We start from the raw sequence: 144179 nt of genomic DNA on the forward strand, positions 1-144179 counted from the left end.
TTATCCCCGGGCTCCGGTCTTGAAAGGATAGGGGGGCTGCTAGGAAGGCTTTCAATTCCTGAAAAGTAGTTTCGCATTCCTCTGTCCACCGGAATTCGACTGACTTTTTTAGACATTGGAAGAAGGGCCTTTCCAGGTCGGCCGACTTCAGAAGGAAGCGGGACAAAGCTGTTATTTGGCCTGTCAGCTACTAGACCTCCTTTAAGCTGGCAGGGCTACACATTACGAGAATGGTTTCGCACTTGTCTGGGTTGGCTTCAATTCCTCGACTGGTTAGCATAAATCCCAGAAATTTACCGGCTTGCACCCCAAAGGCGCATTTGTCAGGGTTGAGCCTCATGCTGTGCTGCCGGAATTGCGCGAAGATTTCAGTTAGGTCCGAGCAGTGGTCCTATTCTAATGAAGTTTTAGCCACTATGTCATCTACATAGACTTCAATGTTCTAGCCGATTTGCTTGGCGAATACCTTATTCATCAATCGCTGGTATGTCGCACCTGCGTTTTTTAACCCGGATGGCATGACCTGATAGTAGAAGTCGGCACTTTCAGTGATGAATGTTGTTTTCTTCTCGTCTTCGGGGTGCATTCAAATTTGATTGTAACCAGAATAGGCGTCCATGAAACTCAAGTACCTGTACCCAAAGGCTGCGTTTACAAGGCAGTTGATGTTAGGCAACGGGTATGAATCCTTCGGGCACGCTTTATTTAGGTTAGTGAAGTCAACACACATTCTCCACTTTCCCGAGGACTTTTTCACAATGACCATGTTGGCAAGGCACCTCCTGGATGAATCTGGCCTTTAGGAGTTTGGTTGTTTCCTCAGTAGCTGCGTGTTGTCTTTCTTCTCCTAGTCTTCTTTTCCTCTGAGCTATCAGCCTGACCTCTAGATCTAGTGCTAGTTTGTGGCAGATGACAAGTGGATCTATCCTGGGCATGTTAAAGGGAGTCCAAGAGAAGAGATCGACATTCTGTCGGAGTAGGCTGATGAGCCTCCCCTTCAATTCGTCTGGCAACATAGAACCTATACGGACGACTTGTTCCGGGTGAGGACCCAAGCTCACAGGGTGGAGCTCATCCGTAGGTTGGGGTCATTGATCCAAAAACTCGATCCACGGGTCTAGCTAGACCATATGCATATGGTGTCGCGGATTTTGGCTGTCGATGTCCGCTGCTTGGCTACTACCCGGGGCATCAGTCTTCTTTCCATCGTTGGTAGGTTCGGGACCCCTGGTTTCGAGGCTATTGTGGTAACATTACCAAGCTTCCTTTTGGTCAAAGCGGATCACCCCGACCTTGGTGTTAGATACTGAGAACTTCATGGATAGATGGGGGGTGGATACTACCATGCCTAAAGCATTGAGAGATGGTCGGCCAAGGAGCGCGTTGTACAACGTCCGGCAATCCACCACCAGGTACCGAATAGTGGTGGTCTTGACCAACGGGGTCGTCCCAATTGAGGTTGGCAGATCTATGTAACCCCTAACCTCCACCGGCTCTCCTAAGATGCCAATCAGGCTTTCATTAAAAGGTTCCACTTTTGTTTGGGAATGCCCATTTTTCTTAAGGTAGATAGGTATAACAGGTCGGCTGAGCTGCCCTGGTTCACCAAAACCTTTTTTATCAAAAAATTTGCAACAATAACCGAAACTACCATGGGGTCGTCAGGGTGCAGATTCATTCCTTCGAGATCTTTATCTGTGAAGTAAATTATAGGGTGTCGGGTCATTCTTCTTAGTGTCATCTATTGTCATGACTACGTGAGGGCATTGACTTCGTGCCAAGCTCGGCGCTCCATTGGTAAAGCCTCTGGCGATGGTGTCGACAGTCTTGGTTGTCCGATTGACTAGGGGTGGGTCAATGCCAAAAAGGGTGTGGGTGTTTAGGCGATGGTGGTCGCCGTTTGACCTTTGGGTATAAGTGTTTTTATCTCTTTCCATGGTGTGGCCGCGGGGAGAGTGGTTTGAAGGGCTTTTAGTGAGCTTATGGGGCAAGTAAGTTTTACCGAACCCCACGGTGGGCGCAAGATGTTCCTTCCTAACCAAAGGGGGGAAGATCGGAGGTGAGGTGTGGGCTCTGACGATGGGTTCGTCCAGGGGGCGGCTACTGTAACGGCTCGCTCCCACCTACGAGCGCTACAAGTGAATAATCAACTGGATTACTCACACGCAACACCAAACCAATGAAGAGATGGACTATGTTTCATCGGGAAACGCCCTAGGTGGGGCTAGGCTTCGTCCTTCCCTTCGCTCCACTCGAGGAGTGGGTCCCAAAACATAAAAAGAAACACAGCAAATGGGACCCAAAACTCGAGTGAGCTTCACATTTCTTCAGCTCGTCTCATCATAAGCCAAAGGTGACCCAGGCACAAAACTAACACAATAAATATCTACTGAGTATTGGGGATTTATGGGAAGTACCTCTTTGATTCTTACCTGATCCTAAACTTGGCTCCACCCAACAACCCACTAACATCCAGAAATCTACACAATCGTATACTATATTATACCGATTACAACAAACTGGATACAATCCAGTGCCCAATAACATACCCATTCATCTACACGGATATATATATACAGAAGATAATATAATTTACAATGCGGTAACAACGCTAGTCGCCACTTCAACCTCCGTTGTTGCATCGCCCAGCCACCATCGCGCCACCGATCGTTGCTCCAAGCCACCACCGCCGGTCGCTTCTTCACGCATCTCAAGCCACTGCTGCTGCTATGGCTGGCCTCCACTGCAACCACCTCGGCTGCTGATTCCTCAAGTTGCCCCGCTGCCTCTGACAGCTTCACGACCGACCATGATCGGCCATTTCTCTCGATCTCTTCTCTTCCAAGCTTGGCCCCTGCATCGCCTTCAATCACCGCAACCTTGGCCACCTACCTTGCAGTTGTTGTTGCTTCATCGTTGGCCATGGAAGCTACTGCCATGGCCGATCATCCCTCACTCTCGCATCCGATCTCTCTCCCTCTCACAAGCTTTCTCTCGTGAAAATGCTTTGACCCCTCAGCCTCTCTCTGTTTCGAATCCAAAGCAAAGGCTACTGTTGGAGGCTCACGCATCCAATGCACATATATATATAATATATATTATTTACACTTAATTATACACATTTAATACACCATAAGACACGTAATTATTTTATAATTACGCATCAACCCCACTAATATTCCATAATCCCACTTAAGGAATTTTAATAATCACATTTAGACCCTCTAAGGTCTTAAATAATTGCCCTCAAGACATTAAAAATCTTGATTTCCCAAAATTAATAATCAGTTATTACTCGATAAGACTCATCTCGTCCCTGTGCCTTCACAAGGCCTTATCTCAACCTGAAAACACTTTAGGGTTGACTTATTCACAAAATCGGGCCACCCTTCGGGCCCCTCTAACTTACCGGTGATTCCCCTGTTGGCCCTCACGAACATTCGGTTCAGCCAATAATTTAAACTTATACAGCAGCTGTATCGAAAACTATCCTCGATCTGACTTCTTTTCAACGTCATTAGTCTCATCTCAAAACGCTCAATAATCCTTTGCCCAATTTCCTGGACATCTGAGTCTTAAGGCATTTCCTGCCATTGATTCGACAATTTGTTACTTTACTTCTCAAAACTGCCCGTAGGGTCCACTGAACCGTTCACTATCCAAATTACCAGAATGCCCCTCCCCAGGGCCCATCATTTCATTTCTCGCATCTCTCTCAAAGAGCACTTCTGGAATTTTATTTTATTTTCTAACACCGGTAACATAGGGTGTTACAGCTAGCACCTGCAAGCACTCCAATGATCGAGTAAGTAGGAGAGTAAAATAAGGCAGTGTATCAGTAGGTTAGAGATGAGAACATACCTTGGCTCTGAAGAGAGCTAGTTGATATAGAAGGAGGAGATGTCCTCTTACATGCATGAAACTTGTGTTTGTAGGTGATGGGACTGGGTATCCGGCGTCGGGAGAGGTTCCCAGATGGTAGCATAGTGGCGACGGGACCCTTATTAATGTGGATGGGATCCGTCATTAATAAGGATAGGATCAGAGATGGCTGCGCGGATATCCAATGAGAGCCGTAATGATGCCGTGGCAGGCTAACGCTGGGCTAAGACTGAGTCCAAAAGGAAGATCAGATTAGGCCTAAGGAGAGGGCTAAGATTGGGCCCGAATGGTCCATATTGGTACTTGAGAAGGCAATCACAAATGTTTCAAAAAAATGCCTCATATATTGATGTTCTCACTAACCTCCATGATTTACAAGGGCTTTTTATCGAGGCCACATTTCCATACATCCTTGTCCTTCTCACATGGTGTGGAGATTCACCCACTGATAATGGAGGATGGAGAAGTGTAGGTTTTTTCCTTCGAGGATTGTCAGAATGAGGGAAAGGTCAACCAAACTCATATATTGATGTTCTCACCAACCTCTATGATTTACAAGGGCTTTTTATCGAGGCTATATCTTCATACGTCCTTATCTGTCTCGCATGGTATGGAGATTTACCCACTGATAATGAGGATGAAACGGTGTGGGTTTTTTCCTTTGACGATTGTCAGAATGAGGGAGAGGTGAACCAAACTCATAAGCAACTTAGTAAAATGTTCCTACGTAGGATCTGGAGAGAAGTGTGAAGTTGTGATACTTTACTCAAGTGCTCTTTTCTTTTTAGTTTAAGAAGCTACATCTTTCAAGTATCTGCACTTCCTCATGATGGTATGCTTGAAGCTAACTACATGCTGCTTCAGTGCATCATTAAACTCTTGGCAAGCACTAGTTAGGTAAGAGAAGTCCTATGCTTGCACCATAAAAATGAGGTTGATCGAATCTTTGATATCCCCTTGATGGAGTAGGGTCTATAAAAACTTTCGCCATAGTCGATATAACAGCATGACTTCCTAGGACTGGTGAAAATGTGTTGTCCACGCCAATAGGCAACTGCGAGGGCCTAATAGGAAACTATAAGGGTCCTCATCTCGGGAGGGTAATAGCTCTATCAAGTTGGCCTTGAATTGGCATTCACTCCCAAAGAGCTCATTCGAGAATCTTTCCAATGATCTTCTTTAGTTGAGAAACATCATCAGAAATAGCCTTCCCCTTATTTCTTAATATGCTGGCTTGTGTATCTTTGGAGAAATCACACAAGAGAGGCCTTGAGATGTCCTCGAGTATTTCATCATGAGAAATAGCTCGTGTCTTCACTCATGGATGTCCTAGAATCCTCATTGGGATTTGCATAAAAATCGTCCTTAAAGAACGTTTCAGCAGTCTATGAAGGCATTTTCTTTAACTGGATACTTAAGGGATCTATCCGAGAAAACATGTGAGCTGGTTTCTGACTCCCCAAGTGTTTGTTCGGGAAGACTCATTATGCGATTGATTAAGGATTATCTTGGAAAGCTTGTGCAAATTGCATCTCAATGAATCTCGGAGTTTAGCTATAGTGAAGGCCCAACACAAGCAAGTCATATTTTTCCCATTTGTTTGACTTTTTGTACGTTTTTCAAAAACGACAATAAATTGTTGTTGCCAGAATACAATAATTAACATTTATTTGTTTTAGGGAAACTCAGTGAGCAAATGGCATAGCCTAGGAGAAAACATGGTGCTATATTGAGGGCATCGCAACGCGGGAATAGGTGGGTTGTCATTCGAGGTAAGCTTGATCTATCGTATAAGAGAGCTGGGATGGACTTTGAAGAGAGTTTGGTCTGTTGTTTGAGAAAGCTGATATGGGACCGAAGAATGAGTGGAGGTTATAATAGTTGAGGGCGGAACCCCATTGTTTAGGAGAGTTGCGGTGTTCCTTGAGAACGGTCTGTAAGGCAAAAACATTTTAGAAGGCACGCACGGATTTCTCCTTCGTAGGCCCCTTAATACTTAAGTTGATAGTGTTATGATGAAGTCCAAAATGCGACACCCAATGAGATGCGGTGCTAAGCATTCGGGAGAAGGGGCTTCCCTAAAAGAAATGGTGTTGTCGAGTGTTTATGATACGTAAGATTGCCCAGAGTGGAAGTAGAGAGAGAAAGTCTAAGAAAAGGGGCTTCCCTCAAAACATTAGGGGTTAAGGGCTATTTATAGTCGTTGGGCATGATTGGGACATGTGACGCACATATGGGAATGTGAAGTGCTTCCAGCGCACATGGTGTTATCTTATGGTTAAGCTCAAAAAAGGGCATTTGTGATAAACCTCCTCGAAGGAAAAGGCCCCCTAGAGGAAAAAAAGCCTAGTGGAGGCAAGCTTTTTTTTGCAAAACAACAAAGGCTTCCTTGGAGGAGCTAGGCTCCACTAGGAGGATTATTGTAGCGACCCATCAGATGGTCTAGAATTTATTTAAAAATTATTTAATTTCTTATTAAGTTTATTTCAGAGATTTGGCCAAGTAACTATTTTAATATGGCCATTTAGAGATTTTAATTGAGAAAATAGAATTTAATTATATTTATTTATTATGGAAATTAAATGCTAGGACACGAGGGTCATTTAGCAAATTGTGATTAGAATTTAATTATTTAATTAAAGTTATATTGAGAATTCAAGTTATTAGCGATTAGGAGTCCATGCAGGAGATGGATTAGAATTAAGAAGTCTCCTAATTATATTAGGAGTTTGAGATGGGCTTTAGGGCTTCAAAGTATATATATATATATAGCTTGATGGCTAATAACTCTTCACGCCGTGTGAAGAACAAAAGAGAGAAGAAGGGACAGAGAGTTAAGAAGCCTTGGCAGTATCTTGCTTAGTGGATTTTCATCGGAAGAGTCGATCAAGAAGATCATAAGGCAAGTATCCTATCTGTAATTTATTTCATTATAGATTCATGTTAGTTCGTTCTCAGTTTATTCCAGCTCTTCATTGAGTTCTCATATTTATATCAGTTCCAGTGTATATATATATATATGCGTAGAACAATGAGTGCATGAAGAAGATATGTGTGATTCTTTATAGTGAATCTTTTAAATATGATCTTCAAATCATATTAGCAGTGATCTCAGAATACCAAGACTCTTTGTTTTAGGTTCCCAGTTTAATCAGATGGTATGTTCATGTATATGTATATATATTCATGCGGTATACCATTATCCAGTGAGATATGATAAGCCGTGCACAATTCTTTCAGCGTTTTCTTTCAGAAACAATTGATTTATCCATCTTGATATTATTCTATATCAATTGGGATTGTTCTCTCAAGATTTCTTTTGGAATGGTGTAGTAATGTTAAGTTTTTAATTCAAGATATTGTCTCTATTATCGTGAGTTTTATGTCTGATAAGATTCCAGTCATTCGAATGAGTCTTGTGTCATTCGAATGAGTTTTGAGGCATCCGAATGAATTTTTAGTGTTATCGTAAGTTCTTTCCATATAATGTACCAGTCATTCGAATGAGTCATGTGTTATCATATCATTCGTATGTGTTTTTGAAGTTTTGAGTCTGTCATTCGAATGAGTTTTCTTGTCATTCGAATGAGTTCTTGAAGATTTGAATAAGGTGTTGCTTTGTATAGTCTAACATTCGAATGAGTCTCTCTATCATTCGAATGACCCATGAGTATCCCATTCATTCATTCGAATGAAGGTACTGTTGCATTTGAATGAGTCGTTTTCTACAAGTTCAAAAGTTGGAAAATTGTCAAATTCATTCGAATGAATTTGTGAGTCATTCAAATGAGTTCTTGATCAGATCCGAATAACCTTTGCTATATATCATCTATCATTCGAATGAGCCTCCGTCATTTGAATAAGTCTCTGTCATTTGAATGAGTTTCTGCCATTTGAATGAGCTTGCTGTAGTCCATTTGTTTCATTCGAATGGGCTGTTGTTTCATTCGAATTACTCCATGTGCTACCTCAATCATCCGAATAGTATCATATGGCATTCGAATGGCTTCCAATAAATTCTTAATGCAATTCTTAAATTTAATATAAATATTCAATTATTCAAATATTGAATTTTTATGCCAAGATATGATAAAATCCAATATGCCATGCCTATACTCAGAAATTTCAGAATCTTTGTATCTTAATATGGCTGGTAAAAATCATATACCATGTGTAATACTCCAAAATTTAATGTAAAGGTTGGATGATGCAATAAAGTATTTTAAATGGAAGTTTTAAATTTAAGTGTAAATGGAAATGGTTCTAGGACCCAAATGCAAATACCACAACTTGTAAAAGGGATAGCTTTTTCCCACAAAAGGAATAATGATTCCTTATCCTAGAAGCCATGTGTTGGAGAGATAGGATTGGTTTAAGAATTTTCCCTAGAATCTTTGAAGTAATGATAGATTCTTACCCCAAAAGTCTTAAGTGGCATGAGTTGGAAGGCCATGAGTGGCTTGGAAGAGAAGAGATAAGGGTCTTTGAGTGTTCTTATCATGAAAGCCACATGAAGGGGAGATTTGATTGGAAGGAAGTAAAGGCTTGAAGGAGAAGATGAAATCAAAATCAAAGTTGCAATGATTGATTTTTATCCTAAAGTCTAAAGTTGGAATATTAGGATTGGCTAGAAATTAGCTTGCAAAGGAAGAAGATGATAAAGCTTATCTTGGAAGTGTAGTTGGAAGCCTAGGATTGGAGGAAGTGGAAGCTTGCTTGAGAAGAATAAAGAAATTCCAAAGTGTAATTATTATTAGGGTGGAAAATAAGTAACTTGGAGGCCAAGTGAAATCTTGAGGATTTGGGCATTTAAAGGCTATATAAAGGGAAGGAATTAAGGCCACGAGAAGCTAAGGAGAAGGGAAAGAAAGAAAGTGCAAGGAAAAAGCAAAGAAAAAGCAAAGAAGAAAGGAAAGAGAGACCTGGCTGGAAAACTGCCAAAACAGAAGGGAATTCGAAGAGTTAAGCCAAATTTCTTTCTGTAGGATCGTAGAGCACGAAAAGAGGAGTCTGTAGGTTCAAACGGAGAGCGAATCGGAGTTAAAATGAGCAAGATATAGCTGTTTTAATCTTAGGTTGGAAAATCTGAAACAAGGAAGGAAGAGGCACGTGGCCACCCTTCTGGGGGTGCATGAAGGCGCGTCTGAGCTCCGTTTGTCCTCAAATTTTCACCTTTGTTCTCCTAATTTAATTATCTACAATCCCCATGTAAAAATATTTAAGGTTTGGTTCACCTAAATACGTGATTTCTGCAGAACAACCCCTAGTGCTCGAAACTGGGTTGTAAACAGTGCTATCGAAGGGAAACGTTCGAGGTGAGTGGTTTCTTGCATTATTTTTGCTTCATATTGATCATTACTTGAACCATTTGTGTTGAATGTGGACATACTCACTTGCTCTCTTTGATTAGCATGTTACTTGTTTCATCACTTCATGGCATGTGATTGTTGTGGCAAGCTAGTGGCTGCCATGTGTGACTCGTGGAGTCACATCCATGAGTGACTCGCGGAGTCACATATGCGTATTTGAGGTGAGCATGGCGTGCGCGGGGGTGATTGCAACACCCTGGCATGGCTTCCACAAAGGGGGTTTCACTTTGCATACTTGTATTTCATACATGATCTACTTCTTTCTTGAAACCATCTCATTTAGATGCCAATATCTAACTTGGGTTGATTCCCCTAGGATATTCAATGTCCCAAGTATATTAGCATGCCAGGTACCCCGGGGATGAGCAGGAGAAAAGACTACGAGGAGGCCGATGTTTAGTTTAACTCTATGTTGTTCATGTGCTATGGATCTTATGTAGCCTTTAGATTTATTTGAGACTTGTGTATCGCAATTGTATAAACAGGGGTTATGTAAGGCTTCCATGATAAGGGTTTATTCGCTAGTTTGGGCGTGTGTTGCAATTGTAACTTCAAGTAGTGAGTTGCATCTTTTGCATTTATTGCAAGTTGTATGCATTTCTTGTACATATAAAGAAAATATAGTGGAAACCCCTTTATTAAGCTTTGATTAAGCTTGTAGGTTCAATCCAATACTTCCGTTGATAAAGGTTTCCATAACGCCCGTAGGTGATGTTAGCTTATATTTGATATCATTGCATATTTGGAAAAGTGAGGCGTTACACCATGTTTAGTAGTTAATTATGACATGATCAGCATTATTTTGTGAGATTATGTACATATACATTTGTATGAGCATTGAGCATGACTTTATATGGAGCACTACATATCATTTGCCAGCACTTATATGAGCATTGCATTATGCGCGCCAAACGGTCTGTCCGCGGGGATCCCACTAGTATCAGTTCAATTATATCTCAGTTATGAGTTGCTCGCTTGATGTCGACCAGGGGGCTAAGGGCATATTGCCCATAGTATGTGCTTACAGTTTTTATGTTTGCAGGATTCAAATCAGCCAGGTATGTATTACAGTTATGTGGGCCTACGTGACAAAGTTGCATACCTGCATTTAGTTTACAATTTATGTGCATTACATCTTGTAAATGTCATCCAGTGATTATTATATCTCTCAGTACAAGTTCAGTAAGTATTTTTATCAGTATCTATATTCTTTGATTCAGTTTCAGTTATTCTTTCCAGTTCATTATTTGCTGAGCTTTATTGCTCACCTTGTACTCTTCACCATTCCAGGTCCTAGCGGTGGAGTACCAGATGTAGGGCCTAGCAGTAGTATCCAGTAATGTGTGTACATGGAGCCGCTCAAGACCAAAGATGTCTGGGAGTTGTTAGTTTTATAGTGTTTATCAGTTTAGGTTATCTTATATTCCAGCTTAGGGATTTTCCCTTAGATGCAGTTATGGTTTTCAGTTTTGTTGACTCAGAGTTTTCATTTTAGTTGATTGAGATATTCATTATGATATCAAATTTCAATTTATCAGTTAGTTTATTTTATTTTCCTCGTAACACATTTTCTCAGGCAGTTCTAAGAGAGGGGATATGAGCATTGCATTATGCATGCCAGGCGACTTGTCCGTGGGGATCCCATTAGTATCACTTCAATTATATCTCAGTTATGAGTTACTCACCTGATGTCGACTAGGGGGCTAGGGGCATATTGCCCGCAATATGTGCTTACAGTTTTTATGTTTGCAGAATTCAGATCAGTCAGGTATGTATTACAGTTATGTAGGCCTACGTGCCAAAGTTGTATACCTGCATTTAGTTTACAGTTTATGTGCATTACATCTTGTAAATGTCATCCAGTGATTATTATATCTCTCAGTACAAGTTCAGTAAATATTTTTATCAGTATCGATGGTCGACATTAGGCGAGCAACTCATAACTGAGATATAATTGAACTGATACTAGTGGAATCCCAGCGGACAAGTCGCCTGGCGCACATAATGCAATGCTCATATAAGTGCTGGCATACGATATGTAGTGTTCCATATAAAGTCATGTTCAATGCTTATACAAATGTGTATGTACATAATCTCACAAAATAATGTTGATCATGTCATAATTAACTGCTAAACATGATATATGATTTCAGTTTATCAGTTAATTTTATTTTATTTCCTATATCACCTTTTCTCGAGTAGTTCTAGGAAATGGAGCGTTACAATTACTGTCTTACAAAATAGGATTTTGAAAAGTTAGTCTCAAGATAGTCATTGTGTGATCATTCTAGAAAGACCTTCCAGAAAGAATTGCTCTTTCTAAGAATGTTGCCTTCTTCGGAAGAATTACCCTTAGAATAAGAGCTACAACAAATTTAAATAAGTCATCTATTAAATTTACTTAAAAGCAATTATTTTAACAAAAAAATCTTTCTTTGGCTTTTTCTCATTAACAAGAAAAATCTTTTCAATAAGACAAAGTGGGGAGAAAATATTTGTTCTACGCCGCTCTGTCCAATTATTTCCCCAAATCCCTGCGCTCTGACGTGTCGAGCGTCTATTTGTTTTGGTCGAAGGAAAATCACAAGGCTACACTGCTACTTGTTACTGACGGTCAATGATGAAATACCATTCCGACTTTGCCACCTGTAAAGACTAGAGTCAGTGGAACCGACAGTCGGGTAGGATCGTAGCACCCGATTATACCTCCCACGCGGCCTCGCCGTTTTTCGAAACGAGGCGGACGCCAATGGATTTCTAACTCCAATTCAATCAGGTTCCTTGCTTCCGCTCATTGGAGCGCTTCCGGAAGAGAGAGCCAAGTTCCCCCTCGTCGATTAATCCGAACGGCGGTCATCCGAATTGGATCAAACAATCTCGCTCGGCCGACAATTCTCTGGCGAAGGTTGGTCCTCCTTCAGAAAACTTTCCGATTTTCGAGGTAAAATCTGGTTTCTTCTTCACCTTGGTATTTCAATTCATCAGTTGTTAACTGGGACTGCAGCAAAGAGGAATTGTTTGCATATTTCAACTAGAGACCATGACCATGGGAACCTAGTTTGCGTGGATAGGGAATTGAATTGGTAGGGTTTCTAGGGGGTTTGTTCTTGTGGTGGATATATATATCTATATATCTATATATATATAGTTAGGGCTAGGGCAGGGAAGGGAAGGGAAGGAGAAATTATGAAAAGCCGTTCGCACCGGCTTCCTACAACGGACCCGCCCGATGACTGGGTTGATGGTTCTTGGACGGTGGATTGTGTGTGTGGGGTGAACTTTGATGATGGGGAGGAGATGGTCAACTGTGATGAGTGCGGCGTTTGGGTGCACACCCGGTGCTCGCGCTATGTCAAGAGTGAGAAATCATTTGCTTGTGATAAATGCAAGAGCAAGAAAACTAGGAATGAGAGCGAGGAGACTGAGGTTGCTCAGTTGTTGGTTGAGCTACCCACTAAAACATTGAGGATGGACAATCCATACCCATCAAGTGGTCCACCTCGTCGCCCGTTCAGACTTTGGACTGATATGCCTATGCAGGAGAGAGTTCATGTTCAAGGCATTCCTGGGGGTGATCCTGCTCTCTTTGTTGGTCTGCAGTCTGTCTTCACTCCCCAGCTATGGAAGTGCACAGGGTATGTGCCAAAAAAGTTCAACTTCCAATACAGGGAGTTTCCTTGTTGGGACAAGGAGAAGGATTATAATGGTAGAATTGATGAGGAAAATGAAAATCCCGTTGACAAAGGTGCCGGTGTCCTGTTCTCTTTGTCAAAGGAGAATGTCGTGGCTACTCCTGTCACAACTTTGATTGACATGAAAGGAAAAGTTGAGGAAAGTGGGTGTGAACTCCTGCCACCCCAAAAAGACATGAAGAAATGGGAGGGTGAGCATGTAGATGCGAGCTACCCACCAAACAGTGTTAAGAAGGATAGAACCTTAATTCGACCTTTTGTGCTTCACTCGAATAAGCATAAAAAAGAGGAGTCTTGCTCATCCAAGGATCGAAGTGGAAAGAAGAAAGTTAGAGTTGTTGACAGAGAGGGAGATCCAAAGACTAGAGCTCCACAGGCTTCTAAAACAGGTGATTTCATCCATTTTGCAATGCTTGGATACATATTATGCATTCTCCTTTGTATTGTAGTAATTATTTTATTTTCCAGTGTTGGTGAAAATGGCAATCATGGAGTGTGTCAAATGCTACATGCACATCTTGAACCCAAATTCTTGTTTTATTTGTGTTACCAGCTTCTGTGCTCCCAAGTGATGCAAACCAATTGGAATTATATGAAGATGGAAGTCCTAAGATTGTCCAGTCTGATACTCAAAGTACGAGGAATATGGATATGGAAGACACCTTGCCCAACGATACTTTACTGCGTGATCATCATTTCATGGAGAATAATGCTGACAAGCCCAAGGATAGCATTGCTTCTAGTGTGAAGCCATCAGAAACCTTAGCTTCTGATGCACCAGGACATACTTTTTCAATTTCTCCTAGACCAATGGAAAAGGCTGGCTGTCAAGTCTCTGGTAGTACTGAGAGCTTATCTAAATTTGATGATCACACAGCATTGTTAGAACACAATGATCAGAGGATTGTTCCCATAAAAGAAGAGGTATGTCTTAGTGTGACTCAATATGCAAAATTCTATATATTGTCTGGTCTTACTGGGATGATTATTGAGTATTTCATCCAAAATTTGGCTAAAATGAGCAGCTTAAGTTGTTTCATTCCCTAGGATTTTGGTGGTATTGTTCCTCCCCCAATAATATGATTATTTTCCTTGCTACACATGTTATTGTACTAGATAATGAATACTAGTTATCCTAACATGCAACCTTTAGATGGTTGTCATAGACAACTATTGTATGCAATAGAATTGGAAGGGAAGATGCTTCCCTTGCATCTTCTTCTTTTGAAGGTTGAGAGCATCAACCATGCATTGATTTTCTGTGAAACTTTGCTCTTTGCGGTGCTACTGTTGGGCCACCATGCTGTCATTACTATCATCAGATATGCCAACACTTATACCATGATGTGTACACACTGGTAAATTATCTCAGTGATCTTGCCAGTGATTGTTAACATGAAAATTGTAATTGTGGTTATTTTGAGATGCATAAGCTGACATGCTTAAGCTCTTCTTAAATGAGTCATGAAATTGAATGACTGAGTGAACAACCAATTTCTGCTAATTGTCTTGTCTAGGTTTTAAACTCAAAATATTTATGTACTTGCTACCTGTATTGTTGGGAATGATATTGGCTGTGAGATTTGAAACTTTGGTGGTGATTGTAGTTGGTACATATGTTTTTACCACCGTCCCTCCAACAAACAGAAAAGAAGAAAGAAAATCTGTAAAACCATTATTTCTATTTCTAGTTGCTATGTTCTTTTTGCCTCTTGGATTTGTCTTACAGTTTCAAGAAGCCTCTCTCTCTGAACAGATGCATGGTTTTTGACAATGCAATGAAAGGTTAATGAGGTGTGAGATGTATTGTTGAAGTCTTCATACAACCATAAAGTAAAAGGTAAAATAAATTATAGAGGCTGCAACAACAATATATCAAGCTTTATGTGGGTCGGTTATATGAATTCTAGTTTGTCAGTCATTTCTAAGGCCTTGTCTTTTGTAAGGCCCCTAAAACTCATATCATACCCCTAAAACTCATATCATACCTAAAAGTCTCTCACCAAATTTTTCTTGCTCTCCTTACCCCTTTTAGTAAATATGGTTTCCATTCCATCTACTCTCTTCATAGAAACCTCTATTGGCCTTCTTCTCACACGGTCAAACTGTTTTAATCGTGTTTCATCCATATTATCTTTAGTAGAAGCCATTTTGAATTTATTACAAATTACCTTTGTCATCATTTTATCTTTTCTTGTATGGTTGCAAATCCATCTTAGCATTCTGGTCTTCCTTACACTCATATTTTGCACATGTTGGTCACTTGGTGTTTTACTACCCAACATGCTATGCCTTATAACAAAGTTGATCTTATAGTTGTACTATCAATTTTTTCTTTTTATTTTGACAAAACCTTACGATCGCATAAACGTCATGTGCATTTTTCATTTTAACCATCTTGATTTAATTCTGTGGAAAGTATTCTTGCATATCTTGAGCTTAAGGTTCTCGCCTTAAATAAATTTTAGAGGCTATTGGGCAAATTTTTAGCATAAGCTACATTATTGTTGCATAAAAAAATGGAATAAGGTAGTGAAAAGAGAATGTATGACACTATATATACATAAAAACACACATCTTGCCTCTTTGACACACATCTTGCCTCTTTGTTTCACTTGGTTCTTCCCAAAGACATCTTGAACTTACCTTTTGGATTGGAGAACTAACAGCTTCAACTTTGAAAAGCATTTTCACAAAATATATACTTTGAGTTGTCTTTTATAAGTAAATTTTGCAGTTTTTCTTAGGAAGCTAATAGTGATGTGCACCTTTGAAGCTATTGAAGCTTTTGTTGACCCTAGAATGTGAATAAAACAATCAAACCTTAATTCCACTAGGTGGGATCGGCTACATGGAGTCTAGCTTATCGGTTATCTCTATCCATGGCATATCTTTTTAAAGTCCATCGTACCCATATGATGTCTAAGAGTTCTTATCATTTGGATAAGCTTTTGTTTTCAATTTTCAATTTTTAGTTATCATTTTCATTCTTTTGACAACGAAAATAAAAAAAATGGCATTTGCTTAGTTTATTTTTTTCAAAATTTTGAAATAATAAAAAAAAAAATCACAGTTTTGACTTTATTTTCATTTTCTTCCCTTTCCACACACCCTCGTTTTTAGCAGTAGAGGTGTTCATTCGGTCTAGATCAAACTAAACCAAAACCAGAATTTTGAAAATTCCTGGTCAAAGGTAAAAGAAAACTGAATCGGACCAGACTGACTAGGTCTGTTCTGGTCCCATTTGGTTTAACCTTTTTTTTTTAATTTTTTATTTACATATGTCAATATCTTAAAAAACAACTCTTCCCAAGTGTAAATTAAAAAAAAAAAGTAACACTATTAATAGTATTACACACAAAATTAACTTCTAGATATAAGAAAATATAATATTACTCTGAAAAGTATAAACATCTATAAACTTTATACATATTGCAATGCTGAGAAGTATAATAAAATTACACTTTCAATCTTCGTCTAAAACTGGGACCAAACCAGGACTGGTATTTTTTTCAAAAATCTGGACCGAAGAGCAAACCAAAATGTATTCATTCTTGGATCGGATTGGGTTTTTTGCTCCAGACTTTTGGTCTCAACAGGGATTTGAACACCCCTAGCTGGCAGCTAAGCTTGTCAAAATCTTATTGCAGGATTTGTTGACATCCTCTTGTGGTCACCAGTCATTAGTGACTCCAACATCATTTGGGAGTTGGGCTAGTGACTCACCAAAGGAGTTGCCAAGGGGCTGACTCCTCCAGTAAGTCTGGTTGTCAATGAGAAGTAGAGTTGGGAAAAAACATTAAAAGTAAAAAAAACAAATACAGAACTAAACACAATACATTGTTTGTCAAATAACATGTTCAATTTTCATTTTTTAAATGAAAACAGAAACTGGACACAAAGTTGAAAATGAAAACTGAAAACAGAAAATTGAAAACTCTGTCAAACAGCCCCTATCATTCTTCATGGTCTTGTTCTCCATCTTTGCTAAAAACTTCTTTCATTCTATGTAGTCTTCTCACATGAGCATCTATCATTCTTCTTCTCCATCCAAATAATCTTAATTGTTACTCAAATAGTTTATCTCCAGCAGGAGACACTCTGAACTCATGACATCCAACCTCATTTTAATTTATCCATCTTGTATGGCTAAACATCCACAGTGATATTCTATCTCTGTTTTGTTTAAATTTCACACTTGTTAGTGCTACATCTTACCAATATTCTAATCTCTTGAATATGAGCACATTAGATATTACCTTCCTAGAAGTTGGACTCTTTCAAGATGGATATGAATGGGGAAATATCTTTTACATATCTTTGGGGGTGGGGTGAAGGATTCAACTAAGCACATTTGTACTTATGAGAAATGATAATATTTTTTTGGAATTAATGCTTATTTAAGGAAATACATAAAAGGTGAAGGATGCAAAAGTAATTTGTGATTGCATGTATGCCTGATCTGATAGCGTAATGAATGTATTTGGAAGGTTTTATCCTTGAAGTTGTGTGAATCTTTTGTATTATTTTTTCTTGTTTGTGGACCTTGTAGAGCCTTTTTGTCATGGGTGACTGTCTCATCCTGTATGAAATTTATTGGATTAACTACCTGTGACATAAGATGCAGGGCTCTATGTTTCTTCCACTGACCTGAGCCTTAGGATGCTATGTTAAGGATATTGCCTTAAAGGTTTCTGTCTCAGAAATCCCCACTTATTTGTGATACAAGTCAATGATGATGTTAATATTTACCATGTACTAACAATCAATTAGCATGCTTCTGTTGTTAACTGTTTTTGGTATATATGTATTTACATTCACAAATGGCATGGAATAGTTAAACTGCCTGTTTGATGTTGTTGGTCCCTTGATGTTACTTGATGAAGTAAATCTGCTGTATTTTCTTAGCTGCTTTGATGCTACAATGACAGTTTCTTGTTGCTACATTAGGTTGGTATGTTTCCAGATGATAATGTGAATGACAACAAAGGTTCTCTTGCAACTGCGGGGATTGACCTTCGCAAAACAGAACCCGTCGTTGAAGATTTCAGTACTTCTGTTGCTGAAGCTAATGATAATCAGAACGGTCAAGATTCAAGTGTTGGCATGTGCCCGAGGCTTTTAGAGCCTGTTGCTGATGTGAAAAAAGAGGCAGATCTTGATAATTTGGGAGGGAACATCAATGTTGATTCTTCTACTTCCAGTGATATGAGGTCAGATGGCTTGAGGCCCTTGAATCAACTTTCAGGGGCTTCTGCTGATCACTTGTCTGCAAATGTTAAAACAAATGATACAACTGTGACCAGTTCACTGTCCAGTGACCCTAAGGTGCATAATGTTGACAAATGTACCGAAGTAGTAAGTAATTGTCAAACACAGATGGCTGTTGAATTTCCTCATGATGCCTGTCAGTCTAAACAACAAATGGATCGACCAGAAGCTTCCATTACGGTGAGGAAAAGTTCTTCACAACTTAAAAATGAAGCTGCTGAGGAGCCACCAAAATTAAGCAGTGTGATTGTAATCTCCTCAACCCCACATGGCCAACGTAAATCGGCAGCATCCTCTTCGACCTCATCAACCATTGTGACATCAAAATCTTCCATCTCTGACAACCCTAAGCATCCAAACGCACAGAACTGCAGTAATACAGCAAAACGGGGAATATTTGACTGCGGTGTTAGTAGTAAGAAAGATAATAATTCAAGTGATACAGTCAGGTATGAAGACAGGCATCAAATGTCAAGGAAAATGTTGAAGGAGCGCTCAAAATGCTCTGTCAGTTCTGCTTTGAAAGTGTCACATTCAAGCAAAGCTTCACCAGCTTCTGATTCCAAGAAGACTTTGTCAGATCATAGGGATTCTGTGACGTACTCATCTTCAAAAACATCTTCATCTGAGAATATTGGAGTTAATCCAGTCTCTGGTGATCTGGATAGTTCAAAAACTCTGAATGTGTCACATGTACAACATAAGAGTTCAGCTTCAGGCTTACCACAGAGAAATGAAAAGGTTACCCAATCAAATAGCCAGTCATCAATTAAGTTGAACCATACACCATCACACCCTCCTGCGCTTTCAAACTCACCTGCAACACTAAGTGATGAAGAGGTGGGAGGACTGTCTTTGCATTTTATTACTCATTCTTGTCTGCAAGATTTCATTTCTCCATAGTTCTTATTTCTTTATTATTTGCAGCTTGCTTTACTCTTGCATCAAGAACTGAACAGTTCTCCTAGAGTTCCTCGGGTGCCACGGATGCGCCACACTGGTAGCTTACCTCAGTTGGGTTCACCAACTGCAACAAGCATGCTTGTCAAGCGGACATCTAGTTCTGGGGGGAGAGATCACACTGTAATAATTTCCCTGCTCCTATTTACAATGAAAATGGTTGAACTAAGTTATTAGTTCCTTTGTTTACATCCTTCTGCAACAAATTTCATTTCTTCAATCTGTAGTTGATTTATTCCTTGATACATTTTATAGTTCACTAGAAGAAAGAACAAGGATCTACCTAAAGATGGGCCTCGCAGTTCTCGTGAGGTTGATGATGAAGCTAAGACAGACAGATTGATGCCTTCACCTGATCTGAGGAAACGTGATGGGGCATGTTCTTCAGATGCTTTTATGAAGAGGGAAGTAGACAATGGTTCTAAAAAAGGAGTACATGTTGTCAAGAGTGCGCCTTCTGTTACCACTGCAACTTTGAGTAGCGGTCCATCCTCTTCCACTGAAGCTAATGAGCAAAATTTTTCATCAATGCATAACTCGCCACAAAATGCCTCTGATGATGACACTGGCACTGTTGGGGGTCCTGTTAACCACACTTTACCAGGTTGTTGCCTTTTAAAGAAATTAGAAAAATTGAAATCCATGCGATTCAAATTTTCTGCCAAATTAATTTGTTTTTATCTGCAATTACCTCTTCACCATAGGCTTGATTGCTGAAATTATGAGCAAAGGAAAACGTATGACATATGAAGAACTATGTAATGCTGTGCTTCCGGTATGGCTGCTTCCATTGGACAAAATTCTTTTCTGAGTTCTGCATGGTAGTTCCTTCCATTGCCATCAAGAGAGTGGAGACTGTTATTGTTCTCATCATTTGCTTCTATTTTGCAGCACTGGCCCAACTTGAGAAAGCATAATGGAGAGCGTTATGCATACTCCAGTCACTCTCAGGCTGTTCTGGATTGCCTAAGGAACAGGCAGGAATGGGCTCAGTTGGTAGATCGTGGTCCCAAGGTATGCTTCTGGAATTAATAAAACTTAATTATATTGCTCATGTATATTACAAAGACAATCTGATCAGTGTTATTAAAGGCGCGCCTAGACGCAAGGCATGCCTTTAGCGCTTGGAATGGTCCCAGGCTGGCGCAGTTGGGCCTAGGCATGCCTTGGCCCTTAGGCGCAGCCTTGGGCTAAGGCACACCTGGCTGTTTTTTTTTAAAGTATTTTTTTACTTTTTTAACTTTTAAGTGTTTATTGCTGTAATTTTTAATGGAATCCTAATAGGAAAAGGAAACTTTTCAAATTCTAATTCGAATTATAACTAAATACTAATTGGAATTGATATTTTATTTATTGCTGTGATTTTTAATATAATCCAATCCTAACAGGAAAATGAAACTTTTCAAATTTCAATTCTAATTATAACTAAATACTAATTGGAATTGGTATTTTGTTTATTGTTGTGATCTTTAATAGAACCCAATCCTAATAGGAAAAGGAAACTTTTCTAATTCCAATTCCAATTATAACTAAATACTAGTTGGAATTGATATTTATTTATTGGAATTGATATTTTGTTTATTTATGTTATTTTTAATAGAATCCAATCCTAATAGGAAAAGGAAACTTTTGATCTTGATGATGAGGATGATTTTTTGATTATTTAAAATTCATAATTAGTTAATCTTAATTAGGATTTAAGACCTATAAATTGTTTAAGATTTATTTAAGTTGACTTAAAGACTTTTCTTACAATTTTTTTTTAACTTTTGTGATGCTTATATGCTAGTTGCTAAAATAAAATGAGATGTATTTTGCTAAAATTTATAAGTATGTAACTTGTTTTAATATCTTTCTTAGTTAGTATATTTTGAATTTTTTAATTTTGTTGATGACATGCTTGTGAATATATTATTAAGAGTTAGGATTTATTTTATACCTTATTCTTTAACTAGGACATATATCTATATATTTAATTAGCATGCACTTAGTTCCACCAAATGCTCGCCTCACCTTGCACCTTGCTTTTCAAGCTCCAACACCTTTGTGCACCTTAGTGCACTTTGGACCTTTAATAACACTGAATGTGATAGAACATGATGTTGAAACTGTTTGTGTGACAATGAGTATATCGGCTTCTAGTCGTTGTTGAACACCCTTGTGCACCTTAGTATTTCTTGGGCCTTTAATAACACTGGATGTGATAGAACATGATGTTGAAACTGTTTGTGTGATGATGAGTATATTGGCTTCTAGTCATTGTTGATCTATTTTTTGACCATATGATACTGTTCCGTTACTAATGTAGCAATCATTGATGCATAATTTGATCAATTTAATTGATATAGAACTATGGGGAGGATGAAACTTTAAGCAATGTGTTCGATATGAATCAATGAGCATGTATGGGGATCTTTTCCATAAACATCACTCCCTGAAAGAAATGCAAGGAATGCCATAACAGCCTTGCCAAACCCTCCATAATCATGAAAAGGCATGATACAGAAGCCATGAAAAGTCAAATAGGAGATTTGAGAACCATCTATTTTGCCACCAATTTAATTTGTTGCAAGTGGAATTGTATATGGAAATTGTTCTGCTGTTGGTATTGATTCAGCCGTCAGGTTGTTACAGGAAGGCATTTTTAGACGTCCCATTAAATTTGAGACTACCTTCTCTGTCCCACTGACCCTGAAGTTTATTATTGACTTTTTATCAGACAAATGCTGGTCGAAAGAAGCGCAAGACTGATATTGAAGCTCCAAGCTTTGAATTAGAGGATAATGAGTATGGCAAGGGTGTCAGAGGCAAGGAGGTAGACAGTAGTAAGAACTTTGAATCACATCAAGAAGAGTTCCCAAAGGGCAAGAGGAAAGCAAGGAAGCGCAGGCGGCTGGCTCTACAAGGAAGAGGTATTAAAGATGTTAGGAGGCAGCGGAAGGCGGATATGCTTAGTGATGATGATTTAGGCTCGTTTTCTAGTTCTAGTGAAGAGAGCACGTTCAGCGACGATGAGATAGATGGAGGTGAAACAGTTCCTGATGGAAGCGAGGCATCCACCAGTTCAGATGAAGCCGGAGCTGTGTCATAGTTGTTGTATGTCTGCCTTTGGGTTATGTGGTTCATGCTCACCAGGCGAGGCCTCTGGTTAAAGTCTCTTCCATGTTACATGGAATAATAAGCTTACCACAGGATCAGAAGTTGCAGCTTCCTGGACTATAAAACCTGGCGGACAGGCAGCTCTACTGAGGTCACTGTTTCTGGCTTAATGGATGGTTTTGTTATGTAGCCTTGTTATGTAGCCTTTTGTGATTCCTCCATCTTTTCCTTTTGCTGGCTTGCCGTGGGATTGGCTGGTGATGGTGTTGTATTGTGGATGAGGATGAGGAAGTGTGGAGCATTGTACATATAGATAGGTCTCCCAAACCATGTTAATTAGGAAGTGTACGCCGTTTGTTCTCTGATACATAACCATTCTAGTAGTCTGATCTGAATGTTAGAATAGCAGCAGGGAGGGGTTATTTTTTCTTTTTCTTTTTCTTTTTTTTTTTTCAGCTTTGGGAGGATGTTCATATGGAACTCTCGCTGAATCTTAATCTTTCCTTTAGGCTGATTTTGAATCTGGGTTGGATGCGTGTTTGAATTTGATATATTTCAATGTGTATGGACTGTTATGGTTACTTTTTTTAATTTATTTGATTTTTAATACCGCTATGTATGTTTTATAAATGTAATTAACTTGCTTCTTGCAGCCTAAGGCATTTGTGCAAAGGCATCGGTGATGCATTGGCTGGTTAAGGATTACAGCTAAGCCAACACATCACACAGCCGGCAGTCAAGCGCAGATCAGAATCTTATTTATTGAGTTTATTTTGGCATCCAAATCGCCTAGATTATTTGTGATGGTGAGGTCCAGGTCGAGTTTATTTGAGTTTTATATAAATTTATAATGGATTTAATTATGAGGTAGAATTAAATTAATTCAATTTAGTAAACATTAGATATGATTAATTGGGTCTTGACAACATGTTGTTCATCATTCAAAACCCTAAATATCCAAACTGGTAAAAAGAAAAAGGAACATGGTTACGTATCTTGTGGATGAAGGATTTGGTTAGAGGTCAGTGGCAAAGCTGTTGAAGATAAAGAAAATGGAGAATTTGGGTAACAGTAACACCACTATGAAATGAAAAGATAAAACGAACAAGTTGAAATGCTTTTGAATTTGACTTGGGCATAGTACCATTGCAAAGCAACTTGCCCCCACAAACTCAAGAATTCAGTAGACTTGGACCCGAAGAAATTCAAATGGGTCTTTTAGTTTTCAACCCAAACCTGAATCAAATTTCAGATTAGTTCCTAAACCAAGGATGTTGTTAATATTTTAAGATAGCATTTGCTAAAATAAGTAAAATAAAATTATATCAAAATCAAGTTAAAATATTTTTCAAACTAAGTTATAAACTGATTAAGATAAGATTGAAAAGTATTTCAAGATTTTTATAAAATATTTGTTAAATTTTTTTGAATGCATTAAGAGGTATATAACTCATTTTTTTTATTTATAAAGTTCAAGATAAATTTATTTATGTGGGAGAGATATAAATTTATTTGAACAATTTCAAATAATAAGTCATATAATTTTTTTTCAGTAGTTGTTAAATAAATTTAACAAATATAATAGAAAACACTTTTGTTTGAAATTCTTTTCATATCTTATTTTTTTCAACTCATATATTAATTAAGAAACACTACCTAAATAAAATAATAAAACATTAATGCTAATAAGTGTAATTTTTACACGATTTTTATCAAACATTTAATTATTAAAATTGCTAGTTTTTTTATTTTATTTTATTTTTTTTTTTTCTAGTGATTTTTTCATATTTATTTGTGATTGTAGAAATAAGATAGTTTAGTGCAAAAGGAAGGCAATTTAGTCCATTGCAAGAAGGAAACAAGGACACAAATGAGAATGCTTGAGATTAATATAATTTTTGAATTGGAGATTGGGAGTGCGGCCGAGAAAGGAGCAAGTGGGGTAATTGGAGATAAGGCAGGGCCGAATATAATAAGAAGAGGAAGCAGTTGAAGGATCCGCAAGGCCGACGTGGGGCTAGGGTTTAGTGGGACACGATAACTTGAAATTCGCATTAATAGATTATGAATTTGATTTTTTATTTTATATAATGAGATAAAATTTTCATCTACGATTTATCTCTTTTATCGAAATCGATAACACGAACGACAAGGCACCGTGCAAGAACGGTAATCCCAAGACGGATGCGACAATAAAAAAATAAATTACATATGATATTTAAAGAGTTTAATATATCTTTAAATAATTAAACTCACATAAAGATATGATGAGTTATTTGTTAGAGATATTTTCATTATTTTTTGAGAAAATGCCTTGAATAACTAAGGGATTTTTGTCAACAATTTGGAAATTTAGAATTTTCATGATTTGAAATTTTAAATTGTGTGAGATTAATTAGGTGAAATCAAAAGTCTTGCATCAGTTTCCTACTATTTTCAAAGTTAAATATCGAATTCATTTCTTTTTTATTTAGTTTAGTTTTGTCGTACATTTAATTAAAATTAGTGATCAATATTTTTTTTATTTTTGCTTCTCCAAATAGCAAATAACTTGTTGAATTTCAATTCTCAATAACATAGTTAGTCCACATGATTTCGACATTTTTTTTATTACTTGTTGCGACTTTATGCACTTGTAAATATAAACATCAAATGCGCTATATGTTAATTTCCAATTTAGCATTTTTTCTTTCTATTAACTAATTTATTACTTAATATTTTAAAATCATCCTAATTTAATACTCATCATTAGTCACTTGTTAGCTTTCATTAAATGCTATTTGTCAAACTAATAATTAATTAACGGCAGATATAAAATTGATTTATTTTCAAAAATTTATCTAACCAATTTTTCACTTATAGAAAAATTTGACTTATTTTAATGCTAATTTTTTTATTAAATTTATTATTTCATTCCCTTTTTTTAAAGTAAAGTAAATTTGTCATGTTTAAATTACAAAACAATAAAACTAAACCTATATTTATGGGTGTGCAATTTTAGAAATTATTTTCTAACTTAGGCATGCTAATAGATAGGGTTATAGAGTTTGACATTAAACATAAATCTATAATTACCCAAGTTAAGATTCAAATTCGATTATTCATATTCATAATGTCTATGATATATAAAATCGTATTTTTTCTATAAACAAAAAAAATTGATTATATATATATTATAAATAATTTGAATATGAATAATATTATTGTTGCTAAAAATACAATAATTAAATTTTATGATGTAAGACCAACTACTGTCGACACTTGAGTATGGTGTCTAGTGAGATAAGATTGTTGTAAGAAAAGTTGTCGCAAGAAATTTCGCCTTAAGAATGTTTACCTTAAAGATCTCGCTGCAAGGATCTCCATTACAAGAATTTTGCCTCAAGAATATTAGCATCAAAGATCTCACCTTAAGGATCTTATCGCAAGAATATTTGCCTCAATGATTTCGCCTCAAGGATGTTGCCCTGTTGAGACTCAAAAATGGGTCAAAAGTATGGTGTCTAGTGAGATAAAATTGTCGTAAGAAAAGTTGTCGCAAGAAATTTCGCCTTAAGAATTTTTACCTTAAAGATCTCGCTGCAAGGATCTCCATCGCAAGAATTTTGCCTCAAGAATATTAGCATCAAAGATCTCACCTTAAGGATCTTATCACAATAATCTTTGCCTCAATGATTTCGCCTCAAGGATGTTGCTCTGTTGAGACTCGAAAATGGGTCAAAAGGCTCATGGGAATCCTCGCCCGTGATAACTCTCCGATACTTAAGTCAGTATCCGATGAAGATAATTATTCACGAAACAAATAAAAACATAGTCAATGTGTCGAAATTTTATTGAATTCAAAAGTACATTTTGTTGTCCTGTATTGGATATTTATTAAAGCACAATTCTCAAGAATGCTTGGTGTTGACATGTGTCGCTTATTGAGTAGTAGCCTTGGTCTTGCTAGGAGAAGACTCTTGCCACAAGGGCCGCCTTGCACGAGGTGCTTGCCCGCAAACCCAGACTACCACAAACTCATTACCAAAAGCCCCCTCTATTGTGAGCTATGTTGCCGCGAGACTTTTTTCATACTACTTAAAGCATACTGTTGCGAGCCTTAATTTTATTTTACTTTAAAAATCCTCATTTTTCTCATTCTTAATTCTCATGGTACAACAAATATAATATTAAATATACTTAACATTAAATTAAATTAAATTAAATATTAATTATTATACATAATAATAAACATATTTAAATATTAAAGATTACACAATGTATATTTACATTTATAATATGTTTAAAAAATATTATACTATATAAATATTTAATATATTATTTATTTAATCTATTATTTATATCAAAAATATTTACGATGTATATTGGATTAGAATTTAAGTTTTACTATCAAATCCATGTTTAATACTATACTCAATTAAACAAATTGAATTCAAATTTGCACTTGGTTCATTGAAAGGTATTAAGTAAGTAAATTGTGTACCCCTAAATTTAAGTTCATTTTTATATTTCTATAATTTAAACACGACATATTCTTGTTATTTAATTAAAAATAAAAATAAAAATAAAATAAAATATTTAGGTTAAAATTTAATGTTAAATAATCCAAATTTTTATATAAGTAAAAAATTAAATCAATGTAATACTTAAACCTTTGAAAAATGTTTTAATTTCATATTTAATTAATCAATTGATTAATGACAAATAATAGTGACTAACGATTCACTGACAACCGGTATTAAGTTGGTACAATTTTAAAACTTCAAATCTACATTGACCCAAACAAAAAAGATAATTATGAAATTGAACATTATGGTAAATACATGGACCAAAATAGAATAAACTATATTACTAGTCTATAAATTATGAACTTCCTAACAAATTTATCACTTTACTTCAATTTTTTATCATCACAATTACTAAACTTTAACTTTTGTTATAATTCAATCATTCTTTTGATGTTTTATCAAATTATTATGTTAACCAAAGCTAATGTGATATCTATTAATATGGACTCAAAAATCATTTAATATTAAAATTAATTTAAAATTTTATAATCAAGTGATTTTGAGATTTATATTAATGTATACTATATCAGTTTTCTTAATAAAATTTGATTAAAAAAAATCAGAAAAGGGCTTGAATTATAATAAAAATCAAAGTTTAATTATTATGGTGACAAAAATGAAAGCACAATAATCAATTTATTATAAAATACAAAATTTTAAGTGGACCAAATTAGCCTTTTTGTCTAAAAAAGTATATTTGAAATGGGGAATTGAACGGATCATCTTAAAACTAAAATAAAGGAAGAAAAGAATCCGGCAATCCCTTTGTCTCCTAAGTTTGGATGTAGCACTGCATTGTCATTTGCATGGCACCAAATCTAAACACATTCGCGATAATTCGAATTCAATTAATTAATTAATTAAGAAGCCGAAACCGAAGCCGAAGCTGAAACATGTGAAGGAATACCCATGCAAAGTGTCATCCATTCCATCCCACGACTCCCACGCTTTTTTTATCTTTGCATAGCATCTAGCTAAAGAATCAAATAACTTCTTCAAGTTTTAAAGATTTTGAGCCTTTACATGATTATAAGAGTAAAGCTAAAGAATCAAAAAGCTTCTTCAAGTTTTAAAGATTTTGAGCCTTTACATGATTCTAAGAGTAAATGGCGTCAAGTGTGTATATTATTAAGAGTGTTGTTAGCAAATACAATAATATATAAATACTATATATGATAAAAATATTTATATAAATTTATTGAGGGGTCATGTTGAATCAGGGTCGGCTTAAGGGATATGCTAATGAGGCATGTGCTTAGGGTCTCCAACCCCTTGAGCCTAATAAATAATTAGTTTAATTTTATTATTAAAATAAAATTAATAAATTTTAATTTTTTATTAAGGAGTTGAGGGATCCTAAATTAATAATAATGGCCTAGGACTCCAACTCCTTAAGCCCGGTCCTAAGTTGAATCTATCAATTCAAGCATATATTCGAGTTGAACCAATTATTTTTAAATCACTTATTTTTTGACGATTGGGACACACAAATCGTCTTACATAAGGTTATTTTTAAATTTATCAAAATCTATAAATGCCCATAATTTATGAAACAAAAAACAGAGTTAATTACTAAAAATTATTAAACTTTAGACATGTAATAAATTTTAGATTAAACTTTAAATTTTTCAATAACTAAGGTTTTGTAAATTTCATGATGAGAATTTATTTTTTATCGTTGGAATGAATATCTACCTTTATATTTATAATAAATTGCAAAAAAAAAAAAATTAAATTAGTTGAATAAATAAATTTTTTAGATTTAAGTATTTGAATGTAAAATTTTAAATGTTATCATTTTAAATTAACCTGTCCAAAATATCTACCTATCTATGTTACTATATTTTATTTTTGTATTTAATTATTTATCCAAATAAAAGTATATGAAATGTGGGTATTTAAAACCATAAAATTTTAAACCATATCATTAGAAGTTTGCTCATAGTTTTAAAATAATATGGAATGTGAGTACATGTTCAGAAATAATATCATATTAAATTAAATAATTATACTAAATTTCTCTTTCTACCCATCTTTTCTTTTCTATATGGATCAAATATTTTTCTTATTACAAAAAAAATTAATTTAATATTAAAACTTTTACTATATATATATTTTCAATTTAATACTAATTAAGTATGAGTTGATTTTTTAGAATTATTAAATTTATCTTAAAAAACAATAATTTAAAAATTAAAAGACATTAATTTATTTTATTGAGTTGTTAATAGTAACAGAATCAAATCACCTATTAAATTTCAATTTCTAATTTAATTCTATCATAATTAGAATTCCAATTATGATAGAATCATGAAAACCATGATTGTGTTAGAATAAGGTCCCAAAAGGCCTAATGATGGATGGTTTATTGAATATTTGTGGTAATTTCTTTTTTCTTTTTTACTTAATCAATAATCATCATAGAATAAAAATGTAAATTTAATAATAATAATAATCTTCATGATATGACTATTTTAATTGCGTCAAGAACTTTTTTTGGAAATTATTTATAGAATTTAGGAAGCAATAAATTGGAATCGTGATTTGGAATTCATTATGATTATTTTTTTTTTTTACAAAATAACCAAAGAGAAAAGAAAAATGACAAAAAGTAGGAAAGAGGAGATCAGAAATCAGAAAACTCTTCGTTTGGTGCATTGTGTCGTGTTTCCCCTCCCCTCTTCGCGTCCTCCATTGTATTCGTGTGTGTATATGTATACACGCACGCACAGAGGGATTGTAAGCAAAGCGAGATAGCAAGCAATCAGGCAGGCAGATCACTTGGTTTGGTGTGCGCTGCAATTGTTTGACCGCAATCTCTGCTGTCCCGCAATCTAGCGCCCTTCGTCGATTTCCTCTCTATCTTCCTTCCTCCTCCGATCTCTCGCTTTTCCCTTCAAATTATCTGCATTCCTGTTCTTCCAGTCGCTTCGCGATTTGTTCCCCCTTCTCAATTAGGTTTGTCCTCCCTTTTTCCTATGCTTTCTTTTTGATGTACTTTTGTAAATTTATTTTACGCCTATCTCTTGCTTGCATTCGACCTAACTTTGGGGATGCAATTTTGCGATCTTCGTCTGACCGTGGTGCTAGGTTTTGTCGAGATCGTTCATGACGATTCCCGATTTAGGTTATATGATGGAGAATGGAGCAATCGGAATACCCTTCACGCCGGAGGAAGAAAGGCGCATCGTCACTGACTTAACTAACAAAGCCGAGTCTAACTTGAAAGAAGGCGACTTGTACTACGTCGTTTCCAGTAGGTAATATACCTGACCCTTCCTTCTAATCTGCCAATCCAATTACGATTGCCAAGTTTTTGCCAGTAAACCAAATCTTATGGGAAATTGCCCCCTGCATCGTGCGAACATGTGTGTTTGTTGATCATTTAGTTTTGTATTGCCATGTAAATCTCCTTAAATACTTCTGTTATATATTTTATTTTGTGAGTATTCAAGGTTGATGTGATTTTGGGAACTGTAATGTTTAATGCACTGTCACTGGCGTTGAGTTTATTGGCTGGATCTTGGACTTGAGCCTTCTGGAGTTCTGCTACGATCTCTGAGGCCTGGACTGATATTGAATTCTTAAATCCACAAAGGATGTAAATTTTGAGAAAATGTGCTGGTTGTACTGACCACTGCTGGACTCCTCAGTGTCTTATCATTTACATTTTTTAAGAGAATTAGGCACCCTCTATAAACTTGGGGGCAATTTGGTATTTTGTGAAGACAATTTGAATTTATGTGTGAATAATCTTGGACATTTTGACTTCTAGGGGTTTTGAAGACTACAACCTAAAATTATATAAGAATAGAAGTGTTTTTGTAATGAAAAAATAAATAATTATTATATTCATATATAAATATTTGCAAAATTTATATTTGTCAAATTGTTTATATTTTCATGTAAAGACCTACCTGATGAAGCATTGTCGCTAGTCTCTAAACTTGGGAATTCATGCCACCATCCTACAAAATGTCTTAACTGGCCAGTTAGCTAAGCAGCCACATGATACTCATTTTGAAGATTGGGCATTGATCTCTTCATGGCCATTATCATTTTTGGCTTGACCACATACTTCTATGATATCACGAGCCAAAGTTACACTTGGTGCCACAACCTTGTACCATACGATCCTTCCTCATTATGATCCGTGATTTGAAGCTTGCATGATTTGGGATTTTCTCTTGTCAACTGAACTGTAAATCCATGTTTTCCATTCTGGAAATTTTAAGCCTCATCCAAGCCAAGCATCCTTGATGAAGGATGCTGCGTTGTCAATGCCAAGCAACAAATGCATGGGATAACATCTTCACCTTGAGATCAATGAGAGTCTAAACCATGGGATTTTAGTGAATCCACAATGAAAAGGTGTTGCTAGTCCTGTGTCATTTAGTATTGTCTAAAAGTGAGGGTCTTGATCATCTAGACATTGACACTGCTGCCAGGATTAGAGTAGCTCTCAAAGGAATGGAACAGGTGATGATACAATGCTTACTCCAGCCAAAGTCAAAATAATGGAGTTGTGAGGGATAGATGATGGTTCCCAGAAATTTTTGCTACACTGACGGAAGATCACTTGTTTATTCATCAATTTGTTCCTACAAAGATAATGGGGATGAAACCACATGCCTAACACTGCAGGAATCTTTTTTCCCTTAAAAAGATTGATCATTGGAGTATTTATAAGCTTTGCATATATGATTCAAGCCATAAAGGTAGGCTTGGTAATCATGCAATCTCTACCACAAAATCAACTAGGGGACAATTACCACCAGAATCTCTAGCCATTTAAAGCCCCCTAAGGAATCAATTCCGACATGGCCCTAGGTTTTACTAGGGTTTGGAATGGAATTTCCGAGGAAATTGAAGAACAAAGAACAGAATGGAGGGAGAATACAGAACAGATAGAGGGAGACTTTGGGCAGAAAGGAGAAGGGTTTAGATGAAACAGAGAGAAAGATAAGAATTGAGAGAGAAACAGGATGGATTCATTCAATCAATGGCTGCCTCTTTTCTATTCAACAGCCTATTTGTAGGCTGTTTACATCCATGCAGTTATTACCCAACTAACAAACTAACAACTCAAGTACACACTAGACACTAAGGGAAAATACAAACAAGAAACAATTACAACTAATGCCCTTGGGGTCGTGACAAATTCCTAACTTGCAAAGAATTTCAAGTGAGCGCTTCAAGGAAAACAAGAATCTCAAGCATGTTCTGATAAAGAAAGTAGAGTGGAAAATTGGGAAAATAAGCATATAAGAGAAACTAGCCTTTACAAAGTCATAGCCATTAAATGGGCACAGAGTACAAAGTGCAAACTTTACTGAAGCATCAGCGCATGATTTGCATGTGTCTGCCCACTTGCCTGGCTTCACGCACACTTTCTGTTGGGTGCAAAATGTGGGCAATTAATTAAAATTGGCCGTTTAGCATGCATGCATGCACGTTTGGAGTCACAAAACTTCCCGGATAAGGTTGACTTGAAACCTAGTTATCATTTGCTTTCAAGTAAAGAAGGGTATTTTCCATAGCACAATCCTTTGGCATGTGGCAAGTCTTGACCCAACATGCTGTGACAGCCTTCCTTTGCCAAGTTGGCTTCCCTGTGGCAACTTATTACCATAGTTGCTTTCGAATTACAAGATTTTGCTCTAATGCTTGAGTGACAACCGTGTGGATGGTAGATTGGTACCTGAAGATAATTAAGTCTACCCTCTTTGTGACTGAGGGAATGGCTACCTTAAGCATATGTTTCATGTTTTACTTCTTAAGGAAGAAGCCAAATGGGTTTGCCAGTTTTGTGGTTGGGTGGTCAGAACTTGAGCTGCCAGGTTAATTGAGGGAAGGTGTCTCTCTTTCATGCAAGACTTTGACCCCTTACCAGCCTGAGAGAGGAAGTTTGAAAACATGAATATCTTTTCTCAATAAGTTTAAACCAAGCCTAGAATGCCGCCAAAGCATTCCAGAAAATGCGTTTACTTTTGGTGGAATGATTAACATTTAATGCATACATCGTTTGTAAGTGGAAACTTATGAAGAAATGATGTACATAATGTACTATCAATATTCCCAAATTCCCTCCCTACGTCTCTATTCTGGTTCAGTCTCTCTATCCTAGTCTTCTTTGGTAGCATCAGTGTCCTGGTAACAGTGGTAACTCAGACAAACTTTTATTCTCCTGGAAGGTAGAGGAAACACAGATGCTACCGAATTCTGAAGCTAGAGGAAATATTATCTTTTTTCCAATAAATTTCCAGCACCAAATTAATAAACTGAATAATATTTTTTTCCCATACCATACTACTCAACTAGAGATTAATGATTTCATGACTTTGGCTTATCTCAACTACTATTAACCTCTAGTGAGTCTCACCCTTGTTCTTATTACCATGTTCACCCCTCATCACAATAACTTTTACGACACCTTGTCAAAATCAAAATTCTTGACCAACCAAAACTTGATTAAAAATGACACAAAAATTACCCCTTCTGGCCCGCACATAGACCTAACACATACCCAAAATTCATCCTGTTCAGACATCGTTCAACCGGTTTTTAGAAATTGATAAGTGGGTGGTGCACCAAAATGTTACTGCACTGACAATGTCCCATTAGTGCATGCCATATACTGTTGGAAAGGGAACTTGATAAGCTGCGTTAAAAAAAAAATCGTATGAAAACGACTTTGTTTGACCCCTCAAAAAATCTGTTTAAAACCAGCTTTACAACCAGTTTCCTGCATAAACTAGTTACAGTTTTTTCAATTTCTTGTGGTAATTCAAACAACAACAAATGCTCTTATATGTTCTCTGTTACAGCACCAACCCATGTGATTCAAACAACCTTTAAAGTCTAATTTAACAACCTGCTCATTGCATCAAGAAAAAGGTGCTGACACCTTTAGTTCTGTCAAAACCACTGAAGTTACAAACTTAGAATCCAAATCCATTACATCTAAGAATTGAGACCATCACACAACAACTGTGTTATGTTTTGCATCGAGCATAGTCTTGAAGAACTAGAAGAAATCAAGAGAATTCAAGGATAATCCAAGCGGCAGAAATAAACTAAGTTAGATAGAGTCTAACTGATATTGTATGTATGAGGGGTATATTAGACTTTGTGTAGTCTAGTTTTAAACCTTGTAATATCCACCCTATTTGTTTATAAATAAGAGGCATAGGGGGGCAGTCGCGGATCATCATTCATGTTATGCTATGTGAGTGCTGTAAAGTGAGAGGAAAGACTTGAGAGATGGTTCTTTGTAATCTCGCAATCTGGTGTACTCGTGGAGAAGGGGAGTTCTTGTACTGATTTTAAAGATTTCTAGTGGATTTGCTCTCAGGACTGAGGCTGGATGCAGGATCATGTATTGTGATCTGAACCAGGATAAAACACCTTGTGTTCATTGTGTGGTTTGCATGTTCTTACTCTATTTTCATTTCTGTTCTTGTTAATTTTCTGTTGTGGGTTGAATCTGTGAGTGTGTGCTGTTATATATTGGAAAAGATTGAGTATTCTAGTGCTCCTGATTTCACAAACTGATTTTTTTTCTCAATTCCAACACGCTACTAATACATTAAAACTGTACCAAAATGCAACACTACTATCACATAGCTGATTACATACTAAATTCGTGCCATGAGCATGATTTCAAGACTTCCCATGTCATCGGTTTTTACCAACTAAAACACCATTCGTGCCACTATGGTGAGCCTACACTTCATCAGGCACTACCATGTTGTCACGACCCCAAGTGAATTAGACAGTTATGTTATTATATATTTATTTAGTTGTTATTTACAGTTATATTTTAAGAGTAATTGGGTTTTATTTACAATTAATTTACATTTATGGAGTAATGGAGAAGTAGTGGTATAGTGGTAATTGCTACTACTAAGTAGTTGCCATATAGCTTTATATATAAGGCTATCCACAGTTCCAAGAATGAGATCAGAATTATTGGAATATCAGAACTCGGTTTCTCTTTTACTCTCAAATTTCTCCCTACATTTCTGGCAGTTTTCTCCCTCATTTTTGTTTGTTCTCCCTATTATTCTGTTTGTTTCTCCGTCAATTCTTCCCATTTCTCTCTCAATTGCAATTCATCTTCAAAGTAAACATTAGTTAGGACTAGGGTTCTGACACTTTGTTATGACCCTAGGATTTGCCTAGAGTCTAGGAAGGAATTTGGTAAGAATTAAAGGAAGATAGGGCAGAAAGGGAGGGAAAGAACAGAACGGACAGAATTGAGAAAGAAGATAGAAAGACGGAAGAGAGAACTAGGAGAATTGGGAGAGGGAAAATGAGAGAATTCAAATCATTTCTTCTACTAACTTCCTCTAACTACTTAAGTCTATTTATAGGCTTACAATTGAAGATGCTAACAACAATAACATAAAATGCAATTAATGCAACTAATGAGGAAAACGCATGACATGTATTACTAATATATCCTTGGGGTTCCTTGGGGTCGTGACAATCCCCACCCCTTCAAATAATTCTTGTCCCCAAGAATTGACAACTGTTGATCCCATTCCTCAGCCCATTCCAACCTTAACAATCTGGTTTCTTCTTCGCCTTTTCTTGTGCTTATCTCAGATTCTCCTTTTCTTTTGCCTTTCGCCCTTTCCACGTCTTTTTCTCCAAAAACAGCAATACTAGGATTTGTTGCTACACCCAGTTTGACCATCCACCCCTTCCTTGTAGCTATTAGAATTAATTCCAATTGACCTGTCATACCTCTTTAACCATCTCATCTCCAATAGTATAGAGGGATTCAAACTGCTTTGCAAGCCAAAACTAGAATTGATGCAGTTGCTCTCCAACGAAAATTTGAACAAGCACAACAATAAGAGTCTCGTTTTCCTTGACAACAAATTCCTCCACCGTCTTCCTAGCATCTGTTCCTTCCTCATCTTTAGTCCTTCATTGGAGTATCTCTTACTTCCTGCACATATAAATTGTGATTCCCACCGACATCCTTGCTCGTTCTTTCCTCCTTGCTAGACTTTTTTGTTACAATTGGCTGGTCCAACTCCAAGTTTTCCTCAGATTTGTGTTCGACCTTATTTGCAACCATAGAGGCTCCTTCAATCTATTGGCACTCTCAGTAGATCTGTTAGGCTGCAGCTCATTCTTTCTAAATTTGGCTTCCAAGGCACGCTCTTGATCCCTTGCTTTCTTAGCCGCTTGTTTCATAGTTACAGGCATCATCATCTTAACCAATGATCTCAATTCGTCCTTCAGACCTCTAATAAAATTGGAGACAATGTATCTCTCCGTTAAGACAGGTTGCAAGGTTAACATCAAAGACCTTAATCCTTCAAACCTGTCCTGATACTCCATCACCGATCTGACTTGTTTAAGTTTGTGAAATTCGTCAATCGCTTCAGTCATTAACTTTTCTCCAAACCGGTCACCTCCATCCTCCACAAATTTAGTCCGATTAACCTCCATTTCAATCGGAATACTAACTTGATACATCCTAGCAAGCTGAACTAGCAATTTGTCCATTCGATCCAACGTTTGCTTGAAGTTAGTGCAACTTTTCTCCCACGATTGCACAACACTTTCCCTAGTGTCCTCAGTTCCTCTTGAGTTGAATCCCAACAAATCTTCCCATAGAGAAATGCTGAGAGTGCATCATAGACATGCTATTATCATGAAGCTGTTCTTTTTGGTACAAGTCCATGGCATAATCAGCATTGCCACCTTTGAATCCTGGTAAAACCGGAAAATCTTCATTTTGGATGCTGAACTCTTGGATTTGCTGAACAATGGGACTAACTCCAAGGCCTTGTTTACGAAGTGAACCCAATTGTCCTTGAGACCCTTCAGCAGAATTGGGATGGCTGGTTAGCTGAATATGGCTCTGAGATAATGGCCCACCAGCAGTTGGATAGGAGTTTCCTAGCATAGAAATCACATGCGGAGAAGCTTATTGAAGTCCACCACTGATTAGTCTGTTAGGGCCTTGAACACTTAAATTTCTAGAGCCACTATTGATAGCTAAATTTAGGCGAGAAGCAAGACCAGGCATAGATAATCCTCCACCAGAACTCATGCTTCTCCTGATGCTTCCCCCACCTACCATATTTCTCATTGAACTGGTTATTCGAGGACCAGCATTTCCTAGAATTGGAGACACTCCAAGTCCTGGAACAGCATTACGGTTACCCATCATTGCAGCAGTTGGCAGAATGCTAGGAATAAAACCACCAACTCCATTATTGCTGCTACTAAATCCAGGGCTTCCAACAACACCAATTCCACCTCTATTTGTCATGCTTGAGTGACCATGTGAGCTTCCAGTTACACCAGAAACCTTTGCCTTAGCTACTTTTAAGGCTGATAGTTCCTCTTTTTTAGAATGATCAACACCCTCGGAAATCAATCTTCCATAAATCGTCCTGCACAATCTTCCTGAATCTTTGATTTAGGAACCTCCTCCAAAGTTCAGCTGTTGCTGAACAACCTCCAATAATCACCTCACCGTAGTCACCTGGGAGAATCACCTTGATCCAGCTGCTCGAAATTCCCTAATGGATTGTTTCTGACCGCTGCTCGGAATTCCCTTATCAACCGTTTCCGACCGCGCCTTCCTTCACAGCTCGGTCACATGCATTGACCAAGATCTAATTGCTTTGGAACAACAACTAAAGTCACACGCAGCAGCCACACCTTCCTTCTCGCCTTGCTCAAGGTTATGCTTCCTAGTCTCTCAAATTCAGTACCTCTGATTTGTAATTGAATTGTCGATTATCGGACTTGATTGCAACTGATCGCTATCTACCCATGGTCTAGCGGATTCAATGATCGCCTCGACCAGTGCCTTCTTCTCCACCCAATCATTGACCTCTGATTGTTGGAATTTGTCATGTCCTAAGGGTAATTAGAAGGGCAATAATGTAATTAGTTATATTAGTTTGTTAGGAGATATTTGGGTGTTTGTTAGGAGCACATGGGTGCTGTTAGAAATTAGTTAAGGAGCTAGCTAAGGCCTATAAAAAGGCCCATTATAAGAGGAGAGGGTATGTTGAAAATTATTGAATTGAATATCTGATTCTCTCTCATTTTCTCTCTACTTCTCTCCCTCATTTCTCTCTACATCCTTCCCCCATTTCTGTCCAAATATCCCTCTAAACTTTCTGTTCTTAGTTCTACTCAATCGGATTCTTCCGATTGCCAATCCAGCCCCGTTATGAACCCTAGGTTCATGACAGAATTCACTTGAATTTCGTGCCTCTATCCCACAATTGAATTGCCGATAAGAGCCAACAGTCGCAATGGACAAATAGCCCCCTGAAGTAGGCTCGACTTTGGTAGCACCTCCTACAATTAATCTTCTCCGAACAAAATCACTAGAATTCTAGTTGAGCCAATCCTCCTACTTCTCTTTCAGATTCGAACTGACACTCACCGCTATCAATTTCGACAATTGAAATCCAACCGTTGGGAAATCTCCTGAGTTAGCTTTGGAACTTGCTTCTACGAGTCGCTGAGCTCTACTGATACCGCTTGTGGAATTCGCTTCTAGACAAGATCGCTTAAATTGCCACTTGCAAAAATTGCCTCTGAACAATGATCTTAGTCATTGAAGGCTTTGCTTCCGATCACGACAACCTTTAAATTCTGAAAATCAACCTTCGGAATTTGCTGCACGAATCGCCTTGGTCAATGGCTAAACTTTTGGATTACAGTTGAGAATCGTCGGCTCTTATACCAAATGTTATGACCCTAGGATTTGCCTAGGGTCTAGGAAGGAATTTGGTAAGAATTAAAGGAAGATAGGGCAGAAAGGGAGGGAAAGGACAGAACGGATAGAATTGAGAAATAAGAGAGAAAGACAGAAGAGAGAACTAGGAGAATTGGGAGAGGGAAAATGAGAGAATTAAAATTATTCCTTTAGCTAACTTCCTTTAACTACTTAAGCCTATTTATAGGCTTACAATTGAAGATACTAACAACAACAACAGAAAATGCAACTAATAAGGAAAACACATGACATGTATTACTAATTATCCTTGGGGTCGTGACACACTTGTCCCCTATCAATTGTCTCGACACAGATGAATAGTTTACTAAGACCCAAGACATGACCAAATTACCTATGGCCATAGTTTTTCATGTAATGCAAATAACCGCTTCTAATGCATCTTTACTATAAGCCATGCAACACCAAGCTCTTTTCTACTCCTTCCTTCTGGGTCTTCCTCTACCATCTTTGGGTCTTCATCCGAATGCTTTTTATAGATCGTCATCCATGGCTACCATTCTATCTTGTTTGAGGCCATTCTCTTCTTGCATGATTGGGACTCATTGCTTCCATGGACGACATCTTCCCAGGCTTCCATCTCTCATATTAGTTTTGAAAACATTTGATAGGTTTTGCAACTTTTGTGTCTTGTGGATGCATCTACCATGCCGCTTCCATATTCCTACCAACAAACTAATCATTTACTCTATTTGAACAGCCTTTAAATCTGTAAGAATTTCTGGTACTCAATTTTTTTTTCATTCACAGAATAACTTTACAATGGGATTTAAGGTTAATCCCGGAACCCCCATAAGGGAACTAACTACAAAGTCAACGAACTTCTTAAGGAAACCTTACAAAAGGAAGCTTACTAATAAGGAAACATTATCTGAATATTGAATGTCTATGCAATAGGAAACTAGAATCAAGGATCTGCAGAATTTTCTCTATTAAAAAAACCGAGTCGAGTAAGTCTGCCAGCTATTAGAATGAACTGTCAGATTATTTGAGTAGACTGTTCCTTATTTACTCGAGTAAGTTATTTCAACAAAATCCAATCTAGGTTCATTCATCCCCTTTAATCTTGGCTATTGTTAGGTCTGTTACATCCAAGAATTTACCAAGCTGTTCCCCACCGGTCTTCATCTGACCATCAAGGCTCAATGTGCACTTGGCTTGCATAGCCTTGTGATAGCGGGCTTTTTGTTCTTTGATAAGTGTATTTATTTGTTCCATATCTCACTTTTTCCTACAAAATTCTAAATCAACCATTAATCATTATTATGCTAGAGTTTCCAGTTAATTTTATCATGACCATCAATTAACATTCTAAAGATTCCAAGCATAATTTAAAAACCAAGCTCTAGTAGTGTCACACCCTGCCTTTTGGGCATGTTATTAATAGACCAAAAATGGGGAAATTATTTTTCTTTTCCAATAAAATCCAATTACAATAAACCAAAACCATAATTGAACTCAATTCAATTAAATTTCCCCTTTGTTCTCAACTAGAGGTTATTTACAGGCTTGGTTAAATCAACTCCCTTAACCTCGTATCATCTCCATTTGTTACACATGATTAAACTAATTAATGTTTCACAGGAACATTATAATATAACCATAAAATACTACAAAGTTACCCAAAAAAAAATCTCTTCCATTAAATATCCTCAAAATTATAATGTAATACGGGGTATTACACTTACAACTACTAAGGATGCCTTTGTCTTTTGGAGTCGTTTGGATTGAGTTGATGAGGTTGCATCATATTATGTGCAAATAAGCATTCTAGTTCAGTAATGGGATCAGTTCTGCTCCAGCTACAGCAAATTGAATTGTAATGAAGACACTTACATATTGATTTAACAATCTGCTAGCCTATTCATGCACTTCAACTGCTCTTGCATTACCTAATAAGAGGAGCTTGGAGAATTTCCTCAGCCATGTTCTAGTCATAAAGTTTTGTTGAATGTTCACATTCCATGCTTGTGACTGAAGTATGTTTAATATGGCATTTGATAATGAAAATCTCAAAGGTTATTACAGAAGCATTTATTTGATTAGCTTTTTGTTGTATTTTATAAATTCCAACACTTGAGATTAGTGAAAAATTTAAATGAATATGGCCCCAACTTGGGGTTTTAGAGGAATGATCTCTATTTCTTGTTCTACTAATATACTTCATCCGGAAAACCTTCTGATCATGAAATTCATATTGATGTTTTTGTTTGTGCTGCTGTTTGTGCAGGTGGTTTACAAGTTGGCAGAGATATACCGGGCAAGATGCAGGCGCTTATTTATTTGATCAATGTTCTACTGATTCTGGTTCTTTAGTTTTGTCAAAGACAATGGATAGACCTGGACCAATTGATAACTCTGATATAGTTTTAAATGGAAATGACTCTGAGGGTGATGACTTGGAACTTCGTAGAACATTGGAAGAAAGATGTGATTATGTTTTAGTTCCTCAACAAGTTTGGGAGAAGCTTTTTGAGTGGTAATGGATTTTATTTTACATTAACTTCCTAGTTAAAATGGTGCTATAAAAACTGTGTAGTGGAAGTGATTGGTGCTTGGATGTACTTAAAAGTCCCTGATCCTGTGCAATATTTTCTGCTACCTTTTTGTGGTTTTATGATGTGTTCTGTAGGATTGGGATCTTTCCCCAACAAAAGAGGGTTAGCGATAGGCAACCTTACTCAGATGAATGCCTACAAGCTGTCTAGAAAATTGAGCTAATATATCATGATAGAAGACAGAAGCATATACGTGATGCATTATGCTTGTGCCTATACATGATTGCAGTGAGGGTGGTTAGATATAGGGTTTTCCTGGCTGTATATTATCCAGATCAGCAATCAGTTTATTTTAAAATTATTGATCTTTTACCCCCTTTTATGGTTATACTAGCAGCTGTGGATATATCCATAAATAGGAGCCAGCCACTATTGTTCTTCTGACTGGATGCCAATCTGTTTAACATGTGGTGGACAATGCATCAAAATGTGCTATTACTGTCTGTGTCTGCATATGGTCCCATGCACATGAGGTGCATCCCTATTGTTTAGAGGCATTTTAGGAACATCTGTGTTCTTGGCATGGGTTTGAACTAAGTAAAAGGATGCCGAATGTAAAATTTAAAACAAATTAAGAGACTTATAAATTATCCATCTTGAATTTTTATTACTTGAAACCCCAAATTTCAAAATTGTTTTTGAATTATTTGATGTAATTTAAAATTAAGGCATTAGTCTTTGCAATTTCCACTGTTTTTCCATACACGGAATATAATCTTTATTATCTTTAATCTAGTAAATAAGAATGTATATGTTATTAATAAGTTTTGTGTTCTCACATATGTAAGAACTCCTGAAAAATGTGGTTTGTGCTTGTGGCCTTGATATGTGAATGTCCTGAAATTTTGAAAGTTATTTCCAGCGTTTCTTCATTTTTTGTCAGAACCAATGATCTTGGTCTGATTTGACTCCAGATTCATCCATGTCGTTGATGAAGTCTAAGGTTATAATGACACAGACAAGTATATCCGGAATTACGGTCATCGGAATATCATGTGGCCAGCCATTTTACATGAGTACCTAGGCAGTCTTTATTAAACTTCCTGAATATATCTCTTATGTTTTGTTATTAGAAGAGTAAAAAGCAAGCATTGTGAGAAAACTTGAGTTAGATAACATTGTGAAACATCCCAGGGTCTGGCCTGATAGCTGATATATATCATTTGAGGGGCATTGCTTTATACCTCTGTTGTTTGGAGCTTTTGCTATTTTCCAATCTCATGTTCTTTCAGTATTTTCTCTGCAACGTTACATTCATATAGTTGCTCTTATGTTAGATTGTTGCTTAAGTATTTGACAGGTAAATGCCTAAGTAATAGTCATATCTTATGCTTCCTGCATTGAGGTAGTGTATGTGACTGCTGTCTTGGTGCTTATTGTTTTCAATAATTTGTTTTTAGGTACAAAGGAGGGCCAGCATTACCGAGGAGATTGATTTCGCAGGGTGATGTTAATAAGCAGTTCAATGTGGAGGTTTACCCTCTGCGTTTTAAGTTAATTGATTCTAGAGACAGCAGCCAATTGGTTATCAGGTTTAGTAAAAAGGTACTGGTGCCTGATTTATTAAATTTCTTTGCTTTGCTTTGCTTGAGATGTATTCCTTCATAATTACCCACTGAAAGGGAAGATAGTAATGCATTTATTTCATTTCTTCTTGCTAATCATGAATTTCAGTTGGCTGCCAGTTGCTTTCCTCTATCCAATAGAAAGCAATTAGCTCTTGACAGTAGCTGTATAATTTAATCACCAAAGCAATCACCTGAAGAAAATCTGAGATGTGCTTTAGTCAGGCTCATTTATTTATTCTTTAAGTTGTCCATGAAATATTTTTTTCTCTCAGACAGATTCATCTATCCCTTCTGCTCTGCGATCTTGGCTGTTATGTTCTTCATCTAGCTATACTCCATTTGTGACCATTTATCTTTTTATGGTTTTGTAGATTCATTTTTTCTCAAATCAAGCAACTTCTTATTTTTTTCCCCTTAACTTAGGTCTCATAAGGTTATACATATTAAATTCTGTGCCCTAATATTGTAATTTTGTCTTTTATTTTCTGTTATAGATATTTTATCCTTTTGTCTTTTCTCTTTTTGTCCTGTAGCTGAGGCGGTTACAAATCTGTTATACGGCACATGGTAGTGTAGTGGCTGTGAGCCTATATATTGATCCATAGCATGGTGATGGATTTCCCATGAATGAAATAGACTTGAATATTCTCTCCAATTCTTTCGTATCTTCTTCTCTTCCTTTCTCTCTTTTCTCTATCTCTCTGTCTTTCTCCTTTCTCTCCATTCTCTTGTATCTTCTTCTCTCCCCCTTTCTCTCTTTTCTCTGTCTCTCCCTCTTTCTCCTTTCTCTCAATTTCTGTTTGTTTCTGGAAGATTTCCCCTCAAATACCCCTTTTAGATTCAGCAATCTGACATAATACTGTTGTCTCCTTAACATACCTGCCAATCACCTACCTGCCATGCAAAGAAAGAGGGAAAACAAAGTAAATGAAGGAGGATCATCTCCACTTGTGAAATCATGTTTTTAATATTGATAATTCATTAGGGGCAAAGGGTGACATGGTTTGTAAAATTATTTTATTTGTGCGTAAAAATTGGTGCTTTGGAGTCATAGATATTTCCTGATGATCTTAGATACGATATTGAGTGACTTTATCATCAACTTACCTGTCTAAACAAAGAAAATGTGAAATTATTGATGCAGAAAAGTGGAGAATTGGATCAGTTTTCTGAATGGTGTATTCTATACTAGGGCTTGTCTATGGTTTGTCCATTTGAGCTTACAGTGCACCTTTGCACCTGTTTTACTGGATCCATGACATAGAAAGGAATGCTATAGAGCGTGCTACCTGCTTAGATACTAATTGTAGGTTTATATGTTAGAGAGTGACTCCTTGCAATCCTTCTCTCTCCTTCCTCAAACTCATCGACTAACGCACTCACTGATTATTCAAAAGCTTGAAAATATGCTTCTTTTCATAGAAATTCGAGGTCATCTTATATCTCATCAATTTTGTTTTGGATTATTTTTTCCAGGCATCCTTGCATGACCTTTATGAGAAAGTGTGTGCACTTAAAGGGATGCAGCTGGAGACGGTCTCTCTCTCTCTCTCTCTCAAGCGAAAGAATTAATTTTCCTGATGGGGAATTATGTCTTATTCTCCTGTCTTCTGTGAAATCTTCTACAGGCACGAATCTGGGACTATTTTAATGGACAGAAACAGACAATGCTGAAGGATTCAAATCAGACCCTTGAGCAATCTGACCTACAGATGGATCAAGATGTAAGTTCTCTATAATGAACTTGGGACATTCTGAATTTTGAAATAAATTATACATTTTGTCTTACGGCTATATCTTTGAACTAAATGGACCTTGCTTATCCCTTGACCTTATTCTGTATTGGGTATGGCTTATTCCAGAAATCTTAGCATTTTATGCTAGTTCCTGAATTATTGATGAACTGATTCATTACGTGCCACTTGATGTGAGTTTATATAGTTCCCTCAAATATGTATCTCATTCATTCTAATAATCTTATTACTATACCAACTAAGAGCACTTCGCATTAAGAATGGTTTTGAATTTGGTTTGAATCTGAATTCCAGTTGCTAGAAAATGGAAACATCAATTCTAGTAATAAGAAACAACTTAGAATTTATGAGGTAAAATAGATGATACTTAGGAAGGGGCCTTCAAAATATAGGAACAGCTGTGTTGTCTATTGTGTTGTTCCTTCAGAACCATGATCATAGGTTGCAACAGAATAGTGAGATGTAGTCCCTGAAAGCTGCCTATTATAACAAATTTTATTTTTTCATGCTAAAAGTTATTACAATGTGAGAAGATGGATTACTTACTCCCTTGCTATTAAATTCAGGTCCATGTAACTCTAGATGCATCTGTAATGAGAGTGGTTGTAATAAAAGAAGTAGACGAAGACTGAATGAGATTTGGTGGGAAACTCTTAGTTAATGAGGCATGACAACTTTATAGAAGATATGATCATAGAGATGATTCCCAAGCTATAATCTGCGTAGCGAGCCCAACTTAGTCGATTTCACCTAATTGGGTTAAAGTATGGTGGTGGTGTGCGTGTGTGTTTGTAATTCTGCTCAACTAAGTTTTCTCCAAGCTACTTGAGGTTGATTACTTTGATCTGGGCTCATAATTAAATCATAGCAGCATATCTTCCTTAATTATCTTAAAGTTAATTTTAGCGTCCCTCATCTATGGCATGTTATCGTGTGTGGATGGTGCAACTCTTCCTATCTATTTTTTTTTTATTGTGTTCACATGTCTAGATCATCTTAATTGAGTGTGCTGAATGTCCCTCTATCATTACATCTTATTTTTTCTTATCTCTTGTAATTCCTTTGTGCTCTAATGGCCTAGGTAGCACGGAAACGAAAAACGATACGTTTCTGAAACGAAACGGAAACGCTGAAACGGCATTTTTCTAAAAATGTAGGAAATGGAAACGCGGGGTAAACTGTAAATTTAAAAAATATAGGAGGAGTTTTGTAAATATAATTTTTAATATAGTAAATTATAAAAAATAATTCAAATATAAAAATTTATTTTCAGTAATATGCAATGCGCCATATTACTGAATAAATTTAATTAATTTAATTTAATTTTGATATAAATAAATTAAAAACAAAATATCAAACAAAAATTAAACAAACAAAAAACACAAAAAAATGCATACACCTCTCAACACAAAAGACGAACAGTCTGAGAACATAGAGAGAGAGAGAGAGAGAGAGGGGTTGACCGTCGACTACCTGAGAGGGAACGACAACGGCGACCGACTGAAGGAACGACTGGCTGCAAAGCTTCGGGGTTCGACTAGAAGAGACGAAATCGGAAGCAACGAATTGAGGTTCAACCGGAAGCGACTGAATGAACGATCTTTGGCAAGGAACGACAACGGGTGATTGGAATCAGAAGCGATGGAAGAAGAACCAGAAAGAAGATTGAGAACCAGAAAGAAAAAAAAGAAGAACCAGAAAGAAGAAGAAGAAGAAGAAGAAGAAGAAGAAGAAGAGAGGGAAAATGAGGGGGGTTCGGCCAACTTTGGGGATGCGTGGGCCGTGGGCCGCGTGGCCTTTGTTACGGGAACCAAAAACGCTTTTCACCTAAAACGCGTTTCCATTTAATTTTAGCAAATTGCAAAACGGCCCCCAAACGTTTCGCAATTTATAGAAACGACCCGAAAATCGTTTCAGGCCATCTTCGTTGTTTCCGAAACGGGAAACGATTCGGAAATGTCGAAACGGCATCCCAAACGCATTCCCGTGCAACTTAACTAATGGCTATAGAGTGTTGCAACTTTCTTTTTTTCCCTTTTTGTGGGAGCTGTTTTAGTCTTTCCAATTATAAATTGAAGACGCAAAATCAGTACATAAAAGGACATGTGACTCTATGGACAGATCAACCTTTTGAGTCAAGCACTCCTTTTTGAACCGTTAAGCACTAAGTTGTCAGATCCCTGATCTGACAAGGGAATTTCTCAATTGCTGAGAAATTGATTGAAGTGAGAGAATTGGCAATTTAGGGGGAGAATTGAGAGGAGAGAGAGAGAGAGGGAAATGAGAAATGAAAGGGAAAGAGAATTGAGGAGGGAAACTGATTTCCTTACTTCATTCATCATGTGGGTTTAGGTGTGGATCAGTGTTATTTATACTGATCTGCAGCCTAATTTGGGCACCAAAACAGTTATCCCACTTGCCCACTTGGCCTTACAACTTGCCATTGGACATGCTGGAATATTCCTCCAGCTATGCCAAACACGGTTTTATTTTACAAGGCCTAACAACCTACTACATAAAGGCTTAACAGCCTGCTAACGTGACAATTCCCTCCATTTAAAGCATTTCTTGTCCTCAAGAAATGTGTAGCAAGCTGGCTATGTGGGGGAATTGCTGGAGAAGATCTGGAAAATACTCCCATGTATTGTTGTTTGCATGGAGGGATGACCACTTCACTAGAACTTGGGTGAGAGCAACCCCATGCTTGTGGATCACCCTTTTGTCTAGGATAGCTGTAGGTATTGCTTCTTCTGTTTCTTCTCCCACTATAGGTGGAAGTGTAGGGGTGGATCTTTGTGTCCCAGTGGCTTTCTTGAGGAGAGACACGTGGAACATAGGATGGATCTGTGATCCTTTTGGCAGTTGCAACCTGTAGGCCACTGTTCCTATCTTTTCCAATATAGTAAATGGCCCGTAATACTTAGGGCTCAGCTTGGAGATGGGTTGGTGGGTTAGGGCCTTGAGATGCTGTTGGCTAAGCTTTTAATAAACATCCTCCCTGATTGCGAATTCCTTCTCACTCCGTTTCCTATCAGTCAATTGCTTCATCCCATTTTGTGCTTTAGCCAATTCTGCCTTAACCAGCCGTATAATATCTTGTCTTTGCTGCAAGTATGTCCCAACCGCAACCACTGTAGTCTGTCCCCTAATAGTTGGTAGTGACCTTGGCTTATAGCCATAGAGAGCTTCAAATGGGGTCATTTTGATCGAGCTGTGGAAGCTCGAGAGTTATACCACCATTGAGCTACTGCCAACCACTTATCTTTGGTTGCAAAAAACTTAAGCATCTCAAGTAGGATTCCAAACATTGATTTACCCATTCTAATTGACCATTCGTTTCAGGGTGGTATGCAATAGACATAAGCAGCTTAGTGCCTAAAGATCTCATAATTTCTTTCCAAAATAGGCTAGTAAATACCTTGTCCCTGTCTGATACTATAGACTGGGGGATTCCATGCATTTTCACCACATTATCCATGAATGTTCTAGCCATTTCTTGTGCTGTGAACGGGTGGGATATGCCAATGAAATGATTGAACTTAGAAAATCGGTCCACCACTACCATAGTACAATCATTTCCTTTTGACATTAGAAGCCCCTCTATAAAATCCATGGTCACATTGGTCCATGCCTGATCTGGAATGGCTAAGGGCTGTAGTAGACCTGAATGAGCCATGTTTCATGTTTGCACCGTCTACATACATCACACTTTAACACATAGTCCAGTCATATTTTTTTAACTGAGGCCAAAAGAATACTTGTTTTACTTTACGATAGGTATTTTGTATGCCCGAATGACCACCAATAGGGGACCCATGTAGTGCTTGTAGTATTCCATCCTTCAACTCCTCACAATCTCCTATTACTAGCTTGCCCTTTTACCGTATCACTCTACTGTTAAATGAATAATCTTGTCTGCTATTTGCATTAATGCTCAGTTGTTTTAGTAACCCTTTGGTCTGCTCACCTTTTAGATAACTCTTTGTAACCTCTTGGAGCCAATCTAGCACAACGACTGAAATGGCTGCAGTCATTCCTTCTTCTTGCTAGCGAGACAAAGCATTTGCTGCTACATTTTCCTTCCCCTTCCTGGAATGTATCACATAATCCAACCCCATAAGTTTAGTCATACCTTTCTTCTGCCATTGGATATGCAGCCTTTGCTACAACAAAAACTTTAAATTCATGATCTGTTTTGATGACAAATCTTCCTCCCTCTAAGTAGTGTCGCCACTTCTCCACTGCCATTAAGACTACCATCAATTCTTTCTCATAGATGCTGAGTCCTTGGTATTTGGGGGGCAAGGGCTTGACTAAGGAAGGCCAGGGCTTGCCATCTTGTGATAGGATTGCCCCTATTCCATAGTTGCTGGCATCTGTCTCCAGCGTGAATGACTTGCTAAAATCAGGCAAGCCTAGCATCGGTACTTCGCTTAGTGCCTTCTTCAATTGTTCAAAAGCCTTCTTAGCCTTAGGGTTCCATCTAAAGCCATCTTTCTTTAGTAACTCAGTCAATGGCTTACTGATTATCCCATAATTCTTTACGAATCTCTGGTAATAATCGGTGAGCCCTAGGAACCCTCTTAGTGCCCTGACGCTAGTGAGTTTAGGCCATGCCACAATAGCCTCAATTTTCTTGGGATTTGTGCCTACTCCAACTCTTGAAATAATGTCCCAGATACTCCACCTGTCTTTGTGAAAAAGCACACTTTTGACTACTTGATATACAATCGGTTGAATCTCAAGATCTCAAATATAGCCCTAAAGTGGTCTAGGTGTTGATCAAAAGAAGGGTTATAGACTAGAATGTCGTCAAAGAAGACCAACACGAATTTTCTGAGGTATGGTTCAAAAATTTGGTTTATAAGAGCTTGAAATGTAGCAGGGGCGTTAGTTAGGCCAAAAGTCATCATTGTGAATTCGAAATGGCCATGGTGTGTCTTGAAGGCTATTTTGGGTATGTCATTTGGATCCATCCTAATCTGATGGTATTCATATCTTAGGTCCAGTTTAGAGAATATAGAGGTGTGTTTAAGCTCATCTAGTAGGTCGTCAATGATTGGAATAGGAAACTTATCTTTAATAGTAATGGCATTGAGTTGTCTATAATTGACATAGAAACGTCATGTGACGTCTTCCTTCTTAACCAATAGGATAGGAGAAACAAATGGACTGTGACTAGGTCTGATGACAGATTTGAGTTTAGGTGGGTATCTGTAAGACCTAATGTTTACTGGTTCAACATTAGGTTGGAGAGGTATTGTGTGGTCCAAAGATCTTTTGGGTGGAAGCGACTTAGGTTCTACAAAAGGTCTTGATATTCAACCAATAATACTCAAGTAGGGTCAATTCATGTACCTGCCAAGTGGCTGTAGATGATTGGCAACCCTGCTTAGAGCCTTCTCCATCCCCTGTCTCCAGCTGCTTAATGGCTTCAATTGAAAACAATTGTGCCACTTGAGATACCTTCTTTCTGAATAGCTGTTGTAGCTTATTTCCCTTGATTAGTTTACACGATCCCACCTTTATGTTTCCCTACAACACCACTCTTCTTCCATCCTTCTCTAGGGTCACCTCCATCTTATTGAAATCAAAGCTTATCAGACTCACTCCCCTCATCTAATCAACCCCAAGTACGATATGGCATCCCCCCAACTTAAGTAATCTCAAATCATCTTGGTAATCCTCTCCCTGCATTTCCTAACAGAATTCCAAACATGTGGATTTGCTAATTACTTTGTTCCCATTAGCCACTGTGACCGACAAGGGTTGAGTGTTGGCTAATTGGCATTTCATCTTCTTGGCTGTCCCTTTATCAATAAAACTGTGAGTACTCTCAGTGTTTATCAGGACCATAAGAGTGCTGTCCTGCACCTTTCCCTTTGCCTTAATAATCTTGCTGCTAGCCATTCCCTTGATTGTGTGCAAGGAAATAGCTCCATTGCTCTTTTCTTCAACATGCTCAATCACAACCAAATCTTCCTCTTCCTCCTCTTCCTTTTTTGTAGGAGCAATTGTTTCTTGTACTAATGTCTTGGGGAATATCTGTCCCCACATCTACAATATAACCCTGCTACTCTCCTCTGCTCAATGAGCTTATCCCTCTGCTGTAGATTCGGGTTAGGGGGTGTAATTGTCAAGTATCTCGCCCTTGTTCCTCCTCCCCTAAAAGTGTCCTTACTCTGCATTCTCCCTCTAGATAGTACTACTCCCAGATTGACCCCTCTATTTCTTCATTAAGGCCTCGACCTCCATTGTTAACTCCTGTAAAGAGGCCCCCTCAGTTGCTTCTTGTACATTTTGTGGTTTCAACATCTTAATTGCAGATCATATCTCATCATTCAATCCTCCCACAAAGCTAGATACAAAATATTCTTCGGTCATAAAGGGGTTCCTGCTCAGCATGAGGGACTTCAATTCCTCAAACCTCAGCTGGTACTCTTGCACAATGCCATCCTGCTTCAGCCTATTGAATTCCTCCAGAATGTCCATCATCCTATTCATCGAACCTCCCACGCAATCCTTTGGTAAAATCATCCCAAGTGTATGCCTCCTTACCTTAGACCATCCCTAAAACCACACATCCCCCACATCATTGAGGTAAGCGGATGCTAGGGTCTCCTTCTGATCATTCGGTGTCTGATAGATGCTAAATTGCTTCTCACATCTCCATATCCACCAACGAGGCTTTTGCCCATCAAACAATGGTAATTCCAATTTTGGTACTGAAAACCAGCTTGATGCGGAGGAATTTGAATCTCCCGTCTCCTATCCATCATATTTTCTCCCACAACTGCTAGATCTCCCTCCAATTTTGATGATCCAACAATACGGTTGTTGTTTCCAGTCCCCTGTAAAATCGGTTCCATCCAATCTCTAGAGGGAAAATCAGGAGAGATTCTTAACTAATTTTGGCTAGAGAACATGAGCATGACCTGCTGCAATTGTTTGCGCAGCAAATTCCTTTGCTCTTGCATCTCCTCTCTGATTTGCTCATGCATGTTCGCGCGCAAATCTGTGTGCAACCTCTTTGTCATCGTCTCTAATTTCCAATTTATCGCCAATTCTAGCCTTCCTTCTATCGAGTCGACTCTGCTCTGCATCTCTGACATCGAAACTGACATCTGCCGTAGCTGTGTTTCCATATGTTTCATTCGAGTGCCGTTGGCCATGTCTGATTGCCCTTCACAATTCACTGGCTAGGACTTTACTCTGATACCAATTTGTCATATCCCCGATCTGACAAGAGAAATTGATTGAAACAAGAGAATTGGCAATTTAGGGGGGGAGAGAGAGAGAGAGAGAGAGAGAGAGATAATTGAGGGAAATTGACTTCCTTACTTCATTCATCATGTGGGGTTAGGCGTGGATCAGTGTTATTTATACTGATCTGCAGCCTAATTTGGGCGCCAAAACAGTTATCCCACTTGCCCACTTGGCCTTACAACTTGCCATTGGACATGCTGGAACATTCCTCCTGCTATGCCAAACACGGTTTTATTTTACAAGGCTTAACAGCCTACTACATAAAGGCTTAACAGCCTGCTAACGTGATATAAGTATTGTTACAAATACTGATATGTATACAGGTACAAGTTACAGGTACTGATACAGATGCATACATATACATAGGCACAGGATAAGACAATTTAGAAAAAAAAAAACTAAGATACAAATACACTAGGGACATGACAAAAACAATATTTTGTATATTTTTTTATTAGTAGTGTTAATGAGCATAAAACCCAAATGCATTACAAATATTGAATAATCACCACTAATTTGACACAAAGACACCATTCATTTTAAAGTTATGATAATGAAAAGAACCACTAATCCACCATAAATGTACTATTTTAATCCATGATAATATAAGGATTATTTAACATGCAAGAAAAAGAAAAAGAAAAAGAAAAAGAAAGTAATACTTTTTCTGAGTTGTAGTTTGTCATGTACTAATGTGTAAGGGGGAAGTAAGTGTAATTAAATATAGTAGAAGAGAGAAGTAGTATATGCTGTAAGTATGCTGTAATGGGTTGTACCAAGTTTGTTGCTGCATCAGCAGCTGGTACTTTCCCAAATGCATGTAAGCAGTTACCTGCACATGGGGGAGGTTAGGATCAGCTATAAATATCGCCGACTTCCTTCCATGGATGATTATGAAATTTCCCAAGAGAATTCTGAATTTCTCTCTCCCTGTTCTCTCTTTCTCTCTAACTCTGCATTCTTCTCTTCCAAATTCTCTCTCGATTTCTCTCTCCCTTTCTCTCTCGGTCCATCTATTGATTGAGACTACCGTCAGATCCTTAGGGAGCTGACATAGTTATTCTCAATCATGTTTTCAATCATTAGCCAGAAAACTTAATGCATCTGTAGATTTTTACCTGCCCCCAGCCGCCCTGCCCCACCCCCGGAAAAAGTTTCTATAAAAGCTCCTTTTTGCCCTTGGGCATGTTCATCTTGTGTTCAGCTTATGGACGCTTGTGTTCCTCTTGTCCTATATGTGTCAAAAAATAAAGTGATAAATATTAGGGCATGCCATTTGGCTTTTCTGACCCGTGGGTTGGAAAGCATCCACATCCAATCCATGTTGGATAAGTATTACTGCATCCAGAATGAAGTATCCGTGCTTTCTAGGTTAAATTTCCTGTTAGTGTTCCCTATACAGTAAGCTTTCAGTTAACACACTGGTGTCCCCCTCAATCAGGGCAGAGATAAAAAAGAAAGAAAGAAAAGAAAACCTGAATCCACTTATTTTTATTTTTCCCATTTATTTGTTCATTTTGAGAGAGGAAAATGTTCAGTTGATTTGACTGTAATTCTTCTAATTTATATTTTTGTTTCATTCAACCATTTTTTATGTGTTGCATTTCCATAGACATCAAGATGTAGGCTATAAAGGAATAAAGGATGCTGAGTTCAGAAATTTAGTTTATTTAGGAATTCTAATTCATTTAGGAAATTTGTTTCTGGTATGATTGGATTTTATTTTCGTTTATCATATTTTTATCTAAATTTTTGGGGTTTTTACAAATACCCTGCAATATAATGGCTTTTCCCTGGACTTGGATGTTGAAAGTTGAATACGGGATGATTGATTATCTTTCTTATCCCTCCCTCGTACTTGTGGTTGCCCCAGTTCTCTGGCTTCTCCCTGACCATCTTTCTGAGCCTCTTTCTATTGCTTTCTGTTTTTGATATCTCCATTCTGGTTCTAATTACCTTGTCCTCTATTTCTTTTCTACTTCTACTCCTTCCCCTCTTTCAATTCTCACCACACAGGTTCTATCCTATTTCCTTTTCAGTTGATCCCGGTTCTAGATCAGTTTTTGTTACCAGAGTCCCAAGTGATAATTCTGATTTAGTATGAACTATCAGAATGTTATTCACATTGAAGCTCCTGTTGGTGCTTGTATCGCAAATGATTGTGATAGTAATTCACTGAAATATCTTCAACATCAAAGAGGTCTAGATTTAGGTGTTCTGTTTGGTTGGATTTATTTGGTCACAATCATACGTACTGTTGTTGCCATCATTGTCTATGCTGGATTTTGTAGCAGATTGCAACAATTAAACCAAACAGAAAAATGATTGAAGCATCAAAGAAGTCTCAGCTTTCCATGACTCCAATCCCGTGTTAACTTCAACCATTCCCAGCTTCATATATATGTCACAAGTGACCACCACCTGCGTGCTTTCATACCTGAAAGTCAATAGTGTCATACGAAAACTATTTGTTCAAGTTCACTGCTGTCAAGGATGCCAACCATGTTACGGGAGTCCTCAATGTTGCTAATCAATCCTGCTGCTTGGGTTTCTCTTTTGTTACTTCCTTTCTAGTGTTTCTGCACCCATTAGGTAAGAATTCTAACAGCAGATTTAAGATTTGCTGCTTTACCTAAATAGATCAATCCTGTCCACGATTTTGATCCACTGTCCAAGTTAAGTGAACACAAGTCCCATCCCTTGACTGTCCTAAAGTCTTAGCTTTCTGTGCCTATATTTTCCAACCGAGCTGCACTTAAAAAATTCCACTCAAGACTAATTTTATCTCTAACCAAGGCCCAAACAGCCTTCCTAGCCCGCAACCAGGGGCTGAGCTAGGATTTTGGTTCAGTGGGGGCGAACTTAAATACAAAAAATATAATTTAAAAATAAGATAATAGTGATAATATTAAAATATATATATTTTTAGAATTATTCCTTATAGCTTTTCATACTAGAAATTGCAATTGTTCAAGAAAGCTACGTTGATTATTTGAATCTTTAGACTCGTCATGATCACAAAAGGCTAGTTCTTGCTATAGAAGAAGTCCTACACAATCAATTAATACATTTAGACGAATTCGATAATCACACTGTGTTTGTTTTAATTGCCTAAAGAAAACTATCTCAATATTTTGCTATTGATTCATGAAGGTTTCATAGTTGTTTCGAGTTTAATTGTGTGCACTATTAGCATATCCAATATGAACTTAAAGTCTACATTTAAAAAAAAAAAAAAATTACTGAACCCTTCTTTCATGAATGAATCAATATCTCCTTGTTTCCCATTATTTGCTTTAAAAAGATAACAATATAAGCAAAACACAACATTTTTGCTTATACTATATTCCAACCAATTACCAAATTCATTGAACCAAAGAATGAATCGTCTTGATTTCGAGGCTGACACAGACCTCTTTGCAAGCAGACTCTTTTAATTTGATTATGAAAATTAACATTGTAATCCATTATTGTAGTTCTTAGCTTGAGATCCATAGGAAGTCGTGCAACATCAATTTAAACCAATCACCAAATTCATTAAATTAAACTGGAATGAATAGTCTTGATTTCGAGGCTGAGCAGACTCTTTTAATTTGATCTTGAAAATTAACATTGTAATCCATCATTGTAATTCTTAGTCCGGGATCCATAGGAAGTTGTGCAATATCAATTTGATCAATACTTGTTTTGTTAATTTCTTCATTTTCTTCAATATAAATTTCCTTCATGCTTGCTTTCTTTACTTCACAATTTTCTTCAATACTTAGTTTTATTTGCATCATCATTGTAAAAAAATAAAATTATGAGCAAATTGTAAACAATGTTGTGATGGTTATTACTGGGCCATTATATACTTTTTCTTCAATACTTATTTTTTATTTTTAGTAATAAAATATAATATAATTTTTTCTATTCTAAGTAGTAAATCATTGTAAAAAAAATCAAAAAAAAATCTGCTCCACCCCTACCCGCAACCTAGAACTTGGACCCTTAGGTTTTGAGTGGTATTGCTGTGAAATTTCTACTATCGTGAAAATCGTGAGAAGTTCTTTTACAATAATAACTTTTTGATAAACAAAGCAGTTTGGCATTTGGCAAGATCATTTGGAAATACCTTTAATGTTATTGTGTTTGTCTATTTAGGTAGTGTTTGTTAATCAAGATGTAGACAGGAAAATGTGGGATATGGAAAGCATTCCGAACAAAAGTGCTTTCCATTGTGTTTATTAAATTTATTTGGAAAGAAGTCATGTGATTTCTTATCTTGAACTTTTCAGATAAATTTATCTTCCCCCCCCCCCCCCTTGCGGATAAGTTATCTTGGACTTTTCAGATAAGTTATCTTGATACAACCTTATCTTACTCATTTTAACAAATTCTACCTTATTGAAATATCGTGCTTTTAACAATCAAACTACCAAAAAGGATTTTGATTGAAGTGCTTTTATAGTTAATATTGTTTGGGCATGATTGCTTTCGACATGCTTTTAATTTTTATATATGGTTAATATTATTTTTAATGATAAATAATAATTAATTATTCTAATATTCAATGTGCATTCATAAGAATTTATCTTATATATGGTATTAGAGTCATAAGACATGAATTTTTATAACCCAATTCATGAAAAAGAATTAATGAAGAACAATTGTTGGGGCTTTTGTTGATTTGTCTGTAGACTTCATAAGACAAGTATGTATATTTGAAAAACCCCGCAAGTATGCAAATTTCTTAATAAAATTATTTTTTAAGACAAGTATTATTTCTCCTCCTGTCATGCCCCAAATTAAAATAGAAACATTCCCAAATTCTCTTCAACTTCTTTTATTTTTCTATATCTATACATAAAGATGTCATGATAGTATTGTGGACCATCATCCACCCTCACCCTGGCTTCAACCTGGGCGAGTCTGGCGAGCCATAGCTCCCTCGGTTAACCACTGAGTCTACAAAAAGTTGGATATCCCTGTCTTGCGGTCACATCGCCGCGCAAAATAATAAGTGCGCTAAATATTCATCATTTGTAAACATATACAATTTCATGCATGATCACAAGCTACTCAATACCATCATGATTATGTACATGCTTGCACTTTTTCCACCACGTACTGCCCCAATGACATTCGTCTATGCAATCTCGATCAACAGACTTGATCAAACAGGCAACTGCAAGTATCTGGTTTTCAAAATAGACAACAACCTCGCCATAATTGATGACCACTAGCGCCCATACATCTAGTGGTCAACAGCCATGACACGGTCGGTCGACCCTCAGAACTCAGTAACTTGAATGGCTAGCATGAGAGATCACAAAACACACACATAACAACCAATATAGATTTTGAGATAACAGATTAGCTAGCGTCAGTCGACAATTCCCTTGCTTGGACATTGACGGTCGACAGGTGCCTGAGCAACAATCGATAGTCTCGTGCCTGCATGTTGGCAGTCGACACCTCACAATGGGCCAGGCAACCTCCACCTTGCACAGACACTACAAGCGGTTGATAGCTAGGGTGAGGCAGTCGACTCTTCCTGCAACTGGTGACTCAGACGACATACATGAAAGACCCATACCATAGACAAAATGCCACAAATATTTACATGAACCTATCTTAGAATGGGTTAGGCATCGTTCTTTTAGGACATAGGGTGAACGAAGCCCTATTTAGGCTTTTGAACAAGATTTAACATGATTTTAAGAAAGCATGTCAAACTTCAAGGAACAAGCTTTCTGAATGAAGTAAAGGAGAGAATAGAACTTGCACCACAAATAAGAGAAAATAGTGCAAGAGGAACTTGCCTTAATTTAGTGCTTTCCACAACCACTATTAAGCGTTTGGGCTCCAACGATTGTAGTCCCAATCTCTTTAAATAAAATCCAACATAATAAGCCATAAGAATGATTTAAATCCAACATTACCTCAAATACCCTTAACTTAATTCCAACTATTTTTATACTTACCTGGCACATGCTCTCCAATTTTTCTTCATTTTTCCTCCTTATTCTTTCCCTTATTTTCCCCTTCTCACGCTGCTGTTTGCGCCCGATTTCTTCTTCTCTCTGCCTTCTACTTCACTTACCCATTAATAGGTTGCTTGGGGGAAGAATTTGGCTACTGGGACAATGGAATGGCATAATTTGGCCTTAAAAATAGCAAACATGAAGCTGCTTGGCAGCCAAGGTAGGGGAGTGGCCCAGCATGCGCTACGTGGCGCCACCAGTGGTCACACAAGGCTGCCACCACCTTACCAAAATGGTGCCGTTTTGGGCGCCTGAAGGCTGGAAAAATTCCAGCATTTCTTTCCCTCGTGCACGCCTTCCCTCGGCCTCGAACCTGTGACCTTGCCCCAGCCTCCTCGCGTGCGTCGCTTGACCCACCAGCACCTTCAATTAATATACACCCCTAATTAATCTTAAGGGAATCCACAATCCATTTTCGAGATTTACACTTAACACCCACAGTTCTCGATAATTAAGACACACCCCACCTTATTAATATCACTTATACCCCAAATTTTCCGCAAACTTCCAGTTACACCCCTTTCCATAAATGCAGTAAATTCATAAATAAAATACCACACATTTGCAATTCCACAAATACCCTCAAATAGAATAATTAATCATCTTAATTGCCCAATTCACTACTTGGCATGCCATTTCACAAAATTACAAATTGACATGCCTTGTCATCATTTTCCAGTAAAAATCCATCGGCCCTAAAAGCACCCCGACGGCTACTAAGAACCCCCTTGAACTAAATTACTCAAAAACCACAAATCCTCAATAAATTATTTTCAATACTCAATATTACATATTACTATTTTCACAAAATACCAGGATGTTACACCTCCCTCCCTCAAAAACATTTTTTAGTTTTTAAGAATCTCAAATTCCAAAAGTTTAAAGATAAGAGTTTCTTAATTTCATAATTGACATGTACCTATAATGTTGTATTCTAACTCTTTTTGAAAATTGCCATGTTGATATGTGTCCATCTTGTCTCCTCTGTCTGTCTGTATCTGTACTTCATAGTCCTTAACCCAAGATCCGTGAAATGACCCATATTCTACTCAGCATGTATTAGCCCAATCCGTAAGCTGATTCTAACCTAGCCTATGCCCTGCAGTTCAGTTCAGTCCATGTTCTGAGAAATAGTTATGCTGGAACTAATTTGAAGAAACAATAAGACCAGATTTTGTTATTTCATTAGATATCTAATTGTTGAAAATATCTTGGGTACTAATAATAATATATAAAACTACCCCTACTAGAAATTTTAGAACATGTTGCTTATCACATTCTTGTTTGCAACATGCAAAAACGAACCAGTTTCCAGGTTAGGCCTTAAAGGGGCCAAATTCAGAAGTTTGGTTCATTAAGGAATTTTAAGTTATTTGGGAAGCTTATTTCGGGTTTTGTTGGTTCTTATATTTATTTTTAAATATTTTCTCTTGCAATTTTGCTTAATGTGTATATAAATACCCCACTATGTGGAGAATGCTTGCCATACTTGGATATTCAAATATTGAGTGCTTGATATTGAATTGTCTTTGTTCTCTGATGTTAATTGGTTTATAGGCACTTTCTTGATACATTATTACCTGTGCAGATCCTTTTGGAGGTCCAGGCTAATAAATTTTGGCCCTCTGGATTTGGCATGGATTCAACAGGAAATGAATTGGCTTTGGTTCCAATAGAGCCCTCAAGATCATCTTTGACAATTGCAGGAGGCCCAACTTTGTCCAATGGTCATTCTACAAGTTATAGCTCCAGTTTTCAAGGAAATACTTTACGTTCAGGTTTTTCAGATGTACAAGATGGCTTTGATAATTCAAGGACTGCCATGAAAGCAGATAGGGGAGGTTTTGCGGGCTTGCAGAATTTGGGGAATACTTGTTTTATGAATAGTTCTATTCAGTGTCTTGTCCATACACCTCCCCTTGTTAAGTACTTCTTGCAGGATTACACAGATGAAATTAACAGGCAGAATCCTTTAGGATTACATGTATGGGGTTGTACTTGCTAATTACAGTAAGTTTTTATTTTAGAGTCTTTGCAAGAAATTTCTAATATGATTTAGTGTTTTGCAGGGTGAGCTTGCTCTTGCATTTGGTGAATTATTGAGAAAACTCTGGTCTTCTGGACGGACACCAATTGCACCCCGTGCATTTAAGGGAAAACTTGCTCGATTTGCTCCCCAGTTTAGTGGGTTCAACCAGCATGATTCTCAAGTTAGTACTGCATGTTGTCTTGTTGCTCCACTTACAATTTTCAATGGAACATATTCTATACTCTCTTCCAGTAAGCTGTATCAGTTCCTCTAAAGTGTTTTTTTCCTTGATTATGTATCAAAAGATGATAAACGGTTGAAATTGCATGAAGAATCTTCTTGGAAAACAACTTTGGTCTGTTAGAGGTCATTTCAGTAACAAAAGTTATTCCCCCCCCCCCCCCCCCCCCCCCCTCTGTGTGTGTGTGTATATATATTTATATATACACCTAGCATGTTTCTGTGTTTATTCCAAAGCTGCAATTCAATTGTTAACGTTCATACTTTTCAGATGCAGCAGTACTACTATTTGTTTTTCTTAGTTTATAAGAAATTGGTATGCTTGTTTTTTTTTTTTTTTTTTCAAGTATGAGCTATTTTACTTGATTTGGGCCTAGTGTGAAACAACTATCTAGGCTACAACATAAAATTGATAGGGAGAAAGAAAAAATATATTAACCAAAACAAAGTTAAAAAATCAGAGTTCAGTTGAGGACTCTAGATCCAATAAGATCCTACACCAAAATCATAAGATTCTATATCTAGGAAAATTCCTATGGAATATGTATTATTTCACCAAATTGTCTAGTAAGAGGAAGAATGTTTGATTCAGGATTTTAGATTTGGATTAGGATTCTGGCAACCATTTGGCAATGAATTATGAGTCTAATTTCTGGGCAAATTTTGCGATCTGACATTTTATTAGAGAACTCAATTTCATTTGTATCCTTGAATATTTAATTCTTTATTCTCCTAACTAAAATTTGACCTAAGAGCTCCCACAACTATAACCAACAAAAACCTAATTTGGGGTGGTTTGCTTTGAGTTTGAGAAGCCTTTTCAATTTTTTGCCACTTAGAAAATTTTACTTCTCCATGTAGAAGGGTGTTCCTAGTGTAGGAGGCTCCTTACTTTGTGAGGGTTCGTAGAGGATCGTTTTTGCATGCAACCATACGCTTTGCTTTGGTTGGAGCCTATTTTCACAACTTAAACCCATGACCTTTTAGGAGAAGCAAGGAGCACAGAGATGATAATCTTTCAGGAGAGGAAATAGTACAGGGAAGAATGCAGATGCAGCAACAGTAGTAGTAGGAAGAAAGTAGGATGGAGAGAGAGCTCCATCTCTTCCAAATATGCAACTTTTATTCATACTTGAAACCATATTTTTGGATTACACCATGAGCCTTATATATAGGCTTGATAAAGGTCCTAAAACAGCTAAAACTCATTTATAAGTATACCTAATATGGTAACTTGATACCATTTAAATTCTATCACACAATCTATTAAACTTCTATATCAACAACAATCCCAAGCCGTAATCTCCCATTAGGTGGGGTCAATTACATGAATTTTAGAGTTCCTCACGTCTTTGTGGCCATATCTTCTGTGAAGCCATCATATCCTGTGTCATGTCTAAGAGTTCCCCACCAAGTTCTCTTTGGCCTTCCTCTCACTCTTTTGTTCTAAATTTTCTCCATTTTGTTAACTTGCCTCATAGAAGCTTCTATCGGTCTGTCCGACCCCAAGGATAGGGTAGTTATTATGTATTATATGTAATTCTTTTGGTTGTTATACTTGCTGTTATAATAGATGTACCTTTCAGTTGTATTTTAACTTAAAGGATAGGAAAACCTATAAATAGGCAAAGTTAGTTAGATAATGTCATGGTGGAATGATAATCTTAACTTCTATCATCTCTCTCTACAATTCTCTCTCTCGATCTCCTCTGGTCTCCCTCTCTTTCAGTCTAATTCTTCCTCTATTTTGTTCTCTCTCCTTCGTATTCTTCTCATTTCCTTTCTAAACCCTAGCTCAACCCTAAGTGCATGACATTTGGTATTAGAGCCGACAATTATCTGCTATGATTCTGGAAATTCTTAGCAATTGATCCTCGGTTGCTGCAAAGTGAGAAAGGCGAAACAGGAAGTTGTGAATTCCAGTTGATTCTCAGCTGTGAATTTTGGCAATTCTTGTTCGAATTGTGAAGGCAAAGTAGAGCTAGGCAACTTTCAACTTCGATCTAGAGGTGATACCTACAAGTTGATTCTCGACTGTGCTTCCAGAAATTTTGAGCAGTTGATCAAGAAAGTCGAAGCAGATTCAGGAGGTGCTATCAGAGTTGATCAATTTCAAGAGACTATTTTAGAGGATTGATTTCAGGAAGGCGATTGCTGGAAGCAGTTTCTTGAGCAATTGTTGACCATTGGTGATTGCTGATTGATCTAAACAATCCTTAGCAATTAATCTAGAGCAACTGATCGCTAATCCTAGCTGCATTTGAAGGCAGTTCAGTGACAAATTCTATCATCTCTGATCTCAATATCAGATCAGATCATATCACAAGAAAAAAGTTTCTTAGCAGATTGATTTCCTTGAAGCGGTGGTTGAGGTGGATTCAAGGTTGCTGAATTGAGGATTAGGTGACTCCTGGAAGCAATTTCTTAGGCAAGCAATGGACACAAGAATCCAGGAACAATTCGCTATCCTTAATAAAAATCTGGACGAATTTTTGATTCTGTTTTTACAGAAGTTTCAGGTTAGTATTCTAGCCGAAGTATTTTCTAAGAAATATTTTGATTCCTTAAAAAGAGAAGTTTTAGAAGGCAGTTTGCCCATTTGAAAATTTTCTACTGCAGCTGAGGATATAACTCAGGTTGGAGATGAGAGTTACAATGAAGAGTTAAATAAACTCAAACAAGAAGGCTCTATTGCGGATTATCAGGTTAGGTTTGAGGAATTGAAAGCACTGATACTCATTTCCTATTTGATCTTGAACGAGTCTTACTTTGTATCGAGATTCATTAATGGTCTAAACAATGCGTTGAGGCCTACTATGAAAATGATGCATCTTGCCATGGTAAAACAAGTGGCTGAGAAGGCTCAGATGAAAGAATTGGCACTGGAAGCCATTTCAGAAAGCATGGGCTGCAGCCTAAAAGTTATTCTATGAGCAACCAGCAGATTGGAGGGTACTTTTAAGGCTGCCAATCAAGTTTGTGACGGTCCACATGTAGTTAAAGAAGTTTTGATGGAGCAATCTGGACTAGAACAAACCTATATTAGCTGTAAGGGAACTGATCATAAGGCTGATGAGTGTGGACAGGCATTCAATGAGAACTTGGACCAAAGGAAGAAGCTGGAGGTTGAGGAAAGTCATTCTTTAGCTGAAACTTCTGTTGGGAGGATTTGAGAAAAAAGGTCCTAAGGATATTGTTCCTTTGCCTTTGGTTCCAAAGAAGGCTGCAGAGTCCATTGCTTTGGTTAAAGCAGGCATCAAACAGTTTTTGGTGCTGGTTTTGTCAGAGAACGAAGAATTGAAATGGATTGAAAAGAACTGCTGTGACACCCGTGACTTAAAACATGCTTAATAATAATAATATTCATATAAAATTTAAGGTTTAGCGCAGACAAGAAACTTGAGAAACGATACTTCTGTAAACTTGAGTAATGTTTCAAACATAATAGAATTTAGAGCATATTTTGCGTAAATATAATGTTTGATATTAAAAACATGGCTTTAATATAAGAAAGAAAACTTAGCAAATATGCTTTGTAACAATAGCATCCATATTGAGAAATCCAGCCTTAAATGGAGACTCGGCCTTTTCATAAACTTATATAAGCTTTAAGGACATACGATGTAGCAATAGTGTACATATATCATAAGAGTTTAATATTGAAAATCTTTTTGAAACAAAAAGAGAGAAACAAGATTCAATTATTGGAAATTCTCTTTTTTTCTTCAAGATGCCACCACGCTCCATTTCCACGTCCCGATCTCCTTATTCATGATTACTTGGGGGAGGGGAAAACATAAGGGGTGAGATTACGCAAATCTCAATAAGTACAAAAGAACCATCAAGCGTATTTAAACAAGTGATGACATGAACTTGAAACATGAACGTGTAACATGAGGGGACACGATAGGTTCTACCAACTTATAGGGGTAAGAACCTCTGTGTGTAGCGCTACTAAACCCCAGTCCTGTAACTTGTTTGAGAACATGAAACTTGCTTGAAACATAACATGAGGGACCACATAAACATGATTCATGAACGTGCTTAAACATCGTAAATAGTTCATAGTGTACTTACCTCAACTTGGATGGATAAGATCTGAATGTTTAAGGCTTCACACCTTACTAAGTTTGTTTTTTTGCAGAAAATATGTATTTTCGTGAACTAAACCCCAAATAGTTTTTACATAATATTGTAGGTAATTTAATAAGGGGTTGATACATGAAATTTCATGGGAAAAGGGGATGTCATGTGCCCTCATGCGCCGACGGAAGGTGCCGTCCTTAATTTTCGTGACAGCTTTGCACCCTTTTGGTTTTTCGGCCATATCTCCCTTGTTATAACTCCGATTTGACCTCCGTTTTTCGCTACATACTCCTATTTCGTCCCTCTACAGGAATATCAAATTAAATGGAACTTACCTCACTGGTTCGATCGCTGGTTTTCAGCGATTCGGGCCCAAACTTCGACGATGTGTAGTTTTTCCGACAAAACTCGCATCTCCTTTGGTTTTTGGCAGAGTTTTCCTCATTCTTTGGCAATGTTTCCTCTCTCAAAATCTCTTCTTTTCTCTCTCGTTTGGTGCCCAAAATCATTCCCCAAAGCCTTATATTAATAGGTAATTTCAGCGAATCCAATCGCGCCACGTGTCGCGTTGGGATAAGGAATCATCATGAGATTTTCCATATTAAGCCACGTATTCATGGGGATTTGTGCTCCATCATTACACCCTTTATCATTAAGCCACATATGCATAGAGATTTGTGCATTCACATGAGATTTGTGCTAATCATTACACCCATAATCAATACACCCCTAATCATTATAAGATTTCAACTAATCCAATTGTGACACCTAGGGGGAACACTTGGCCATTCATGATTAGCCCATGGCTGATATTTTGGGCTGATATTTTGTTACTTTTGTGGTTATTACTGTTTGGTCCCTCAAAGTTTCCATAAATTGCACTTTTACCCCTCGTAACTTTGAGAATCCCACTTTTGGCCTTCAAAATGCTATTCCTTCATTTCCAATAATTCTTACAATGCTCCTTCACTCTTGGGTACCATTCTTGGCTCCGAAATGATCTCTAATTATTTTTGAGAACTTACACTTTTGCTCGAACTTAGTAATTACAATTTTGCCACTAGTTCAAAACTAAATTTTTGTCTTAGGACTTTCGTGACCCTTTGAAAATGTCTCATTTTGTTATATATCTGAACTTAAAGATCCCTGGTATATATCACAATTTAAAGTTTTTGGATATTATATATTTGAACTGAGAAAGGAAAGAAACAAAAATCTCGGGCGTTACATCCTCCCCCTCTTAAAATAAATTTCGTCCTCGAAATTACCTTCAGTTGGGGTCATCAAACAGTTGGGGGTATTTGGATCACATCTTGTCTTCGCGCTCCCAAGTTGCTTTTTCGACTGAATGATGTTGCCATAATATCTTGACCAATGGTGTCTCTTTATTGCGAAGCTTTCGTACTTCTTGAGCTAGAATGCGTATTGGTGCCTCTTCATATTTTAGATCTTGCTGGATATCCAATGGTTGATGTTTGATTACGTGAGCTGGGCTAGGGACATATTTTCTAAGCATTGATATGTGGAAAACATCATGTACTTTCGAAAGTTCTGGTGGTAAGGCCAGCTGGTAAGCAACATTCCCAACCCGCTTCAAGATCTCAAATGGGCCTATATACTGAAGTCTGAGCTTTCATTTCTTCCCAAACCGTAGGACTCTCTTTATGGGCATAATCTTTAAGAATACCTTATCTCCTACGGTAAACTCCAAATCCTTTCTTCTTTTATCCGCATAGCTTTTTTGTCTATCTTGAGCCTTTTTCATACTAATCTTGATTCTTTCGATAGCCTGAATTGTTTGTTCCACAACCTCTAGACCCAGAATCTTTCGCTCACCAATTTCATTCCAATGAATAAGTGATTTGCACTCCTTTCCATATAATGCCTCATAAGGTGCCATGCCAATAGATGCATGATAACTATTATTGTACGCGAATTCAATTAATGGTAGATGCCTTTCCCATTGACCACCAAATTCTAGAGCACAACTTCGAAGCATATCCTCTAAAGTCTGAATTGTTCTTTCAGATTGTCCATCTATTTGAGGACGGAAAGTTGTACTAAAACTCAATTTGGTTCCCATGGCTTTGTGTAAGCTCTTCCAAAAGTTTGATGTGAATCTCGGGTCCTTATGAAAATTGGAACACCGTGCAATCTTACTATTTCCTTAACATACAGCCAGGCAAACCGATCCATTATCAGACTTGTAACTTCGATTCAACAAATCTCCCAAATTGTATAATAATTAAACAACTGGATAGTCCCGAGATGTTCATAACCAGTTAATAAGACCCAAGCACTTTAATCATAAATTACCCGACTTTTGATTACCAGTCTACCAAATATCTACATATCTATTTAATGCCCATATGTACACCAGATGCCTATTTTCCTTAGACACATATGAGAAATCTGCGATGCCAACACTCCTCAAATAATTTCTTGAATCCCAAAATTTCCTATAGACAATGTCTTTCTAGGATCGTATTATGCTCTTATGATCCTCAAATTTACATAGGGTCTTCATGACCTTGGTTCCATACATTCCCTAAATTCCAAAATTCTCATAAAATAATTTGACTTATAGGATAATCTCCCGAAATCCTTAAGACCTAGATCAATCAAGTTTTTGTAAAATATCTGTTAATAAAGATTCCATATTTCCCAAAAATTCTTTGTAAAGAAAGTTGATAATTAGATAATCTCCTTAGCACCCAATAGCCTTTATAAGACTTTAAATAAAGCATTTGTACAAAAGGGTTCTAACTTCCTCCAACAATTCAATTAGTTTCCCCAAAATTTATCAAATAACCACATACTTGCATCTTTGCAAATAACTTCTTTTCCTTCAAGATCCCTAAAACAATACTCAAATATTTTCATGCTCATCTTTACTTCGACAGTACATCAAGATATCATCAATAAAGACAATGACACACTGATCTCATGCGTCCTCCATTTTCTTTGCTAGGGCAACACTCAATCAGATTGTGCATCCTTGCCCTAACTATTCATAAGAGTTCGGATTTCTTTAGCACAATTCAATCTCATTCAATTTCTAAACTTATCATGCATACAAGGGAATCTCATGCTCTTATTGCCACCCTCACAGGTGCTATGATCTGTTAACCAAATCTTTTATCATTAATTAGAATTCCAATATCAACTCGAATTCATCTAGGGTTATTAGAAGTCCATCTAGTTTCATTTTCACATTCTGGATTTACACTAGGCCGTGTACCCGTATTCTCTTATAGACTTATGTCACAACCATATGCTTAGTCCATTACAAACTGGTTGAAAGGTTTTGCAATCCTTACATGTTTCCAATTGACTTTTAGCTTGACACTTACTTTATGGGTCATTCTTCCAATCAATCCTATTTCTCTTCCTTGGATCTATTAAGATCAACTTCAATGTGTTAAGATCTAATCACTATATCATGTCTCAAGATATCTCTTTACGAGCTTAACAAGTTAGCAAATCCTACCTTATTGTTTGGTGCCTTAGAACTCGAGCCGAGACCTTTATGATCATCCCATGGTCCAACACAGTCATCGAGCTAATTTGTTTCCATTACGTGGTTTATAAAAGACTTGCCACCCATATAGGCCTTTGTGTGCATAACTTTGACCTGGCTACAACACACCTTGTTAACTCTTTTTCTTATTAGGTCAAACATTCCTTTTTCGTAAGGATTCATTGCTATGTTTCAATGTCCTATCCTTTATTGGTTATCGACCCCTATTTGATCTTTTACCCACCTAAGTTGTCTCATTATTTCTTAATTCAAAATCTCTAGGTTAGTTGACTGAGATGTCAAGTAGCTAGCTTGGATCATTATCCTCAATTGGGCGATTCTTAGTCTTTTGATCTTCTTAACCTTTATCCTAAGTCTACTTGCACATTTTCTTTGTGGTCCTCAACCATCATAATTGTGGGTGCCTTGTGTTCCTGTCATTGCTACCACTGGTACTTCGATCGAATTCCTTGTATCCACCAAATTTATTCTTAGACACCAAATGTCTAATCATTTTGGGTACTAGGGTGACCATCATATCACCTTACACCTTTGGTCTTCTCATTATGTGACATCATTATCCAACAAAATCTCGTGACCTTAGACGTCCTACTCAACCTTAAGTATTAGGACAAGGGTTTGATTTATCCATTACTCCATGAATGGTAGCTTAGCCTATAGTCCTTTTAATTATATCTTTACAACATTCATTCGAAATTCGGGCTCCTCTAGATTCCAACTCAACTGACTAGGGATTTTTCCATTTCATGCCTGTGCTCTAGACCTTGTTTTTATTCTTAAACCAACTAGGGTCACTTCAAGTCTTAGATATAATCATTTCCTCAAGTTGGTCGAGTCCTAAGGATACTATTTTGTTCATCTTGAATGCACAAGCCTTATCTCATTAGTTTAACTTGAAGGAAAATTTTATATTTCCAAACATACTTGGCTAATCTATGACATAGAGATGTTCCACTAATCCCTTCTTAGTTGTGTCTTAGGCTTATCACGACTTATGTTATAGCTTAGTTTCATGCTCTCAAGTCTTAAGGAATCCTTGTCTTTGAAACGCTTATTATCCTTAATTCCACAATCAGATGCCCATACCTGGTTCCCTAGTTCTTCTTAGCCTCTGCCCACATCCTCATAAGTACTTCCAAATTGCCCCCGTTTAAGTTTGTCTCTAAAAACTTTGTTTTCTTGAGATCATTTTCCAAACCTTCGAGAAATCCTCTGACTAGGGAGGTTTTTCGCGAATTACTATGATTCGTTAGTCCATCGTTTCGTCTACCAATATGTATAACACCCAACTAAAGAGCTTCTAGGTAAGGAGGGGGGTCATGTGGACCACTCAAGTCCCAAACTCGCCTTAGATAGTTTAGGTCTTTGTGACAAAGCCCTTAGCATAGTCACACATATCAATAAACTCAACAATAGATTCGTGTTTAATTACGATTCGTTATGCAAGCTCTTCTTGATGGACTTGATTCCTAATTGTTTTCATTCTAATACGCCCTTCCTAAACAAGTATTTCCGCTATAATCATGAACTCTTGAGTTTGGAGCAATATCACTAGCGAAAAACGCATACTAATTTAATGGCAAATAAGAATCATATCTCTCACATACTTATTTCAACATGAGCTTCATACGTGTGCATACATATAACAACACATGCTCATGAATATAGCTTGAGAGAATAACTGCATAGTTAAGGGGGACATGGCTTGCATGAACATAGTATCCATAAAGAATAAGCATAGCAATTCTTATAACTTACCCGGAGATTAGAAGTTTGAACGGGACGTGGTGGATTTTCATGTTTCCTTAAAAGAAATTCCTTACAAATTTTACTAAAAGCTCAAAATTTTCTTTAAAAACAATTTGAGTCTATAGGAAAATAAACTTTGCTCTGATACCACTATGTGACACCCGTGACTTAAAACATGCTTAATAATAATAATATTCATATAAAATTCAAGGTTTAGCGCAGACAAAAAACTTGAGAAATGATACTTCTGTAAACTTCAGTAAACGATACTTTGTTAGAGGCTTTTTTTCATTAAGCGTTTCAGCAAGTGTTGAAGGTGTTCCTTCTATTTACAACTGGTCTCAAGCCCAGATAAAGAAGGGGATTGCGTTAGGTGGTTGACATGTGACAACTAGTGTAAAACTCGTCCAATCAAACACCATGAATTCTAGACAAAAAGTTCTAATGAAACAAAAATACGTTTAGATAAAATAAAAAATTTCTAATCACATAAAGCTTGTATCTTTATTTGTTATCTCATGAGAGTCCCAGTCAGAAAAACTTTATCGATCCCCCCTTAAAGAACACTCTACCTTGCATGTTTGTCTATTTTCACCATTGAGCAGACTTTTGACATAGTATCTTTTATTCTGGGTCATTTGCTGCAATCACCTTTGAGCTACTGATTGCATGAATCAACAGCGGCAGCAGTCCATGGTATTGTTGGAATGCTGTTGCTATAATGTTGGTTGTTGATGTGTGTTTGTGCTATTGCTGAAGAAAACTGGTGTGTTTTCAAACAGATGGAAAGTGGGATGTTGTGGATTGGAGTTTGCTCCAATATCAAAACTGATTTGGACCTGATGGAGGAAGGCTGGAAGAGAAGAAGAGAGATCATGGAAGAAGAGAAGAAGCAGTAGTAGGATATGAGGAGGAGAGAGAAAGATGAAGGTAATTTGACAGGAGGGGAAATGGCACAGGGAAGAGAGATGTCATGAACCTAGGGTTCATAACAGGGTTGGAATTGGCAATCGGAAGGATCCGATTGAATAGAATTGAAACAGAATGATTCTAATTTTTAAATGTTCTCTACAAAGTAGATAACACTGAATTACATGCTCTTGTATTGTAAAAAAAAAAAAAGAAATTAAGATATAGAGTACTAAAAATGAGATTACATATGTATCACATAAATAACCACATTTTATCATTAAAAATACTATAACTAAAACAAGATGTTAACTAAAATATGGCAAAAAATACAGTTTCAGCAACTATTGTTTCGCAACTTCCAACTATAAGATAATATAGGAAAATTAATATCACAAAGCGAAGGAGAAGGAGAAGATAGGAGGACCCTAGGAAGATGAGAAAACCCGATAAATATTATGAATAGTGAAGGAAAAGGTATTTGCAGAAATAAAATAAATAAGTGCAGTCTAAGATGGAATTCTTTACTTTACAATTCCGACCCACTTTGATTGGAATTCTTATTATAGAGTTTGAGAGTAAATGTTACACTCTTTTTATTCCAAACACAAAAATTCATTAACACTCTAGAATTGGAATTTCAATTCCAAAGTTTCTGATGTTTCCAAACAGGTTAGTGATTCAAAGTGACCAAAAGTGTTTTCTTACTCATCTCCTTAAATGTTGTCTTTAATGTCTTAGATGTGAAAAAATTTGGAACACACCAAACTAAAGTTTAATAATACTCGAGTTTTGATAGGAGAAAATGTAGAGATTTAGTTTGAAGAAGAATGAACTGTCACTTATTGTTATGTTGAATCTATATATGTTAAAAGAGACTTTCTTCATTGGTACCTTCAATTGTAATGGATTTATAGAGGTCTACCTTTATCTTAGCATGCTATGACATCTGGATTGAGTATTGTGCTCATCATGGATCACTTGCTGCTTGATCGTTAGGTTTTTTTTTTTTTTTTTTTTTTTTTTATGGTTGAGGATTTTCCATACTGACTTTTAACATCTGGTCTATTTCTTTTTCTGTGGTGAACTGTTGTCCAAGTTCTGAAACCTGAATGATACTAGAAGGGAAGTTGTAGCAAATGTGACCTGTGAAAAGTTAAAAGATAGCATGCTGATTTCTGACTGGTGATACTAGAATGGCAGTAGTAGCACAGATAGGACTAATGCGGAAGATTATAGCTAGTGTGTTCATGGACCTGCACTTATGGTTTAGTTCTATAATACTCCATCTCATGCCATTCTGAAGTATTATTCTTTAACATAAAATCATGCTTATTAATTGAAATTTGTGAGTATGCTTTCTTAAATGTTTGTGATGCCATGGCGAGCTTGTTTTGTATGCTGAACAGCTTAAACTTCGTTTAAATTAAGATGCGTCTTGTGTACTTAATTCATGCTCTAGAGTTGATGTTGTTTAGTTCATGTCTCTGTGCTAGTTATTTAATATCAGACAGAAAGTTGACATTCAGATGAAGGAATTTTACCGTGCAATTTAGTTGTTTTGGTTGTTGGTGCTATTTTACCATGCAAGTTTATGCTTCCACTTGTTCTTTCATATATCCTTGTTGATTATTAGAAGAAATAATGAGTTGTTACTTCAGGAACTCCTTGCCTTTTTGCTGGATGGACTGCATGAAGATTTGAATCGTGTCAAGCAAAAGCCCTATATTGAAACCAAGGATTATGATGGTTGCCCTGATGAGGAGGTTGCTGATGAGTGTTGGAGATATCATAGGGCTCGGAATGACTCTATAATTGTGGATGTTTGTCAAGTGAGTACATTCTTTTACATGCTTATCTATATAACGCTTTATGTAAATTGGAACTGATTTCCAGCTTGCAAGAAAGCTATAGAAAATGAAATGTCCACTTGTTGACCACAAAGGTGAAGTTTACCGCATAACCATCCTTTCTGCATTGCTGAGATCACCTTAACACTAATCTTGTTAGTGGTATGGAATGCCAACTTTAAAGCTTGAGATTAGTCTTCTATTTTGAACAGCTTTGGAGTTGTGGCTTGTTTTTATTTCTTAGTGTTATTTATTTATTTGGGGGGTAGGGTCTTAATATGGTATGAAAACTTATTAATGTTTTCTTGAAACTTTTATTTTTAGTTTTATTCTTTTATTTGGTTGAGTGGGGGAGGGAGGGGGAGAGGAATGGTTTTATATATTATGAACTTACTGATTATTTATTTTAGAGTTCTTATCTTGGAGTTCTAGACAACAATTTATCATTGTGTCTGCTTTTAAGGAAGAGAAGCTTTCATACAATCTGTAGCATATTTTTAGTTACTGCACAGCAAATTTCTTTCTTTTCATTCTCCCCCACTAATATTGATAAGTGTGGTATTTGTATTTTGGTTCTAAAAGTGGCATTGCAGAGATTTTTCAACTGAAGAACATATATGTATGGTATCATATTATTATTAAAAACCTAACTAGTTTGTAATAATTCTCAGGGCCAATACAAATCAACACTGGTTTGTCCGGTTTGCAGCAAGATCTCCATAACATTTGATCCTTTCATGTATTTATCCTTGCCACTACCTTCTATGGCCACTCGCACAATGACAGTAACTGTATTTTATGGTGATGGCACTTGTCTTCCAATGCCATACACAGTGACTGTCCTAAAACATGGTTGCTGCAGAGATCTGAGTCAAGCCTTGGTTACTGCATGTTGTTTAAGGAATGAAGAAACCTTGTTGCTTGCAGAGGTAAAAGCTACCTTTGTTTCTGCCATTTATTTACCAATCAGCATCTATTATCACCCATTGTTCTGAAACCCTTGATATTTAATCTGCAGGTTTATGAACATCAAATATATCGGTATTTAGATAGTCCTTTCGAACAATTGCTCTCTATAAAAGATGATGAACACATTGTCGCCTACAGACTTCCCAAAAAGCATGTGGAATTGACAAGACTCGAGATATGTCATAGATACATTGAAAAGTGAGTCCCTGTTCTTGAATCGGTAGCTATTATTTCCACTTGTTTATGATGGAAAAACTCAGTTTTCATGATTCTGTGTTCTTGTGAGGTTGGAAAGATGGATGTATGTGGTGGCAGCAGCAGCAATGGTTTTACACTATGTTAGTTGATCATTGATGGTAGTAAGACAATACTTGCCCCTTGTTAGCTGATGATTGTTTTGTGGTGTATTGGGTTGGATTTTGCCAATACTTACCACTTGTTAATTGATGTATGGGCATTTCTTATTTTTAACCATTGATGGTAGTACAATAAGAAAAGGAAAATGAACTGCTGATGTCTACCCTGATTGGCCATATCTGCTGGTTAGCTGATATGTCTTTGAGTCTCTGGTGTAATTCCCTCGTTGGGGATTACAAATCATCTAGCTCAAGCTGCATAGATGCTCTATTGATCTTTTTAGTTTGGCATGTAGGGTTTGGGCTACATTACTGGCTACCTTTAAAAGAAAGAAAGGGTGGAGGACAAAAGTGAGGGGAACACACATGCACTCACACACACACATGCTCACTCGCACACACACAAGAAAAGGGGAAAGTGAATAAATGCAGGATGTAGCTCAGGTCTCAAGAGTCCAGCAGCTTGTGATAGGGTTGATGTCACCTTTCCTTTAATCTGATATTTATCAATTTACCAGTTATAACTAATTCATGTTTCTTTGCAGATGTTTTTCGGACAATTTGAAGGGCTATGAGAGGAAACTTTTCTTGACACCACTTGTTACCTATCTGGAGGACCCTAAAACTGGAGCTGACATTGATCTTGCTGTTAGCAGGGTGTTGTCTCCATTGACAAGGAAAACTTATTCTAGGGAAACTAATGATCTTAGGGGCAATGAAAATGGTTCTTCTTCAGGAGATATTGATGTGGCAACAAACAGCTGCAGTAGTCATTCTGAACTTGGAAACCAAGCTATGGATGCAGCACCAGAAGAAGTTTCCTACAGGGAGTTGCACTTTAATCTCTGCATAACAGATGAGAGGGGTTTGACCTGCAGACCAATTCACAAGGACTCCTTCATAAAAACTGGTCAACCGATTAAGGTTATGCTTGATTGGAGTGATAAAGATCATGAATTATATGATTCCAGCTACCTGAAGGATCTTCCTGAGGTTCACAAGACTGGACTTCCAGTCAAGAAAACATGCCAAGAAGCAGTCTCATTGTTTTCATGCTTGGATGCATTTTTAAAGGAGGAACCATTAGGGCCTGATGATATGTGGTAGGATACTCGGTACTTTTTTATACAGAAGACTTGTATTTTGAGGTCATTTCATGTAAAGTATCAAAGCATGATCAGCTATTTTGTTTTTTAAAATTTCATTGCAGGTATTGCCCTCGTTGCAAGGAACACAGGCAAGCCACAAAGAAGCTGGACTTGTGGAGGTTGCCAGATATACTAGTCTTCCACTTAAAAAGGTTCTCTTACAGCCGATACCTGAAGAACAAACTTGATACCTTTGTGAATTTCCCGATTCATAATCTTGATCTAAGGAAGTATGTGAAATCTGATGATGTATTTGGACGATCTCATGTATATGAGCTCTATGCTGTCAGTAACCACTATGGTGGTCTTGGTGGTGGGCATTATTCGGCCTTTGCTAAGGTAAATGCAATATGTTGTGCTTGTCCACTCCCTTGCTTGTGTGCCAATATTTTTTTTTTTGGATTACTTTTTTCTTTTCCTGGAGAACCTATATTATTCCATCCTGCAGTTGGGATGAACATTTTTTTTACCATGATTTTAGATTTGCTGCTGAATTGTTTTTAGATTATTTTGGCTGTTATGTTCAGTTTTTCTATTAAATTAGCTAATTATCTTTTTAAACTATGTCTGCCTTTTGGTTTAATGTAACAGTGTGAGTTTGAATCCTCCTGATAAGTCCTTGTTGTTATATGCAGTTTGTGGTCCAATTATCTAGGTTAACAAAGTATGGTCAAACTAGGTGCATTGCCCAAAATACCTCTACTGAACTATTAGGAATCCTAATTGTTTGTACTTTTTCTTTAATTGGACATTGTTCTATATGGCATCACGTGAAGTTACTGTTTTCTTTGTTGCGTCTTGCTTTCTCAGCATTCATTTCATTCATAGGACTGGATTGAGTTGGATTTTTGCCTGTTGACTTTGCAGCTAATTGATGAGAACAGATGGTATCATTTTGATGATGCCCATGTATCGCCAATTACTGAAGGCGATGTCAAGACTTCTGCTGCTTATGTGTTGTTCTACCGAAGAGTTAAAGCTGAACCACAAGATGGATTGGGAGAACCGTCCCAGCCTTAAGTGACTTCTTCTTCTTCTTGTTGAAAGCCATGTTTGGGTTGTGCGCATTTAGGTTTAGCCCTTTTAATGGCGCGCTTGGGGCCTGTGTATTCTCATTGGAATGATGAGCCAATAGATGAACTCTCTTATCAACTGCACGGTTATTTTGCTGAAAAGGAAACCAAAACTGGTGGGTCTGATCTGCTGGAAGATATAAGAAGGGTGGGGTTTTGTCGACGACATAATTGCAGTGTCTGCATTTCGATGGATTGTGCCTGCGGTAAGAAATTCAGGAGAGCAAAAAGGACCATCTTTATTTTTATAGAGGATAAATTATAGTTTGTAGAAAGGAATTTTGGATGGGTCTGTCTGCATTACACCACTGCTGTGATTCTGATGATATATATATATATATATATAATATACACACGCGCGCATACATGCGTGATATATAGTCTGTTAGGGGACCCTGCACGTACGGTTATCCTTGTTCTGAAGCTTTCTGGGTCGGAGGCCTGTTATTAGTTTAAGAGTCTCATTTGTTCATGTGCTAAGGAGGAACTCTTTGCCTATTCATCTCTCTCTCTCTCTCTCTCTCAATCTCTAGTAGTAGTAAAGTAGTAGGGTTCTATTAAATGATTGTCAGTGAATTTTCCTTGATTTTCCTGTGTGACTACTTGAGAGCTGAAGTTAAATGCATTTTGGTTATATTTTGGATTGCAGAAAGAAACATGTGGATTATTCTCTTCTGTTTGCGTGTTGAGGGTGAAGATTGTTTTTTTTTTTTTTTTTATAAGGAAGTTGAATAATTCTTCAAAGTAACAAAACAATGCAGCAAGTTTAGGTATGACAAAAAGGAATTTTTGTGCGATTCTTCTGCTTTGGCCAACTTCGTTGATACACGTGTCTCTTCCTTCTAGGTTAAAACAAGCATTTAAAAGTAAAAACAAGTCATAGCTTGGCTGGCCAGCCATGAACTTCGTTCTGTGTGTCTATTGACTATGACAGCTTACCCTCATGGTGTCAGGGTAGTATGGTCCCGCTGCCCCAACCCGCAAATTTAGGAACTTCGAAGTCCCTTTCCTATTCCAACCATACCTCCCTTTTATAATTTTTTTATCTTGAAAGTGTAAATAATATTAAAATTAAAATATAATTATAATTTATATATATTATATTATAATAATTTTATTTATATTAAACATCCTATAAAACTTAAATAAAAAATAAACATATAAGATTTATAATATTTATTAAATATATAACAAATTCAAATATAAAAATAAATAAAAAAATTATAAATATTGAATAAAATATAAATTAAAGTTATTATATACTTATTAACGTTTTCTAACAAAAAAAAAATACTAAATTTATATAATAAAGTATACCATTGCTCTACAATCTAAACAAATTAAATTAAAAATTAAATATCAAATAATACATACCAGTTGTTGCTGGCCGCGACCATCAATCAGGGGACCTTGATTCGGGGTCGGAGAACCTTGGTCAGAACTCTTTAATTTTTATATTATTTTAATTTAAAAATTTTTTATTATATTTAAAATAAAAAATAGGATTAATAAAATAAAATTAAAATTAAAAAAATAAATTCTTTTTAAATATTTACATTTTTAAGTTACTCAATAGGATAGATTAACCAATTTCATATTTTTTTAAGTATCAAATATTCAATATTTAAAGATAAAAATATTAAATTTCAAATTAAGATTCCTAGTTTGATATCATTATTTGAATAAAATTTTATACTAAAAATAGCATTTGATCATCAATGATTTAAAAAAGAGATTTTTATTTCTTTTGAAATTGAATCATCCATGTCAAATTCTTATACATTAAAATTTATACTATTGGTGTTTTTTTATTTAAAAAATTTCAAAAATTAAGTTTTAAAACTTACATGATATTTAAAAAACTTACATTGTTGATATTTAAAATACTTAAAAATTAAGTATTAAATGCTTTAAAAATTAAATTTAAAAATATCAAAAAGTCAACACCTAAAGATAAAAATATTAAATTTCGAATGAAGGTTCCTACTTTGATATCATTATTTGAATAAAGTTTTATACTAAAAATAGCATTTGATCATCAATGATTTAAAAAAGAAATTTTTCTTTCTTTTGAAATTGAATCATCTATATCAAATTCTTATACATTAAATCTTACACTGTTGGTGTTTTTTTATTTAAAACTTACATGATATTTCAAAACTTACATGATATTTCAAAAAATTTCAAAATTTTATGTTGTTGATATTTAAAATATTTAAAAATTAAGTATTAAATGCTTTAAAAATTATTATTTTTAAAAAATATAAAATTAAAAAATTTGAAAAAAGTCCCCGACCTTGTATATTAATTTTTAAAGAAATTAAATTTTTAAAAAATTAAAAGTTGAAAAAAAATTTGACTGCCTTTTTCTTTCTCTCTCCCACCCCTGACTCATTGCCTCCACTCTCTCTCTTTCTTTCTTTCTATGAGAGACCCACCCGCTTGCCTCATTCCTCACTCACTTTCTCTCTCTTTCTTTCTCTCCTTACACCCACCCTGTAATACCCCATAAGGATGCCACGTAATTTTAATAAGTTTAGAATACTGAAAAATTAGATTGATAGTAGTTATAAGTACCGAATCAACTGCAGGGAATGCCTCGGAATGAAATTATCTAAGAAAAATTATAGGGTCTCGATGAGCATATCGAGATAGGATTTATGGTATCGAAAGAAATTGGATCGGGAACAGTTTTTGATACAGCTAAAATACAGCTGCCATTTAGGCTGTAAAACCGAATCATTGTAGGAGGCTCCCGAAAAATCAACGGAACCCTAGGGGGGCGTTGGTTTTGCGTAATGAGCAACCCTTCAGTGGTTTCAGCATGAAACGACAGCCCGGTAAGGACATTGGGGCAAAATCATCTATATTGAGTAAAATTAAGTTATTAATTGTGAATTTTTGGTATTGAAATGCAAATTTAATCGATGTTAGAGGGCATGGTTGCAATAAGAAAATTTCCCAAATGATATTAGATGAATTATGGGAATTAAAAGTGTAATTTCTCTTATATGTTAGTGTATTATATAATAGTTATATAAATATATATATATGCATCGTGCGTGTGTGCAAGCTGGTTTTGCGAAGCTTCTGTGAAGCTTTAAATGGCCGAGATTTTGGCCGCAAAATGGGGAGATTATGGTAGCACTTGAAGATTTGAGAGATTTGGCAATTAAATGTGACGTACAAAATATATAGATATATATACACATCCGTGCGTGTGTGTGCGAGCTTCTGTGAAGCTTCATTTTGCTGCAAGTTGAATTATTTGCTGGAGTGATGGCCAATGATTTTTTGCAAGATTCAGCATCCGAGATTTGTGAAAATATCAACAAGATTTGAGGAAAATGGCAGTAAGATTATGATAAGATTGAGTCTGTGTGTGATATATAATTTATATATATATATACATATATACGATCCTCCATGGCTACCTATAAATAGGCAAAGAAGTTGGCCGATTGAGGGCAACAAGCAAGTGGGAGATCGAGAGAGAGAGAGAGAGAGAGAGAGAGAGAGAAGCTCGTGAGAGCTGGGCCGAACTCGTCCATGGTAGCCATGGAAAATCCACGAGCTCACCGAACTAGAATAGCTGCCGCGGTGATGGCAGCAGGGGAGCTGCTGCGATGGCAACTTGCGGCGGCGGGCGACGATGCGGCCAGTGGAGTCGGAGGTAGCCGACAACGGCTGAGAGGCAGCCGAACGGAGCGAGTGCGCAACCAGTTGCAGCAAAGCTACAACTAGCTGCAGCCAGTGGCGGCCGCATACGGCTGCCAGCAGTGGCGTTGTGGGTGCGGCAATGGCCGGGGAGGCCGTCAAAGGCGATCATGGTGGCCGGTGGGCGCGGGAAGGAGGGACGGCGGAGCTGTTCGTGCGCGTCCATGGCGGAAGAAAAAAGAAGCAGAGGAGGGAGGAAGAAGGAGAGAAGGAGAAGAAGAAAAAAAGAAAAGAAAAAGAAAAGAAAGAAAAGAAAAGAAAGAAAAGAAAAGAAAATAGGAAAAATTGGGAAAAAACCTGAAAAATACCAAAGAAATAGGAAATTATGTTTCGGTAATATCCCAGAGATTTTGGCAAGAAAAACGGCCCGAGCACGCGTTTCGAAAATATGGCACGCATACCGAGGAAATCGGAGATGCTAAGTTAAGGTGAGTAAAATTTCTTAAAAAATTTTAAAAATTCCAGAATATTATTTTATGAATTTCCATAGTGAAATATTTGAGAAAATATTTTTAGAAATATTTAATTTAGAATTATTGAGGGAAAATAGGAAGAAATAGAGAGAAAATTATAGAGAACGAGAGAAATTATGGAAAAATAGGTTTTAATATTTATTTAAATAATTATTGTGATTAAGATGCTCTGAGGAATAAGTTGAAGTGATTTGTCAAATTTTGAGGTTGGCACGCAAATCGAGGCGATGCACGAGGCAAGGCACGGATATCGAGGTAGCTCGATAAACTCTAGAAGGTAAGTGGTACTCCCCAATTAAAGATAGTTTTATGGAAATGCTTGGTTTGTAAGTGGTTTATGTTCCTCGAAAATGTTTTTATCATATTGACATGCCCTGATATGTATCCATCACGTAAACTACATACATGACATGACTATGAAATGCATGAATACACGTTGATATCATTGATCACTCGCATTTGAGGCCGTAGGGAGTACGAACTGGCACTGCTATTTTACCAAGGGTGCACCCATACACCTCGGCTTCGAAAGAAGGGGCCGCAAAAATGGTAGGTAACTTGAGGGGTGCAGTTGATATCTACGATGAAAGACATTGCATTCATGCACGAAATGTGTTTTATGTACAATTACTTATGTAAGGCCCCGTTTTCCCAAAACGAGCATTACCTCAAGATTTCGGGAATATTTTTTTTTTTCAATATTATATACAACATAAGTCTCTCAATATACATACTCTTATCATAATCGTTTCCCGACAATCCCAATTGTACCTTCTTAGCATATCAAAATTTAATAACTAATAGACTAAGACAGGCATTATCAATCACATCAGTGGAAGCAAGATCAAAACCTCAATGATATGTAACTGACAATTCATTTACAATAACCAAATCGATGTTTCACATGAAAATATCAAAATATTACATAACCTCTGAACATTGTAATCATAGACAAAATCTAAGAAAACTAAACATAGCAGCTACATCTCGATGACATTCTTTCCCTTAGCGCCACTGTTTTCACCTGGAATGTTTGAATATTCCAGGGACATAGTCCAAATTAGATGCTGAATCATCTAAGTGAGTTCAAAAACATTTTCATGCAGATATGCAAAATCATATATAAAACTGATAAATCCCGACACGCCCCAGCCTAAGAGAATCCCACATAGCACTTAGCCCTAACCGGGGAAAATGCAATCTCTCTAAAGGCGACACGACCACACCGACCCATTGGCGAACCAATCCTGCTTAAGAGGGACAACCTCGCCATATGAACCCGGGAATCACCCCATTGTCATTGTTAGGCTTTACGCTCCTATTCACAAGCATTCCAAGACCCAACGTAACCCTAGACCCAAGAGTGTCACATCAGCACTATCCCCGAAATCCACGACACCTCGGCCTTAATGCTATTGCTCAAAGGAACCTGGGGTGGTGTCCACTCTCAGCCTCGCCACTTGAGCCAACAATCGGGGTGGTGTCCACTCTCAGCCCCGCCACTTGAGTACCGTAGGGTGAAGTCTGTCTCAGCCCCGTCCCAAGTGGGTCACATAGCATTAACCATTGGCACGCATTTCGAGTGCTGACACTCGAGAGCTACGTCACAGATTAACAACCCACGTCTCACATGGACAACACAACATGCCAATGCCAAAAAAATCATAACATGCATAGCTTAAAATCAACATTTCGACGTATGCAATTTATCGTACGAAATTCAATGCATGTGTAAATAACCGTTTGGACAGACCATCACAATAAACCAAGCCACAGGGATGGATACTCACAGTAAATCATTCACATGATACTATAAGTCTTCTCGGGTAGAACCACTCACCTTTAGGCGCAATTCAGATTTTTTTAGAAAAGGGCGATACGCCTTGATTTGCGTGCCCATCTCGAACTTCGCACGAGTCATTTCGTCTCAACCCTCAAGGCACCCTAATCATCATATTTATCCAACAATTATAATTTTCCTTAATTTTCTCACATTTTCCAATTTTTCTCCCATTTTTCGTCTCTAATAATCCAAAATAAATATCTACACAACTATTTTCTCAAATATTTTTACATAATAATTCATAAAATAATTAAATAAAATTTCTGGAAGTTGAATTACCAAAATGCCCTTCGTCACGTGCCTTCACGTGCTTGGCGCGTGGGTGCAAGCAAAGGCTGGCGCGTGCAGCTCACGCGCCATCGTCTTCAACCTTGAGCCAACCGCCGGCGGTTGCTCCGATGCCCTCGAAACCGGTACCCCCCGAAAGCCCACGAAGAGTCGATCACAACCCCATCGGTTTTAGGCTGAAAGGCCACCGGAAAGCCCACCGGAAGTCGAGTTGCAGGTCGCGGTAGGCAGACCGCCTCGACTTTCCGGCCACTCTCGAAACGCCTTCGATTTCCTTCCAAAACTCACGAAACTTACCAGAATTGCACCTCTTGCCTCAAGGATCAAAAGCCCCTTATTGGCTTCCCTCGATTCGCCCTCAAAACCGAGCAATTTGATGCTCCAAATTCGGCCAAAAACCCTTGGTATTTATAAGCTAAATCCGACCCCCACGTGGCCGATTTCCGGCCAAACCTTTCCCCACACGCTTCCTAGACTACCCTAGGCCATGCCATGACGAGATTTTATGCCCAAATCTCCCATTTTTCCGGCCAAATTCGCGGCCAGATCTGCCATGCTTTGGCAGATTTTTGAAAATTGCACTTTAGCCCCTTAGAAACTTCCTTTTGCATTTTGGCCCTTATCCTCAAGCCCCTGATGTTTCTAGCACCATCACTAAGACCCTCAAGATTTTTAATTCTCATTTATCCCTTGAAACTTCGAAAAAATTATTGTTTTGACCTCCCTCGGGCAATTTTAAAAAATTACACTTAGGCCCGATTGATCGATTTGACCTCAAATCCACTCGATTGAACCTAAAACGACTTAAGGGTTGTTCTATACATCAAATATTAGTCCTAGACACACTCCGTTGATTTTTCGGGCATCGTCTATAACAATTCGGTAATACAACCTAATTGGCAGCTGTATTTTGGCTGTACCGAAAACTGTTCCCGATCTCATTTCTTTTATCACTAAAAATCATAATTTAAATCGCTCGTCGATACTATACCATTTTCCTTGGCTATCTAGGGTTCGGGGTACTCCCTCTGACTAATTCGGTCATCCAAAGCTGTGTTAGTGTACCCTATAGTCTTATTTTTTCACAAATTCCATTTATGCCCTTTATCAAATATCATTTTTATCCTCAAATTATTCCCGAGTATTACATTCTCCCCCCCTTAATAAATTTCGTCCTCAAAATTTGATCCGTGATAATTGTATCATTGCTATTGCTAATGACTCCCAATTAAAATGTCCTAAGTACCATTCGTAATCCTTAGCAATTATTCGTAACTTACATCTCCATATGATCCGAGCTTATTAGACACGTCTTTTATTTTCCAGAATATCTTGTTGTAGCTCTTAAATAGGCGGCTACACAAATCCCAAAATAATTCATAATACTTAATATCATTCCCAATTGTGTCCTCAAAACTCATTTTATTTGACAAATAATTCTCCCAACCCATTCTAATGCATATGCCATGAATGCACAGAAATTGATAACAGTGAACCTTAACTTGGCTGCCATGATTATGAATGCATCAAAAATCAACCTAAATTAAACTGACATACCTTTGGTCATTGTCGGATGGGTTTCTTCGTCATCTCTTGCCAAGCCAGGGTAAACCTCTTCATTTTCTTTTTCTAGGTAATAAACTCGTCCGGTACGAGGTCCTGGAGTCATGTTTATCTTCTCGGGTTGATCCATTTTTTGTCTTTTCGGACATTCGCTAGCGTAATGACCGGGTTGATTGCATGAGTAGCATGTGATCCCCATTCGATTCCCAGTTGGAGGTACATCTTTCTTCTTAGGGCAGTCCTTCTCCTTATGTCCTTTTTCGCCGCATGAAAAACACGTGATATGCCCTTGCGAACAATTTCTTCCTGGGTGTTTTCTATTGCATCGAGGACACGGTTTGCTATCTTTGAAATTTTTTCCTCCTGACTTATGCTCCGGGGTTTTTGAATCTCTTTTCTTTTCATCAGATCTTATCAGTCCTACACGCAGTAAGTTCATCCCGGTGGTCAGAGCCCTGTCCAGCGCCTCGTTGTACGTGTTGATGTTACATGAGCTGAGAGCTTGTTGTAGATCCACCTTCAATCCACTCACAAATTTTTGTGCCTTCTGCCTCTCGTCAGTTTCGTACATAGGCACGTACCTGATTAGTTGGGTAAACTTGACATCGTATTGAGTTACTAACATTTCATCAGTCTGCCTCAACTTCATGAATTTCCAAGTCTTTTCTTTCTTCCAGTTTTGGGGAAAGTACTTAGCATTGAATACTTCCTTGAATCCTTCCCAAGTTATCAGTTGAGCTTGTCTCGGCCTTGGATCCTGCATTGTTTGCCTAGGTGTCCTTTGTAGGGCCCGTTGGGCTGATTGCCACCATCGTGCAGCTTCTTCCTCTAGTATGAATGTAGCGCAGTTAACCTCCTCTTTGTCACGACACTGCAGATGTTGGAGCAGCTTTTCAGTTTGCTCTATCCAGTACTTAGCTGCACTGGGGTCATCTCCCACTTTTCCTCTAAACACCGGGGGTCTTTGCCGGCGATACTGATCCAGCACATGGGGGGTGTGCCTTGGTGGCTCATTCCTTGTTACATGTGTTAGCACGCCCTCTAAGATTCGCTCTATTCAATCAAGCCTACGTTCACTAGGACCTGATTGCTCTTCTTGTCGTCTATTGCTCGTGGCGTGATTCGTCGAACGACTACGGTGATTACTCGTAGCAGAGTTTGTAGAGCGACTATGGCGACTACTCGTGGTGTGGCTCACCGAGCGACCTCGATGACTGTTACTACCGCTTTCCTCATTTCGTTCATTGAGATCCGTGATTCTTCGATTTTTCACCATCTGAAGGGAAAACATTAGCATTTTCTTAGAGATAACCTTAATCATCAGAATCCTTAGACTTTATTTTCAATAATACTAACCGAACCATCCTAAGTTTCTCATTTCCCTAGGATCCATGGTAAATATCAAATCATTCTAATACTAGAACGTCAATGGTTCACATCACCTATTTGCAAACCTATCTCAATCATTCTTAATTTCCACTAGTACCCTTGAGTCTCCAATCGGGGTTTTTTGCTAGTTTGCTCTGATACCAAATGTAACGCCCTGTTTTCCCAGAACGAGCATTATCTTGAGATTTCGAGAATATTTTTTTTTTCAATATTATATACAACATAAATCTCTCGATATACATACTCTTATCATAATCATTTTCCGACAATCCCAATTGTACCTTCTTAGCATATCAAAATTTAATAACTAATAGACTAAGACAGGCATTATCAATCACATCAGTGGAAGCAAGATCGAAACCTCAATGATATATAACCGACAATTCCTTTACAATAACCAAATCGATGTTTCACATGAAAATATCAAAATATTACATAACCTCTGAACATTGTAATCATAGACAAAATCTAAGAAAACTAAACATAGCAGCTACATCTCGATGACATTCTTTCCCTTAGCGCCACTGTTTTCACCTGGAACGTTTGAATATTCCAGGGACATAGTCCAAATTAGATGCTGAATCATCTAAGTGAGTTCAAAAACATTTTCATGCAGATATGCAAAATCATATATAAAACTGATAAATCCCGACACGCCCCAGCCTAAGAGAATCCCACATAGCACTTAGCCCTAACCGGGGAAAATGCAATCTCTCTAAAGGCGACATGACCACACCGACCCATTGGCGAACCAATCCTGCTTAAGAGGGACAACCTCGCCATATGAACCCGGGAATCACCCCATTGTCATTGTTAGGCTTTACGCTCCTACTCAAAAGCATTTCAAGACCCAACGTAACCCTAGCCCCAAGAGTGTCACATCAGCACTATCCCCGAAATCCACGACACCTCGGCCTTAATGCTATTGCTCAAAGGAACCTAGGGTGGTGTCCACTCTCAGCCCCGCCACTTGAGCCAACAATCGGGGTGGTGTCCATTCTCAGCCCCACCACTTGAGTATCGTAGGGTGAAGTCCGTCTCAACCCCGTCCCAAGTGGGTCACATAGCATTAACCCTTGGTACGCATTTCGAGTGCTGACACTCGAGAGCTACGTCACAGGTTAACAACCCAAGTCCCACATGGACAACACAACATGCCAATGCCAAAAAAATCATAACATGCATAGCTTAAAATCAACATTTCGACGTATGCAATTTATCGTACGAAATTCAATGCATGTGTAAATAACTGTTTAGACAGACCATTACAATAAACCAAGCCACAGGGATGAATACTCACAGTAAACCATTCACATGCTACTATAAGTCTTCTCGGGTAGAACCACTCACCTTTAGGCGCAATTCGGATTTTTCTGGAAAAGCGCGATACGCCTTCATTTGCGTGCCCACCTCGAACCTCGCACGAGTCACTTCGTCTCAACCCTCAAGGCATCCCAATCATCATATTTATCCAACAATTATAATTTTCCTTAATTTTCTCACATTTTCCTATTTTTCTCCCATTTTTCTTCTCTAATAATTCAAAATAAATATCTACACAACTATTTTCTCAAATATTTTTACATAATAATTCATAAAATAATTAAATAAAATTTTTGGAAGTTGAATTACCAAAATGCCCTTCGTCATGCGCCTTCACGCGCTTGGCGCGTGGGTGCAAGCAAAGGCTGGCGCGTGCAGCTCATGCGCCACCGTCTTCAACCTTGAGCTAGCCACCGACAGTTGCTCCGATGCCCCCGAAACCGGTACCCCCTGAAAGCCCAAGAAAAGTCGATCACAACCCCACCAGTTTCAGGCCAAAAGGCCACCGGAAAGCCCATCGGAAGTCGAGTTGCAGGTCGCGGTAGGCGGACCGCCTCGACTTTTCGGCCACCCTCGAAACGCCTTCGATTCACCTCCAAAACTCACGAAACTTACCAGAATTGCTCCTCTTGCCTCAAGGATCAAAAGCCCCTTATTGGCTTCCCTCGATTTTCCCTCAAAACTGAGCAATTTGATGCTCCAAATTCGGCCAAAAATCCTTGGTATTTATAGGCTAAATCCGACCCCCACGTGGCCGATTTCCGGCCAAACCTTTCCCCACACGCTTCCTAGACTACCCTAGGCCATGCCATGACGAGATTTGGCAGATTTTTGAAAATTGCACTTTAGTCCCTTAGAAACTTCCTTTTGCATTTAGGCCCTTATCCTCAAGCCCCTGATGTTTCTAGCACCATCACTAAGACCCTCAAGATTTGTACTTCTCATTTATCCCTTGAAACTTCCAAAAAGTTACCGTTTTATCCTCCCTCGGGCAATTTTAAAAAATTACACTTAGGCCCGATTGATCGATTTGACCTCAAATCCACTCGATTCAATCTGAAACCACTTAAGGGTTGTTCTATACATCAAATATTAGTCCTAGACACACTCCATTGATTTTTCGGGCATCGTCTATAACAATATGGTAATACGACCTAATTGGCAGCTGTATTTTTGCTGTACCGAAAACTGTTCCCGATCTCATTTCTTTTATCACTAAAAATCATAATTTAAATCGCTCGTCAATACTATACCATTTTCCTTGGCTATCTAGGGTTCGGGTTACTCCCTTTGACTAATTCGGTCGTCCAAAGCTGTGTTAGTGTACCCTATAGTCTTATTTTTTCACAAATTCCATTTATGCCCTTTATCAAATATCATTTTTATCCTCAAATTATTCCCGGGTATTACAACTTAGATGATTCATCATCTAACTTGGGTTTTGCTCCTGGAATATTTAAACGTTCCAGGTGGAGATTGTAGCAGATACGAGGATAAATGAGGCATGCAATGACACTTATCAGAGTGCATGAAGAATGAAATGTATGTGACGTAGGCCCTGTATTTAAGTTCTGCTACTTTAGATTTTGAACGTTTTGAGGAATGTTGAAGATGTAAGAATTTATTTATAATTAATGTTAAGATATCAGGTTTCGATCATTACTTTCGCATTTGATGTGTATAGTGATTCTCTATCGATATAAAGAGATGAGAATTCTGGGACGGATTCAAGGTATGATGTGATTTAGAATTAAGTTTGAAAAGAAGAATTTTATTGTCCCGGAATTGTCCTAAGTTATAACGCGTCTGGGAAAGCAGGGCGTTACACACCCACGTTGTTGCTGGCCCCCCTATCGCCCCCCGTCTCCAGCCGAAACTGTCCACCTCCATCTAAAGCTCCATTGCGACTCCTCATTGCTCAAAGCTGTCGCCGCTTGAAGCTCCATCAAGGCCTCCTCACTGGTCAAAGTCGTTGCCGGCTCAAGCTCCATCATGGCCTCAAGCTGCTCAAAGCTGCCAACAGTGGATGAGGGAGTGGGAGAGAAGGTGCAAAAGAAGAAGAGAGAGAGGCAATGAGTGAGGGAGTGAATGGGTGGAACATCATTCATCTCAACCAATCTCAACCATTGATATACATTTAAAATTCATCTCGGCCATTGAAATGTATCTCTGATACATTTTAAACATTTTTAAAAACCGTTCTGTTTTATTATATAGATATTTATTTTTAATAATAAATATTTTATTAAAAAATTAAATACAAAATACAATAACCTTTTGCCTTCCTATTCCCTTCCCAGATTTTTTACCATTGTCTCTTCTCACCACAATCCCATTAACTTTACATAAAACTCAGCATAGTTTAATACATATTTGTGGAATAAAAATTTATTCATTATTAGTGAACTTTATCTTTTTAATACTATTAGTTTAATACTTTATTTTTTTCATTCTATAGGAGAATGAAGAATGTATAGTTTTTTACTTGAATTGTATCGATTTTCTTAGAATTTTAAGAAAAAATTAGTTTTAATTTTCTTTATTTATCGTAGCAAGTTATTTGGCTTTTTTGATCTCTGAAATATTATATTTTAATTAAAAATTTATTATCATTAAAATATTATCGTATTTTGTAATTGATTGAACTTCATTTTTTTTCTTTTTTAATTTAATAAAATGATAAAATTTTCTCGTAAAAGATATATTATTTATTTTTTAAAAAAATTAATACTATTAAGAAGATGTCAACAAATATTTTTGCATAAACCCCCAAATACATTGAGATGACTCCGGGTTGGGCAGAGGTATATATGCAAGTTTCTGTGTGAGTTTCCTTGCAAGCTTGAGGAAGGGCGAGGCGTGGCCATGAAAACATGAGAATTCTCATATGGTGTTGCTTGGTATCCATGGAAGATGACTGTAGTAATATACAATTCTTGTAGAAAAGTTTTATGTACAGTGACCGGACTAAATGAATCAAATTTTATAAGATTATAGAATGAATATAAAATATTAAAGGGTAAATATATCAAAAGAAATAGTAATTTTTTTTATTTTGTTTCAATTTTAAAATAAATTTTTAATTTTTTAATACTATAACAAATTAGGTATTTAGTTATAATTTTTTACAATAAATTTTTAATTTTTAATAACATATCAATTTTTATATTTAATTTCAATAAATAAGATAATTGCCATTAGATTCTATAACAAAATATTTTTGGACGTTATTTTATATTCTATCACAAATGATATTATTTAGGTTTTAGTTTCATAAAATTAATTTAATTAGGCTAAATTTATTAAAAATAAAATAAAAAAATTAGATAGTTAAGAGAAAAAGAAATATCCACAGTCGCAAGTTGGAAGCTACTGCCAGGATTAAGTTCTTAGGCTTATTTAGGTTTTAGTTTCATAAAATTGATTTAATTAGGCTAAATTTATTAAAAATAAAATAAAAAAATAGAAAATTAAGAGAAAAAGAAATATCCACAACCGCAATTTGGAAGCTACTGTCGGGATTAAGTTCTTAGGCTAACTCCAGCAGCATTCTCTATCCTGCTCCATATTATATTATAAACAATTCACTCCCTATTCGAATTTTGCCTCAGAAATCGTGAATGCTCCAACAACACTCCCTCTTCTCTTCTCTATTTGATTTTCTATTTTATTTATTTATTAATAAATTTTAATTTTATTTAATTAATTTTACATATAATAAAATTAGGGGTGCGCAAAAAAAAAAAAAAAAAAAAAAAAACTGGCACTCTGCGAAAATCGGTCAGATCAGATTAGACCGCATTGGATCGGTAATTTTTTTCATCAGAGCAGTCTGAAACGATTTGCAGTATGCACAAATTGCGATTTATGCGATTTGGGCTCCTGACTCTTCGAGACTTTCGTGAATAATAAAAATTATAATTATTTAAATTATTATTAAATTAATAGAGAGCTGTCCTTTGCATTAAAGCTACTCTGCACGGGTGCCAATGCCATTAAGACTCATTATGAATTGTCAGAGACTCAGAGGCTCTTTTAACCCCACCACTTTCTCTCTCTATGCTCGGCAGCACAAGTGACGTCCCCATCTCTCTCTCTCACTCTTTGCTCCCATAGCATCTCCATCCCACCATTCTCTCTCGCACTCTTTCTGCCCTGCACAAGTGACACCCCCATTTCTCTCTCTCTCTCTCACTCTCGCTCTTTGCTCCCACTGTAATATCATAATATTTTGAGAATAATAATAATTAATTTTTTTATATTTGAAATATTTTTTGACATCCATTGGAGATTATAATTGAGAAAACTAATGGGCTTAGAATTAGTTGGCTAAGTTAAAAAATGAAAGGCTAAGTAAATGAGCTTAGAGTTAGTGGGCTAAGTTGAAAAAAAGGAAAGGCTAAGTAAATGGGTTTACAGTTAGTAGGCTAAGAAAGTGGGTTTAAAATTAATGAACTAAATGAAAGAATAATCTATTTAAAATAAAATTTAGTGAAAAATAATTAAGGTGACAAAATAATTAAAGATAGTGGCTGGAATAATTGAGAAATATGGGAGACAGGGTGTGGACAAATAATTAAAGATTATAGGTGAGATTTAGTGGAAAATGGAAAATAATATAGGGTGTGGATAAATAATAAAAAATAATCGATGAAATAATTGAGAAATGTGAGAGACAAAGTAGGGTGTGGACAAATAATTAAAGATTATGAGTGAGATTTAGTGAAAAATAATTAAGAAACGTGACAAAATAATTAAAGACAGTGGATCACTACAATTATATTAAACTTAATTCAACCTTTTATAAATAGAGAAAACTCGAAAGGTTGGAGAACTTAAATTAGAAAGAGAAAGGTTGTTAGAAAAAAAGATTTGAGAGTGAGAGAGAGATTTGAAAAAGAGAAAGAAAGAAAATAGGAAAAAAACATAAAATATAGAGAAAAATACCAAAAATTTATAGAAAAATCCTATAGGCTAGATTTAGTAGTTCGTGTAAAAATTTATGGTAAAAAGCCTTGTTGGATACACAAACTGAGGTTTCGCCGAATTATAAAAGAATACCGAATCGCTCTGTGCGAAAATTTATTCAAAAATTCCAGAAATATGAGAATGATATTTTAGAGTTTTTAATGATGAAATTGAAGAGAAATGTATTATTGGTATTTATTATAGATTTTTGAGGTAATAGATGCTTGAAAATCAAAGAGAAAATGAGAAATAAATAGAACATGAATTCTGAAAATTATGAGGGAATTTCTGGGGCTTAGGAATATTGTTTTAGGAATTATTGTGAAGAGAAATTGAGAAAATTTTATGAGGAAGTATTTATTTCATAATCTTCAGGAATAATAGGAGGAAATGGGATAAATTAGGAAAATTAGAGAAAATTAGAAATATGATTTTCTTAAGTAATTATGATGCTCAGGGTACGTCAAGGTTTATAATTGAGTACGATTGGAAGTTCGACGCGAATTTTGAGGCAAAATTACGCTAGAGGCAAAATTATCTTTTTGCAAGGTAAGTGGTACTACTCAATTTGACTTAATTTATGGAAAGGACTTGGAAGCGTTTTTTAATACAAAACCCAGTTCATGAAAGCTTTAGTTATCATGTTGACATGTCATGATATGCTATGCATCACATAGGTTGCATTTACATTTTTTGATGATGATATATGCATATGAGCACGATGAGATTCATAATCATACGTTACATGGGTTTTGTGATTAGATACTGGCGCCGTTGCTTTGCCAAGGGTGCACCCATACACCCCAGTTTGGCAGGGAGACTGTAAAAATGACGAATAATCTTAAGATGCAGTCGACCTAAACATGAGATGTATGATGTTTGTTAGTTCTATATAATGACAAGTATATCCCAACAGGGGGGTGAATTGGGATTTGGGTAAATTTTTAAATAACTTGAAAACTTTGGCTTGCAGGATACTATGTTTCGAAACTTGAGGAAGTATGTTTCGAAACAAACCTTTTTGTTAAGTATGTTTCAAAATATAGATGAGTATGTTTCAAAATCAAACTTACTGGCAAGTATGTTTCGAAACCTACTAAGGTGTGTTTCAAAATAGTGCTCACTGATTTGCAAATAATAAAACTCCTTTAGATTTTCAAAAATGATTCTTTTAAATAACATGAACAAGAATAACAACAAGTAGGAACGAGAAATCAAGTACACACAAGATTTATAGTAGTTTGGCACTTGCTTACTCCACTACCTTCAAGCTTACCCACTTGAAGGATTTGCAAACCACAATCACTTTTACTAGCGATCAATGACACCAAAGGTTTTACCACGGTTCACCCTAAAACCTTACACACTGAGTTTTTATGGGCTCAACTCAATTACGGGCTCAACTCAAACCTTATAATAAGATAAATAATACTTATCTTTTACAACCCAACAATTTTGAATATAATTAAAACACCTTACCAAGTAGTTATAACAAACCTATTGGTATGGAACAAGGAGAGCTTGAAGAAATGAGAGCTTTGGATTTGACTTGCTTCTCCTGTTAGTACCACAATGCACACCAAGGAATGATTGAAAGGAACTTCTTTGAGAGTTCGTTAGAAGAGCTTTGTTCACTTGTGCTTGTGGCAAAAATCTCTTGTAGATGTGTAAAAATTGTGTATGCTTGAGAGAGAGAGAGACTTCTTGTCTTCAAAGATCTGATATATATATTAAATGGATAGACTTTTGGCTAATTATAATCGTTAGAGACAAGATAGGAAAGTAGGTTTCAAAATATACTTATCAAGTTTCGAAACAACACATTTTTACACAGAGGTTTCGAAACACACATAACATGTTTCGAAACATACAGCCTTTACAGCTGGATATGCACCAAGAGACAAAATGAGTGGAAAACTGCTATTTAAAAGAAATGATTTGGTTTTATTCTCCACTTAAAACATATATGAAATTTGAACATCAGGGTATGGGTATAATTTCAAAAATAGATTTTTAAAATAGCTTTTCAAATAAAGTGCAAAGTTATGACATATTTTTTTTGAGATTCTTCTGACAGAGTCAGATGTTTCGAAATATGAAAAGTAGGTTTCGAAACATACTTCAGAAATATGTTTCAAAACATGTTGAACAAGGATTCACTGCTGACAAAGGTTTCAAAATATACTAAATAGGTTTCGAAACATAAGCTTAGATTTCAAAATACATCATATAGATTAAGCAACACTTGAACCCTTTTTAATATACATCTTGAAACAAGTTTAGAAACATGATAGACTAATGTTTCGAAACATGGAAACTATGTTTCGAAACATGATGCATAAAATTGAATTTCTTCAACCATATTGAAGAGCATTTCGAATAGAAACATTACAGAACTATGTTTCGAAACATAGAAACATAGTTTCAAAACATGATATGATAAAAAATGGATTTTTAAAATATTTGACCTTTAGCGCCAAAACACTAATCATACATGTTTCAAAATATGAAAAACTTATTTCGAAATATGAGATTTTCATATGGTTTTTCATTATACACATTTTCTCATATACCAAAAAATATGATACAACAATGTTATGTGCATTGCATTCATACATATGCATTATATGATGTACTCTTACTTAGATGATTCATCATCTAACTTGGGCTTTGCCCCTGGAATATTCAAACGGTCCAGATGGAGATTGTAGCAAAAACGATGATGAATGAGGTATGAAATGGCACTTAGCAAAGTGCACGATGAATTGAATGTATGTTATGTAGCACATGTATTTAAGTTTTGTTACTTCGAATTTTGAACATTTTGAGAAATGATGATGTACAATCTTATTTATGGAAAATGAGGATGTAAGAATTGATTTGTGATTAATGTTAAGATGTTAGGTTCGATTCTAGCTTCCTCATTTAATGTTTATGTTGATTCTCTTTCGAGATAAATGTATGTAAATTTTGGGATGGAAAAGAGCAATGATATGGTTTAGTCGTAGTTTTAAACAGGGAAAAAAAATTTATTATCCCAGAATTGTCTGAAGTTATAGCGTGCTTGAAAATGGGGCGTTCAGTTAGTATCAGAGCGAATGCTTATTTAGAGACATAGGAAAAGCCTGAGACTTAAGTGACTCTGATATAGTTGATAGAGCGAAATTTTTGAAGACTTAAGAGAAGTCTAACTTGGAGACTTAGTAGGAACCCGAAGTGGAGCTTAGGGGAAAAAAGACTAATGGTTCGTAAGACGAAATCCCTATTTAGAGATTTGAGGATTGTCGGTTGAAATCTTTGAGGTTATTGGATTTAAGTGTAGGTATAGTGGAAGTGCATGTCTAGGAAAGTTCTGACTAAGAATGTAGGCACCCCTAAACTAGGGACCCACAAGAAGATGACATATATGCCAAAACCAATTAAAAGCATTACACATCCTCCTTGATATTAACAACGGAAACTACACTCATACATTCTTGCTCATAGACAAACACAATAGTGTCCTCATGCTCACATAAACAAGAGCAACTCAATATTACACACCACATCAGGGTCCATAAACCCACTATATCCCCTTAGGGGTACAATCTAAAACATAAACAAGTATAATTTAATATTACACAACACAAACACCCCCAGGGACCTTTGATTGAGACGGCTCTATACACACTGCTACCCCATGGATCCTGATTCACTTGGCTTGCCCTTTACTTTAGCCTTACCCTTATCTAGAATGATGCAAGCAAACATGAGCCATAAGACCCAACAAGTATAATTGAAAAAAAAGCGAGCATAAGAGTCATGGGTATCAAGAAGCAAGAGACATGAATGCCATTTAGGGTACTTTCACATGATAAAATGATGATACATGCATCCATGCTCATATGCAGTACTTTTTAGAACAATAAACATGGGACCGAAGTCCGAAACCTTGAGACCGAAGTCCAACTTTGAGCTCAACACTTTCTCTGTGGATATATCCCGCGGACTCGTCCGCTGCGCGTATCTTGAGGCCTTTACATATTTTTAAAAACTATTTTCGTGTATATGCTTCATGCATTATCATAACATGCATATTTGCAATAACTTCTCATATATAACTAGCATGCAATTAATGAAGTAATAGGGGAACATTCATGCAAGACAACATCAAACCCTTGCATGTCCACAATAAAACATCATTCCCAAGAAAAGATGGGGTGATACAAAACCCTATTTGAGACTCAATAAGTATAAATGTAAATCGTGGGATAATTTACTAGCAAAGAGGAAATAACTTGTAAAATAGGAAATGACTTGCAATTTTAGAAAATTAAGAAATAGGATCTTGCAATAACAAGAGATAGATATGGAACTTGCAATTTAAAACATAAACTTGAGGAATGATGAATTTAACTTGTAAAACAGGAGAAGAACTTGCAAAATAGTAATAGGAACTTCCCTTGGATATTCTTCTTTAATTTCTACTGCGAATCAAGGTTGCTTACGTCACAGCCCAAACTTACACAATAAGAATTTCCCTTAATTTCACCAAAATTCTCCCTAATTTTCCCAAAACCTTCCCCCAAAATCTCCCCAATTTCTCACAAAATTCCCCCATTTCTCTTAAGCATTAATGGCCTATTTATAGGCCCTAAAATAGGGAGATGTTAGAGCATCGTGGAGGCAACTTAGGGGGCTAAAAATTAGTTTGGGACACATGGCAAGGGGCTGGATAAGTGGTGCAACAATTTTGACAAGTGGCAGTGGCTGGAAACCACTGGCCAACAGCTAGTAGCTGCTGGCACGTAGCAGGGCCATGCAGGGGCCCTGCGTGGCGTGCATAGGCGCGCGGCCGTGCCCATGCAGCCACGCGCGCATAGGCGTGCTTGCTGTGAATTTTTTTTTTTAAAAAAACAACTTTAATTGCTTGGCCGCTGGTTTGATCCCACGACCTCTCCACCTCGGCCTCTCCCTCCTCCTATTGGCACTTCCAACCATCTCGCCTACAACCCTCATTTGATGGAAATCCTTGTCATTTATTTTTAAGGTGGCATCCAGTTTTCAAAAATTATCCTTTAACCCCAATAACTTTCAAAAATTAATCCCAATTAATTTATTTTATTCTTTTCAGAAATACTTTGAAACCCAAATAATTAATTATCTATTTCCTCAAAATAACATAAACTATTATTTTTTATTAAATCCCCAAATATTCTATAACGACCTCAATAATTTCAAATAATTACCAAAACCCTCTTGATAAATTTTAATTTTTCTCCAATTAATTTCTCACACTCAAATTCACATTAATTCATAGATAAACGGGTCGTTACAAAGAAAAGACTTGGTGTTTAAGTGTGTTCATTTGTGACCCACATCTCTTTCCTGGAAACTTACCTGGTGTATTATTCACGTACATATACTATTCCAGTATACGATTACTATTCTTAGTGAATAGTGAAAGCCTAATAGAAGCTAGTATAAGCATAATGATTAGTTTGATGTGACATGGCTTAGCTGATGAGTTAAGATCGATGATAAGTATTTTTGAAGATCATTTAGTGTCTCAGAAATAAGATATATAGATCAGGGATCCAACGGATTGGGTCTAGCAAGAGGCCGAAGATGGCCAAGTGATGGCATGTGAGTTACGCCAGATGAGGCGATAACGGTGCAATCGATGTGACTTGCAAAAATGGGATAAGGAACCCTAGAAGCGTGACGACACTACTGGTTTGGTGTTCACAATGATAGATTTGGATCTAGGGACCCACGTGTAGAGGGCTGATGGATGGCTAACGGTAAGGTACGAGAGGCCCATCGATTGAAGCATCATAGCAGAGTGTTTGGGAGACGATCAGATGCTGAAGATCTAGGACAACCCAGTAGGGTTTGTACCTTGTATGGGGTCTAAAGTTCCCATGGCCTAGGGTGCGAGGTGTGCCACTAACTGTGGTTGAAAGAGGCTAGAAGCCTAGGGGATCGACCTAGAATAAGATGAGCCGTATTGTGGAGACACGATCCAAAAAAAAAAAAAAAAGAGAAGCAAGTAATGTCATGAATGTGGACTGTGTAAAGGATAGTATCTAGGTTCATGGCCATCTTGTGAGTAGGTGATGAGATGAGCATTATGAGGCTCAAGGGGAAAATTAACCTTAGTGTCTAGTATGGCAATGCTAGCGGGATCGTGAGATAGGTCGTATCGACCCTAAGGGAGGATGATGAGAAACCTAGTCGATAGAATTTACGACTACGGTGTATTGTGCCAAGTAAAGTTGGGATTTAGAAATATGTAAGAAAGGACAAGTGAATAAGTGCAACCACATGGGGACCTAAATTATTATGAGATTAAGATATGCTTAGGTGAAGAGTCTCTAAAAATTTTTGAAGTAATAAGAGAAATAGCAGGATGTATTCTCGGAAGATGTATAGGAATTAATTCTTGATAAATAAGTTTGAATTTACCATTGATAACTTGAGGTTATTTGATGCTCAGCTATGTGTGGCTTGACTGATGATGTAAATTACCAGGTTTTGAAAGAGGTGATAATTAAGAGTCAATATTTTTATCTCGATTTGATGAATTATTAAATAGTTGTAAGAGGCTGATATATTTTATGATTGATATGTGATCGAGGGTAAAGATAAGGGAATGAGACATTAAAGTACTCAAAAATATAACATTCATTTCATATGTTCAATACAGTTACAAGAGATCAAGCCATACAAAAAAAGAGAGCTAAACCCTAGAATGTTGCCAATGCTCAATGCCGATGATAACTGCCGAAAACGTCAGGTCCAAGCTCTTCAATGTCGTCATGAAGAGGCCACTGAATACCGCTAGTTTTGCCTCGGTGAAATAGAGAAGTGGTCTTTAGAAAACTAGGGAATGAGGCATGTTCTAGCATAATGGGATATTCAGGCCACTGGATTTCGCTAGTTTCGCCGAGGTGAAATGGAGAAGTAGTCTTTGGAAAACTAGGGAGTGAGGCATGTTCGGGCATAATGGGATATTCAGGCCACTAGATACCGCTTGTTTCGTCGGGGTGAAATAGAGAATAAATCTTTGGAAAACTAGGGAGTGAGACATGGTTGGGCATAATGGGATATTCAGGCCACTAGCTATTGCTAGTTTTGTCGGGGTGAAATAGAGTAGTCTCTGGAAAACTAGGGAGTGAGGCATGTTTGGGCATAATAGGATATTCAGAGCTCCATAATGGATTTGGATCATCTATGGGTAGTGATCCATGCGAGATGGGTCCATAAATATCGGTAAAGCTCATATCAGGATCTAGGTCAGGTTGGGGGTGAGACCAACTTGGAATAGGTTGAGGATATGCAAAATAGTTTGCAAATAGTAAATCCTGTAATAAAGCTACATGAGCTTGTAGATTAACAATCTGTTGTTGGAGATCGACAACCTGCTGTTAGAGAACAAAGATATGAGACACACAGCCGAAAACAGGATCTTGAAGCCGAGCTAGAGCTTCCATAGTGAGTGTAATGGCTGCCCCATATCGATCACTTACCGAAAGTTGGGCTAGGATTTTGGAGGCATTACTGGCACCAAAGACTTGATGGATGACAGTAAAATGAATAGATGCTTTCTTATGGCAGAAGTAAGGAGCAAAGACACACAATGGGTTGCATCTCCTCCTTAAGACTTTGTAGGCATCGCATGGAAACCTAGGTCTTGACATGATTTCTAGATGGATCTGGGTATTAGCTAGATCTAATCATATTTGGGGATAAATCTAATGGGTCAAATCTAGATGAATGAGATAGATTTAAGTGGATTGGGTCGAATTAGATCTAATTTAAGATCTAGATTATAAGATTTCAAAACTAAGCCTATGAGGGAAAAATGGTAGACCTAAAGAAGAACAACAACGAGCAAGATCTGAGGGTCGGTGACGACTGGGGAGGCCAGGCGGCAGTTGGTGGCTGAGCGAAGAAGCAGGTGTAAGAGGTAACGAGGCCGGATTTGGCCGACGGGGGTGATCGATGATAGTAGCGGGTGGCCGCGATGGTCCGATCGGCGATTGCATGGCTGTTGGAGGCGGCCAAAATTTACAGTGGTGACGGGGCATTGTGCATGTAGGAGGTGGAGGTCGTTGAGGCGATGATCGGCGATGGAGATCGAAGGGTCGAGGAAGTCGGCCGGAGGCGGACGCAGTGGGTACGGCGGAGGCTGGGGGTGGTCGGGCTGTGTGCGGTCGGTGGGCGTTAACAGAGAAGAACAGAAGAAGAAGAAGAAGAAGAAGAAGAAGAAGAAGAAGAAGAAGAAGAAGAAGAAGAAGAAGAAGAAGAAGAAGAAAAAAGTTTTTTTCAGAAAAAAAAGTTTTTTATGAAAAAAATGTGTTTTATTATTCCAGAGATTTTGGCAAGAAGAAAAAAAAATTATTAGGGCACGTGAAAGTTGAGTTTGGGGTTTTTCGGGTATTTATAATCCCAATCTTATGTTTCGAAGATGGAACAACATAGATAGGCAATGAGGTAGGTTATTCCCTAGTTATTCAACCAATCTGGTGCTAATATCGAGGATTAAATTTTGAGATTTAGAATTGTAGTGGCTAGAAAAAAACCACGACAATAGAATTTGTAAAGAGGGAAAGCTGGAGTTGAGGCAGAGCGAGGTTGACAGTTGTAATACCCGAGAAATTTGGGTTAATTAAAAATAAGCAATTTATTAGAGAAATGGGATTTAAGAGAAAATTGGTATCTGAATAGCCCGAAAAATTGATCAAATCGACTGCCGGGAGTGCCCTGGAGCCGAGATGCCAAAGGAAATAAATGGAATATTGAGGATATTTAGTAATAAAATATTATTTTATGTTTGAGGTGATCGAGATGATGAGGTTGGTGCAACTTTTGAAAGTTGACACGAAAATCAAGGCAGAGCACGCATATCGAGGCGATGCACACTTTTCGAGAAAATGCAAGTTATCTCAAAAGGTGAGTTTTCCTATCCTACATGGTATGATTGTTTATTATGCATGATATTTATGAAAGATATGATTGCTTATATATGCATAATATTTACGAAAGATATGATTCATTTTGTCATATTGCTTTGAAAGTCGTGATAATTGCATGACACGATATTATTGTCACAATGATATTTGTGCATGGGAATGGGATGTCGCTGATCAGGGCTGTCGAACACCGATAGATTAGATGAATGATGATTCGGATTTGCAATAGGGGTGCAACCCAAAGTCGTCTCCCAACGAACCTCAAACGGATCTGTCAAAACAAGGCTAAATGGGGGGGAAAGTTTTTGATGAAAAACAGAAAACAAAATAAGCAAGAACACAATAAATCGAGATGCAATCAGTTGCAAACCAACCTTCTATCCTAGTTTTCATCGCCTTCTCAATAAACAATTTGTTTAGTTTTAATCCTCAAATCGAAAATCAGAAAAATCCTTTAACAACCGCCAAAGATTGGAAAGAAAACCAATAAACAGATTTCAGAAACCTCTTAGTTCAATCTATCAGTTTTGATTCCCCTTATTGCATAGATTCGAGACTGATTGAAATACCATCCAAATAGGTTGTTCTTGGTTCCAGTTAAAGCCTCAACCGAGCACAAAAACCTTGGATTCTCAAACAAAGACAATGCATGCATTCATCCAACCGGTATCAACACATACACAGATTTAACAGAGAACAGAAACAAGAGAACAATAAAGTTAAAACTAAAAAATAGATTTCCGTTAAAACCAAAGACTCAAACCGGGAACAAGGATGGTATTACAACTGATTACAGAATCCTTAGCCTTCCATCTTGACAAGAACAATGGAGAGAAGGAAAGTTGGCTACTCTTCACGCCCTTCAAAAGAATACTCTTTTTTTTTTTAATGGCCTCTTAAGGTGCTTAAGTAGAGCTTAAGGAGGAAACCCTAGGTTACTCCAACTTCACAGCTGATTTCGGATAGGTTAACGTGCGTTCTGGGCTTCGGAATCTTCATAAGAATTGTAGATCAGGAAGATTATATGAATTTTGGATTTTGAATCACTTGATTTGGATATCGGACGCCCAAGATATGGCCTTTTAAAGAATCAGCATCTGTGCAGCTTTCCTAATTTGACCCAACTTCCTAGCCCCGAATTTAAAGTGCTGTTTGAAGGCCCAAACGAACTCGGATTTGGACAAACCATACCATTCCAAAAAGCCCAAGAAGTCCTATATAGTATCTATGAAGACATCATCTTCATTCTGGAATTTTATCTTGGCTAAAATACTGAAGGAAGTGCAGGAGGTTAAATCTGCTAAAATTGCCCTTACTTCTCTATCTCCAATTTCCAAGATATCTCATTGCCATCAAGACGTCTCATGCCCCATCTCATGCTCCCATAGCCCTAAACCTGGAAAAATAAAGTAAAATAGTGTGAAGCCCAATTCCTATAAAATAAAATGAAATAAAATCAAGATGAATAAAATGACACAACTAATGTGCAAAAAGACTAAATATGAGGGCTAAATAATATGAAAATATGTGCTCTATCAAATTCCCCCACACTTGGACTTTTGCACTCCTGGGCAAAACACTAAACACTAACATTCACTCTTTCGAACAAAAAGGATGCAAAGAATGCAAAATGAGAGGCATGGCAAGTTTTATAGGAATTCAACACTTCAAAGATCATCTTTCTTACACTTCCCAAACAAACAAGTAGCATGGCAATTTTACTTGGCAAGGCGAGTCAAAATAAGCAGACCCTCATAGAATAAGAACATGCTTTCAAGCTCCTCAAATGCTATGCCCAACTCCACCCAATCATAATTCCACTACCAGATATGCTCATCTTCTAAATCTCCACTCTCAGTGCTTTATGCATGCAAATCAAAAGGACTTTTATTCATGGCTCAAACATGGTAAGGTGAAAGGGATAGGAAGATAACAATGAAAAGTAAACTTTAGGAAGAATGAAAACATTCAAGACAATCACAAGATCAATGAAGAACTATTAAGCAAGCAAAACAAATAGAACTCTTTTTTTTTTTTTTTTTTCTTTTTTCCTCTTTTTTTTTTTTTTTTTTTTTTTTTTTTCGCATGGGCATTTTACGCTCCATCTCACCTTGGCCTTTGGCCTTTCTATCTATTTTTTTTTTCTTCTTTTGATTCCAAAGGACTTGCTTAAATTTTTTTTTTTAATCAAGGGATGCAATGAATGTTCTTCAACCTAAAGAAGGGAAAAGATCACTTTTTTTTTTTGGTATGACGAGTAAAATGAAAGAATGCCTTAATCATCTTTTCACATGCATGAGCATTGATAGCTTCAATAAAGATTCAAAACAAGCTCTGGAGTGATACCCATAATTAGTGGATGCAGGCATAGCATAAGAAAGGATAAGAACATGCACAAATATCCCCACAAAGGCTACCTCAATCAACTCACCAAGCCAAACTCATTTACAATTTACTTGAAAGCCCAAAAAGATAAGATCAACTTTCTAATCATGCTAAATTCTTTCAAACTCAATTTGCCTCATTTTGTAATTTTTTTTTTTTTTATAAATTCAATTTTCTAAAACTCCTCCCCCCACACTTAAACATTACATTGTCCTCAATGTAAGCATGCAGCAAGAATCAGGTATAGGGTAAGTAAATAATAAAAAAAAAAAAAAATGAGAGAGGAATAGCCTGATTTTGTCAATTGTAGGTGGCGTTGAGGAGATGCAGCTCCTCCATAGTATGCTCCTGAAAGCTCTCGTAGAATGGCTTAAGCCGCTGCCCGTTGACTGTGAATCGCCTTGCGATTGACTCATCCATAAGCTCAACTGCACCATAAGGAAAAATATGAGTAACCACAAAAGGACCAATCCAACGAGAACGTAACTTACCTGGCATTAGTTTTAGATGGGAGTTGTATAGGAGGACTTTCTGGCCAACTTCGAACTCTTTCTTGTTGAAGAATTTGTCATGAGCAGCCTTAGTTTTTTCCTTGTAAATTCTGGAGTTCTCGTATGCTTCCAATCTCAATTCCTCAAGCTCTTGCAATTGAAGCTTTCGTTGGGAACCAGCCTCTGTCATATCCATGTTGCATTGCTTTACCACCCAATAGGCCTTATGCTCAATCTCTACCGGCAGATGACATGCTTTTCCAAAGACCAGTCGATATGGGGACATGCCAATAGGAGTCTTGTAGGCCGTGCGGTAGGCCCAAAGTGCATCTTCCAACCTTTTGCTCCAGTCTTTCCTGTTGGGCTGGACTGTCTTCTCTAGAATATGCTTGATCTCTCTGTTTGAAACCTCAGCCTGCCCATTGGTCTGTGGATGGTAGGGCGTCGCCACTTTATGTAAAACTCCATACTTTTGGAGCATGGATTGCATCGTTCTGTTATAGAAGTGGGATCCTTGATCACTAATGATGGCCTTGGGAATGCCAAACCAGCAGAAAATATGAGATCTAACAAAATCTGCAACCACAGAAGAATCATCAGTCCTGGTGGCTTTAGCTTCCACCCATTTCGAAACATAATCCACAGCCAAAAGAATGTACACAAAACCAAAGGAGATAGGAAAAGGACCCATGAAATCAATGCCCCAAACATCAAAGATCTCACAAAATAGTAAGGGTTGCTGAGGCATTTCATTCCTACGTGATATTGATCCTGTGTGCTGGCAACGTGTGCAATTCTTACAAAATGTATGAGCATCTCGAAAAAGGGATGGCCAATATAAACCTGAGTCTAGGGCCTTTCTAGCTGTGCGTTGAGGACCAAAGTGACCACCACATGCAAGTGAATGACAGAAATGCAAGACTGAAGCAAACTCAATATCGGGCACACATCTCCTAAGGACTTGGTCACTACACATGCGCCATAGATATGGATCATCCCATACATAGTACTTGGCCTGACTTTTAAATTTACTTAGCTGATCTCTCTTAAGATGGGCAGGGATATCAGATGCAGCTAGAAAATTAACAATGTCAGCATACCAGGGCTTAGTACCATGCAAGTGATAGAGTAACTCATCTGGGAAAGTCATCTTTGATAGGCTGACAGTCCATGGTAGTGGCATCTGAAGAGGAAGGAAGCCTGCTCAAATGATCAGCCACAAGATTCTCAGCTCCACTCTTATCTTTGATCTCAACATTGAACTCTTGAAGCAGGAGCATCCACCGTATCAACCTGGGTTTGGCATCGTGCTTCTTCAAGAGATATTTCAAAGCTGCATGATTAGAAAACATGACAACATTAGAACCCAGGAGATAAGAGCGAAATTTATCTAAAGCAAACACAATGGCAAGAAGCTCCTTTTCAGTAGTGGTGTAGTTTGCTTGGGCATTGTCCAGAGTGCGCGAGGCATAAGCAATGACGTGTGACTTCTTCTCCACTCGTTGTGAAAGGACGACACCAACTGCATAATTGGAAGCATCACACATGAGCTCGAATGGCAAGTCCCAGTTGGGTGGCTGGATGATGGGTGGAGAAGTCAAGCGCCTCTTGAGCTCCTCAAAGGCCATCTTGCAAGACTCATCAAATTTGAATTCCACATCCTTCTGAAGCAGGTTGGACATTGGAAGGGCAATCTTGTTGAAGTCTTGGATGAATCTCCTGTAGAATCCTACATGTCCAAGGAAAGAACGTACCTCCCGCACAGACGCGGGGTAAGGCAAAGAAGAAATGATATTGACCTTGGACTTATCAACCTCTATACCCCTCTTGGACACAACATGACCCAAAACAATCCCCTGCTCAACCATGAAATGACATTTTTCAAAATTTAGGACAAGATTCTTCTCAACACATCTCTCTAGGACTCTACCCAAACTGATTAGACACTCATCAAAGGAGGTCCCATAAACAGAAAAATCATCCATGAAAACTTCCATGCAATGCTCAAGTAAATCTGAAAATATACTCACCATGCATCGCTGGAACGTACCTGGGGCATTACATAGAGCAAATGGCATCCTCTGGTATGCAAAAGTGCCAAAGGGGCAGGTGAAGGTGGTCTTCTCCTGATCCTCCGGTGCTATGCAAATCTGAAAAAAACCAGAAAAACCATCAAGAAAGCAGTAATGGGACTTTCCAGCTAACCTCTCTAGCATCTGATCAATGAATGGGAGTGGGAAATGATCCTTCCTGGTAGCTTGGTTGAGCCTCCTATAGTCAATGCAGACTCTCCAGCTGTTCTGCACTTGCATGGGCACTAGCTCATTCCTCTCATTGGCTACCACTGTGAATCCTGTCTTCTTCGGAACTACCTGCACTGGACTCACCCACTTGCTATCAGAGATAGGATAAATAATGCCAGCCGAAAGTAGTTTACTTACCTCTTTCTTGACCACATCTAGAATGGTGGGATTGAGTCTCCTTTGGGGCTGTCTCACTGGTCGAGCTCCTTCCTCTAAATGAATCCTGTGCATGCATAAGGAAGGGGATATACCGGGAATGTCTGCAAGTGACCAACCTATGGCTCTCTTATGTTGCTTCAACAGATTCAACAACTTCTCCTCTTGGTCAGGCTGAAGGTTGTCGGCGATGATCACGGGTAGCTTGTCTCCATCCGCCAAGTAGGCGTACTTCAGATTCTCGGGCAGGAGCTTACACTTCAAGGTGGGTGGCTGTTGAATTGAAAGCACCAGTCTGTTTATGTTGCCACCTACCTGCACTACATTCTCAACAATAGAAACTTCCTCTATGGGAGGCACATGAGAATCGGATATAGTATGAGAAGGTGCACTCTCAACAATACTCAAAAACTCATCTATTTCAGAACAAACACTACACTTACTGAGTCCGTCATGACACTGAGGGCAATGCATATTATCAGGAAAATTATGGAGGGTGGGGAATTCAGACTCAAGATTATACAACTCAACACATGCTTTCTCCACCATTAAGTCAATAAAGTTAACATGCAAGGCAGAATGATCTTCTAAGGGATACTTCATGGCATCAATGATATTGAATTGAATGGTGTTACCAGCGAACTCCATAGATAAAGTACCCTCATGCACATTAATTATTGTCCTTGCAGTTTTCAAGAAGGGTCTACCTAGAATAAGTGGTGCGTGTCCGGGTGTGTGATCATCCTCCATATTCAAAACATAGAAGTCAGCAGGGAATATGAAATCCTTTACCTTTACTAATACATCCTCTAATACTCCCTCAGGGTATGCTGTGCTCCTATTTGCCAACTGGACCACCACTCCTGTAGATGTCAATGTGCCTGCACCTGCCTGCAAAGAAGAATACACAGATTTAGGCATCACATTAATAGAGGCTCCTAAATCCAACATAGCATTATGAAATTGCAAATTTCCAATAGTGCAAGGAATGGTGAAAGTCCCTGGATCTTTGCATTTCTGAGGCATGGTAGGTTGAATCAATGCTGACACATTTCTTCCCAAGTTGATTTTTTCATTTCCTTTCAGTTTCCTTTTGTGGGTGCACAAGTCTTTGAGAAACTTGGCATACTTGGGAATCTGTCTGATGGCCTCCAAGAGTGGTATGTTCACCTCAACTTTTTTGAAAGTTTCCATGATCTCCTTGTCCAACTCAGCTTCTGCCCTCTTTTTATTTTGAGTGGCTCGGTGAGGAAATGGCAGTGGATGGTTGTAAGAAGTCTCTCCTCTATCTTGATCAATGGTGGTGGGCTGCTTGTCCTTTTGAATGGGAGGAGGCTGATCTTCCTTTTGGCTTTCTTGTTGCTGCCTAAATTCTGGTTGTGGAGAGGGTGGGCTGCTTAACTCCTTGCCACTGCGGAGAATGATAGCACTTACATTGCCCATTGGATTTGAAACTGGCTGTGAAGGCAACTGACCCGAACCTTGACTCCGTAGCTCACTGATGTTGGTTGCCAGCTGTCCAATCTGTGTCTCCAAATTTTGTATGGCAGTGTCGGTCCTTTGCTGAAACTGGAGATTGTTGGCAACGAGATGCTTCATGATATCTTCCAAGCTTGATTCGGATTTAGGTACTGGTTGCGGTTGCTGCATTGATTGACTTGGTCTTTGTGAATTGAATCTGTGCTGCTGAGGTTGCTGCTGCTGTGGCTGGAATGGCTGGTTGGAAGGACCTCCATACCTCAAGTTCGGATGATCTCTCCACCCTGGATTATAGGTGGCAGCATATGGATCATATCTGTGTTGCTGTGGCTGCTGATGCTGTGGCTGGAAGGGTCTTCCTAGAAAAATGCCAGCACAGGCTTCTGTATTCTCCTGCAGTTGAGGACATTGGTCAGTACCATGGGAGGATAATGAACAAATACCACATACCTGCTGAGATTTGGACTGTCCTTTATCGAGGGCTAGCTGTCTGACCATGGAGGCCAATTCCTCCAATTTGTTCTCTATCCTCTGTTGGTCATTGATGGCAGCAACACCAATCTCATTGGCCTGTCTCATGGGAGTGGCTGACCTGGTACCAAACTGTTGGGCATTCTGTGCCATCTTGGAGATTAGCTCTTGAGCAGCTGCTGGTGTCTTTTCAGAGAGGGCTCCTCCACTAGTTGCATCCACCAAATACCTATCCATTGGAATAAGACCTTCATAGAAGTATTGGACCAGCAGCTGGTCATTGATTTGATGGTGTGGACAACTAAAACAGAGTTTCTTGAATCGCTCCCAATACTCATGTAATGTCTCCCCATGATTCTGCCTTATGCCACAAATTTCTTTCCGAATGGCGGCTGTTTGGGCTGCTGGAAATAACTTCTCCAAAAAGATTCTTTTTAGCCCATCCCAACTTGTGATGGCAGCAGGTGGTAGGTAGTATAACCAATTCTTTGCAGCTCCATCCAATGAAAATGGGAAGGCCCTAAGTTTTATCTACTCCTCATCAACTCCTTGTGGCCTCATTGTGGAGCAGACAACATGGAATTCCTTGAGGTGCTTGTGCGGATCTTCACCTGCAAGGCCATGAAACTTGGGAAGCAAATGGATTAGCCCAGATTGCAATTCAAAGGTTGCATCCAATTGGGGATATTGAATGCATAAAGACTGGTAGTGCACATCAGGGGCAGCTAATTCTCTAATGGTTCTACCATCCAAATGACCATGATTTACATTATTTCCATTATTTCCATTCCGATTGTGTTCATTCCCATTACCCTCCATTGTGTTTAAGTTAGGGGTAGGTATAGAAACAGAAGGAATATCAGATGCAGTGGCAGAAGAGGCAAGAGGATTATCAGCTATCCGAAGCTCTAACTCTCTAGCCTTCCTTTGCTTCCTAAGGGTCCTTTCTATTTCAAGGTCTAGGTCAATTGGTATGTCCTTAGAGGACCTGGTCATGCACTAAAGATCAGCACAAAAACACACTCAAAATGACTCACAAAAAAAAAAAACAGCACACAAACTGGCCTATGCACACCAAAAACGCAAAAACGTAAGGCACATAAAATCTATCAATTAAGAAGCCCTAAGATGATTTTTTTAAGCATTTTTTTTCACAAAATTTCACCACACCCACATTAAGGACCCTAAAAGGACCAAAACCAGCCACTGAAAATCACAAAAGTGGCCAAAAAGTGGTCCAAACGTTGGAATTTGGCCAAAAAAGGCTCTTGTCATAGCAAAGCAGTGAGTATTGCTCATCACACCCCCATTTCTTTGGACACCAAGTTTCAGCTCAATCGGAGAAAGTGGGAAGCAGTGGACAGTAACTGTCAAAATCATTTTTTTTTATCAAATCAGCTCCTATTTTGCCTCAAAGACCACTCTAAATGCAAGAAAACATCAAGGGAGGCATAAAGACATGAAAGAACATCAAGTAAGGATGAGAAAGGAAGAGGATAGAACCGGTATCTTGTTCTCAATCCTTAAATTTTGCTATCTGTCATGGAGGCTGTCAAAACTGCTGAATAAGAGTTTTCTGTCTTGCACTTGCTGAGTTTTTTGTCAAAACTGCTGAATTTTGCTATCTCTTGCACTTGGATGCAGCTTGCTGGTCTCACTAAAAAACAGAGAATAAGAGTTTTCTGTCAGCAGCTATTCCTGAAGGCATGTTCACTTCTTGATTTATGGCATAAACTTGGTACGTGGCATTGTATCTAGCAGTGCCGAGTATGGTTAACTCGCTTTGGACCGGTAGCCCGCAACCAGCTAGTTTCCAACCTATATACCAAGTAGCAACCATAATTTCTGCTATTAGATTATCAAAGAATATTTTTTTTTTGAATCAGTCTTCTTTTGACAGAAACGAGATTGGTTCCCCAGCAACGGCGCCAAAATCTGATCGGGGCTGTCGAACACCGATAGATTAGATGAATGATGATTCGAATTTGCAATAGGGGTGCAACCCAAAGTCGTCTCCCAACGAACCTCAAACGGATCTGTCAAAATAAGGCTAAATGGGGGGGAAAGTTTTTGATGAAAAACAGAAAACAAAATAAGCAAGAACACAATAAATCGAGATGCAATCAGTTGCAAACCAACCTTCTATCCCAGTTTTCATCGCCTTGTCAATAAACAATTTGTTTAGTTTTAATCCTCAAATCAAAAATCAGAAAAATCCTTTAACAACCGCCAAAGATTGGAAAGAAAACCAATAAACAGATTTCAGAAACCTCTTAGTTCAATCTATCAGTTTTGATTCCCCTTATTGCACAGATTCGAGACTGATTGAAATACCATCCAAACAGGTTGTTCTTGCTTCCAGTTAAAGCCTCAACCGAGCACAAAAACCTTGGATTCTCAAACAAAGACAATGCATGCATTCATCCAACCGGTATCAACACATACACAGATTTAACAGAGAACAGAAACAAGAGAACAATAAAGTTAAAACTAAAAAATAGATTTCCGTTAAAACCAAAGACTCAAACCGGGAACAAGGATGGTATTGCAACTGATTACAGAATCCTTAGCCTTCCATCTTGACAAGAACAATGGAGAGAAGGAAAGTTGGCTACTCTTCACGCCCTTCAAAAGAATACTCTTTTTTTTTTTTAATGGCCTCTTAAGGTGCTTAAGTAGAGCTTAAGGAGGAAACCCTAGGTTACTCCAACTTCACAGCTGATTTCGGATAGGTTAACGTGCGTTCTGGGCTTCTAAAGATTCATAATAATTGTAGATCAGGAAGATTATATGAATTTGGGCTTTTGAATCACTTGATTTGGATATCGGACGCCCAAGATATGGCCTTTTAAAGAATCAGCATCTATGCAGCTTTCCTAATTTGACCAACTTCCTAGCCCCGACTTTAAAGTGCTGTTTGAAGACCCAAACGAACTCGGATTTGGACAAACCATACCATTCCAGAAAGCCCAAGAAGTCCTCTACAGTATCTCTGAAGACATCATCTTCATTTTGGAATTTTATCTTGGCCAAAATACTGAAGGAAGTGCAGGAGGTTAAATCTGCTAAAATTGCCCTTACTTCTCTATCTCCAATTTCCAAGATATCTCATTGCCATCAAGACGTCTCATGCCCCATCTCATGCTCCCATAGCCCTAAACCTGGAAAAATAAAGTAAAATAGTGTGAAGCCCAATTCCTATAAAATAAAATAAAATAAAATCAAGATGAATAAAATGACACAACTAATGTGCAAAAAGACTAAATATGAGGGCTAAATAATATGAAAATATGTGCTCTATCAGTCGCCCCCAGAGTGTAGCCGTAATTCCCCAAGGGGTTATGCCCTTGGAACATTCTACGTTCCAGTTTTACACTTGCAGTTAGGGCAGGGAGCAGGTTGAGATATGACGACACTTGAAGGCGTGGCCGATGATTCGACAAGCTATATCGGAGATGTTTTAGCTGATGCTTTATTGATTATTAGCCTTATTAGAATATTATGGATTCTCAATGTATTTATGTATTTCAATATTGAGGATATGATGCTAACTATGGTACAAATTCTTATGTTATAAATAAAGTGAATTGATTATATACCATATCAGGTTTCAATTATCGCTTCCGCATTTTTAATGATTTGTTGGGGGTTTTGTTTGGGACTCGGTACTTAAGGTTTAAGTTATGTACTGAGAAAGAAAGAAAGAAAATAATTTATGTATATTTTGGGCTCCAGCATAGTGACATGCTCGGTAAGAGAAAAAGTGGGGTGTTACGACAGCTGCCAGGGAGTCTACTGGTGGAGATATGCGTTGGGTAGCTTTGGTCTTCGATATACTGACTGGGGTCGTAGGCAAACCTCTGAGGGAACCTTCGGTATCACTCAAGATTGGCTTCCTGTGTGCTCGAGACATATCTGCGCTCACAGGCACAAGTTAGAAGGCACGCGAGGATTCCTCACCCGCATATGCCTTCCGATGCTTAAGTCAATACCAATAGGATAGAAGTTCAATAGACAAATGAAGCATGCTATTATTGAATAAGGAACGATTATACCTTTCCTAACGAGATAGGGTTGATCATGATATTGTTATGGGGTGCCGGGGATAGGTGTCATGCTCCGTTCCCACTTACGGGTGCTATTCGTGAACAATTACCTGAATTGTCCACCTGCCCGTCCTTTGGTGAAGGGCGAACCATGTTTCAAGACGAAACGCCCTAGGTGGGAACTAAGTTCGTCCTTCCCTTCCCTCAACCCTAGGATTCACTAGCAGAATTGGGCTTTAACCACAACTCATTTGGTTGAAAAGAAAACTCATGAAGATGTCCAACCGCCATTTTCTTATTTATATTTAATTCTTTTTCCATCCAAGAATTTCACCGAGCTCCATAAAATCACCATTTAAATCAATCCATTGATTGATTACCAATTTTGGAGGAAAAACTCATAATTTTCAATTTTCCAAAATTTCGGCATTATTCTCCAAAATGCTCGAAAAATCCCGATAATTTGAAAATTCCTCCGGAGCCCAAAATCAATTAAGAAATGCTCCAAAATCCCCCCAAAATTCCAAATTTTTGAAAAAAATTGGCCGGCGGGGCCTGCTGGCACGCCCGGGGTTCGCAGGGGGGCCCCACGGTGCGCCAGTCGCGATGCTGGCAGCGAGCCGCTCTCGCCTGCCGCGCGCCCGCGTGCAAGCCACACCTGCAGCGCGCAGTCGCACGCATGCGCGCCCCCACGCTCATGCCCCCGCGCGCCTACGCCTACCGCCCGCTGTGGCTCCTTTTGGGCCACACGCGGGCCTCGACAGTTGCTGTTGCTGCCTCCACTACTTTTTCTACTTCCTTTTTTTTTTCTTTTATTTGGGCTTCCTAACCCAAATTTTTCTAAAATTACACCCCCATTAAATACATTTAAAATCTCAACATTTCCAATCAAAATCCATATTATTTTACTTCTTTGTTGCTTCCCACAACACACACTCAAAAATGAGACTTTCACCCAACCTAGGCTTCAACATGCCATAAGCCAATATCTCATTTCAAAATAAAATCAAACATTCCAAAATATAAAATACTCACATGATCTTAGGCTTGAACAAGCCATTACCAACCAAATAAATTACATCTCATAAATCAAACACAAGAACATAGGCTATAAAAAGTTGTTGGATCTTCTTCCCATGCTTTCCCATGCCATTCCACCATTGCCTTGATTTTTCCCATGCTTTCACAACCTATATGTGAGAGTAAAAATCTCATGAGCTATTAAGCTCAATAAGGGTGCAATGCAAAATAAATATGAACATAAAAAGATTATATGATGCCAAATGCATGCAAGTGTGGCTAGGTTTCTTTGCCCTCACAACCCACCAAGGTTAGAGGCATCAACCCACCATTTCAACCATATTCCCAACTACCCTATGGCCATAGGTCTCATGAACACAAAAGAACATGCCAAATGCAACATATACATTTATGAACCATACTTACTACACATTGCAAGGCCACCCTCCCATGGGGCCATCCCTTGCCTCATTCTTGAATCTTCCAATCTTCATTTCAAGAGAGCTTCCATCATCATCTTCTCCCATCTAAGATGGCATTCCAACAAGAACTCACTTTACATACAAAGAAAACCAAAATAAAGAGAAGAAAGATGGATCTTACCTTGATCTTTTACTTCTTCTTCTTCAATTTTTCCTCCATGGGAGACTTCTTTCTCTCTCTTTCTTTCTTTCTTTCTTTCTTCATTTCTTTCTCCAAATAGCCAAAGGAAGACAAGTCTTCCTCACTTGCCCTTAAATACTACCCTTTCCCATTTTCAAGAATGGATCTCCACCATTCATTAAAAGCACAATCCATGTGCTTAGGGAGAATTAAATCTCCACATTCCATTTCTTTAATTACATTTCCTCTCTCTTGGAAGAAACACACTCCATGCCATTTTCTCTCTTTAAATCCCTACCCTTGGATTTATTCTCTTTCTCAAGAATACACTCACCCATTAGATCTCTTGAATTTCTCATTTATTTCTCATTTACTTAAATGAGACTATTTTCATATCCATCACATTTGAGAGACATAAATACTTTCTTATGTATTTAAATAAATCCCATATTTTCCAAATCATTAATGCACGACTAATTTAATTTCTTTTTGGATTTTCTTTTAATCCAAACCATCATGCCTCTCATTTAATGCTTGAAAGACTAATTTCAAATCTTTTGCATTTAATTAAGTCTCTCTTTTAATTTGGACCACACTAAGCCATGTGTCACTCCAAGACACCAACCTTGGCTTCCAAGTTCTAATCTCCTCCATCCATGTGGCATCACCATATTAATTCACCATTTTAGGAAAAATTAATTATTTTCTCCAATAATTGCATATTCTCCATTTTCCCTATTTTTCATAATTAAATTCCTCTATGGAATTTATTTCAAAATTCCCAAAATACCCTTTGTGAATTTATTAATCCATATATTTTCACATAAATACCAAATTGGGATTTAATTCACTTACATACCTAACTCCACATAGGAATTATTTTCAATTCACCAAAATACCCTTTTATTGGACTTCACTATCCAAATTATCAAAATGCCCCTCTTATAGGGCACCAATATTTTCAAGGATCTAACACCTTCTCAAGGGCATTTTTGAAAGTCTTTTTACTTCCTTTCTCATTCTCATAACACTAGGATTACTGGGTGTTACAACAGGCATGTACATTAGTAGCACTCAAACGGGCTTGAGAAGAATCTCCACTCGGAGGCTGGACAACCTAAGGGGGCCTCCGAGAGAAGGTGGGCCTCATGGCGTACTGTCGAAGTAGGGTCTTGGACCCTAAGGGTCCTACCCGGGCGCGACTCCGAGCTTAGTGAGCGATAGCTTTCCCTTAAGGGATATGTCACGCTTCCTGGATGCCAACACATTGCATTATATCTTATAAGTATATCACATGGGATAATATAAACATTAAACCTTATGTATAGTATGTAACGCGGTGTATATTAAAAGACATGGGGTCTGAGGGTGTATCATAATAGCATGGCGTGCCATTGTACCATATCACAACCATGGGCTAATTTACCTGGCTGCCACGTTCATACATAAGTCTTTACACTACACATATAGATAGATACATATGCCTTGCTCAGCCACCATGCACATACATGCTGCCCATTTATATACACACATAGAGAAACAGAGACAGAGAGAAAGAGAGAGAGAGAGAAAGCCTATCGGGAAGAAGCCTTCTCAAGAGCAACAGGCCGCTTCCGAGAGGCGGCTTCCCAAGAGCTGGACCCGCCGAGAGAGGAAATATGGCCGAGGGGGACTGTGGAGAGGAAAGAGGTGGCCATATCCGAGAGGCTCGCGGGGGGGCTTGAAAGTTGTTGAGAGAGAGAGATCTCTCGGAGAGGCCGAAAGCAAAGCCTCTCCGAAAGAGACCACTGGGAGAAGGAGAGCTTTTTGCTTGAAGCTACTACTGCTGCAAGGATTGCCATGGTTGGGAGATCTTGCTAAGAGGAGAACGCCGAGGAGGAAGGCTCTCCAAGGGGCAGAGGTCCTCTCCGAGAGGACCATTTTGCTTCTAAGAGAGATAGATCCTTTCTGAGAGAGAAAAATCTCTCTCGAAGAGAGATTGATAGAGAGAAAATGAGAGAGAGAGTGCAGGAGAGAGAGAGAGAGAGCTGATGAACAATGGCGCCTCCTTTGGTTTTATGCCTTCTTCTCCCTTATATACCCTTAGATTTCTCCCTTATTACATTTTCACCATTCTCTAAGCTTGGTCTAATTACACTTTGGCTCCTTAAATTCTATATTGCTCATTTGAACTCTGATTTAAATAATTTTTTTGCAGTTCGAGCACAAATTTTCCTAGGGATTGAAACTCGGGCTTGGGACCACTTTTGGGATTCACCTGCCTAGGCCAAATGATCAAAATATCCCTAGGCAGCTAATGATCGAAATACCCTTAGGCGCCAAAATGACCGAAACACCCTTAGGTGGACGCTTGAGAATTCTATGGCACAATAAGAATATATGGAAAATTTCAAGAACAAAATTTTTGTAAGGAGAGGAGAATGTAATATCCTAGTATTTTGAGAATAATAATAATTATTTTTTTATATTTAAAATATTTTTTGATATCCATTGGAGATTATAATTAAGAAAACTATTGGGCATAGAATTAGTGAGGTAAGTTGAAAAAGTAAAGGCTAAGTAAATGGGTTTAAAGTTAGTGGGCTAAGTTGAGAAAGGAAAGGCTAAATAAATGGGCTTAGAGCTAGGGGGCTAAGTTGAAAAAAAGGAAAGGCTAAGTAAATGAGTTTAGAGTTAGTAGGCTAAGAAAGTGGGCTTAAAATGAATGGACTAAATGAAAGAATAATTTATTCAAAAGAAGATTTAGTGAAAATTAATTAAAGATAATGGGTGAAATAATTGAGAAATGTGGGAGACAAAATAGCGTATGGACAAATAATTAAAGATTATGGGTGAGATTTAGTATAAAATAATTAAGAAATGTGATAAAATAATTAAAGATAATGAGTAAAATAATTGAGAAATGTGGGAAACAAAGTAGAGAGTGGATAAAATAATCAAAGATAATGGATGAAATAATTGAAAAATGTGGAAGACAAAATACGGTGTGGACAAAAAATTAAAGATTATGGATGAGATTTAGTGAAAAATAATTAAGAAATATGATAAAATAATTAAACATAGTGGGTCACTACAATTATGCTAAGCTTAATTCAACATTATATAAATAGAGAAAACTCAAAAGGTTGGAGAACTTAAATTAAAAAGAGAAAGGTTGTAAGAAATAAAGATTTGAGAGTGAGAGAGAGATTTGAAAAAGAAAAAGAAAGAAAATAGAAAAAAATAAATAAAATATAGAGAAAAATACAAAAAAATTCTAGAAAAATTCTATAGGCTGGGTTTAATAGTTCGTATGAAAATTTGTGGTAGAAGGCGTTGTTGGATACGCAAACTGAGGCTTTGTCGTAGATAGAAGAATACTGAATTGCTCCGCGGGAAGGTGAGTTATCTTCGAAAATTTATTCAAAAATTTCATAAATATGAGAATGATATTTTAGAATTTTTTATGGTAAAATTGGAAGAGAAATGCATGATTGGTATTTATTATGGATTTTTTAGGCAATAGATGCTTGAAAATCAAAGAGAAAATGAGAAATAAATAGAATATGGATTTTGAAAATTATGAGGGAATTTATGAGATTTAGGAATATTGTTTTAGGAATTATTGTGAAGAGAAATTGAGAAAATTTTATGAGAAAGTATTTATTTTATAATCGTGAGGAAATAATAAGAGGAAATGGAAGAAATTAGGAAAATTAGAAATCTGATTGTTTTAAGTAATTATGATGCTCAGCGTACATCAAGGTTCATAATTGAGTACGATTGGATTCCGACGTGAATTTTGAGGCAAAATTACGTTATGGGCAAAATTATCTTTTTGCAAGATAAGTGGTACTCAATTTGACTTAATTTATGAAAATGACTTGGAAGTGTTTTTCAATACAAAACCTAGTTCATTAAAGATTTAGTTATCATGTTGACATGTCATGGTATGCTATGCATCACGTAGGTTGCATTTACATTTTCTGATGATGATATATGCATATGAGCATGATGAGATTCATGATAGAGCGCATATTTTCATATTATTTAGCCCTCATATTTAGTCTTTTTGCACGTTAGTTGTGTCATTTTATTCATCTTGATTTTGTTTTATTTTATTTTATAAGAATTGGGCTTCACACTATTTTATTTTATTTTGAACAGATTAGGGCTTCCTGGGTCATAAGGAATTTTGATGGCAAGAAGGGAAACAAGGAGATTGGAGACAAAGAAGCAAAAGTGTGCTGACAGATTTGACCTTTTGTGATTCTTTCAAATGTTTGGCCAAGTTATAATCCCAGAACATGAATGATGTCTTCAGAGATATTGTAGAGGACTTCTTAGGCTTTCTGGAATGGTATGGTTTGTCTAAATCCGAGTTTTTTTGGGCCTCCAAACATTGCTTCAAAGTTGGGACCAGATAGCTGGGTTAAATTAGGAAAGCTGCACAGACGCTGAATCTTTAAAAGGCCATAACTTGGGCGTACAATATCCAAATCAAGTGATTAAAAATCCCAAATTCATTTAATCTTCCTGATCTACAATTTTTATGAAGGGGCCGAAGCCCAGAACGCACGTGATCCTATTCTAAATCAGTTGTGAAGTTTCGGTAACCTAGGGTTTCCTCCCTAAGCTCTATTTAAGCACATTAAGAGGCCATTAGGGCTGGACAATTCTTTTCTCATGTGAACAGTAGACGATTATCCTTTTCTCCATTGTTCTTGTCAAGATGGAAGGCTAAGGATTTTGTAACCGGTTGCATGCCATACTCCTTATCCGGTTTGAATCTCTGGACGTTTTTGTATATCTGTTTCCATCTTTAATCTTATGGTTTTGTTTCTTTGCTTCTTCTCAAGTGTGTATGTATTTTATGCGATCATATGAATGCATGCATGATGTTTGGGCAGATTTGACTAATAGGCTCGATTGGGGTATTAGTTTGCAAGAAACAGCATAAACTTAGTGGGCGATTGTTCATGTCGGTTTCAGATCTGTGTGCTAAAAGAAATTGAAACTTGTATATTGATTAAGAAGATCTTCTGTGATTTTTATATTTGTTTCGATTTAGTCTTCGGCGATTGTCAAGCAATTTTTTTAGATCTGGGGATTAAAGATAAATAGGTTCGTTATATGGTGGATGATGATACCCGGGTAGGGAGGAAAGGTTGCAACTGGTTGCATCTCAGTTTACTGTATTCTCGTTTATTTTGTTTCCTGTTTTTCATCAAAAAAACAACCCCCCCCCCCCGTTTAGTCCTGTTTTAACAGATCCGTTTGAGGTTCATTGGGAGACGACTTTGGGTTGCGCCCTTGCTGCAAATCCGAATCATTATTCATCTAATCTATCAGTGTTTGACAGCGTGACCAATTCACGGTCATACGTTGCATGGGTTTTGGGATTAGGTACTGGCGTCGTTGTTTTGCCAAGGGTGCACCAATACACCCCGGTCTAGCAGGGAGGCTGTAAAAATGACGGATAATCTTAAGGTGCAGTCGACCCAAACATGAGATGTATGATGTTATGTGCATTGCATTCATACATATTCATTATATGATGTATTTTTACTTAGATGATTCATCATCTAACTTGGGCTTTGCCCCTAGAATATTTAAACGTTCAAGATGGAGATTGTAGCAAAAACGAGGATGAATGTGGTATAAAATAACACTTAGCAAAGTGCACAATGAATTAAACTTATGTTATGTAGCACATGTATTTAAGTTCTGCTACTTCGAATTCTGAACGTTTTAAGGAATGATGATGTAGAATCTTATTTATGGAAAATGAGGATGTAAGAATTGATTTGTGATTAATGTTAAGATGTTAGGTTCGATTCTAGCTTCCAGCTTTAATGTTTATGTTGATTCTCTTTCGAGATAAATGTATGAAAATTTTGGAATGGATAAGAGCAATGATATGGTTTAGTCGTAGTTTTAAACAGAAAAAAATTTTTATTATCCCAGAATTGTACTAAGTTATAGCGCGCTCAGAAAAAGGGGCGTTACACCCACAACCTTTTCGATCGCTGCCACTACCTTAGATCGCCCCGAGCTCCACAACCCTCCACCACCTATATCTCCATCGCTCTTACTCTTGCTCTCTGTTGGTGGTCTGGTTGCTACAGTGCTCCCTCTACCACTTTCTCACTCTTGAGTTAGAATTCATGCAGCCAGCAGTCGTGATGGTGCATGACATATATTTCCTTGTGAGTGAAAAAGAATGGAATAGAATTTATATGGCACTAGTTTAGATTAGATGTTAATTGTGCAATGTGAAGAAAAGGCTTCTTTTGAGCTAAGCATAGATGACCTTGTGTTTTCATAATGATTCTCATGAATTGAATTGAAAATGAAAATGAAACTCAAGATCCCACCCTTTGCACTATTTTTATATTTTTATAAATCTATATTTTTTTATCCCTTTAGAAACCTTCAATCTGCTTATTTTCTTTTCTTTTCCTCTTTTCGTTTCTGTGTATTCTCAGAAGAATTCCAATCTTTTCTTTTCAAATCTTGAAAGCCGAAAAAGTTGGAGGGGGAGAAACACACCACACAATAATTATTCACTTTTCTTTATAGTACCCACCATTTTCTTGCTCGCTCTCGAACCCTCAACTCTTGATCCGTTCTATGGCCGTTGACTTTGGATAACTCGGTGGTTGGAGGCCACTATCTAACTGCCCAGCACCCTTGCCTTTCTTGCTCTCGCTCACTACCATTGTAAGTTATCTCCTTTACTACTTTATTAGGTTTTGAGTTTCAGGCTTATAGGACTATCTCTCGGTGGTTGTGGTTGTGGCAAGAGATGTTTGAAGTAAAGAGGGAGTTGAAAAAAAAATCGAAGGGGAAATGACCATGCCATGTATTTAGGGAAGTGACTACTTGTCTCTTTGACAATGTGATTGATGCTCAAAAATGCAAAAAATTGTTATATTTTTTATTACCTCCTACTCCATTTGATCGACTTAAAATCTTCAGAATTGCTTGTTGCATCCAAAAAAAGGAAAAGAGATGAAAGGAATGATTAAACTCTCCAAAGGCATGATTCAAAGAGGAAGAAAAGGCCAAGAAATGAAGGTGTTCTGATAAGAGTCAAAGCCATTCGAATGAGTCTTCAGAAGATATTCAAATATGGAGCAATTCAAATGGAAGCTAGTCAAACATTCGAATAAATCATTCAAGCATTCGAATATGCAAAATATTGAGAATGTATTCGGATAAGCTTGGCCCAATTCGAATAAGAAGTAACAAAAATCAAAAACTCCAGGTAAAATTGTGCATATCCGAATGAAGACCAAGTCATTCGAATGAGCTGAGAATGAGAAGAAATTTGGATAAACATATCGTATGGAAACAATGAAGATATATCCGAATGAAGACCAAGTCATTCGAAAGTAATTGAAGAAGAAAGAAAATCTATTCGAATAAGAAGCATCGCAAAAACTCCAAATTCAAAAACTTCCCAAGACATCCGAATGCTATGAAGAAGTCAAGAGGAAAATTAGAAATCCATTCGAATGAAAGTACTGTTGCATTCAAATGACTGAGAAAATCACCGTGTAAGGAACAGTAAAGTGTGAAATTCATTCAAATAGGATTGAAGTTCATTCGAATGATGCAAGCTGCCAAAGAAAACTCAGCACGCATTCGAATATCTCTGCTAGCATATTCGAATGAGCATCCGAATAAAAAATCTAACATGCGCAAATAAACACGGTGCCTCTAAGGTAAATTCAACCAACTTTTTGAACAACTTTTCATCAAGTGGTCCCCACTTCCATACGCCGTAAGCTTAAAAAGGAACCAACATTCTTTGGAATTAGGGGTTGGTGAGAGAGCAGAGGGTACTAAGAAAAATAACACAAAAAGACGAAGATCATTGGAAAGTAGGAAGTCTTTTCATTCTGTCTGCTTTTGTTCTTGTTTGTATTTTTTTTTACGAATAGCACTTCAGTTATCTTTCTTGTTCTTGCTAAGTTCTGAGCTTTTGTATTACAAGTCTTTTTTTTTACTTCTGTTTCAAGTTGTAGTTCGTTTCAATAATCAATATAGCAATAGTTTATCCAATTCTTATCGTTTGATCCAATTTATTTTCTTTGTGAATCTCGTATTCATCCGTTGAGATTAGTTTTAGTCGTGTACTTCCCATGAAGATGTGTGGCTAATTTGATTCTTGGGTTAAGGCAAAGACGGTGCCCAAAGCCACTGATGAATCAATATAGCAGAACTCCAGATGTTAAAGTAGCCAAAGCAAAAGTAGTTTGGGAAATGTTATTAACGAAAACCTCAGGCTTGGATTGGTTCGTATGCCTAACTTAGAGTTCCCATGCCATGTATGGGGGTTGCTTGACCTGAAAACGTTCTCATACCCAAGCCCTGAGCAATTATTTTGTCAAAACGTTATTTATACACTGACTTATGATAGCTGCTTAACATAGAGTCTCCATGCCAAGTATGGAGGTTACTTGAACAAGAGTTATCATAATCTCAGTAGTACATTTAATGGTTGAAAACCCAAGCTATTTGAGCTGCTAGTTACGTTACAAAAAGCTATATGGTAAATCAGTTGGGTTTGGCACTAGATCTGTCTTGACCCAAGAACCCTCCTTATTTAGATTATAGTCATATCATATTTAGTTTGATCTCATTTCATTATTTCGTTAATCAAAAGAACTGGTGTGGTTATCTCCTTCCATGAGTAATCTCCCTGTGAGTTGACCCAGTCTTGCCCGGAAAAATTACATATAAATTTTCTGCTACAATCACACTCGTGCATTGGCGAGTCTAAACGCCTCATCCTTTCTATGAACATAAATAATTGCTAAATCAGCTGAGTTAGTAAAAGAAAAATACAAAAAGTGATAAATGCAGGGTGAGCGATGCAGCACAGTGGTTATGATGCATGTGAGGTGAGGCAGTATGGCATAGTTTTGAGGGAAAAAATATGTTGGCTATTTGACATTGTCCAACATTCAAAACTCATTTTAGCCATAGGATCAAAATGTATGTCTGATACATTTTAGACATTTTTAAAAATTGTTCAGCTTTTATATATATATATATATATATATCAGTGAAGTCTTTTGTAACGATCCGCTCCCACCTATGGGCGCTACCAGTGAATAATTGTCCGGATTACTCACACACAACACCAAACTAATGCAGAGATGAACTATGTTTCATCGGGAAACGTCCTAGGTGGGGACTAGGCTTCGTCCCTCCATTCGCTTCACTCGAGGAGTCAGTCCCAAAACAATTAAAGAACCACAACAGAACGGAACCGAAAACCCGAGTGAGCTTCACCTTTCTTCAGCTCGTCTCACCACAAGCTAAAGGTGTGTAATACCTCAAATTTCTTGAGTGTGTTATAACTTAGGATTTCAGAAATATAAAAATTTTTCATATCACAATTGCTGTCATTCATCACACAATATCTCAAAAACCCTAATTTTCACCTTCTTAGCTTAACAAACCCAATAATCGAATAGCTAAGACAGGTGTTAAAATTTCAAACGCAGAAGCTAGATCAAACCTGATATGGTTCACACCCATAATACTTTATTTATCATAAATAAAATTGTTCAAAATGTCTATAAAATGTATTACATGGACATTATCTCTCGCAAGTGATAACTAAACGTTTTAAACATATCCAAGACATACATAAGCTCGCACATAAATAAAGATATTCTAAACATGTTACAGATAGCAAATTAAACTTATTCTTCAGCTACCTCATTTCCCTCAGAGTCGTTTGTCGAACCTGGAACGTTTGAATATTCCAGGGACATAATCCAATTAGAAAATGAATCTTCTAGTGAGAAACTCCAAAAAACAGTTTATATCGATGCATGATTAGGTATAAAATGTATGAGAAGACAAGGAGAACTACTCCGAAGTGCCTCGTGAACACGTCAGCCTCCTCCAACAAGAGCTTTCTCAATGGCGCATGCATAGCACCTCTCGAGAGGTCCCTAACATATCACTTCGGCCAGACTTCATAGAACTCATGCAAGCACCACATCCGTTGTTCCCTAGACTCACGGTCTTCCCCACGAGAGCCTTCTCGATGGCGCATGCATAGCGCCTCTCGGGGGATATCTGAATTTTGCCCTTAGCCACCAACAAATAAGTACAACAGTATGGCCTCATTAATTTTATAAATGCAACAGTTAAAAAGGCCAATAGAATATATTTTTCAGAAAAATACATTTCATATATGCAACATGATTTTACGTAAGAGAATAATAAGAGTTTACGTATAAGAACTTCACAAAACATGTCTCATGCAATAGAAGTCTCTCATAAGAGAATAAAAAATAAGATTTGGAGTATAGGAGTCTCACCTTGTTGGTTTATCTCTTGGACTGTATAATTTCACAGCAAACGGCCTAGGTTTTTGCAGAAAACACACGTTTTGGTAAATCTAACCTCAAATATTTTTACATAGGGTTGATGGGCATTAAATTAGGGGCATAACTGGAAAATTTCATGGAAAAGTACCTCTCACACGCCCCGAAAAGGTGGCCCACACGCCTTCACGCGCAGCCACTTCCGGCGCGCGTATATCACGTGCTGCCTACCAGATTCGGACAGCTTTGCGTCGTTTTTGTATTTTGGCCATATCTTCCTCGTTTTAACTCCGATTCGACCTCCGTTTGAACCTACGCTACCCTATTTTTCCCCTCTACAGGATTATAAAAAAAGGACTTACCTCACCTTTTTACTGACTGATTTTGGCAAACTCCGGCAAAGGCTTGTAACTCCGACGAGGCTCGTTCTTCCCGGCTTCTCCTTCAATTTCTTCCCGCCTTCTTGCCGAACTTCCTCCTCTCTCTCTAGAGAAAGCTCCTCCTCTTAGAGTGACTCAACTCTCAAACTTGCTTAGAATGATTTGAGAACAACCCATGGTGCCTATTTATAGATTTCTTCAACCAATCACATTATGCCATTTGTCATAATCTAAGCCATGGGCTCCAAAGACTCAAAGATATAATTGAATGGCTTTTGAAATCCAAAGCTAGAATGAATTTAACTTTTGAAATCCAAGCTATTTCCCCCAACTTCTCCCAAATAACATTTTGGCCTTTATTTCAAGTCCTTAACTTTAATATTTTCCCACATAAGCTCTTAATTTTATCCTTATTTCGTTTGGATTATTCTCTAATTATAATTACACCCTCAAATATCAAATTTATCAAGATACTTAAAATCTCAAAATTAATAACTCAAAATTACTCGATATGTACGATTTCCCGAAGCCTCTTACCATCATTCGACTATTTTAGGCTACAACTTAGCTTAACCAAAATACTTTATCTGATTTAATTTCTTTCAGCATCATAAATCTCGCCTCGAGACGTTCGTAAAAAATATACCTTTGTCCTCAAGTATCTAAGCTCTAGGGCACTCCCTGCGACTGATTTGGTTACTTGTTGCCATTTCAAACATATTTTTCGGTATTTTAAACTCACTTAAAATATGTGGCATCTTCACTAAAATATGGGGTATTATATTCTCTCCCCCTTAAAAGAATTTCGAACATGAAATTTGAAACATACTCGAAATTATTAAAGGTTAAATAATTATTACATTATGGAATACAATTTTTGGAAGAAAATACAAAAATTTCCTACTCTATTTCCATTTCCTCGAACAGATGAGGATATTTCTTCCTAATTGTTTCCTCAAGTTCCCACATTGCCTCGTCATCCGAGTGCTTTCCCCATTGAACCTTCACTAACGGGATCTCTTTATTTTGCAACACTTGAGTCCGGCGATCTAAAATTTTGCTCCAGGTGACTCTGGGTAGGTGAAGTCATTCCTTAGCTTAATTGTCTCCACCCGAACTCCGAGGGTTGGATCTGGCACATGCCTTCAAAGTTGGGTGATGTGGAACACATTATGAATCTCGGATAAGCTAGGCGGAAGCTCCAATCGATAGGCCAAAGGTCCGACTCTTTCCACAATCGGATATGGTCCTATATACCTTGGCTTCAGCTTTCCTTCACCGCTTCCACGCGTCACCAAATGCTGGGGTGACACCTTGAGATACATTAGATCCCCTACCTTGAACTCTAGATCCCTTCTTCTTTGATCAGCATAGGATTTTTGTCGACTTTGCGCAGCTCGAATCCTCTCTTAGATTATTTGAATCTTATCGATAGTCTATTGCACAAGCTCAGGCCCCAATTCTGTCGTTCCCCTACTTCGGTCCAACAGATAGGCGACCGACACTTTCTTCCATACAAAGCCTCATATGAAGCCATCTCGATGCTGTTGTGGTAACTGTTGTTGTATGCGAATTCTACCAATGGCAGATGCTTCTCCCAATTTCCTCCAAAATCAAGGGCACAGGATCTCAACATATCTTCGTTTGAATAGTCATCTCTGATTGCCCGTCAGTCTGAGGGTGATAAGCCGTACTCAATTTCAGCTGAGTCCCAATGCATTCCTGCAAACTCTCCCAAAACCTCGAGGTGAACCTCGGGTCCCGATCTGAAACTATACTTACCGGCCTACCATGGAGTCGTACGATTTCCTTAACATATTGCTTTGCTAATTTTCGTACTGGTTGACCCATCCTTGTAGGCAAGAAATGCGCTGACTTTGTCAACCTGTCTACCACTACCCAAATGACATCATAGCCCCTTCGACTCTTTGGAAATCCTATCACGAAATCCATCGTAATATGTTCCCATTTCCACTCAGGAACTTCCAAAGGTCTTATTAACCCTACGTGTTTCTGGTACTCAATCTTTATCCTTTGGCATATATCACATTGTTCCACCCTCCTAGCCATGCTGGCCTTCATCCCAGGCCACCAGTAGATTTCCCAAAGATCTTGATACATCTTCGTAGCACCCGGTTGCACGGTATACTTAGCTCTGTGGTCTTCATCCAAAATTTTCTACCTCAACTCCTGAAGGTTTGGCATGTACACTCTACCTCGAAACCTGAGAATGCCATTTCGCATCTCAAAATCCAAACTTTGGGTTGGCCTTGCTCATCTACCCATAAACGTATACGCCAGTCACTCCTACTAGCCTCACGTATCTCGGTCTCCAGATCCAGCCAAACTGCCAGGCCAACTACTTGGGTAGAAGATCCCTTCAGCACTACACTCACCGTCATCAGGCTAAAAGCCTCAATCAGCAACCACTCCTGGGTCATCAACCCGGCCATAACAGTAGGCACTATCTTGCTCAAAGCATCAGCTACCACATTGGCACGCACCGGGTGATACAAAATGGTGCAATCGTAGTCCTTCAGGAACTCCATCCATCGTCACTGCCTCATGTTTAACTCTTTCTGCGAGAACACATACCTTAGACGTTTGTGGTCTGTGAATATATCGAACGTCTCTCCATATAGGTAGTGCCTCCATAGCTTTAGAGCATATACCACCGCTGCCAGTTCCAAGTCATGCGTTGGATAGTTCACTTCGTGCCTCTTCAACTGGCATGACCATATGCGATCACCCGACGATGCTACATCAGTACACAACCCAAACCAACCTTCGAGGCATCGGTGTATACAATATATCCACCGGGCCCACTAGGCATTGCTAGCATAGGTGCCGAGGTCAGTTTGTCCTTAAGCTCTTGAAAGCTTTCCTCGCACTTGGCAGTCCATTTGAACTTAACCTCCTTTTGTATGAGCTTCGTCATAGGTGCAGCTATCTTCGAAAATCTTTCCACGAATCTTCGATAGTAGCCTGCTAATCCCATAAAGCTTCGCACTTCGGTCATGCATGTCGGCTATTTCCATCCTCGAATAGCCTCAATCTTCGCTGGATCCACTGAGATTCCTTCGGCTGAGATCACATGCCCAAGAAATGCCACTTGGGATAGCCAGAACTCGCACTTCGAGAACTTGGCATACAATTGGTGTTTCCTGAGAGTTCCTAACACTATTCTCAAGTGCTCCTAGTGGTCACTCTCATTTGAAGAATACACCAATATATCATCTATGAAAACGATCACAAACCTATCCAGGTAGGGCTTGAACACCCTATTCATAAGATCCATAAACGCTGCTGGAGCGTTAGTTAATCCGAATGGCATTACAAAATACTCAAAATGGCCATACCTCGACCGAAATGTCGTCTTCGGAACATCACCTGGTTTAATTCTCAGCTGATAATATCCGGATCTCAAATCGATCTTTGAGAACACCTTCGCTCCCTGTAGTTGATCAAACAACACGCATATCCTTGGGAGCAGATACTTGTTCTTTACAGTGGCCTTATTTAGTGACGATAGTCAATGCACATTCTTAGACTCGTATTTCTTCTTTACAAATAGCACTGGTGCGTCCCATGGCGACGTGCTTGGCCTAATGAACCCCTTATCAGTTAACTCCTGTAGCTGACTCTTCAATTCTTTCATCTCTGCCAGAGCCATTCGGTATGGCAGAATTGATATCGACTGGGTTCCTGGCACTAACTCAATTGAGAACTCGATTTCTCGAGGTGGAGGTAGTCCCGATAATTCTTCCGGAAACATGTCCTCATATTCTCGTACCACTCGCACCTCCTTGAGTTCGGTATCTCTCTTTCTTCTAACTGAGCGTAAGCTATGAATCCATGAGCTCCTCGACTCAGCAACTTCACTACCTTTATTGCTGAAATCATCTTTCCAACGTCGGGGTTGCCTTGCCCCTGAAATTTGACCCATCATCCCTCTGGTTTTCTTATGGTCATTATCTTCCTACGACAGTCTATATTAGCGTCGTACTTGGACAAGAAGTCCATACCTAAGATTATGTCGAAGTCATATACTTCTAACAGAATCAGATTAGCCTGGAACTGAACATTACTCAGGCTAATTTCGCATCCCCTCACCATTTCTGAGGACTTCATACTCTTACCCATAGGTGTCGAAATCACCATAAGACACCCATAACTCGATTTCTGCTCTCAAACTTCTAGCCAAAGCATGCGATATAAAAGAATGAGTAGACCCTGGATCTATCAATGCATTCACAGGAGTATCCAAAATGAAGAGAGTACCTTGGATAGCTGCAGGATTCGCCTCTACGTCCTCCTTAGTTAAGTTATAGACTCGCCCCTATCTGGTCTCCTTTCCCTCTTTAATCCTTAGCGGTTGCTCTTTCTTCTTCGGGCAATTCCTCGAGATGTGCCTGTGCTGGTTGCAATTGTAGCAAATCACATTCACTGGTGCTATTGCTATGGCCTTACCTTTTTGGACCATTCCCTTCGATTAATTTCTGGAAGTATGCCCGGGCTGTCCACAAGTGTAACAGACAATGCTTTAGCTATCGCACCTCTTGCTCGGGTGCCACTTATTGCATTTAAAGAATGCCTTGCCCTTTTTCATGATCTTCCCATCCCAAGGACCCATAGTCGAATGGGATTTCTTTGATTGTCCTCTAGTTTGAACAGTTGTGGCCTTTAGTTCTGCCACCCGCGTCATATTCTCCTCGGCCATCATAGCTTTGAAAACTATATCTGCGTAAGACTCACGTGGACTAAGCTCATCAGCTGTTGAAATTCAATTTGCAAGCCGTGTAAGAATTTTCATCCCTTATCTACATCGTCCATCCCGTACAACAGCATATACTTGATTAATCGCCAAAATTTAGCCTCGTATTGCGCAATTGACATATTTGGCCCTTAGCGTAAGCTCATAAACTCTCGAGTTCTAGCCAACTTCCAGCAAGTGGGAAGGAATTTCTCATTGAATAGTTCCTTAAACCATTCTCACAACATCTGGGGTGCTTCCCCTAATTCTACGTCTGTCGCTGACCCTTGAGATCCTGTTCGGTTAGGTATCGCTTGCTGCATAGACCTCCACCATTAAGCAGCTTCCTCTTCCAGTATATAGGTTGCACACTCGACCTTGTCCTCATTTAGGATTCTCAATCTTTGTAGGATCTTCTTGGTCTGGTCCAACCAGTATTCACTGATTGCGGGGTCATCTGTCGGTTTTCCTCGAAACACTGGCGGGTTTTGTCATAGATACCTCTCCAAAGCATCCACTCTTCTTTACTTGGGTTGCAACTCTAAAATTCGCCCAGCCATGCCTTCTAGGATTCTCTCGATCCTATCAATCCGGCCTTCACCGAGGTCATCTCGTGCATCTCTTTGACTTCCACACCACCTCCTGGGTGCGGGTTGGTGTTGCTTTCTTCTCTATTGCCTCTCTCACACCCGTTCCTTCTTGTATTCACCATCTGGCAATAAGACAGGGCGATCTATTAAATCATCATGGCATGGCACAATTCAATTTGAATAAGCAACAAGAGTATGCCACTAAATATTTCAAAAATCCTAACCTAATTCCCAAAACTTACGGTGGCTTTATCTAGCCACATGCAAACTTTTCCTTAGGTTCGCTCTGATACCAACTGTAACATCCCAAATTTCTTGAGCGTGTTATAACTTAGGATTTTGGGAATATAAAAATTTTTCATATCACAATCACTGTCATTCATCACACAATATCCCTAAACCCCTAATTTTCACCTTCTCAGCTTAACAAACCCAATAATCGAATAGCTAAGACAGGTGTTAAAATTTCAAATGCGGAAGCTAGATCGAACCTGATATGGTTCACAACCATAATGCTTTATTTATCATAAATAAAATCGTTCAAGACGTCTACAAAATGTATTACATGGACATCATCTCTCGCAAGTGATAACTGAACCTCTTAAACATATCCAAGACATACATAAGCTCGCACATAAATAAAGATATTCTAAACATGCTACAGACAACAAATTAAACTTATTATCCAGCTACCTCAATTCCCTTAGAGCCGTTTGTCGAATCTGGTACATTTGAATATTCTAGGGACATAGTCCAATTAGAAGATGAATCTTCTAGTGAGAAACTAAAAAAAAAAAAAAAATAGTTTATATCGATGCATGATCAGGTATAAAATGTATGAGAAGACAAGAAGAACTACTCCGAAGTGCCTCGTGAACACGTCAGCCTCCTCCAATGAGAGCTTTCACAATGGTGCACATATAACGCCTCTCAGGAGGTCCCTAACCATGTCACTTCGGCTCGACTTCATAGAACTCATGCAAGCACCGCATCCGTTGTTCCTTAGACTCACGGTCTTCCCCACGAGAGCTTTCTCGATGGCGCACGCATAGTGCCTCTCGGGGGATATCTGACTTTTGCCCTCGGCCAACAACAAATAGGTACAACAGTATGGCCACACGAATTTTATAAATGCAACAGTTAAAAGACCAATAGAATATATTTTTCAGAAAAATACATTTCATATATGCAACATGATTTCATGTAAGAGAATAATAAGAGTTTACGTATAAGAACTTCATGAAACATGTCTCATGTAATAGAAGTCTCTCATAAGAGAATAAAAAATAAGATTTGGAGTATAGGAGTCTCACCTTGTTGGTTTATCTCTTAGACGGTATAATTTCACAGCAGACGGCCTAGGTTTCTGCAGAAAACACACATTTTGGTTAATCTACCTCAAATATTTTTACATAGGGTTGAGGGGCATTAAATTAGGGGCATAGCTGGAAAATTTCATAGAAAAAGGACCTCTCACGTGCCCTGGGAAGGTGGCCCACGCGCTTTCACAGGTAGCCACTTCCGGCGCGTGTATCTCATGTGTTGTCTACTAGATTCGGACAACATTGTGTCGTTTTCGTATTTCGGCCATATCTCCTTCGTTTTAACTCCGATTCCGTTTGAACCTACGCGACCCTCTCTTCCCCCTCTACAGGATTATAAAAAAAAAATGGACTTACCTCACTTTTTTTCTAACTGATTTTGGCGAACTCCGACAAAGGCTCGTAACTCCGACAAGGCTCGTTCTCCTCGGCTTCTGTTTTAATTTCTTCTCGCCTTCTTGCCGAACTTCCTCCTCTCTTTCTCTAGAGACAGCTCCTCATCTTAGAGTGCCTCAACTCTTAAACTTGGTTGGAATGATTTGAGAACAACCCATGGTGCCTATTTATAGATTTCTTCAACCAATTACATTATGCCATTTGTCACAATCTAAGCCATGGACTCTAAAGACTCAAAGATATAATTGAATAGCTTTTGAAATCCAAAGCTAGAATGAATTTAACTTTTGAAATCCAAGCTAATTCCCCCAACTTCTCCCAAATAACATTTTAGCCTTTATTTCAAGTCCTCAACTTTAATATTTTACCACATAAGCTCTTAATTTTATCCTTATTTCATTTGGATAGTTCTCTAATTACAATTACACCCTCAAACATCAAATTTATTGAGATACTTAAAATCTCAAAATTAATAACTCAAAATTACTTGATATGTATGATTTCCCGAAGCCTCTTACCATCATTCGGCTATTTTAGGTTACAACTTAACTTAACCGAAATACTGTCTCTGATTTAATTTCTTTCAGCGTCATAAATCTCGCCTCAAGACGCTCCTCAAAAATATACCTTTGTCCTCAGGTATCTAAGCTCTAGGGCACTTCCTGCGACTGATTTGGTCACTTGTTGCTATTTTAAACATATTTTTTGGTATTTTAAACTCATTTAAAATACGTGGCATCTTCACAAAAATATGGGGTATTATAAGGTGACCCAAGTACAAAACTAGCACACCAAATATCTATTGAGTACTGAGGATTTATGGGAAGTACTTCTTTGATCCTTTACATGATCCTAAGACTTGGCTCTACCAAACAAGCCACTAACAACCAGAAGTCTACGCAATCATATACTATATTATACCGATTACAACAAACTGGATACCATCCAATGCCCAACAACATACACATTTACCCGCAAGGATATATATACATACCACCACATGAATATATATAGGAGATAATACAATTCACATCGCGGGCAACGACGTTAGTCGCTACTTCAACCTCCCGACATAATCCCTACTTGCATCTGAACTCGCAATATCTACAACACGAGGTAAAACCTCATGAGTCATAAAGACTCAGTAAGGGTGCAAATGAATGTAAACAAGATAATATATGCGATGCAATGACAAGTAAATATGCATGAATGGCGAGGCATCACTGTTCTCTGAACCCACTTGTTCGAGGCACATACCTTCAATATTACCCATAGCATGTATGTAGTCTACCCCATGGCCATAGGACTCCACCAGACCACCTATAAAACATGCACAACTAGTACTGCAAACAACATATATTCAACCATATTACCAAACATTTGCAAGGCCGCCACCCTTGGGGCCGTCCCTTACCTGGCTCGAAGCCTTATCTCTTCCACGAGTGAGGACGTCTGGCAGAAATCTGAACTCTTCTAGGATCACCGCCTCTCTGGTCGAACCTAGATGCAACCACACAAAAACCCAACCATACATCAGACATTAAACCAATGCCTTAATTTTTGCCATACACCGCAAAATCACCCAACAACAACTTCCAATCAACCCCAACCTAGGGTTTAATTCAACCAAAAATTATTCTATATTATCTCACATAATTAGAAATAACTCAAAAAGAAATAACTTATTTACCTCAACTAGTCTGGAGGAGAAATCTAGCCAAACGCCTACACTAGTGTCACCTCATGGGATGCCACCTTGCACTCAAAATTCCATTTTCGAGACTCTGGCACGCTCATCGAGCCCCAAATTAATTTTTCATAAATTTGACCATTTTTTTGGAATTTTTTGACATTTTCCCCAAATTTTCTCATTTTTCCAAATTTCTTTTATTCCTTTTCTTTATTTTCCCTTTTCTATTTTCTTTCTTCTTCTTCACTGTTCTTCTTCCTCTTTTTCCTACTCGCATACAGGCCCCTGCGTACATTGCCTGCTAGCCGCTGGCCTTTATCGCCGACGTTGCCTAGCTCCAGCCACTGGTTGGAACTCCGACCGTCGCGCGGCCTTCGGCACAGGTCGCCTCCACCATGAGCAACCACGACTGGCCTCCCCTGCGCCCATGGGTTGCCGCGACCGACGCCTGCCACTACTACAACCACTGCTTCTTGCCGCAACCACCTCGTCGGCCACTCCAACTTTCCACATGCCCACTGCCATTAGTCACTTCAGCCACTATTGGTCACCCTAGCCATCCACTAGCACCGCCGCCGCCGCTGCTCTGCTCAGCCATGACAGCCGCAAGCCTCTGGCCGCTGCGGCTTCAGGTTGCTCGATCCAGCCAGCCACTGGCCTCCATCTCTCTCGATCTCTCTCATTCTCTCGATCTCCCGAGCTCAAGCTCTCGGCTATGAGCTGTCATGAGCTCTCTCTCTCTATCTCTTTTCCTCTGCTTCACTCGACCAAATGCTTCAATAGAGAACAAATTTTGGATCCAATGCTACTATTCGAAACTTACCCCCAAGCTATAATTATATATATAATTATTACACATTAAATCCCTTAAAATTTCATTAATTTCAATTAAAAATTCTATAATTGCACTTGGACCCTCCAAGCCTTAAATTAATTACTCTCAAACTAATAAAAATCTTGATTTCTTCAAAAATTAATAACTGACTTTACTTGATAAAGTCGATTCCGTCCTTGCGCCTGCACAGGACCTTTATTCCACCAAAAAATGCTTTAGGGTCCCCTCACTTACAAAATCGGACCATCCGTAGGGTCCCCTCAGCTTTTTAGAGGTCCCCTATGACCATTTGGTACTGGCATCCATTCGAGCTTATACATAAATTATTCCACAAACTATTTTCGGTTTGACTACTTCTAATGTTATTAACCTCACCTCGAGACACTTACCAATCTCATGCGTTCTTCCCTGGACATCTGAGTCCCAGGCTTTTCCCTGCTGCCGATTCGGTAATTTTATTAATTAATTCCTCGAAACCGACTTTCGAGCTTTCCAGACCACCTGAGGTCCTTTTAAAATAACTGAAAATTATATATTTTCCATCATCATGTAATACCGGGTATTACAGGATGTGCGTGGATTGCCAGGCCATCAACCAAATCACTATAAAGTATCGTCATCCCATTCCTAGATTAAATGACATGTTAGATGAATTGCATGGTTCATGTATCTTTTCTAAAATTGATTTAAAAAGTGGATATCGCCAGATTAGAATGAGGGAAGAAGATGAATGGAAAATCATTTTTAAAACAAAATATGGTTTATATGAGTGGTTAGTGATGCCCTTTGGGTTAACTAATGCCCCTAGAACATTCATGAGGTTGATGAACCACATATCTTGCGTCCTTTTATAGGCAGGTTTGTAGTGGTTTACTTTGATGGCATCCTAATCTATAGCAAGACCTTAGATGAGCATCTAGAGAAGTTATTTGCTAACCTCAAGAAGTGTTCCTTTTGCACAAATTAGATTACTTTCTTAGGATATGTTGTGTAACACCCGGTGTAACCGGTGTTAAGAGAATAGGAAAGGAAGTAAGAAAACTTTCAAAAATACCCTTGAGAAGGTGATGGATCCTTGAGATTGAGAGTGCCCATAAGAAGGGTATTTTGGTAATTTGGATAGAGAAGTCCAATAAAGGGTATTTTGATAAATTGGAAATAATTCCTATGTGGAATTAGGTGAATAAGTGAATTAAATCCCAATTTTGTATTTATGTGGATATATGGGATTAATAAATTCACAAAGGGTATTTTGGAAATTTTGGAATTTAATTCCATAAAGGAATTTAATTATGGAATATTGGAAAAATGGTGGATGTTCTATTATTTGAGAAAATAATTATGTTTTCCTTAAATTAGTAAATTAATGTGGTAATGCCACATGGAGGGATGAGATTAAAACTTGGAAGCCAAGGTTAGTGTCTTGTTGTGACACTTTGGTCTTTCAAGCATTTAATGAGAGGCATGATTATATGGATTAAAGAAAATCCAAAAGAAAATGGTAAATGGTCACCATTAATGCCTTGGAAAATATGAGAGTTATTTAAATACATAAGAAAGTATTTATGTCTCTCAAATGTGATGGGGTGAAAATAGTCCCATTAATTTAAATGGGAAAGAAATGAAAAATTGGAAGGATGAGATTGATTCTTAGAATTTGAAATGATCTAAGGGCCACCATTTAGTCTTGAAAGTTGGCAAGGATTGCCAACATATTAATGATTTAATTTAAAGACTAATTTTGGATGGCTAAGATGAATTCTTTGAAAGGCACATGGATTGTGTTTCCTTTTAAGGGTGGAGATTAAGTCTTGTAAACACAAAATAATCCAATGGTTGAAATTTAAAGAGAGGAAATGGCATGGATTGTGTTTCCTTGTGTGGTTGGGATTTTCTCTCATAAAGCAAATGAGAATCAAGGGCTAAGATGAAGTCTTGAAAGTGAGATTTCTAGACAAGAGTAGTATAAAAAGGAATAGAGTGCTTTAGTCTCAAATTTTTGTCATTTGAAGAGTCTTGAAGGAAGAAAGAAGAGAGATAGGAAGAAGTCTCTCATGGAAGAAATAAATGAATAGAAGAAGGAAAGGAAAGAAGAAAAAGAAGAATGTAAGTATTTTTCCTTAGGCTTGTTTAAGTTTCTTCCACTTCTTTATTTGGTAGCTTAGCTTCTTTAAAATTTTGTTTTAAGAAGCTCTTAAGGAGAAGAGTGGGAAATGAAGCTAAGTGATTCTTGAAGCTTTAAAGAAAAGAAGAGGTCCTTGAGAAAGAGCAAAGGTTGAAGGCAATGAAGCAAGGAGATTTTTAAATATTCAAAGAGAAGAATGAGGTAAGGGATGGCCCCATGGGAGGGTGGCCTTGCAATGTGTTGTAAGTATGTTTCATAAATGTATATGTTGTATTTGGCACGTTCTTTTATGTTCATGAGACTTATGGCCATAGGTTAGTTTGGGAACATGGTTGAAATGGTGGGTTGATGCCTCTAACCTTGGAGGGTTGTGAGGGCAAAGAAACCTAGCCACACTTGCATGCATTTGGCATCATATAATCTTGTTATGTTTATATTTATTTGGCATTACACCCATATTGAGCTTAATAGCTCATTAGGTTTTTACTCTCACATGTAGGTTGTGAAAGCATGGTAAAGTAAAGGCAATGCTGGAATGGCATGTGGAAGCATGGAAAGAAGATCCAAGAATAGTGTGTAGCATATGAAAGGCCTACGTTGTTGTGATTAGTTCATGCCTTGTAATGTATTTGGTTGTTAATGGCTTGTTAAAGCCTAAGATCATGTGTGTATTTCATATCTTGGGAGTATTTGATTTGATTTTAAAATGAGATGTTAGCTTATGGCATGTTGAAGCCTTAGTTGTGGTGTAAGTCTCATTGTTGGGTGTGTTGTGGGAAGCAACCAAGATGTAAAATAAAATGATTTTGTTGGAAAAATAGAGACAAAATTGGATGAAAGTGAGGTCTTTTTATTTGATTAAATTTCTGGAAAATTTGGGTTTTAAAGGCCCAAGAAAAAAAAGAAAAAGAAAAAGAAAAAGGAGTGAAGGAGCAGCAGGGGGCAGCCAGCAGTAGCAGCAGGCCGTAGGGCGGTCGCACGCACGGGCGGGCGCGCCCAGGCGGGAGTGCGTGGGAGGCCGCGCGCGCAGGCAGCCGCGCCCTCGGGTGTGCGGCATGCGAGGCCAGCACCCAAAGGGGCCTCGCGCGGGCCCCGCCGGCCAAATTTTCTTAAAAATTCCAAAAAATTAGGGATTTTGGGGCATTTCTAAATTGATTTTGGGCCCCGGAGGAATTTCAAAATAAAGGGATTTTTCGGGCATTTTGGAGAATAATGCCAAATTTTTGGAAAATTGAAAATTATGAGTTTTTCCTCCAAATTTGGTAATCAATCAATTGATTGATTTTAATGGTGATTTATGGAGCCTGGTAAAATTCTTGGTCGGGAAAAGAATTTAAAATAATTGAGAAAATGATGATTGGGCGTCTGAATGAGATTTTCTTTATAGCCAATGCGGTGTGGTTAAAGCCCAATTCTACTAGTGAATCCTGGGGTTTGAGGGAAGGGGAGGATAAGCCTAGTTCCCGCCTAGGACATTTCGTATTGAAACATGGTCCACCCTTCACCTAAGGTCGGGCATGTGGACAATTCAGGTAATGTTCACGAGTAACACTCGTAAGTCGGAACGGGGTGTTACATGTTGTAAGTGATAAAAGGGGTTGAGGTAGATGGGGAGAAAGTTAAAGCAATCAAAGAATGGCCTATACCTAAATCTATCACTGAAGTACGAAGTTTCCATAGCCTAGCTAGTTTCAATAGAAGATTTGTTAAGAATTTTAGGACTTTGGCCGCACCCTTGACTGAGGTTATTAAAAAGAGTGTGGGTTTTAAGTGGGGAAGTGAGCAATAATTTGATCAAAGAGAAGTTAAGTTCTGCACCAATACTTGCATTACCCGATTTTTCCAAAACCTTTGAGATTGAGTGTGATGCTTCAAGTATTGGCATTGGAGTTGTTTAATACATAAGCGACACCCCATTGTATTTTTCAGTGAGAAGCTAATGTTAGTGTTAGTGCCCTCTTATTAGATTTAGATGGCATCTGACATTTATATTTATGGGACCAATGATGTAATTCTTATAATATGTAATAAAATGTGTTTTCATATTTAAGGTTATATCTTGAAAGCTCCCATGAGCCCCAAGTCGAAGCCTCTCCGCGAGGCATCTTCTTGAGAGATCTCTCAAGAAGGCTCTCTCTAAGGTCTTCGGGGAATACCGACTTCTAGCAAGCTTTTTTCTCTCTCCCTCTCTATTTCTACCTTCGTGTATAACTATATATATATGTCTATATATATGTATGTGTGGGGCGAACAGTGTTAGCCAGGAGCTTGGTCTGATGGGTTATTGCTTAATGTATATACATATGTATATTTATGTATATTAAGTGCATATTGGCGTAATGAGCCCGTGGGCCCTTTGTTATTAAGTGCATAGTAGGCCTTCCCACAATCAATTGGCAGCCACTTATCATGCATGCATGCACATAGAGATTATATAAGTATGACCATGACATGTACCTTGATCACATACTCACGAGCATTAGTATTAACCCGGGCATCACCGGGCGAGTCCTTAAGGGACCGAGACCCTGCTTCGGTAGCCTGCCGTGAGACTCACCTTCTCCCGGAGAGCCCCCTAAGCTGTCCGGCTCTCCGGGGGGGATTGCTCTTAAGCTCATCCGAATGCTACTAGCCTGTAAGTACATCCCCAGTTCCTTGTAACTGCACCAAGATTGACCTTCTCTCACTAGGAAGGTATATCTGTTCCCTATCCAATAATAGCGTGCTCTATTTGTATATTGCTCATCTCTCCTACCCGTACTGACTTAAGCATCTGAGGGCATACGCGGGTGAGAAATCCCCGAAGATGCCATCAGAGGTCCACCTATAACCTCTGTTAGTACATCGAGGACCGAAGCTACCTGACGCCTATCTTTACTAGCAAGTTCCTACTAACTGTTCACCTCGCTCTGCCTTAGTTTTAGCTTTCCTACTTTACAAATTCTATTGTCGTAGTTTTCGAGTTACAACAATTCTAATGATAAAGGATGGTGAGTCGCATGCCATAATCCATGAGATGGATATAGTATAAGTGTGGGTAGGTGTAAGTGGAACACTTGTTGAATGTGATATACGTGATAGATCACATGGTTCAAAGGATCTATGGTCTATCACGGGCTGCAATTGTGTTACTAGTCCTTTGACCGGAGGTAACATAGTTGTCTTGTGTGTCGATGTTAGGGATTTGCCGTTGTTAAGAACTATTTGATTATCAAGTGGAAAATGCACTGTGTGGTCCCTATGTAGTGGCACATGGAGATAAGTGATTGCTAATGGGATCTATCGACCTCTGGCGTGAGGTGAACATTCTATGCGATCAGTGGTGGTCTTGATTGTAGAAAACCTTGGCCATGGTACACTTGATTGGAAAGTGTTCCAATGTTGCAAAGAGTTCTAATGTGTCATCTCAATCTCACCACACTGATTTTGGCATAGTCATCGAGTTAGTGAGTTTGATCAATCCATGACTCTCACTCAATCGAGATGATAACTGATGGAAGGATTATAGTACACGAGAATCGAAAGCCTAAATAGGTTCTATACTGAAGTAAGACTTCATTACTGGTAGGATCGCCCTGACATAATGCTAGTTGTCACTCAAGGTCTTTACTGATGCATCTACCAATTGGAAGACAACAAGTGGAAGTTAAGCCCATGTCCATTTAATCAGCATGCTAGCCCGTTAGAGGATGACACGTGGTAGCCAAGCTTATGTCCATGTGTAGCTGCCCAAAAAAATAATTGTTTAATTTGTTAAATTATATTTATAGGCATGAAGAGAGATGGGGCTAGCCATTAAGGTAGTGGTGTGTATGTATGGTTGGTAGTTATTGAGCATTTGGGTAGTTATTGGGTTTATGGGTAGTTATTTCAGATTGGTAGTTATTTTATATTTGTTTTTCTGGGTTGTAAACACTTCAAAAAGTTGGTTAATTTCGTGCTTCTTGAAATGAGAACTTTCCCACTTGGCTTTTCCAAGAACTCAAGACTTATCAAGATTGTTCCAATCTTGTGGCGTCTAATTTTCAAGGCTTATCACTCCCAACTTCTTCTTTTCTTATTCTGGAGTGTGGCGTCTATGTCATTATTTTTCTTACTTTGTTTTGTTTGCCTGAATCTGGTTTAGCTTTCTTGGGATGATACTCATTTTGTTCGCGGGTTTTTAGATGCAATCAAAGGGATCTTCATCTACTCGCATCAGCCTCCCTTACAACCAACATACCTTCATGTGGCGTTCCTTGAACCGAATACGGCAAGAATATTTTAAGATTTCACAGAATATGCCTAGAATATACTCAGAATATACCACTTGAGAAACTTGGGATGACTGCCACATGTCCATCTCTCCCTACTCTATAAGTAAGAGGACCTCCTCCTCTTTCAGGTACGTTCACTATGATACTCAAACTTCATTTTGCGTTCAAGCACTCGAAGATTAACTTAAGTATCAGAAGATTTACGTAGAATCATTGTCTCGCGCCGTTTTACCATTTGTTCATCTTAGAAGACCTTTTTATCATTTAGAATCTTTCGATAATCTAGCATCTCTCGATCATTAGAAAGGCACTCATTCACCGAGTGTAATTTTGTTCACCCTCAAAAACGGGATGACCATCACCCTCACAATTTTTGTGAGAGTGAAAAAGCAACAGAACGACATAAAAATATTAATTGTCGTTCCGTTACTTTTTCACCCTCATATAAATTGTGAGGGTGATAGTCACCCCGTTAAAGGGAGCGAACAAAATCGCACTCCTCGTTCACCAAGCCATCCTTTCTTCTGAGCGTCCAAATATGGCGCCACGTAATTGGGTTTTTGAACTCGTGAGGTTAGGGCTTCACTTCCGACCATACGCGGCCGATGATAGACACGCTTGGGTTGGAATCAGATGGTACGTGTCACTTTTGTGTGACACGATCACATTAATATATTTAACAAAAATAGTATGTATAAAAATCAGGACGGAGACAAATAATGCAATGGGGGACAAGGCAGGACAGGACATCTACTGCAAATTCAATTATTTATCGAAAATAAATAATAATATTATTATTTTCAGATATATGATGTCCAAGCCAATGAGTATGTTATAATAACGAAGTATTCTCTGCTCGACCAGACCAACCATTTTATTTCATTTTATCTGAATATTTAATTCAAACTGTTGTCTGTAATTTTTTGTTGATGGGATTGACTTCTATGTAAATTAACATATTTTTAGTGATTGATTGATTAGGTTGGTTTTAGGTGACACCTTATAGAAAGGAACCTGTATATATTTAGATCATAGAATATAGATACAATTGATATATTTTTCTTTAGCTGATAGTTCGTAAAGAATTTGATTAATTTTAACATTTGGAGTTTCGCTAATAAATGAATGTAAAGATTCCATCTACCTTTTATAGTCAACAAAATAGTGTCAGTTTTCTCACAATTACTGATTTTAAGGGTTTTTATTTATCATTATCCAAATGGTATATATTCTTGGAAGCGGGGTCACCAAGTTCCCAACAAGGGCGGCAAAAATGATAGAACCTGAGAGGTTTGGGAAGTATATGATAATAAACATACCCTCCCACTGAGAGGCAGAGAGGGTAAAACTGAATATGTGTGTAAGCTTAAGGACGAGGGCAGATTTGAATATTTTCCATTCCCCTGAATTGGGCTATAAATATGGCTTTGGGTTGGGGTGAGGTGAAGAAGCAAGGGGGGAGAGAGAGAGAGAGATAGAGAAAGAGAAAGAGGGCGCTAGATAGCGAGAGAGAGAGAGAGAGCATTCATGGGTGGACCGCAGAATGCCAATTCCACCGCCGGGAAGGTCATCACTTGCAAAGGTAAATAAGCTATCGATTCTTCCCAATTGTTTTAAATTAAGCACTTATTTGTTGATTGATGATGTAAATACGTATGAATTAGCTGCGGTGGCATGGGCTGCCGGAGAGCCGTTGGTGATCGAAGAAATTCGCGTCGACCCACCTCAGAAAATGGAAGTTCGAATCAAGATCGTCTTCACCTCCATCTGCCATACAGATCTCAGTGCCTGGCAAGGCGAGGTAATCCATTAATCCAATGCGTTCCCGGCCCCTTTCGCCCTCTCTCTCTCTCTCTCTCTCTCTCTCTCTCTCTCTCTATATATATATATATATATAGATGTACATTTATATAATTGATTAACCTCTCTTTCATAATTCATTATTCTTGGTTTTAGAACGAAGCCCAGCGTGTCTATCCTCGAATCCTCGGCCACGAAGCCTCTGGGTAATAATGCCTTCTCTCTCCTCATGCTTTAGTTTTGCTTTCGATTATTAATTTTCATCTTTGTCCGGAAGCAAGTTAATTTATACCATTCGGAACTTACTAACAAAATTCGAACTCGAGATGTGGACATTAAATTTAATTAATTGTTGGAGTTGGCAGAATCGTGGAGAGCGTGGGAGAGGGAGTTGAAGACATGGAAGAGGGCGACCAGGTCGTGGCCATATTCAACGGCGAGTGCGGGGAGTGCGCTTACTGCAAGCACGACAAGACCAATCTGTGCGAGAAGTTCAGAGTGAACGCCTTCAAGAGCGTGATGGTGAACGGCGGCAAGACCAGGTTCTCAACCAAAGACGGCACACCCATCTTCCATTTCCTCAACACCTCCACCTTCACCGAATACACTGTCATCGACTCCGCCTGCGTCGTCAAGATCGACCCCGAAGCTCCCCTCAAGAAATGACCCTTCTCAGCTGCGGCGTCTCCACCGGTAATTAACTAATTAAGATTATAGCACTCGATACCTAATGATAAGGTAGCTCCTCTGTGTAATATTATGGTGTGTTCATCTTCACAAGGTCTTGGGGCAGCCTGGAATACTGCAAACGTGCAAGCGGGGTCAAGCGTCGCCATTTTCGGCTTGGGCGCCGTGGGGCTGGCGGTAAGATCCAGTACACGCACATCATCGGACTTTTCTGTCTGTCATATATTAAAATAACTTATATTTATTATACTCATTTTCACACACATAAACAATACCTATAAGATAAACATTCAACTTGTAAAGCATGGAAGTATATACGACGTGAGGGAAAAATCAAAGCAAATTTTTTGGGGGGGGGGGGGGGGGGCGCGTGCAACCATCAGGCAAGTGGTTTGTTTGTTGGTTTAACATCATCACCCTTGACCGGATCGCCTGTTGAGTGTTGACGATTATGATTTTGACGTGTTTCTCGCTTTTCTTTCTTCTTTCCTTCCTTCCTTTGCTTTTTGTTTGGTTGTCACCTTTGTTTTCAAAGTAAACGTCCATGGCACTACGTTGCTGAAGGAACTGGAAAACTTTTATATAATATATAATAAGAATTAATATATATATATATATATTTGTTAGCAATCCAATATTGAAAAGCAAACATCTTTCTCATGTTATTATTTTATTAGTAATTTTTATACCAAAAAAGAAAGAATCAGTTTGGCTAGCCTCAATATGAATGATCATGAATAATGGTGCAGGTGGCTGAAGGAGCCAGGGCCAGAGGAGCATCTAAAATTATAGGAGTCGACATTAACTCCCAGAAATTTATCAAAGGTACGTATTAGCTGCCTTCCCTGCGTTCCATTTCATCATTCAATTCAACCAAATTATATTTTATTTAAAATTTATTAATAAAAAGGGTTCATTTGGCCTCTTAAATGAACAAAGCGATCGAACCATGAATTTGCATTTTCGGATAATAAAATAAAATATTTTATCAAACATAAAAAAAAAAAAAAGAAAAAACTTGAAGGGATTTGGTGGATGGGTGGTGGGAATTATGAAGGCGGTGGGTGGGTTGAGGGCAAAATATTTTGTGTTTTAGAGGTGTTATCTTAACACATTGATGATTGATTGTATGTTAGTAACGTAAGTACATTATTGCACATTATTTATTAAATATTTTTATAAATTTGTTTATATTGTGAACATTTAATAAAATATAATATTTATTTATAATATTATTATGATTAAAATGACAAAAATGTTCCATTGCTTGTAATTCCCATCTCTTTTTCTTTCTCTCTTTTTCATGGTCATTGTCTCTAACAACCTCTAACATTTATCACCACTTTTCTTGTTGTTGTATCTAAGTCGACGTCACTTTTCTTATTCTTACATATGAGTCAATTTAAAATGAGATGACATTAGGTATTGGAGCTTACTGGATGCGGTAATCATATAGAAAGAAGAAAAACAAGATAAGAGAAGATTAGAAAAAAATAAATAAAAAAAATACTTTTATCATTTTAACCCCCTTCTCTCCCTACGCTCTCAGTCAAAGTAAAAAGGCTATTATTATTGAGTCCCGCTATTTGTACAGAAGGTGCCTTACAGAATGATTTACAGGAATGATAAAATCGAGATAAATCGTGATATATTGAATATGAGTTGAAGTAGTTTATCGCGAGAAATTAAAACAAAATGAAAGCAGAAGCGGGAGAAGCTCGAGCAATTTGTCAATGTATTCTTCCTGCTCTAGCTAATTTCTTCCAACCACTGGTGAAATAAAAGACA

At 37.8% G+C, this 144179-nt stretch overlaps 3 protein-coding genes across 3 annotated transcripts in view; all 3 read left to right on the forward strand.

The window, feature by feature from the left end:
• The first annotated feature begins 11994 nt into the window (after window positions 1-11994).
• LOC127786831 (uncharacterized) lies at window positions 11995-22864 on the forward strand. Its single transcript, XM_052314517.1, has 8 exons — window positions 11995-13332; window positions 13497-13867; window positions 17894-19054; window positions 19142-19297; window positions 19430-19778; window positions 19879-19949; window positions 20066-20188; window positions 21894-22864. The coding sequence occupies exons 1-8, from the start codon at window positions 12438-12440 to the stop codon at window positions 22263-22265; spliced, it is 3498 nt and encodes a 1165-aa protein (XP_052170477.1). The 5' UTR covers window positions 11995-12437; the 3' UTR covers window positions 22266-22864.
• Window positions 22865-29479: 6615 nt separating this feature from the next.
• On the forward strand, window positions 29480-76246 carry LOC127814253 (ubiquitin carboxyl-terminal hydrolase 9-like). The gene is made up of 14 exons (XM_052355644.1): window positions 29480-29799; window positions 29932-30101; window positions 40857-41105; window positions 42585-42729; window positions 44229-44288; window positions 44381-44476; window positions 59387-59782; window positions 59868-60008; window positions 72014-72184; window positions 72874-73131; window positions 73221-73369; window positions 74073-74630; window positions 74738-75014; window positions 75543-76246. Exons 2-14 carry the CDS (start codon window positions 29950-29952, stop codon window positions 75693-75695), a joined length of 2805 nt encoding a protein of 934 aa, XP_052211604.1. The 5' UTR covers window positions 29480-29799; window positions 29932-29949; the 3' UTR covers window positions 75696-76246.
• A 64938-nt stretch (window positions 76247-141184) lies between these two features.
• LOC127787452 (alcohol dehydrogenase-like 4) overlaps window positions 141185-144179 on the forward strand; it is a 5512-nt gene continuing 2517 nt past the window's right edge. The window contains 7 exon segments of the mRNA XM_052315505.1: window positions 141185-141486; window positions 141569-141705; window positions 141861-141910; window positions 142070-142365; window positions 142368-142397; window positions 142486-142568; window positions 143141-143216. Of these exon segments, the coding sequence (XP_052171465.1) occupies window positions 141432-141486; window positions 141569-141705; window positions 141861-141910; window positions 142070-142365; window positions 142368-142397; window positions 142486-142568; window positions 143141-143216 (727 nt within the window). The 5' untranslated portion in view covers window positions 141185-141431.

The sequence above is a fragment of the Diospyros lotus genome, chromosome 12, assembly GCF_014633365.1.
Source record: "Diospyros lotus cultivar Yz01 chromosome 12, ASM1463336v1, whole genome shotgun sequence".
Classification (NCBI taxonomy): Eukaryota; Viridiplantae; Streptophyta; class Magnoliopsida; order Ericales; family Ebenaceae; genus Diospyros; species Diospyros lotus.

Excerpts from the sequence above, each read along its gene's own strand:
- LOC127786831 (XM_052314517.1), top strand. The coding sequence starts at position 12,438 with ATGAAAAGCCGTTCGCACCGGCTTCCTACAACGGACCCGCCCGATGAC. Across the intron at positions 13,868-17,893 it reads TTGTTCCCATAAAAGAAGAG|GTTGGTATGTTTCCAGATGA; the intron begins GTATGTCTTAGT and ends TTGCTACATTAG. Across the intron at positions 19,779-19,878 it reads TGTTAACCACACTTTACCAG|GCTTGATTGCTGAAATTATG; the intron begins GTTGTTGCCTTT and ends TCTTCACCATAG.
- LOC127814253 (XM_052355644.1), top strand. The coding sequence starts at position 29,950 with ATGACGATTCCCGATTTAGGTTATATGATGGAGAATGGAGCAATCGGA. Across the intron at positions 41,106-42,584 it reads TGGGAGAAGCTTTTTGAGTG|GTACAAAGGAGGGCCAGCAT; the intron begins GTAATGGATTTT and ends ATTTGTTTTTAG. Across the intron at positions 73,132-73,220 it reads AAACCTTGTTGCTTGCAGAG|GTTTATGAACATCAAATATA; the intron begins GTAAAAGCTACC and ends TTTAATCTGCAG.